Genomic DNA, 144,179 nt, shown 5'->3' with positions numbered 1-144,179 from the left:
GATCTATGCAACACCAAACAAAAACCAGGGGAATTATTCTCAGTATTCCTGCAACGATGGCGCCAAATGTCTAGCAGACGTTCTCTTCAGTTACCTGAACGAGAACTAGTGGAAATTTTCATTTCCAACTTAAACGAAGAAATGGAATTTCACCTGGATGTCAAAGACACAGACTCTTTTAACGATATGATCACCAAAGGTATAAAATGTGAAAGGGCACTCATCAAGAAAGGACTCATCAAAATCTTTAATGAACCAAAAGATGGTCCTCGCCCGCGATTTAATGAACCATCTTCATCCAATGGCCATAAATTCATTATTACCGCCACCGAATATTTCACCAAGTGGATCGAAGCTGTTCCACTTACCCAAGTCACCGGCAAGCAGATCGCCTCATTCATCCTCAATTACATCATCTGTCGGTATGGTGTGCCCATGTCCATTGTCACAGATAACGGTCTTCCTTTCAAAAATCAGGATGTCCGTGAGCTTTGTGATAAATTTCATATCCAACACCGCTTTTCCACTCCCTATTACCCACAAGGCAATGGTCAGGCCGAAGCATCCAATAAAAACATATTGAGGATCCTAAAGAAGACAGTCAATGATGCCGGCCGTGATTGGCATGTTCAATTGAATCCAGCGCTATGGGCATATCGAACTAGCATTCGGACCCCTACAGGTGCAACTCCTTATTCATTGGTCTATGGTGTTGAAGCTATCTTACCTATTGAGGTCGAGATACCATCCTTACGAGTTTCATTGCACAATCTCATCGATGATGAAGCATACAGAGTATCTCGTCTTCAGGACTTAGAGTTACTTGATGAGAAACGACAAGCTGCATACAATCACCTCAAAGCCTATCAGCAGCGCATGAGTAGAAGCTACAATCACCGAGTTAGATCTCGTACATTTGAGGTAGGTGATCTTGTTCTTCGAGAAAATCCTCGCAACCAACCAAACAGAGAACATCAAGGCAAGTTTGAATCAAACTGGTTGGGCCCATATGTTGTCACTGCTGTATTTGGGTCCGGGGCATATCAGTTGGCTACATCAGACGGAGAACCGCTCGCAGATCCAATCAACAGCATGCACCTCAAACGGTTTTACACATAAGCTGTACAGAGCATCAGGCTCCCCTGCCTATCAGAAAATACCAAAAAACATTTAGAAAAATGTCCTGAAGAAAATATAAAAACATTCAAAAAAGTAAAGAAAAATCATGCATCCAAACGGTGAACAACCACTCCGGTGGCACCTTGGGTAAGAACGATGGTGAAAACCTGGCAAACAGGCGCCACTCGTAAAGGCTATGGCTCCATTATCTTTCAGACTTGTGGCGATCACATCTACTTCATACATACATCCATCCATCCATCAACCATGGCTTGTTATTCCTCTGCAATTATGATAGTACTCCATACATCTTGCATCCCGCTTTTTCATAGTCATGTCTAAAACTGGGGGCAATGCCTTTAACCTATTGATGGAAGTGGATTCTACATTGTCTTATGATTCATTAAGTTCTTCATTCAAACAATCATCAAAAATCCAAAAACATTCAAAAATATCTCGCAAAAATACCAAAAACATTCAAAATAATTAAAAATCCAAAAACATCGACAAAACCATTGAAAAATCATACAAAAACATGGCAACACCTTGTACATACCCATCCATATAGATACCAAAATAAACATTGACAAACTACTCACACAATGACCACTTACTAATCAACCACACAATCAACATCAACAATCAAACTGTCTTCAACAAGGATGCATCCTTCCTTACCAAAAACAAAGACAAAAGTGACATTTTCTTTGACAAGAAAATTATGTTAAGCTATCAAATACTTGGTTGATTTGTGAGTACAATCATTTGTTTATCTGTATCGGGATCTTTCAGCATTGTTTTGTATCATTTGCGCATTATTTCCGATGAAGTTCTGGGGCATGTACTAATGGTGTCTACGTGGGAAGTTCACTAGGCTATGTGATCTTATGCCAAATGCAATCATAGATCACTACGGCTTGCTGACTACAGCGTATACCTCGACCATATGAGCATGAACCATTACCAAGGATCCTTATTCTTTATTCTTTATGTATATATTGTTTGTTTGCAGGTGCAATGCTCTTCCTTTGGTTCCTCCTACCTCATCCAAACTGGATAAAGGTTTTTTATCTCTTAGTACGGTATGCACTTGTCTCAGGATATGATCAGCCTAAGATCAAGGAGGACGATCCAAGTCATGCATGAACGGAGATAATCCTTGTCTGTTTCGCAAGCAATACTCAGGTCAACTTGATCCATTATATCAAGTTGCTTGTATTAACTTGCTATATCAAAATCCATGTAAGAAATACTCTGGTCATCTTGAATCTTTATGTCAAGTTGCTTGTATTTTCTTACAACATTTTAAAGCTCAATGATGAAAAATAAAGCACCATGGATCGTCATTTCATCTCATCTGTATATATTGCATTTCGTTGCATTCCATCCATCCATACATTCATAAATAGCTGCATATCATTCATACATAGTAATGACAATGGATACTCTATTTTCCTCTTCTTCCATAGGAATGTAATAGGTCCTCCATTTCTTCTATTTAACATTGAACCCCCCCACCCTCCCCATCTCGATAATCAGCATCACATATCCTTCATCGTTTCCCATCAACCCAATCAAGCCACGTTCATCACCATCCATCTCTAATAGGAGGGATTGTGTTTCCCATCCTCATTCATCCACACAATCAAGCAAGTTACTCTATCTACACAGCTACATCGACTCCCACACACCTAGACTATCAACAGATACTCTGATCAAGTATCTTCGGGTCTCAACAGGTAATCGATTATGGTAATCCTAGACTACATCAGGCATTTATCATAATGACCTAGTCTCAACGGGGCTGCCATGATTCCCCACAATCATCCATCCCACGCACACACTATCAATTGATCAACCAATCAAACACAATCCAACGGACAATTACATCAATTGTCTAAGTCTCAACGAGTATTTTGCTTCATATACCTTGACTTCATCGGGCAATTACATCAATTGTCTAAGTCACATCAGGTCACTTTGATTCACTTACTCAGACTTTATCATGTCCAAGCGACCAACTGACATCAACTGTCACGCTTTGACTCGATCGGGGCAATTTAACCGATTGCACCAGATTGTCCAACCAATTTTGATCAATTGTATAGCATCAATCCAAACCCCACACTACATCTGCTATGTATCTCTTGCATGACCTCAGGGTACTCGCTGGCTTGTTGTTTCTTCATATTCACTCCATTTTCTCCCATTCTTTCATCATTAGTTCTAATTTCTTCTATTCTACCTCCCCTCCACTTTTCATTCTTTTTCGAGAGATCGCCCGATTTTTCAAAAAAAATTCGGCCCATCTCTCGAGGGGGCATACCACCCATTAAATTTACATTTTATGGGGCATTTCTTCACACCTATTTTTCTTTCTTTGAAACGACGCGATAAACCACACCGTCTCAAAGAGGGGCAAATGTAGTCACATAAATCTGTCCACTTAATTAAATGAATACTTAGTATTTATTTGATTATCTAACCATCAATTAATAATTAATTAAATTAATATTTAATTAATTCATCTTAACCCTCTTCTCCTATTAATTAAATAAATTATTCAATTTATTTGATTTAATTCACTTAACCAAATTCAGACCATTAATTAAATAAATAAATCATATTTATTTAATTAAATCTTCTCTCACATTTAAATAAATTAATATTTATTTAAAACCCCCAAAATCCCACCTCTCACATTTAAATAAATTAACATTTATTTAAATCACCTTTATCCTCTACCCACTTGCATTTTCCTACAAATGCAAGTTGCACAATTATTTTAAATAAATAATTTATTTAAAATCACCTTTATCCTCCACCCACTTGTATTTTCCTACAAAAGCAAGTTGCACAACTATTTTAAATAAATTATTTATTTAAAATCCTATTTATCCTCACCCACTTGAAACCTTTAATGGTTTCCCTTAAAGTAGTCAAACTTGATGGCTTTAAAGTCTTCAAACTTGATGGCTTCCTTCTATAGTCTTCTTAAGACTTTAATGGTTTTCCTTAAAGTCTTCAAGCCTTTAATGGTTTCCCTCAAAGTCTTCAAGCATTTTAATGCTTTATCTTCATTTTTCTCATTTAAATAAATTAATATTTATTTGAATATTTATCCAAATTCAACTTACACCATTTAATTGAAATAAATGATTTTATTTTAATTGAAAATACCAAAATTTCTCCCACTTGCATTTTCCTACAAAATCCACTTGTATGCCTAAACCCCTTCTAGATTCTTCTAAACCCTTCCTAATTAGCCTAATCCATCCCTTAAATATTGTCACATTCCTAAGCAAATTGGAGTCACTTCTCAAAGACTCCAAAGTCTTTGAAAAGCAATTAATGCTTTGTGTGTTCAACAAATTAACCCTCAAAGTCTTGGATAACCTTTGAAAGCTTCCAACCTTCAACCACTAAATGGCTCAAAGTCTTGGATAACCTTTGAAAGCTTTCAACCTTCAACCACTTAATCCCCAAAGTCTCCAATAACCATTAATGGTTACCTCAAACCCTCCCACATGGTTAAAACATTTGTTTTGACTCAACCTCTACCCAACCCAAAGGTCTCATCAAGCCTTTAATGCTTTGACCATGATTATCTCTTAAACATTTGCACAAAGGTTTATCCTTGGATTAACTCTTAATCCAATGGGTAATCTTAATTTAGACTTGACCCTTACCTTCTAGATAACCATGAGGTCTTCTCAGGCCTTTAATGCCTCCAACCTCTTCTCTCAACCCAATCCTATGTTGACACTTGTCACCATTTTATTGGTGCCAATTGTGCACATGGATCCCCAACTTTCAATCCTAACCCTTGCTAAGATTGCTCAATCTTAACCCTTCATTTCCCCATTTCTTCTATAAATAGAACCCTTCTCCTCAAGCAAAAAAGAAGCATTTTAGAGTATTGTTGTTATACTGGCATTAACATAGAGCTTTTTCATAGCATCACTATCTACTCTAGCATAGTATTTAGCTTTTCATTTCATATTTGAAGCTTAGTATTAAATCTCAATCCTCCATAAGCATCCATAGTGCTAAAAGCTGAGAGCTACACTCATTTGGGACTTGGAGAGGAGAGGAACAAGGGAGGAGCAACTATGAGCATCTTGATTAGCTATTTCATTTTATGTTTATATGCTTTCTATTTCATGCTTAATATCTCTCTTGATATGCCTGTTTAGGATAATCTTTTGTTGCTAACACTAACGTTTGTTTCTTGTGCTCTTGTGTGTGTTGCCATCAAACAGATTTTCTAATCCTTTTTGCAGAGCATCAGGTTGCAACTCGTTATTTAGCATCATAAAGGTTATTGATGGTATAGATATACAATGTGCATGTATAATTTGTCGTGTTATCTTGATTCTTACCTTAATGGGATGGATCCTCTTTCTCATATGATGGGAGTAGATTCTTGAACATGGTGTGATCTGTATTGGAAGTTTTTGCAGTGTGGTCATCGACTTCTATGTCACCTCAATCAACAAGGTCGTGTATGATGTCTTTTATTCGATGGCAATTGTTCATTTTGTGCTCTCTTCCTTTGTGAAATTCACAATACTTATTGTAAAGCGGAAAAATCGAACCCTAGTCGTTCTCCCCTCCCCAACTCCGAGGAGAGAGAAGGGAGAGTCACTAGGGTTGATGGTTTTCACTTAAGAGGGACTTTACATTCAAAAGAGGGGTTGAAACCCACAAGATCCAATCCCACGCAATGCAAGATTGGATTCTAAATGAGTTTCAAGGGTTGTGATAGCAAGGATACCCTCTTTTGTAAAGAATGTTGATAGAAAAATTAAGCTAGGAATGCATAGAAAGTGAGAAAGATTCGCTTATAAAATGAGATAGGGATATAGGATGAAGCTGCGGACCTGGAATTAGCTGTAAAATGTCGATACAGCGCTGTCCTGCAAATTTGAGCAAAAGTTGACGGGACGATGGCGCTCGAGCGCCATGGTCCTCCGAAAAATCCGCGAAATGAAGGGGGATCTGTTCGTCTCTGCACAAGGATTCCAGATCTTCAATTTCAGCCGCGTACCTGCAACCTACACACAAAAAAGCGAAGACAATTGGGGGGTTAGGGATTAGGGGTTTGCCTTTAGGTCAAACCCCGGTTTTGGAATTAACCAAGAAATGAGAAATGTTGTAAATGTAATGTAAAACAAGTACTAATACCTTGTTGTAAGGATGTTTGTATCCTTATATGCGAAGGTATAGATGTTGTTGTTTGTTGTATGTTGTATGTTGTAGCATGTAATGTGTTGTAAGTGATCTCCTCTTCAATGGTTGAATCCTTGTCTTGAATGCAACACTTAGCCTTGAATGGAGACTTAGAATGATCAATTGCTTGAAGGAATGCTTGAATGTCGTTTCCACCTTTTTCCATCCTCCCCAAAATGAGAGAGGAAAAGTAGTTTATATACTTGCCAATTAGGGTTAAAAGACTGATTTTCCCGACCTTAGGCCGACCAGGAAATGTTATTTTCCAATTTGCAAACAAAAAGGCCCGAAGTCCCATAGGAGACCGGGCCCAAAATAGGGCCAGGGACCAGGGCGCTGGGCGCTCTGGTCCCACCTCCCGGGACAGCAGGGTGCAAGGAGGATCAGGCCAGGGTGCTGGAAAAATGCAGTTTTTGATGTCATGAGCAAGTTTCGGGGTCTCCATTCAGGTTCAGTGTTGCGTCGCCATCGTGAAGACCCAAATGCGGTCGAAATTGCAAGTGTCGCAATTTTAGGACGCTACATTTAGCCCCCACTTTAGCGGGAGTATAAGCGTACGCTCATACTTCCGGTAAAGTACAAGGAAACAACATTGAAAAAATTTCACCACGTCAAGGAGGCAAGATACACCAAGCCCCCAGTGGACTAAGGATCTTACGAATCCGATTGACAAAGTAAAAGGGAAGATCACGAGGGAGAACCATGACTGTCAGTAGTAAGGTTCCCTCACTATGAGTCATGCAAGAAAGATATCAAAAATTTTCAAGGCAAGGCTAAATTTGCCAAGAAATTTTCAAGTATCTTGAAAAGATATGGACGGGATGTATGCCCCCCTACGTTAAAGCGATCGCACACGCCTCACCGGGGGTGATTGCTTTAAGGTAGCGATACATATAAGAATGAGAAAGGAAAGGAGCACGTTATCACAAGGATTTAGCCCCCAAGTGTGAGATAAGCCCAAGGATAATAGACACAAAACACAAAGCACAAGGTGACTTCGCTTTCCTCGGGGTCAGTATGCTGTATGATAATTCATGTATATCATATGTATGTATGCATAATTGTTCTTCATTCCCCAATCAAGGAAGGTCACCTAGAAGAAGGGAACACATGTGTCTTTTGAGTCAACATGAGAGAGATCGAGAGATCTCAATGCTTTGCATCGTCCTCAAGTAGACAACACTCAGGACAACAAATAGAAGAATGAGAATAACACATAGAGGAAGTAACAAAAGAGAGGGGGAGAGAATCTGCTATGCTAATGAAACTAGTCTAGCACGTCATCTACCCCCCGATCTTGCTGATCAATGTTTTGGGAAGGTAGGGAACACGCTAGAGGAGGAACATCCAACACAGCAGATGGAGCTATCACCAGATCCAAACAAGGGCTATGTTCATGTTCCGAGCCACGTTGTTCTTGTCTAGGAGCTAGGATAAGTGCTTTAGAAAATGCGTTAGATAAATGGTTATCAATATCAACAAGTTCATATTCACTATCAGAATGAACAGGAGTAGCATTTTCATCATGAATAACATTTTCATCTATATCATCATCAAGATTTATAAAAATAGGATCTTTAACTCGCATAGGATCAAGACCATCATGCATCTTATGTTTAGGAGATTTCGACTCAATCGTCGGCTGAGGAGAAAATGGAATAATGCTTGTTGAAGGTGTTTTTGGGGATTGCAAAGTTTGAGAGACAGCTGCCTGAGCTCTAAGACGACGCTTTCGTCGGCGTTCACGTGCAGAATGATTTCGTCTAGTCTTAGTAGGAAGTTGAGAAGATTGAGGAGGAGGAATGTTCTCATCCTTATCACTTGGGTGTTTAGGTTGTGGTCTCTTAGGTTAAATAATAGGAGAAGAGGAAGGTCTCTTCTCTCCATAAGAGGAAGGAGGAGGAACTGCTCCATATAAGGGAGGAATATTTGGTTTAGGAAGGAGACCAAGTCCATCATGACGAGGAGGGATAGGTCTACTCTTAGGAAGTTTATCAGACATAGACATAGTCACATCCATAGGGATGGGTTGGGAATCTTCTTGAGGAAAGACATTAGTTTTATCTTTCAAAGGAAGAACTTCCTTCTCAAGAATGATAGGAATGTCAAGTTTGGGTGTTCTAGGTTCACTTAGAGATAGGATCATATCTTTTTTCCACTTTTGATAAGATTTGAAAAGATGATCACTTCGCGGAGGAAGAGATTGGAATTGTTTAGGCCAAAAATAATCAATAGGAACACTAGAGGTTCTTTCAGCTGGTTTAAAGAGACTATGGTTGACAGTAACAACTTCACCATTATGGGGAAATTTCAAACACTTATGAATAGGAGAAGCGATAGCTTTCATGGAAGATAGCCAAGGATAGCCTAGCTTCACATGAAATTGTTCAGACGATGGAATAATAGCAAAGTCCACATCAAGGGATTTGTTATGGACCCCAATAGATAACGTAATAGAACCAATTGCAGGAGAAGAAAATGCATCAAATAATTTCACAATCACATCTGTTTTGTCATAGATCACTTGATTCAATTGCAAAGTAAAAAGAAATTCTTTAGTAATGACATTAACCATACAAGAAGGATCAATAAGCACCCCACGACAAGGTGTGTTCTTGACTTTTGCAACTATATATAAAGGACCATCAGGTGCCCTGATAGTTTCACTGGAATCAAATGTGATGGAAGGTTCTTTAGGGATTTTCTGTTGCTCCACAAAGTTAATCACATTCGGAGTCATAGACAGGAGATCATCAGGTGAGACAGAGGAATCAGTAGTATCAATCGCATTAGAGGTATGAGAAGGCAATGGATCAGTAAAAATCTGAAGATTTTGGTTTGGAGGAGCTACAGATTTGTTGCCTTTATCATTCACACCAGAAACAGAGATAGTATTATTATCAATCAAATCTTGAATTTTCCCCTTTAAAGCAAAACATTTTTCAATATCATGCCCAGGTTGACGATGAAATTGACAAAAAGATTTGTTATCAAAATAAGGTGAATTAATCTTTGCAGGATCAATTTGCCTTATAGGAGGAAGAGTAAGCACATTTTGTTCCAATAACTTATTCATAATACTATGCAATGATTCATTCAAAGGAGTAAACTTTCTTTCTTTCTTGAAAAATTTAGAAATAGGAGGCACACCTGATGCCGCATTCACATTGTTGTTGATGATGTTTTCATTGAATTTAATGGACTCTCTATTCGGTTTAAACTTCCCAAATGGTTGTTGACTACTATCACCCTTATCACTCGGAGCCATAGGATTTGCTTGTTCCATTTGACTCACAGTCAGTTGATAATTGTGAAGAGTTGCGCACAACTGTTGGAAAGAAGTAAACTCAAAAAACAGGAGTTTTTCTCTAATGTCTTTTTGTAAATTAGAAATAAAGATTCTTTGAATATCATTGTCAGGCACTGGAAAAGAAATTTGAGCATACAAATGCTTATATCTACCAATGAAATCAGTCACTTTTTCTTTAACACCTTGTTTACAATGCATTAAATCAATCAAAGTAACTTTAGGACTTATATTGTTTTGAAATTGTTGAATGAAAGCATTTGCAAGTTGTTCGAAAGAAGTAATAGAATAGGAAGGCAACGAGCAATACCATTGTAGGGCTTTGTCTCTTAATGTTCTAGTAAACAGTTTTGCAAGCAACCTTTGGTCATAAGCAAAATCAGTACATATTGTTTGAAAGGTCTTAACATGTGTTAGAGGATCACCCTTACCATTATAAAGCTCCAAATGCGGAATTTCAACATGTTTAGGGGGGATAGCTCGAACAATATCAAGAGAAAGTGGGCTCGCAACATCAAATGTGGGCACACTAAACTTAGATTGATTCATAGAGGCGATTTGTTGTTGTAAAGAAGAGACAGTTTGTGCAAGATTGTTAATGGTCGCTTCAGTCGAAGAGTTCATATTAGACGTGTTAGATTGTGATGGATGTGTTATGTTATTGAAAGAAGGTAGAGAGTAAGGTGGTGGGACACTATGATAGTTAGTCATAGGAGATGATTGGACAGGAGGAACACTACAAGGAGGGATGGAATGGTTAAATGAATTGCCCCCTTGTGTCATGTTCATTTGTGGAGATATAATAGGAACACTCATTGAAGGAATGAATGAAGAAGTTGGATTGAATGAAGGAAGAGGGTTGATTGAAGAAGAAGGATTGCCCCCATGATTAGTGATCATAGGAGGAATGTCTTGTATTGAAGTAGTCATTATGTTTGATGTAAAAGTAGGTATACTAGCAATAGGAGTCGTCAAAGGAATAGAATGATTAACTTGAATAGGAGGTTGTGTATAACCTAAGGTTTCGGCACAACTCTTCATAGGCATCACATTTGAATCCACAATGTGTACAATACCACGCAAAATATCAATTCCATTCTTATCACTTTGAAGCATACGTTTTAGACCCTCAATTAAAGGAAGAGCTTGACTATCAGGGTATTCTTGAGACATCCACTGTCGAAAATCGTCAAATTGGTTATCCAATTTTGAAAGTTGTTCTACAGAAACCTCATGGAGAGCTTCTTCATCATTAAGAGGATTAGAGGAATTACCCATGTCCTCGTTAAAAAGACCATTCAAATTAGGTTCCATCTCCTCAGTAATTAAACCTTGGAAAGACTTAATTCTAAGGCTTCATCTAACAGGAATAGTGTAAGTAGGGCTTATTGTTGTAAAACTCATGCACTAAAGAGAGAGAGAAGATTTTCAATTTTAGAGGTAGCAAATTTCAGTAAAGCTAGCCAATCTTCCAGATTTAAGCTGTTAAATACAATCAGGACAATCTCCCGAAATTTCGGAAAAAATGTCCGGGACTACGGCGCTCGGGGTGCACACGGTCCTCGCAACTTTTTTTGAAATTTGCAGGGATGAAAGTTATGATGATTTTACAGCTAACCTGAAAAAATTGAGTGATTTTACGATCTGTAGATAGGCCAAATTAAAGTTGCAATTTCAAAATTGAACCCTACCAAGATTGTCGAAAAACGCAAAATTTGAATTTTGAAAAAGAGAGGGAAACTGAAATTTTGAATTTTATGATTTTAGAAGGAATACCAACAGCAATGCAAGTTTTGAAATTTGAAAGTTGACTCAATTTCACGGAAAATTTAATTTTGAAAGCGGAAATCAAAGTTGTTGTAATTAAGCACTTAATTTCAAAAGTCACAAATTGCAAAAATTTGAATAAATCACTGAAATTTCGAATGAATGCTAACACACTTTTCAGATTTAGGACAGTAAGAAACACAATTTTGATATGAATTTTAATTTCAACAATTTTTGAATGATTAGAAGCCTCAATCCAAGCAATCGCTAGACCAACTTTGACTGTAATTTTGAAGGTGTTAAAATTGATAAAATCAGCCAAAATTCTGGATTTTAGCAGAAAAATACAGTAAGATCTAGCTCCCGAAATTTCGGAAAAAATGTCGGGGACGATGGCGCTCGGAGTGCACACGGTCCTCGCAACTTTTTTCCAAATTTTTAGGGATGAAAGATATTATGATTTTATCGCGGAATCCAAAGTTACAGCCGATTTAGAGATGTTTTGATCAGTGAAATTGTCGGACAAAGGTTGAATCAAGAGGGTTTCAAAAATTAGGGTTTTGACACTTAACCACTTAATTTTCAAAATTAAAGCACAAATATGAATTGATAATTTGTAATAGAAGGGCAGATCTGAAACAAGCATTAACAATTAAACATTTCACAAGTTTAATTACTTAAAAAGAAAATTTAGGGTTTTTATGCAATTAACCTCTAAAATTTTGCAAAAGATCAAACATGGAAATGTAATCAAGGAATCCAATTTTCAGATCTAACTATGAATAATCAAAAAGGATGTTCACGTCGGGTTCACCAAAATGTAAAGCGGAAAAATCGAACCCTAGTCATTCTCCCCTCCCCAACTCCGAGGAGAGAGAAGGGAGAGTCACTAGGGTTGATGGTTTTCACTTAAGAGGTATTTTACATTCAAAAGAGGGGTTGAAACCCACAAGATCCAATCCCACGCAATGCAAGATTGGATTCTAAATGAGTTTCAAGGGTTGTGATAGCAAGGATACCCTCTTTTGTAAAGAATGTTGATAGAAGAATTAAGCTAGGAATGCATAGAAAGTGAGAAAGATTCGCTTATAAACTGAGATAGGGATATAGGATGAAGCTGCGGACCTGGAATTAGCTGTAAAATGTCGATACGGCGCTGTCTTGCAAATTTGAGCAAAAGTTGACGGGACGATGGTGCCCAAGCGCCACGGTCCTCCGAAAAATCCACGAAATGAAGGGGGATTTGTTCGTCTCTGCACAAGGATTCCAGATCTTCAATTTCAGCCGTGTACCTACAACCTACATACAGAAAAGCGAAGACGATTGGGGGGTTAGGGATTAGGGGTTTGCCTTTAGGTCAAACCCCGGTTTTGGAATTAACCAAGAAATGAGAAATGCTATAAATGTAACGTAAAACAAGTACTAATACCTTGTTGTAAGGATGTTTGTATCCTTATATGCGAAGGTATAGATGTTGTTGTTTGTTGTATGTTGTATGTTGTAGCATGTAATGTGTTGTAAGTGATCTCCTCTTCAATGGTTGAATCCTTGTCTTGAATGCAACACTTAGCCTTGAATGGAGACTTAGAATGATCAATTGCTTGAAGGAATGCTTGAATGCTTGAATGTCGTTTCCACCTTTTTCCATCCTCCCCAAAATGAGAGAGGAAAAGTAGTTTATATACTTGCCAATTAGGGTTAAAAGACTAATTTTCCCGACCTTAGGCCGACCAGGAAATGTTATTTTCCAATTTGCAAACAAAAAGGCCCGAAGTCCCATAGGAGACCGGGCCCAAAATAGGGCCAGGGACCAGGGCGCTGGGCGCCATGGTCCTGGGGGACCAGGGCGCTAGGCGCCCTGGTCCTGAAGGACCAGGGTGCTGGGCGCTCTGGTCCCACCTCCCGGGACAGCAGGGTGCAAGGAGGATCAGGCCAGGGTGCTGGAAAAATGCAGTTTTTGATGTCATGAACAAGTTTCGGGGTCTCCATTCAGGTTCAGTGTTGCGTCGCCATCGTGAAGACCCAAATGCGGTCGAAATTGCAAGTGTCACAATTTTAGGACACTACACTTATTATCCCTCCACCATGGAGGTTTAACTTGTGGTTCATAGTTTAACGTTTTAGGCAACGTGATAAGATTGGAAGAGACGAGCTGCTGAAATACTATTTCAAGAGGTTCTCCCAACGGTGTATATGTTTTATTTGGTTTGTAGGTAGAGTACCTACTCTTAGGTGCCTCTTTTTGTGTGTTGGGAGCTTGATTTCTCTGATTGTTTGGGGGATTAGCTTGGTTGGTATTGTTATTGTTATGATTATCAACTTGCCCGACTATTTTGACCACAGGTTGGGTGATCTTGACAGTCCTTCCATCTACAATACCATCATTAATGATGTATTTGTTCTTGGACCAAAACTTGCTTCCAAGTGGAATTTCATATCCTCATTTAAGTTTGAAATGAAGATTTCAACTAATTGTTCCTCAAGAATGGGGAAGGAACGTCTGCTAGAAAGGTGTCTCCATCTTTGCAAGAATGTTGAGAATAAATCTCCATTCTTTTGTTTGGTGTTGCATAAATCAACCATGGAGACATCATGTTCTATGTTATGTGCATGATGAGTGAAAAATTCTTGCACTAAGTCTGTAAATGTTTAGATTCTGTCGGGTAACCATGAAACACGGGGGCTTCACTAGCTAGGCAATATTATATCACGTGCGTTCATATTGGGGGGTTTAATATCCCAAAAATGAGGGTACAATATATTTCCTATTAGTGAAAATAGGGGGTTTTTAATTCGGGCAATAAAAATATACAATATTTGGCAAAAATAGGGGGCTTTTAATTCAAGCTGTGTATTGGGAGGGGGTGAGAAAAAAGAAGTTTAGGCCAATATTTTTTGAAAATAAGGGGATTCTTTAGTATGTCATGAACGCATGTGATATAACCCAGGTTCACTAAGTGAAGCCCTCGTGCCATGAAAACCACTGCATAGCTAATCCTCCTAGACTTTGAGGAAAGAGGTGCATTAAGTGTGTTTCATGATTCATCATATGCAACCTTTAAGCATGTAGAGTAGAATTCTCTCACATGGTCTCTTGGATCTCCCTTTCCTTTGTATTTGTCAAATTTTGGAGTCTCGAAATTGCATGGGAAAGGAGGCATGACAATGTTCCTATCAAATGGATAGGGATAGATATCTTCGAGAGCATATCTCTTTTATGCCCTCCCTGAATTTAATTGTTTGGAAAGGTCTTGTAATTGTTGTCTCAAAATATCCATTTCTATGGGAGGAGGTGGGACGTTCCCTTGTTGATAGTTGTTATCATAATCGTGGGTATTCCTTGTCCTCCTTTCGTTTCGATTTCTTTCTTGTCGATGACTATGTTGGGTTTGTTTTGGTGCTTCCTTAAGTTGTGATATGCCAAAGTCTAAAAGGAGCTTTGCACTCTCTTGAGAAAGTCTTAGGAAATGGGCATTAGCATCCCCCTTGAGAATCTCATCAAAGAGTTTGTTGAACCTGGGATAACTAGTTGCTTCTTTCTATTTCTGCTTGTGTAGGATTTTTTGGGTCTTCTCCTCCTGCAAATTCTCAATGATGAAAGGGGTTGAGGTCTTCCTCCTCTTCCCATTCTTGATGTATTTCATTTTGCTGGCATCTACGAAATTTCTCCTACATCTAACATGATATTGAAACTAATTTCATAAGAATTTGAAGACTATTTTATCACCAAAAATAATGAACTCCCTTTTTTTGAAAATCAAGTAGTCAATATATAGAAAAAGAGAACCATTTCTCACTATCAAAAGAATTAATTGATTTTGAGATTCTTTCCCGAAATAATCCCATGCAAAAATGATTATTGTCATAGTGGGGGTTACATGCAAAAATTTGAATTGAGATTCTCTTAGATAGAACCTTCTCATTTCCTCCTACAACATGTGCTCAATTAACATATTGAGAAAATAAGTAATTTTAAAATTAATTTCATGCAAAATGGTTGTTGTCATAGTGGGGGGTTACACTTGACCATGCATTTGAAATTTGAATTTGAGATTCTTTCCCAAAAAATATTTTCATGCAAGATATATTCTTTACAACTTGTCACAGTAGCAGTTACATTTGACCATGCATTTAAAATTTAAATTTGAATTTTGTTTCTATAATCTTCACCTTTTTCCTACACCATGTGCTCAATTAGAATATTGAGAAATAAGTAATTTCCAAATAAATTATGACCTCACGAATGTGTCACCACTATTTAATTATTTTCTTATTTAAAATAGTTTCAACCCTGTTCTATTTTTCATTTCTAAACTAACATTACTCATAATAATAAGCATAGTTGTAGTAGCAATAGTGATAATAATAATGATGATGATGATGATGATGATGATGACGACGATGATGATGATGATGATGATGATGATGATGATGATGATGATGATGATGATGATGACGACAAGTCATATCAGGGTCTAAAAGGAGGGTTATGGCATGCATTTTTTAAAGAATATGAGTTGATGAAAGACTACCCTAGATGGGAAAATGACTTAATAGGTGATTTCTTGTTGAGGTAGATATGACAGTGAGATTTGACCACTTTATTGAGAGATTGGAACAAGGTGAATCTTTGTTGAAAGGCAAGAGTTTTTAAAGATTCCTCATCAAACTCATTTCCATGAACATGTAGATAATCATGAAAATCGTGAAGGAAGGTTCAATGTTTGAACAAGAGTTTGCACACTTTATGTAGATAAATTTTCTCTTCTTTAAGATCTCTTTTTGGCTAGGTTTCTTCTTTTGGAATTTGCGGCGAATAGACTTCTCGATATGTTTGAGGGACTTGATGAGATGATGCATTTGCAAAAAATTTTGTGATTTGTTTGATCAGTTGAGGATATGCACTTGTTTTGAAAGTTTGATTTTGACAAGAAAACACATCAAGCACATAAACACTTCTTTTCTTGGTAACTTTGAATTGAATCTGATGAAATGTGTATGTTCTAGGATCTTTTCAAATCCTCTTTGTTTTTCACAGGTTTTTGAACAATGAAAATACAAATCAATCAAACTCTTCTATTATCAAAAAGGTCATTCATAATATCATAGCCCACATCCTGATACTCCTTCGGCTCAAACAGTCATGTCACACCCGAGGGTGCGCCCATTTTTTTGCCTTTTGCCAGAAGTTGAACCAAAGAGAATTGCTCCTCAATTTGATCATTTTTTTGGGAGATGTATGGTGGGTTTCTTGGGGTAAGATTCCTCCCCACCCTTGCACTATGATATTACAAATTTTTGGATAACTGACTCAACTTGGCCTCTATACTTAAGGTTCGTAGTAGGGTTTCGTTCGGTGCGTCAATGAGAAACTTTCTCAAAAGGCTTCCCAACCTTTAGAACAAAGGCTTTACATATCACAAGGATATTGGGGGAAGGCTATCAATGCACATTACCGTTGGATGTAATTTTTATCATAATCCACATTTGATTATAGTGGGTTGGAATACTTGGTGTTAGTCGTTCCCCACTTAGGTCGTTCCCCTCTCATCAGCCTTATGGGCTTCTCAGGAGGGTAGGCCTACTAATGGATTTATCTTAAATGCAAAAATTGAAAGCGAATCTAGTGTTTTGATCACCCAATTAAGGGGAGAGCATAGGCCTATCCAGGTATAACTTTAAGAAACCACCCCCCAGGCAACTATGTAAAATTCTGGTGAATCAGACATTATTTTCGGGGGAAAATTCTCATATGGATGGTGAATTTTTTTTCAAAATAGGGCAAAAAATTATTTTGTTTTGGCGATTTTTTTCTAGGGTACGAAAATTCCATAAATTTCTAGCGAATTATACCTTGTTCTATGGGGAAAATATATATTGTAGGAGACAAATAATTTTTGTTAAAAGGAACAAAGATATAATTGTATGGGTGAAAAATTTTACTCCGAAGGAAAAATTATTTAAATGTATTGGCGATTTTTATCCACCGCTTGAAAATTATTGAATTTGTTTTGGCGAATATTTTGTTATTTATGAAAAAATATATAATTTATTGGTGATTTCATGAATTCATTGTCATTAATAGACAACTGAAAAGGCACATCACATCACATCAGTACATCACATTGAGTCCCGACTCTGCACGATGTATCAATAAGTGTGGCCTCTTTGACACATGAAGGGTGACACATACCTAAAATCCATCAATGATTTTAAATCATTCGATGATCGTAGATCAATAACTGAAGTTTTATTTCGGCCCAATTTTCTGAAGAGAACATAGCTCACCAGAAAGTGCTCGAAATGGAATTGGATTCAATAGACACGTATCAAATGTCACAAATCACGATCGATAATTTTGATCATTTAATATATATCTATTCACTTACTGCAGTCCACTATGTCCCCACGACTTCCAATGTGGTACTTGCCAACTTGGTACTGGTTTATAGTTGTTTCCAATTTCGCACACTCGTGCATTTATGGGAAAGATTTGCAGAGATGCGAAAGATTTAAAAAAATTTAAAGTAATTAATACGGTTAGAGAAGTAATTATTACAATCCGGAGCTTTATTTATATACGATCTATGCTTCTTTCATCTTCAATTATCCTTTGCCATTTGGTAGATAAATCGTCGGAGCTCATGGTATTTAAATTCTTCCTTTGGTTTAGGTTTATAGGCTTAGGTTGTTTAATTTGTTAATCTGTTTTCTCAAGATGGACACTCCCATCCGCTTGAGAAGCATTTCTGCAGAGGACCGAAGGGCCTTTTGGGCTCCGTTAAGGACCAAACCCTCCAATCAGTCTACAAGGAGGTCAAGTCGTTCACCAATGAGGTTGTGCGGATGGTGCTGGGTAGAGATTTTCTGCGAAACGAAAAATAGATACCGTGTTAACATGGACATTACATCTCGTTTCTTAGTGTCTCTTCTGGACCTCAGAGGAGACAAGGTGGATATGTTGATGCTGTTGAGGAAGGTTTTTAAGGAAGACTTCCTTTGAGATGACAATACTATTGTCGTCCTTGCAGAAGTAGGGTGGGGATCCCTTGGGCGAATGAATTATCCAAGCTTCTCCTCCCTGGCCATATCATAACCCTCATTTATCACTTTTGATTTGATACAATTACTATTATATCTTTTTGTGGTTGAGCTATTGAATATGGTTGAATAATTATTATAAAAGGTTAAATAATGGACCCACATACACACTTGGAGAATATAATTTAAATAGGTATTATTTAATTTCCCATTTCCAAATATGGCACATGTTGTAGGAGAAATTAGAAGCTTCTAGAGGAATCTTCATTCTTTAATTTCCTTGCATGTAACTCCCCCCACTAGGATATTAATCAATTTTGCATGGATCCAACCAATATTGGAAAAAGAATCTCATTTTCAATTAATTTCTCTAGATAGTGGAATTAAGGGATTTTTCTTATATATTGTATGCAAGTTTTAAAAAAGATGGAGTTGATTATTTTTGAAGAAATTTTTTCTAAGTAGTAGTTTTTTTATTTTTTTCTGGTAGTCACATTTCATTGTAGGATTCTTAAGTAGTTGTTTTTGAAGAAATTCCATAAAAGCTGCAAGGAAGGATCAAGGGAGGCTAGTTGAAAAATTCAGAGGGGATTCTACATCAAGCTTTGAGTATCCAGGTTCTCCTCTTTTAATTGACATGCGTGAACTTTGTATTTTGCAAGAAACAGTTTAATTTCTCTCTTAGAACATATTTCATATAAAAGATCTACCATCTTAGTCAATTAGAAAGGTTAATCAAGGAAATTCTATTAATTCTTTGTTGTTGTCTTTTGTTTGTTTTTTTAAAGAAGAGAAAGAAGTAAATCTTTTCTCCTAAAAAAATGCATGTAAGGATATTTATTTATTTATTTAATTTTGCTTTAGCAAAAAAAAGAAGGAAAGAGATCTTGCTTTTTAAGTCTAGATTTTTGCAAAGAATTTCCTGTGCATGAATCTTGTTTTCTTGTTTTCTTTCCTGTGAGTAAAACTTACTATGAATAAAATAAATAAATTAATTACTCATGTATGAAATCTTGTTTTCCTATGAATGAAACTTACTGGGAATAAAGATTAATTTCAATCTTATTTTCTTGTTTTATTCTTTTCTTTCCTTTGAATAAAACTTACTGTGAATGAAAATTAATTACTCATGTAAGAATCTTGTTTTCTTCTTTTCTTCCTGTGAATGAAGCTTACTTGGAATAAAGACTAATTCCCTTTGTATGAATCTTGTTTCTGGTTTTTATGCTTTTGTGTGAATAATACCTATCACTCTCTCGTGAGTTTAATCATTCAAATGAAAATCTCTTTCTTTGATTTTAAGTTTGTTCATGTGTACCAAAACTTATTTTAATTCCTGAGAGTAAATCCATTTCTCCCTCTCTTAATATTGATTTGATCTTCTTAAAACCTTTAATTCATTCATTCCTCTCTGTAAATGAACATTGTTGTCATGAGAGAAATTTTATTTGTAAATATTTATTGACCTCTGAGAAATTAAAATAAAATCTCCTCTTTGTTGTATTTGCTTGCCTCAATTTCAAGCATAATGTGAAGATTCAATATTTATTTCAATAACTTCTGATACAAAATAATAACAACAATATACTTCAAATGAAAATATGTCTCTGTGATAAAATCATTTTTTTCTGCTCCCATGAAATCACCTGAAAACAATTTACTCTAATATCTTTCATACCTGTGAGTAGATTTTTATTTTTTCCCTTTATAATAACATTTTTATTCCCCTCTTGAATTTTAATAAAATTCAAATTATACATTTTATTCCCTTTGATATGTTAAATTTTTATGTTAAAAAAATGTTAAACAATAAATTTATACGTTATACATTACATTTGGGGAGTGGTACTCTCCACTACCCCTGCGATCACTGCTACGACAATGGCCACAAAGGGAGTGGAGGAGCCCACGGTCGTCCCCTCATCACTGCGGGCCCAGGTCCATAGTGGTGGTGGGACCCATGGCCCCACTCCCTGCTCCCCCTCATCGGCATTTGAGTCATTCCTTGATTAAGACTTTTTTTTTTTTAGATATATATATAAGGAGATATAATAAATAAATAAAATGATAATGGTGTAATTGGCTTTAGAGTTTTATATTTGTGATAATATAAACATATGTTAATTTATTTACATTAATTGAAAAACCAAATTTTATTATCAATGGTAAATTCTAAAGGGGGGGGGGGGGGGAAGGAATTGGTCCATAAAATTGAGGCAACATTAAAATTAGATAGTGGAAAAAAATTGTTTGTCAAAGTGATTTGGAAAACTTAAGTAGGAATGTTTAATTTGAATTCATTCGCAATAATTTTAACATAAGGTTCCTCTAAGTAGATCCTTTTAATTAGATGATTCATTTAATTCATGAATTTAGATTTGATCAAGCTGACTAAAGGAATCTTTCTTCCCTTTCTAAGTATCAATGGTTTTTTTTTAAGAAAAATAAAATAGGTAAAATTTAATGCCATTGGGGGTACATTTATTCTTTTCTTGTTATCTCTATACAAGTTACACTTTCTCATTTAATCCATGCTAGTTGCATAATTGATGTTATATTTCATGATGTTAGATGGTAGATCTCTCATTTATTCTAGTTCAAGAGTCTTTCCTTATTTATACGTAGAGTTTATTTTGTGGCTTGATTCTCAATGTTGGTTTCCATTATATCTACATTAGAATAGGGTTAATTTCATTTAAATATAAGAGTTAGACCTCTTAGTTAGAAAACTAAGCAAAGGGAGTTGGAAAACAAAAACCTAGTAGTGTTCGGTATTTATGGTGCCTTTGGGTCACGCTTATGGGTAATGTCATCGTGTTGAACTACTGCACCTAACACCTAATAAAGCTGCATCAACGACGTCTGTGGCATCGTCCCTATAAATATTCGGGGAGTAATAAGGGACACTTGGAAGTTAAAATCCAAGGGGCGGGTAATCCCCCTTGGATCGATAATGTAATAAGATAATCTTTAAATGAATTTACATCTGCTAGTTAAACCAAAGTAAACCCCTTTAGGGTTGATTGAGTGAAATGCTTTTATAAACTTGGCTTAATCTCGAAGAGGTGTTGACAATTGACAATTGGGTCAAGGGTGATGCTTATGATAGGTGTTAGGACCTAGATGTTTTAGGCTACAAGTAATAGGTCACCTTGAGCCTTTTCTTAAAAGCTACCATCGTGGGTAGCAACCACAGAGAAACTGTCTGGGACATTGACCCTAGAAAGGGTTGCATACCCACCAAACAGTTTACATTAAACCATAGATTATAAAATAGAACTACATACTTTACGCCTTGATCTCGTGCCGAAACGGGTATGTAGGCAGTCTAGGGACAAAGTTGTCCCTAGTACTCAGGCGTTCGGGATGGGGTCTAAGATTTGGTATAATAGATGGATTACAAAGCCTCCTAATTGAAAGATAAGGAAAATAAAGGAAAAAGTAATTCAATGCATACTCGGAAGGAATCACGTATGGATTCGCTTGAATTCTCGAGGCTTTAAGCCAAATTCCGAGGTGGAATTCAAGCTTGCATTATGTTATTTTGATTTCTCTTAAGGATGGCGACCTCGGTGCAGTCCTATTAGAGAAGTGTAGCACTTAGTGAGTGACTCAGGACCCGAATGGTCCAGATGAGTCTAAGTCTCTGGCCAGAGCACCTCCTATCTCAAGTTGGATAGATGCCTACCCCGTATGGGTAGATGCCTATCCCGTATTGGATAGATGAAATCTCATGTCCCGTATGGACAGATGCCTAACCCGTATGGTTAGATGCTCATCTCGGATGGATGAATGCCTAATCCAAATAGATAGATGCCCAAAGTATGCGATTGAATCAAACACAAATGATTAAATTTATAAAAAAAAAGGGTCAAAATTTTGTTGGGTTAATTATAGTGGGTTATTACAGACCAAACAGTGCCAGTGGCCAGGCAACTGTTTCTCCTGAACCTAAATGCGGAGCAGTTGACACATCACAAGAAATGGGTGCGGATTGGCAGGGACTTCCTCCGGAAATGGTTTCTCCTTGACGACTTTCCAAACTACACGTGGCTTGAAGAATTCTCTCAGCTTATGTTGTCTGAAGAATTCTACATGGAAGGAGGGCCAGATTCTTAGGGCCAAGTTGTAAACCATCCACTACCTATGCCCTAGCCCCGCCCCCTGGGCCCCTAGTAGTTTTTTTTCCTATGTCCTCGAAACCTAACAGGCTCAGTGGCTCACTCATTTTGGCTTTTAAGTTTTTGAGGGACTCAAGTCTCAAACTTTAGACGTAAAAATTATAAATTTCCAAAGCATAAATATTAATGATAATTTTTCAAATTCCAATTTGGTTCAGTTTGCCTCTTAGAGTCCTATGGATATAAAAATGCATTCTATAATTCTATTTCATTTTTATTAATGATTTTTTTTCAAATGCTTTTTGTATATGAGCTATGTTATTTCAATTATTTGTTAAACAATGGAAATAAATTTAATACTGTGATCTTTTATATGTAATGCTTCTTCCTCTATATTTAATATATAAAAAAAAAAATCAGTTCATTCCATTAATTATTTGTACATTGATTATGGTTTATTATAATTTTATAAATATATAGTTAAGATTTGAACTAAAACTCCAACTTACTTATATTAAACTAAATTTAATTATATTAAATTTATTATTTTAATTATATTAAACTTACTTATTTTATTTATATTAAATTAAAATTTATATTAAACTAAATTTATGTTGAACTTTTATATATATTTTTAGTCTTTATTTATTTATTAAATTAAAATTTACATTACACTAAATTTATGTTGAACTTTTATATATATTTTAAAACTATTTTTTAAAATTATATATCGTAAACATATTTTTAAAGAATTTTGTTAAACTTTAAATTAATACGCTAAATTTATGTTGAACTTTTATATATATTTTTAAACTATTTTTTAAAATTATATATTGTAAACATATTTTTAAAGAATTTTGTTAAACTTTAAATTAATATTTTAGATTTAATATTGAATGTTTTCTTTTTTATATTAAACTTTTACCTTTCAAATTGTATATCAAAATTTATATATTTTTTTAGTTATTTGTTTTATTCTAGAAACTAAGTTTCATGTTTTATACTATTTTTGAATTTCAAATTTTTATAAATAATATTATTATATTTAATAGTTATCTCAAACTATTGCACATCTTTAAAATTTAAATATCTCTTATTATGGGATCGACGACATCTGACAACACTGAACATGTATCATCGTCCGTTGGATCAGCAAAGATCAACAACTTAGGGTGGATTTTGGCCCAAATGTGGGAAGTGAACACATTTGTGAGAACTTCGCCCGGAATTGAACATTTTAAATTTAATTAAATATAATTAAGTCTATAAAGCTTTTTTTCGAACGAAAGTTTAAAATGATTAAATAGAACTAAATACAAACCTGAAAAGTGACACGAGTATGGTGACGTGGCCGAAAAATGGCAAAAGTCATGGGACCCATGACATCTGACAACAGGTACCATCATTCGTTGGATGAGCAAAGATCAACGACTGAGGGTGGATTTCGGCCCAAATGTGGGAAGTGAACACATTTGTGAGATCTTCGCCCGAAATTGAAATGTTTTAAATTTAATTAAATATAATTAAGTCTATAAAGCTCTTTTTCGGGCGGAAATTTAAAATGATTAAACAAACTTAAAAAATAGACCTGAAAAGTGACACAAGTATGGTGACGTGCTCAAAAAATGGCAGAAGTCATGGGACCCATGACATCTGACAACAGGTACCATCGTCCATTGGATGAGCAAAGATCAACAACTTAGGGTGGATTTCGGCCCGAATGTGGGAAGTGAACACATTTGTGAGAAGTTCGCCTGGAATTGAAATGTTTTAAATTTAATGTCCTCAGAATTTATGCTGAAGTAATGAATGTTTTGTCCTTCGGCATGGAATAGTTATTAATAATAATTAATAAAATTACAATTGATTCTAGATATTTTGCCCTTTAGGTATTACTTTTGTACTTTTCAGATTTTTCAAAATAAGAGACTAGTAAATCATAATCGTATTTCATTTCATGGACAAACCTGTAAATCGAGGGAGATTCAAAAACAACTACTAGATTGAGGAATGCAAGTTGCAACAAAGACTGTTTACGCCAATCTAGTGAAATAGAAATTTTGGGTAAAATCTAGAACACCTACATCCCGCCTTTTTTCTTTTTTTAATCTCGTGGTCCAATTTGAGGGTTAGCATTTTCAAGTTTTTATCTAGCATTGTTTTGAATTATTAACAATAACAATGATGGGGAAAACAGGAAGCAGTAGTTCAATAGGAAGCAAAGTGAAAAACAAAATTTACCTAACCGAATTGGTTAAAACACCAGGTTTCACTAATGAATACCATGATATGTATGACCCTGCTATCCATGGTGAAAAGTGTATCACAAATATTAGATATGCATTGTCCAGTAAGGTGGAAGATGCATGCAGGACAAAATTTACTGTTTTCAACCCAATGTTACAACAAAGAACATATAGAATCGCATCGTGGGATGTTGGATTGGGAAGCATAGTGTTACCTGAAGTATTCCCTTGCCCTGATTTTGTCGTGGTCTACATTGAAAATTATGATGAAGATTAAAAAGCAATTGTCAATAAAAACACAAAAGAGAAAATTATATCCATAAACGAGGGAGAATTTTCTCATTTGTTGAACCTAGGATTTGAAGCCCAAAACTCAAATGTTCAAATTGACCTTGGAAAGCTGGCAGGGATTATGAGAGTCTCGATCCAAGTCACAGAGATTCATTTATCAAAGCTCTAATAAAGAGTGGTACTGGTATTGTGTTGGATTATAATCATAAGCCTCCTTTTGATTCTAATATTTTTGTTCCATGGGTTGGGGATATTATTTCCTCGCTATCGTTTTGCCTGGGATTGGAAAATAATAGGGAAGTGGGTGCAAGCCTTCTTGAAATGATTTATAATATCAATTGTGTAGGTTAGCCAGTAAGATATAATTTTATTGAGCACATTGTTCAGTCCATGCAAAAATAATTACTAATGATCAAAAAAGGTTCATGTAAGACATTTAGGTTCTCATCCTACTTGTGCTATATCCTTCTATCCAAGTATCGTGCAATATTCGAGACCAACAAGCTTCAAATTGTGAACTATAAGATTGATGAGAAGACTGGGAAGAGAACAGAGTGTCCAATATATGAATGGACACCAAAGATAAGGATGCATGATAACAGAAAGAACTACAACCATTTTGTAGACTTCTTTTTGGCACCAATGTATAATGTAATTACAAGCACTTCAATGCCTAGGTTGCCCGTGTCTTGTAGAGATTGCATTCAACTCGAAAGTCAAATAGAATTGGCTGACTGGTTCTTCATGGAAGAATTCACTATGTTAAGGTTTTACGGATCGATAGTAAAACCATACATACTTGTAATACATGTGACAGAGAGGGTATTTGCATTGGAGTATGTACGACAATTGGAGAGCACAGATAGACACTTCCATGATTAGCAAAAGAAGAGCATATTTCCTTCCTTGCCTTTCTCATGTGGAGGGTTCACATTTGAGAGAAAAGCATTCAATGTGGCACATGATTTTTTGACAGTTTTTAACTTTGGTGATGAGGGTCTCTGGCAGTATGATCCAATCGATGTAGCTCAAGCAAGGCTTAAGAAAAATGGGAACTCTTCAGTGTTATATCAACATGAAAGTAAACTATTGCTAGAAAAGCTTAGAAACATGGACTCTTGGGATGAGGTTAAAAAAGAGATGGAGAAAACTACAGCTGACAATAACATTTCAACAGAAGAAATTTCATCACAAATTATGGCATTGCACACATAGAGGACAACAAAGGAGGGCCAGGGCATCCAAAATAGGAGGTCCTACAATTTCTACCTAAAATCTGCTAATCCATCTAAGAAATCTATTCCCAAATCAATTCTACAAGAATGTAAAGAGAGTTTTTGGACTCAAACCAAAATAAATGATTTTTGGACTATGAGGAAGAATCTCAATGAACCAAAGACCAGTGCAGAATTTGAGACCATCGATGAGGATGGAGAGTTTAGAAAATTGTAGAATATGGAGCATCCCACAACAGCACATGATAGGAGTGAAGATGATGATGAGTATGAGGTTGATCCCACTCCTACAACTACTACAGTCCCTAAAATATTAGGTGCAGTCAATGAGTCCATGAAAGAAAAACATAGCAAAGGGGCAAGCATTATGGAAAAAATGGGTTTTGAAGGTGGTGGTCTAGGTGTCAGAGGAGAGGGCATTTGGTATCCACTTCATGTACAACTTCCATCAGGGTCAAAATCAAAATCTCTTGTTAAACCATTCATTGGACTTGATTCTTCAGATTCATCACAGATAGGTATTACTCATTACCCTCAATGTCCACCTACATGTGTTTCAAGTTCAAATCCACAACCACCACCACATCATGGTATTCCCATTGGTGGTGAATCAAGTGCCACTACCACAGGTGGGGAATCTGGGGATAGTATTCCCATTATTGTTCAGTCAAGTGACGTTGTGATTAGTGAGGTTGGCATGGGTACTACTAGTACTACTAATACTAGTTGTCTTGTTGTTGGACAAGGGCTACAACAAAATATCTCTCATAAGAGGCCACTAGTGGTAGATACTAATATTATTCATAATCCTATATCAAATGCCACTGACACTACAAAACAATCATTTGCAGCTTCAGATCACACACCTAAAAAGATTATGAAAACTACACATGAAAGTGTCAGTGGGAGTGGGACAGGATCAAGAATTGTTGTTGGTAATCCTAGTCAGGCATTAGTTAAAACCACATGAATAAGTGGAACTGGAGCCTCTGCTATTCGTATGTCACCTTTCAAACATTCAATTGCTTCAACAAGCCCGAATTTTCAATATTGTGATTACTATGAAAAATATGAACACACAACAAAAGCAAAAAAAAAGAAAAAAAGAAAGTATTTCATAGGGTTTCTCTGACTGAAGTTTTAAACGAAGAGCCTGCAAGGAACAGGGTATTTCCAGCATATGACCTACAAAAAGATATGATGGAGTTCATGGTTGTTATGCCCCTGACCCCAACTAAAGATAAAAATCCACCACACAGTCAGATAGATCCCTCTGAATTTCAAGTTAGCACCCTCCAAATGGATTTTTCCAAAGTACATAATGTGGACAAAATTAGTGTGTCAAAAAGGACTAACGAAGTGGTCTACACTTCTCTGCTAAAGGTGGAGAGAGGAAAAATAAATTGGAGAAACAAATAGGAAAGTTACAGGTAGACCTGACAAACGAAAAATCAAGGAGGAAAGCAACAGATAGCAAGTGCAATGATTTACAGAAAAGGATAAAAAATTCGGGCTCTGCAGTAGAAATTGCAGAGCAGGAGAATATGGATGCAAAATTGAAAGATCTAACAGAAAAACTGGCTAAAAGCAGTAAAAAAATTGATGAGGAAAAAGCCCGTTTTCAAAAATTATACAAAAGTTACGAGTCTGTTGCTGCCGTGAGAAAATTACAGGACCTATTGGATCATGGGAAGGAAAAATAAAAACATTTCAAAGAGGAAGTAGACGAAGAAAGAAAGAAATGTGCACAAATGAAAGAAGACCTGCACAATGCAAATGATAAAATAAAAACTTTGGAGGATAGATTGAAAGATAATATGAAAAATACAACGAAGTATATACAAGAAAATATTTGGCGACAAATAATGCAGAGGAGTGACAAGTTGTGTGAATGGTTTGAATTGAATGAAATTCTAAGAGAAATTTATATGAAAATCAAAGGGCACTTTGAGAAGAGCATACATGTTTATTCAAAAGAGGATATGGTAAAAAAGATTCTGCAAGTAGTCTACAATTCCAGTGACAGCTACTTGGCATCCAAGGGAATTAAGAGCCACATTGATGCCACAATTAAGATATCATCTATCATTCAAAAATGCCAGAAACTAAGGGAAACATTAGAAGTTATGGAAAATTGTGGAAAAAAGATATTGAAGCTGCAAGAAAAGAAAAATAATTTGATTAAACTTGGTTTGCCTAAGACCGTTGACCCATCAAATAAATTCATTGGAAAAGAAGCTTACAGAAAAAGCATGGGGATAAAAATGAAGTCTGATTTAGACTTGCTTCCTAAGTAAACAACTCCCCAAAGCTTTCTAGAATTCATCCAACCATTTACAACTCTAAATTCGATATTGGATGAAACAATGATGTCAAGTCAATCTTCTAAATATGGAATGTTGACGAAGTTGCAGTTAGCTTTCCATAGTTTACAGAATATTAACCTTCCATCAGACGAAGAGTGGAGCACCCTACAAAAACTAGCACAAAAATCTTAAGAATCATAGTATGTATTGCACAATTTTCTTCGTTTACTCTTAATATCAAGGTTTTATGTTTTTTTTGTTTGGAATTTGGCATTGCTTGAAATAACTTTGTTTTGTGAATAGGAAAAAACCAACACTCGCACAACTATGATGCACAGTGCAAAACTTCAGCCACTAAATTTGTATTCTCAAATTCTCCCTTGCTTTAACATTTATGCATTTCTCTATTTCTGATTACTAGGTTTTAGGCACTGCTATTATCTATACTTAATTTGTCATGGTGTGAATTAATATTTAATTTTGAACTCTATTTTTTGAACAGGAGACATCAGAAATGTAGCAGATGTTAAATTGCTAATACGGCCTGTGATGGCCATATAAATCTGTGCTGAGTTTGTGATTTTGATGTTGAGTCTTCACATGTTGCAAACTTGCAATTCGACCTGAAGTTGTTGTTGCTCCCTTGTTTCTATAAAAGGGAATTCAGGGTCATTTGCAAAGGGTTCTGAAACTTTGTATTCACTTTTGCATGGACATTGAAGAATCACACAAGAGCTGTTGTTGCTCTCTTGTTTCTATAAAAGGGAATTCAGGGTCATTTGCAAAGGGTTCTGAAACTTTGTATTCACTTTTGCAGTTTGCATGGAGAATCACACATATTGGTGTATTACTATTGAATGAATTGTATCATATGGCTATATTTTGAAAGAATTAATGAAAATCTGAGTTCTCGACATGTGTATTACTATTGAATGAATTGTATCACATGGTTCTGAAATGTATCACATAGATTTGAGACTCAAACATGTCTAAATAAACAATAAACATCTTTGTATCAATAAACACATTATGGTATTTTTTTATGCTTTTTTAAATATGGAAATAGAAAGTTGAAAAATACAATTACAAATCAATATTAAATTCTAATTGCAAAAAGTAATATGCTTTTGTAATATGAATGATGAGATATAGTAATAAGATTAATAAATAACAATCTCTTACAGTTGCCATTCACCCTCATCAAATTCAGAGCTTTCTTGATTCTTGTCTGTGGTTTCTTCACTCTGAGTCTGCATACCTTCACTGAACTGCATCTCAATGCTACCAGTAGGTCTAGTACATGACTCAATAGTCTCACTGGCACTTTGGTTTGAAGTGTTTTCTAGACCTCTTCTTTCACATTTGGACCTCCAGATTTGCAGTGCCCTATCATAAGGAAAAGTGTGGACATCATACCTAGATGTATAGAGCCTCAAGCAATTTTCCAAATTTTTGTCTAGTTTGTTTCTTAGCTTTGATTTTAGGAACCCCAAAGCACTAAAAACACTTGCATCTTCCACCGAACCCAATATCATGGGAAGACATAAATCAACAAGCTTCACATATTCTGGCATTGAATCACGCAACGCTGAGTTCTTAGCTATAGTTTTCCAAAACCTTGTTACTAATCCCTCTTCATGGGGTTTCTCCATTTTTCTCTCATAATTTATGCAAAATGAGATGATTTCTCTCGAAGATGAGTTTCGTATAATATTCCATTTATAGTTACTCCATTCAATTCTCTGGATGTGCAAAATTGTTTTATCAAAATCAGTAGCTTACTTCGAAAATTAGATGCAATGTTGAGGCTCCAATAATGAGGAAACACAATAGACATGGCTTTGAGAAGGTTGTCAGGAGGGAATTTGCTTCTAATTTGTGAGGAAAGATCATATGCAATTTTCTTCACAGAAGTAGTTACAGTTTCAACAATCTTGTCAAAATCTTCCCTTGTAACTCTTGCTAGTTGCTTCCTGGGGTGCTTTCCTGGTTCCTCGGGGTCGACCATGGCATAGAAGTGCATTGGTATCTCAACTCCGCATACATTGGCACATGCCTCCCCGTCTGCAGCGATTTGTAAAAAGTTATCAGGATTGTTCAAATTTGTGAGTGTCCGCCACTTAACAAATTTTTCATCAGATATTGTTGGTTGATTTCGATAGAGATTGTTGAGGGTCATGCATGTCATCTTACGCAGCGTAGCATATTCTGTAATATATAGAGCTCTTTTTTGGGCAGCCTTCATAATATTCCTCATTTCCTCTAGCATGGGCAGAAGAGTTGCTAAAGTTAAGAGTGTCTCTAAATTACTTAACCTCTGAAGAAGGTCAGGAAATTTCGGTTGATCTGATTCGTCGTGACTTGTGTGAAATAGTCCAATCAAGGATGGATATTTTGAAAACACTCGATGCGCTGGACCATCCAAAGAGATCCATCTGGTATCATTATCCATGAGAAGCTTGTTCCCATCAGTTATTCCATCAGCAAAGTGTTGAAATTCCAAAAATCGCTTGGGACTTCGACAGAAGCGTGAGTAAAACTCTCTGATTAAAATTTCAATTTTTTTAATCGAAGCAAACTTGCTCACAATTCCAAAAGCTAGATTCATTCTGTGAGCCATGCAGTGAATTGTAGTAATGTATAGTGCAAATGAAGTTCCAATCTTTGTACAAAGACCGTTCGTGACCTTGTATTACTGAAGCTCCATCTGCTCCAACACAAACCAATTTTGTGGCTACTATCATGTCATCCATACCTCCATATTCAATTAACTTCTCTTTACTAGTTGAAATAAAATTTTCACTGTCGCACTCTCCTTCATTTTAGCAACAGATAGTAGATGAGGTTGGTGGGTATGATTCTCTATAGTATAAACATGCATGCATACCCATGAAGTATTTTCTACTGTCGTAACTTCATTTAAAAAAAATGCAATAAAGTTTGACTCTCTTATTTTTTCCTTTACATCTTCTTTTTCAACCTCTGCAAGACAACTTGCCCATTCCCATCCACTGTTCACTGACCGATGTCTATTAGGATAGTTAGGAACTTTCAAAAAGTGTAATAAACCACTAATTGATGGGAAGTCTGTCATAGCATGCCCTCTACTCAAAATATAAAAAACAACGCTTAACTGAACAACTTTTTCCAGTTGTTCTATTTGCATTGCTTTTCTAAAAGTAGCTTCAATAGAACCTTTAACTTCAGTAGACTTCGTCTATATTTTCTCATGAAAATAATACTCTTCGAAATTCCTCACATGCTTACATTCCTCCTTTGTTTTCCGTCTTATCACTTATTTTTCAACCTCGTCTATCATTTGTTTTTCATAAACTTTACCCATATACTTTTCTATGGTGTCAAATTTTAGTTGCAACCTAATTTCCTTGTTATGTTTGCAAGTGCAAATCTTACACCTGCATTCTATTGGAGGCTCACCTTCAATTGGATTCTCCACTGGTTCAATGAATGGATACTTTGATGCCCAATTAATTTAAAAATTCCTCATTGACATATCCTACTCTCAATCCTTTTTTGATTGTGGTTCACCCTTTTTTGATCTGGCTTTTCTTTTCCCCTTCCGTGCATTATCATCAATGGCATTATCACCCAAGTCAATTATATCATTCCAGCTAACTTAGGCATCTACCAGATAATATTCTTCAAGATCATCCTAATTTGAGATATTAGGTTTGTCGTTGTCTTCAACATGCGGTGTAGGTGGCGAATTTTGTACTTGTACTTGTGATGATGCACCTTCCTAATTTTCACCACAATCTTTTCCAATGCCAAAGTACGAAGACAACGTTCTGATTTTTGTTGGCCTCTCATGGCCTTCCCCACATTCAAGTTTCCTACCCCTCTTCCTGTTCGACATCTCCAGCGAAATAAAGGCTAGCAAAAAAATATCAATTTGTTGAAGAAGCAATAATAAACTATAATGTATAATATATATTTCATTGGCCCTATGACCTACAATCTAGATGTCTGAGGTCTGAATGTCCCTCCTGAGTCCTGACTACTTGGCATTGACGGGTCACCACTGAATAAAAATGAACTAAAAAATGCAAACAAATATAGATAAATTTAGAATAATATTATAACACTTCAAAAATATGATCGCTCACCTTTAGGTCACTAGCAGTCGCCAATGCAGTTAACAACAATGATTTTCCTTGGTCTGAAACTTTGCTATTGATCAAAATTCAGAGCGTAGAACCCACTAGATTGTGTTAAGATACATCTGATCTTTGCATGTATTTATACCAATCCTTATATGGCGAATTCCGCGGGAATTTTATATGGTATACAAATATTTAGCGAATCTCGCGTAACTATAACATGACATGTAATTTTTGAGGCGATTATAGGTCGTCCAAATACGACTTATGTAATTTTCGAGGCGATTATAGGACGTCCAAATAATTGGCAAATACAATATAGTTGGTGAAAGTCGGGGTGAATGGAGACACCTGTCAACAAAATGTTGGGTGAATTGGGTCCTCCTGGCTAACAAACCTTCACATGCCTATAGGCGAATTATGGTCATCTATTAAGGAAACCTCAGAGAGTGTAGGCGAAAAAATTAAATTTACTGTGTGTCCACCGTATATTGTATTGGCGAAATCATCGCATAGAAACATTTAATTGCCTAAAACATATGGTGATCAGGCCGTGACTTTGACGGAAATTAATAATGTTCTGGCGACATGGCCACCCCCAGTCGGTACAAAATATTCGCCATTTCCCAAGTCGCCGACGTGAAGAATTCGCCATTGGCGAATATTCACCACTAAAGTAATCTCTGGGCCTATCACAAGACAAAGCAGATATGGTTTGTTCTTTTTATCTCATCATTGCAGTGTGATCTAATTGCTACTTGTAGATGTTGCTCCAACAACCATGGTGTTATTTTTAAACAAGATAGCAAAATAAAGTGTTCTTTTTAGCCAAAAAATTGCAATAATGAACTTTGAGAAATTTGAAAAACTTTGCAAGAAAACAAGAACTTGAAATTTGGAAAAGATGGATTGTTCTTTGTTCCTTTGCAAAATGAAATGTGGCTTGTCCTTTTTACCCTTTGTAACAAGAAAATGAAATCTACTTGTTCTTTTTAAGTTGCACCGAAGACAAAGTGAGCTACTTGCAAAAGAAAGGTTCTTTTTGTTGTTATTTTTAACTTTTTGCAAGAAATGAAAGAAAATGAAGTTCTTTTTATGGCACCAGTTGAAATGTGAATTTCTTTTTAATATAGCACCAAATGAAGTGTGGAATTATTTTTAACTTTTGCAAGAAAAGAAAGTGTGAATTATTTTTACCCTTTGTAAAATGAAAACTTGAAAAAGTAAAGTAAAAACCTAATCTAACTCCATTGTACCTGCAAGAAATGTTAGCACCTACAAAACCCCTTTGAAAGAGTAGTCAATATTGTGGGCTCACAAGCCTAAAATTTGCCTTTGTGTTACAAAATTGGCTCTCTACCTATTACAAAAGCATTACTTTGGTGAAAACAAAAGCGCCAAAATAGAGAGAAAAAGTGCTAAACTAGATCAAAAGCGCTAGAATAAGTGACAAAAGTGCTATTACAGAGCAAAAGCGCTAAAATAACTAACAAAAGCGCTAAAAACTACAGGATAGGGATTTACAAAAGCGCTAAAACACATAACAAAAGCGTTAAACCAAGTAACAAAAGTGCTAAAACACATGTTGTGCGGGGAAAATTTACAAGGTTCAAAATTTTTAGTAAAATTTTTAACTTGTTAGTGTTGAATATGGGGTTTTAGCCCCACGGTGGGTGCCAAAATGATGCACATGAAAGGGGACAAGAAAAACCAAAGCTCAAATGTCAATAAGTTAGTATCAACCAAAACTAAAACCAAATGAACTTTAAACTTTCCAAATGCACACCAAAAGAGATTAAAAAGCATATAATAGAAGCAATAACAAGCAAAATAAGAGAGAAAAGACTCCTTAAGAAGCTACCATGATGCTCTTGATGTTTTTCCTTTGTTCTTCTCCTCTCCAATATCCAAAAGATTGATTGAGTGTAGCCCTTAGTTTTAGCATGTAGCAATGGATACCAAATGAAGGATTGAATGGTTGAAAATGAACTCCTATTGCTATGCAAATGCACAAATGGAATTGGTATGAGAAAGCTAAGTAGAAATGGCTATGCAACTATAATAACAATGTTCAAGATGCTTCCTCCTTTGCTTAAGGATGGGGGTTCCTTTTATAGGAAAAATGGTTGATTGAAGGGTCAAGATTGATTTGGCTTATGGAAGGCTAGGATTGCATGAGGAGGTATGATCCTTAATCCATGTTTGCAACTTCCACCAATGCAATGGTGACAAGCAGCACTATGAGAGGGTTTGAGATGAAAGGGAAGAAGCATTAAATTCTTGAGGAGACATGAGGGTAACCTCATGTGGTTGGGTTACTAGATAAAGGCTTTATCCAATGGGTAAGCTCTTGTGCAAGGGTTACCCATGGTTAGGCCTTGGTCAAAGGGACAAGACCCATGTGGGGTTAGTGTGTTGAATAAGGGAAGCATTTAAGACTTTGTAAGAGTCCTAAATGGGTGAGATGATGGGTTGAGGGTTAATTTGGGATTAGGATTGTGCAAGTGATTAGAAGTGGGTTTAGGCTAATTTAGAAGGGATTAGAATAATCTAGAAGAAGGGTTAGTGAGCAAGTGGGCTTTGTAGGAGAATGCAAGTGGGTGACGGTAAATAGGATTTAAATAAATATTTATTTATTGAAATGTGCATGTGAATTTTGGATTCTATTTAAATAAATCTTAATTTATTTAAATGAGAACAAGGGGGAATTAAATAAATTTAATCAATTTATTTAATAGTTGGATTATAGTTAGTAATTTTAATTTAAATAAATTTATAAAGTTTATTTATTTAAAATAGTAGAATAAGGTTGGAATGAATTAATTAAATGTAAATTTAATTAAGAGAAGAATATTAGTGCATTAAAAAAATGTTAAATATTTATTTAATTTAGTGGACAGATTTATGTGTCTTATCTTTCAATGTTTTCCTTAATAAATATGTTGTCTTCCATCTTTCTAGATTGCTATAAAATTTGTACATAGCAACAATACAAGCTAGCTACTATTACAAACATTCATATGTATGGCACCTTTTTCTATATGTATGACAATGATTTTAAAATGCGTTGCATTAGTAAGTTAAATTATTTTTAAATTTCTACTTATTTTTTGCATTCATTTGCACCATAATGATTGGTTTGAACTTTGTTTTCTACAATCTGTTAGTAGCTATATCTTTAAATTTGTCAAATCTAAAACTCTTCCACTTCCAATTTTACAACTTTGTGATGGTTCTGAATTATCACAACTCCCATCTCGTCACTTTACCAATTGCTATCTGATTATTCTATGTTTTTCTTCCATGTAAGTATCATGTTTCCCTCCCCGCTTCCTTCTTCTAGCTTTGTTTTTTGTTTAATATATTCAAACTTCACATTATAAGTTTTTACAAAAAACCACATAAATTAATTGTGTATAGTTTTCCCATTAAATAATTATTTTTGGCAGCTACCTATACTTATCCAACAACTGTCAACCATATGTAGATACATTCATTCTTCATTTTGTGCATTGCAAGGTAACTTACATTATTACTTGTCTCATTTTACATTACTTCAATCCATTAAACTTCCTTAACATATATTTTTCTCCTCAATGTGTATTTATTTTCATTTACAATCTTGCTTCTTACTTTTTTTGTGTCTTGTTGCCTCTTTATATGTACTTACTTGTAATTGTCAGCTTCATTGAAATATTAAAATCTATTTTTGGCAGCTTACTTCAATTATAAAATGCATCTGAACCATATCAAGTTGCCATCATTCTTCATCGTCTCCTTTATAAGGTAACTTCATTTATTACTTCTTTGTTTCAACAATTCATAGTTACATTTATCTTATTCAAAATTTACATAAATTAGAATTATTTCATTCTTTATAATGGCAAATACTATTTTTAACAACCACACATACAAAAATTACCTACTTCAGTAATTTCTAAGCTTCTTACATCTTTTGTGTGGTCTTGCTTCTTTATATATTCTTATAGCGCACCACCGTTATCATTATAAATCATTTTTATCATACCCTGCCACTATAATTCTATATCACTATGTCAAAATAAGTAAGTTGTTATTTCTTTTCCGTACTTTTGTCCATGCTCCTTTTTTAATCCCTCCTCACGTAATCCCATTTTTTAACTATCTTTTCCACAATTGACTCAATGCTAATTTTTATTATCATTTCATTGTTTTAGGTGGCACAGATTGGATGATGTAACGACCAACAATTCTCTTGCAGTCAATCTATCATACAAATTTTTCCATTGTTATGATCTTTTCCAAATTTTCAGGCTACTAGATGAAGCCTCTTATTTAAGTTTGACGTACCTTCAAATACTAAACTTTTGGATACATTATATTCATAATAGAATTCATTATCTATCTACTATTTTAAAGTTTTGTGTAATCTAAATAAGGCATCTCAACCTAACAACATGTTATTGTTGTCACTAGGATTTGCACCAGATGCAAATATGGAAAATATGCAATCCCATGCAACATGGGAATACTCTTAGGGTGTGGGTATCCTATAGTGAGAGTAGACCTCTAGATTATAGGCCGGATTCCTTTATGATTGCCTAAAACTAATTGAAAATTGACTTGGGAAAAGGGGAAAGAAGGATATGTAGAAACGGAAAAATTTAACTATTGCTGCTAGGTGATACACCAATGATTGAAAATGACTTGATATGCTGACAAACTCACAAGATATTCAGCTAATGAAGCTTATTTTAAGTCGCAACTCAAATACACATGTTTGTAAAATTGATTCTTATGAAAGGCTAGCTTACTCATGTTCACAAAAAGGAGAACAATGATGTTCTCACAATTTTGATGCAACAGAATAATTGACACAATCACAGACCCGCGTGCAAGAACATGCACTTTTTGTGCTAAGAATTTGAAGAAACCAAGGTCCAGAATGAAGGATTCCATAAACGAATCACAAAATTTTAATCAAAATGCTTACAAAAACAACACTTAGACAAAAAGTATCAAGAAGGAACTCAGATTCTTTATTCAAAAACAAGCAATTTTCTGCATTACAAATCTGTGGAACTCACAAGAAATGAGTTACAAAGCATGAACAAATTGTTGCCACTGCAGGTACAAAAATCCAGAACTTTTTTTTAAAACTGAGTGTGGAAGAGAGACTTATACAATAAGGCTCAAAAAATTCAAATTCAAATTTTGGCTCCAAGAATGATGTGTTGTCACCTCTCCTACAAATCAGGCATGTGACTAAAAGAGAACTGGCCCAAAATCTACATAAAGAGTTGTCAAATTGAAGACAACCTCTTGGGGTTGAATGCAACTAAAAATCCCTCCAAAATAGGGATGTAACTGATTGAAATAAGTAGTTAAGTGCCTCAAATCACTCCCTGACTCATACTCCAACCACTGGAACTCTCTAACTGAAGTCAAACTCACCAATTAGGTGGCCAAATCTCCTGATTTTTGCTCGACATGTTGACACATCTTTGATTAAACTCCTAAATACATGCAAAAAAGCATCAAAGCTTACTTAACTCCTTTGAGACATATGCTTTTCAAAAAGCAACATATTACATCCTCTGCATTAATAAATAACTTTTATCATCATGATTTATTTTATCACTTCAATAAAGTTTTACATTTTGACATCATATGCAGAACTTGTTGACCTGTATGTTTTAAGGCCTATAAAGGAATATAAGGTGTATAAAAATTTGGGCATGAGTTATATGAATAAAGCTTCTTTTACTTAAAAAAAGAAAAGACAAAGGCAAAATGCCTTTACTCCTAGTGGGCTCTTTTAGGGTTTGAAAACCCTAAAACAAATATCAAAAAGATGAAAACACTTGATCTTTCTTTCATTTTCTTCATTTTTGCATGCTTCTTTGAAGGTGCCGCCATGAGGATGCTTAGGGTTTAAATTGGAAGAACACTTTATAGTTGTTGTCGTTGATGAATTGTTGAATGTTTTTCTATAGGAATGCGTGGTGAGTTAATATTTGTTCCAGATCTAATCTTTTCTCTTTGGTATTTCTTTGCTCTCTGTAGATGTCATTGTGGATGGCTCTGTGCGTTAACATGTATACCCTTGTGCTCTGTAAATGGTACCTTTTCTTTGAATTGAAACCCTTAATTGGACAGTCTCATGCACTTTATTGTCCAAGTGGCTTTTACCAATGTCTGATAAAACATTAGCCCTACTGCCCACTGTCATTGTATCGAGACTTGCCTTGAGCTTTTAGCTTTGTGTGATCACTTACCCTATCTTTTGGTGATGATGCTTACTGCCCTATGATTGAGATAGTGCCTTACAAGATCATTCACTGTCATATACCGTTCTAATGGACTTTTGAATGCTCTGTCTCAGGTATGCTCATGAGAATGTTCTATTTCTTGACTTAAAGCTATCATCAAGTTGCTCCCTGCTGTATCTAAGTCACTGTTTTCTTATTCCTTGAAGGTTTTGAGAGGGATACATATATTGTTTGAAAGCTCTTTTCATTGGATTAATGGCAACCTTGTAGCACTATCCTGCTATGACTATGGTCTTAGTCTCCTATTCACTGTATTTTTCAATGATTGCATTCATTTTGCATGAATGACTATAGAATGAATATCTATACCTTTTACTATCACAAGATCCTTCATTAACTTGCAATACTTTTCTATTTTCATCATGCATACATCAAAGAACCAATCCACTGTCATCTCAATGTGCCTCAATTCCGGGACTTGCTATTTGACCTGTAACAGCCAATAACATGGCTCTGACATAACTTTGGAGATGTTGGTCACACTTGTGATTTAGGGCTATCTCATCATGACCTAGTTATGACTGTATTAGGTTTTCTCTTGACTTAATCTTCCTTGATCTGCTACTATAATCTAGGACTGAACTTTCACTTTGTTCAATGGTCATTTCCTCATTGTATTGATTGTCTTTTAAAAGCTTTAGCATACCACCCAAAAAATGTTATGACTGTGATCTTCTTGCTGTTCTTTGGTATACCCATGGTGCTATAAAAAATTGTTGCTCTAATGAAAGTGACTGTCATTTTGACTGAGATTTTGTTGCCTAGGACTGCATTCTTTTTTCCATGAATGCTTTGACTGCTCTACAACAATAACTTTGTTGTATTGATTGTCACCATGTCTATGACTGAGACTTAGTTGACTTCAACTTTTGTGTTCTATTTCTCAGTCATGGCTGCAAACCTCCATATAAATCATCCCAGTCCTTACATATTGTAGCTAGAGTACTTACTAGTAGCATCTTCATAATGTCCTTCTTCTTCATCAATCCATTGTGATAGTGAAATGCTCATGAAAGACCACAATAATAGTCATTGCTCATGGCTATTTAAGGATTCATTCTATGACTACTCATATTGTGATTGTTTCAAAGGTATATGACTGTTATTGTGTGATTGCAATATCATTTGACTGTTACTTTGGATCAATGAATGCTCTTTGTTTTTTGAAGTTTGAAAAGTCAAATCTCTGTCATAACTTAAATCCATTATGGTGCTTTGTCATCATAGAAAGGCTGCACTTTATATTGCTTAGTACATTTGTCAGTGATTGTTAATGCTTTTCTAGGCTATCATTGTTATTGTACTTCTAAACAACATTCATTTACTGGTCTTTATTCATTGTCCACCTTTTGCATTCCCTGTATCTTCTCCATGCTTTCCATAGGGACTATGTCTTGTGGGCTAAAAGGCTGGAAACTTGTGTCCTATTGAAACTTTCTCTAATCTTTGTCACCTTCTTGTTTAGACTCTGTGATGAGATGATTTTCCTTTGTCTTTTGATCTTTGGCCATAACATACATGTGCAAGTCATTAAAGGTGCTTTGACTGTTAATGAACTGCATTATCTCCTTCATGCTCACCGTCCATTTATGTACAAAAATATAAATATGATTTGACTGTCATTGCATTAATGATTGCTGCTTTTAAGCCTTTTGCTCTTCAGTCTATCTTTAAAGATGCTCTACCCCATTTACTGTTTGAACCCATTGTGCATTTTATTACATCAGGGCATTCATACTGTAAAAATATTGTGACACTATGATCATTAATGCATGTTGCTAATGATCGCTCCTCTGTCTTATAGGTCTGAGATGACCTTGATAGTGATTTTCCTTGATGTTCTAATACATGCCCTACTCTTTGAGACTGTCATTGCACTGCTTGATTTTTCACTTGTGCGCATGCTGGGTTCAACCCTTGTGGGAGCCACATTTCAACCCACATGGTGTGACTTGATGAACAACAACATTACTTTTCTTGTATCTACACAATAAACAAACAAGTTAGATAAAAATGAGCATATATGATTTCTTCCTGATGATTTGATCTGGCACACTGATCCCTTAACCTGTATGACATACTAGCTGTTATGATGCACATGAGGGATGGATTATATGTTTGTAGGTGCATGTGCACATAATGAATGATGACCTTCATTTCTCTAACACATTGTTTCTCTCAGATGCAGGTACTCAAGGGCAACAGGGAAGCTGCAACTGAATGTAAGATGGGTTTAAGACTAAGGATGACACAAGGCCACTCAGACTGGACTTGCCATTTAGGCAATGACAAGTCACCCTTCCTTATGTGCATTATTACATTTATTTTTGCATCTGCAAATATATGATATTTTCTTCATTTGCACCATACCAGTTTGTCTCACGGCTTGTGTGAGACATTGTACATTCATATCAATAAAGATTACTTTTTCTCAAAAAATGGTGTACTTTTTCTATATCATATGCATTTGCATAATGAGATATGATAGTAATCTTCTGTATTCTTTTAAAATGTTCATGAATGTGATATAGCAAAATAAAAATGTACCTTTTTGTTTGTAAAAACATAACAACTCTACCTGATTGAGCTAGTAGCGAAAATAGGTAACTATTCATATTAGACTTCCTTTTCTATCTACTATTCTAAAGTTTTGTGTAATCTAAATAAGGCATCTCAACCTAACAACATGTTATTCTTTTGACCAGTTATTATTCATTTGTTGCAAAAACAGATACTCTTATCTATCTGAACTATTTAGTTCATTAATATACACTCAAATGTAAAGGTTGTTCAATACAAAGACTTACATCTTTACTACTTACACTTTTTGTATTCCCAATATTTTATTATAAATTTGTTATATTCCTCAATACGACAAAGTACTTTTATTTATTTGCTATCAAGCAAACACTCTTAAAGTCCAAAATATACTTGTCCAACACTCTTATGTTCACAATATTTTATTCTCTTTCCTTTCTTCTATTTCACTTAGATTTCAAATTTGCTTTTTACTTCTTCATAAACATCAATTAAAAATTATTCTATTCTACAATGTAACACAATTCTACTATTTATTCAATATGCAATAAGCTCTTGTTTTTAAAACACCCTTTAAATTCGTTTAAATGCATATAATTAACAATAAGATTCTTATTATTACAAACGATACATTTAATCATTTCCATCAATATGCAAACTTTTATTGCATTATTTAAACAACCATTACTATATTTGTTTAATTTTATTACACCTGCATTATTTACTTATAAAGTTTATCGATTAAATTAACTTTTTAAGATTCATCCTTGGTACATACTTGCATCCTTTTTTATATATATATACATATAGTTAGTTAGTTAGTTATTTAAAATTTTAAACATTCAACACTATTTAAAACATTATTTTCTAACACCCTAAAAATCCTTTCAACAAAATTAATCACATCATAATAAACCTTTTTAACATAATGTAGCTTTTAAATTTATACAAATACATACTATAAACAACAATAAATATTTTATTCATAAACACTTCTAAACTATTATTACTCTTCTAACTATATACTATTTGATCTACTATATCACACTTTTGGCATTACACCCATTTATTCATAAACACTACTAATTTATTATGACTTTTAACTATAAACTATTCTACCTACCATATCACACTTTTAGCATTACACCTATCTACAACATTCACCACTATTAATCCTTATTGAGATCTTTAAACAAACAAAAACATTCAAAAATTAAACAATTAGGTAGAATTCTTGTAAAAATATTAACTTGAAGCATTTTACATTTGCTATTACTTTTCTTTTGATTCAAGAGTTTTATACATAAATTAGGGGAAAGGATCCAGTAGTTGTGCACCCTAACTTTGCGCTTCTCAAAATCTTAATTGGAAATTTCAAATCACTTCGATTTTTTTACAGCAGCTTACTTGGCAAGTCCCCTGCTTATAACTAAGGTTTCAGGGCCACATCATCAAATATGATGCCACATCAGCATGCTTTTTGCCAAGGTGTCCAAAACAACCCCCCCAAAAAGTGAGACCAATAGGCGTGCAAAAGAGACCCCAATAGTTGTGCAACTGACATGGCATCACCTGATTGGTTACTTTTTACAATATTAGTACATTTCTTAACAACTATTGGTACATTTCCTAACAACTGTTGGTACATTTCCTAAAAAAAATTGATATTTTTTGTTTCAAACAATAAGTTTTATTTGTTCAATTTTTGGAACAAAAGGTATCAACAACCCTCACAACAATTGGTACATGCTCAACTACTGGGTCCTTTCCCCTAGCTCTTTTTTCCAATAAACTTAAAAAAAAAAGATTATTCTATAATTTATAAAATTCTTTAAATTTTTTTCATATATATAACATTTAATGAAATGAGATATACACACATTAAAAAACCTACATTGCCTTTCATTGCTACTATTTTTCACATATAATACCAAATTTGCCATTAGTTGCAAACTTGCAGGCAAATAGAACGTGCAACTGCTAGTTATTAAATTAAAAAAATTATCTTAAAGAAACTATCAGACCCCTTTTTATGACTGCATGGACAATTCCGAAATTTTGTCCATCCCGTATCCATATTGTTACATTGATCGTGTTTAATAATTAATTTATAGTTAAAATATAACAAATATTTATTTTTCAATTAATTATTAAACATGATCAAAAGCAACAATATGGTTGCTGGATTGACGTTGCCCAATTCGGGCCTACATTAGGAATAACGAAATCCAGGTCACTGTTCTTTTGGAGTTTCTTCCCCCATATCTAAATTCGGCGGCTTCAACGACAAGTTCTTGCCGGTGGTTCTTGCCTTCAAAAGAAACTCTTGAATAGCTTGTCGTGGAAGCCATCTCTTTCTTTCTTTTTGCTGCCAACCAGTCCTTTTTCTTAGCACGTACTAATCGGAAGATCATCGTCACCAAATAACTCTCGCTTGCCACTGTGCTGACCAGAATTCCTCGATATTGTTACCTGTACTATATGCCAGGAAATTAAAAAGCCATGGTAACCTGTGGTGCCAGTTCCTTAGCCTACAATGGCTCTCTGTGCGCCTGCAATCCAGGCCATGTGAATTTTTCAAGCGGCTGCAAATTGTTCAATACGGATACCGGAAATTGGACCAGCGAATCAGGGGTTGGGGCTAACGACAAGAATGGCTTTACTCAGACAGTATTCTCGTTCAATTCGCTTAAAAATGTTACACAGTCGCAGGCACTATTTCTTGAAGTCACCACTTTAGCTGTAGTGTTGTGGTTGGTGTTATGCATCGTGCTAAGATTTTGTCCTCTCAAAGATGGTCGCACACGGTGGTTTCAGCTGCGCTATTGGCTCACTCGTCTTGATTTCTTCTTTTCCACTCGTCATTGGCTGGTAAGATCTCCCTTCGAATATTTTTTCCAGAAATTGAATTTTCATGGTGCAAGAATGACCTTGATCACATATTACCACCAATTGAGCAGTGATTGTTTAGGAAATTTCCTGTTTTAGAGTTCAGAGGTCAATTTGATTTAGCGAAGCCGAAGTCTCACTTTAGGCTCGATCCTCAGAGTGTATGAAACTTCGCTGCCCAGGGACTCAACCCAGCCCTGCAAACAGTTTAAGCTCAATTGTCTCATCTCTGTGTATATAGAAAGAGGGTTTGTCCTATCCAGTTAAGAATTGACTCAAAATACTGTCAACCTAAAGTGGGGAGATTAAACATCTTATCTTTATGTATCTGGCAGTAGGGTTTGTTGTATCCGCTCGGAAGTTGTATCGAGAGGTTTTGATCCCATAGCGGAATATAAATAATCTCATCTTCTACTTGGCAAGAGGGCATGTCCTATCCAATTGAGTATTGGCCCGAAGTATTCTGATCTAAACGTGGGAGGATAAATAGTCATACCCTAGGATATTGGGCGAGAGAATTTGTCCTATCCAACCGGGAATCGACGAGGAAGATTGGGACCTAAAAGTGGGAGAATTTAATATTGTTCACTGCATCCCAGCAAGATAATTAATTCTATCCAATAAGGTGGTGGTTTGAAATATTTTGACCCATTATTGGGAGAATAAATAATCTCACCTTTGGGTTCTCAGCAAGACGGTTATTCCCATCTTATTGTCTATTATCTTGGAAAATTTTAACCTGGTAGTAAGAGGATTACTAGTCTCAACGCTGTGCCCCTGCCGGGAGAGTTTGGTTTACCTAATTGGGCATTGGATCGAAAGTTTTTACCCGACAGTGGGAGGAACTTCATTTGCAGTCCCAGGGACAGGAGGACTACTTTTAATGGCAGGAGGAATCTGCCATAATCCTGGTAAAGGGCCTGTTCTTTACCTCTGCATATCCAATAAGAGGGCACTTTGTACCACTCAATTGGGGCTTGAAGGATTTTGAGAAGAACAAGAGGGATTCCCATTACGAGTGTAGTTAGATGAGCATTTGATGCGTGCGTTGTAGCGATGATGCTTAAGTGAATTAAGTTCTACTCTACCTTTAGATTTATATCGGCTGTGCTTTGCAGCAATTGATTTTAGTCTTGATGGAAGTGGATTGATTCTTTGACTGTGAATATATAGGTTGGAGTGATCGAATGTTATGCATAGTGCAAATACATGGTAAGGCTGCAAACTACAGCCATTGGGTGGTGTACTCTGTATGTATCAATTTCTTTAGTGAGATGCCAATTTCCAGCTTTTGAGGCACAGGGCTCAACGCTTAGCATGCACGGATTAGGACATCTGAGTTCAAGAGCTTGCATCTGGAGAAGTTCCATCCGAGTTTATCATGCACTTGTTAATGGAGGACAGCTTGATGTTCCATTTTTTATACTAACCATAGGAGGAAAAGCCTAATTCTTGCCTCTATGTACCCAGTAATAAGTGTTTCTTTAACTGATTGCGATTTAGCTGGACATTTGTGCTCTTATGCATATGTAAAGGTCATAATTCCTATTCAATTATGCATGCTCACAAAGGTTTATAATGTCTATGTTAAATGATTTATCAATGTCATCATATGAATATTTGAAATCTACTTATATTTTAAAAATTTCCTAACAGCTGTCCCCTACTGTTCCCGAAAAGATGGCCAAAAAATTCCTTGTACTGGAAACACAACCCACCATCCCCTACCATCCCCGTCCCAGAAATTTGGGAGCATAGGTATTTGCACTTGACTATAATTAGAAAAAGTGACTTCCTTAAAATGCATACTTACTGGACCAGCCTCCTCCAAATACCTCCATAACTTCCAATTAGGGGATATGCCTTTCTTTAGAGTATTTATCACTATTAGCAGATCCCCTTAAAATGACAGAGAAAATGATCCTTCTTTGAGAAAACTATCATTTTCCAAACAAAAAACTGCTTCTGCTCCTGCATCTCCTAGATTGCCTTGGGAAGCCCCATCAAAATTGAGTTATATAAAGCTAGAAAGGCGTTTCGAGAATCCTTATTGTTCTTTCCATGAAAATTATTTTTATTCTTCCTTTTCTTCTGGAATATCATTCTTTAACTGAGTTTTTCCTCTCATCCCTTTAATGGGGAATGCATCAAGAGATTTTTGTCATACATAACATGCCACTATTTATTTGAAGGATAGAAACTCGGTTTTTATCTTTTATCTGAATTACAAATACGTAGATATTACCCTGCATCTTTGTTGAGTTATACCAGATCTACAATTAATAGCATTCCCGTCAAAAATAGATATATGTCAATCTAAACAATTTCTTGCTATTTTTATATGAATTCTTTTCTTCGATTTTTAATGAAATCAGTCCTAAGTTTTGGAATCTGATCTCTATAAGACAAATAATTAATTATATTATCCCCAGTACTGCAATCTGATGTCAGTATCATTTGAGAAGCTTATTGAGTGTGTACACGTCTCTCTTACATTACAAAAGCAATTGTCTTTTGACTGTACTGACCTGTACTTGGAGCGTAAAGATTTTTCCTCAAGATTTGGGGGTTCTCAGTTTGCCACATCAGGGAGATGACATAAGAATTTTGTGAGCTGTGCAAAAACACAAATGAGGTGCTTTCTGTTCATATTTGATCAAAATACTATACTAATTCAACTTAATCTTATAATTAATCAGGTATACAATTCTTACTCGCTTTTAATGTCTCTGAAAATCACTTACTGCTGATTACAATCAATTTTAAGGCATGCGTGCTGCATTATTTCTATAAAACCATTCCAAATAGTTGATTGGTTACATCATTCTTGACACCAATACATCAGGGAGACTAGAAGCAACATTCCCTGCTCAATTGGTTTCATATTGTCCAACCATAGGATTCTATTTTATGATTTCCAATGTGCATATTGAAATAGATTTTAAAACAAGCACGTGGATTTAACGGAGTAAATTATATAGTTAATTATTCATATATTTTGAAAAGTTTCTAATAAAGAACAGGTAAAAATTTACTTCCTGTATTGTAGCCTACACTGACACTATTACTGCCTATGTGATAATATGTGCAACAGGATGAACAAAAAATTGTGGTGAAGCGTAAAACAGAACTTGGTGGGACATTTTCTATGGCCAGTTTGATATTTTTCTTTGGACTTTCTGCAGCGTGAGTAGATTTAAATGAACTGTTTTTGTATTTTTCATTATCCTCTTTTGTTGCAGGAGAGTTAGCATTCAGCATATATGTTTTACTGGAAATAGTGCTTCCACTCTTTTGCATCATTGCAATCACCTTTCTTGTATAGTAATTGCGATTAATGTGTACTGTTGACAGAGAGCTTATATCTTTCAATGTGCAGTTTGCTTTATCAAATTATTTCCAAGAGGAGTGTTGAAGTGCAAAACATAAGGCCTGCAAATGCTGTAGATTTGAAAGCTTTTGTTAATGATATGGACTTCAATATTACAACTGTTTCAAGTATGAGTTGTGCACAGCTACGTGGACTCGGTACTCTGCAGATTGGAGTGCCTGGCTTTATTGATGAGCGGACATTGCCTTTGTCAGACTTATTAAAAGCAGACTGCCATAACACAAGTAGAGGACCCACTATTAGATTTCAGTGCAACCAGTGCGAACTCACAAAAGATAACTATTATATTTCATGGCATTTTATTGATGTTCCTAACAGTCCAGCTGCTGCAGTTGGTTTTCATTTCAATCTTACTGCAAAAAAATCTGGTAGTAATGACCATGTCAGTGTACTTAGTGGAGCAGTGAAACTTGGAAGAAATGATTCAGACAATACACCATTGACATTAAGAGGCACAGTAGGGAACATACTGAAATTTCGTTTGGTTCCTCGTTTATTCCATAATGTTCATAATCTAAGGATCATTCAGGCTTTCTTTCATGAGTTTATTCCAGGCTCATCCTACAGAACAACAAGTGAGCTGCAAGCTTCATATCAGAATGCAAAAGATGGAATGCTCAATTTAACATTTCATGTAAATTTTCTCTCAGACTATATTGTTGAGGTTGATACTGAAGACATTATGGGACCTGGTAAGCTTTTTCATTATACAACAATTAACTTTTGATGGATTGAGCTTGTACTAATTGCAATCTTGCCTCATCATTTTCTATCTGGATATAATTCCATTTCATTTAGTTCTTGTGGGTTTTGTGCTTGTTAGCCATTGTATTAATCTTTGATTCTTTAGATGACTACATTAAGTTAGTTGATGCCCTGCTCAAGGAATGCAAAAGTAAATGTTTCTTGTGATTTTGTGATTTACATTACTGCCTGTTATATGTACTTGTCCTAGGTTGCAAGCCTATTGTCTGTATAACAATGATATGGAAACCAGTTATCACTTTTATTAATTATATGATAGTTCTTCACTTCTGTGTGCTACATACAAAAGAGGCTTTACAATATACTTTAACTTTTTCTCATGTGTATGTGATCATAGTTTTGCTGGCAAATGTCTCTTTTATCATATACTTGTGTTATAGGTATCGATTTAAAAAGATCTGGTGAATAAAACAGGAACAGTAAAAACTGTACTAAGAAGCTTTCAGAGCACAATAACAGGATCAAGGAAAACAGGGAAAAAGGATGGGACTGCAATTGTGGTAGCATTTAGGTCAGTAACCTGACTATGGTAGTGACCCCCAATTGTGTAAACTCAGAATATGTAACAAATAGATGTTGTTTTGCCTCCAGGAAACGTGGGAATTCTTCGAGGGCCTGGGATACCTTTCTAGCACTCAGATGAGTCTAAAAGAGGAGGTTGAAGCAAGTGTTTGGATGATTGTAAAATATTGCAGAGAGCAAGTAAATTCATGTATTCGTTAACTTTAGGGAGAATAAAAAAGTAGAGTGCAACCATTGATGCATCCACTAGTTGCACTCCTTCCTCAAATATTGTAAAAAGGTAGAAAGGCACATAGTAGCAAAAATCTTTCTGGGTATTTAATTAGCCAACCAAAAGATAAAGATTTATAAATTTATTGCCAAAAATTGGGGAAAAATTGGGACAGGGCTAGTTAAAAGTGAGGGTTGGTTTTTAGGGAAAATCATAAAAAAATTGCAGCAGAAAATAAAAACCCAGAGCCCTAATTGTGACATCTGGCAGAAACCCTAATTTTTATAAAAACACCTTCATGTGGCTCTCTACTGCAGTCACCAATGCAAAAATCTTTCTGGGCAATAAACTGGCTAACCAAAAGATAAAGATTTTAATTGGGGAAAAATTGGGATAGGGCTAGTTAAAAATGAGGGTTGAGTTTTAGGGAAAATCATAAAAAGATTGCGGCAGAAAATAAAAACCCAGAGACCCTAGCTTTTACCAAAAATTTGACAAAAATTGTGACATCTGGCAGAAACCCTAATTTTTCCAATTTTATTGCAATTTCAGATCTTTTGGCATAATAGAAATTATGGTTTTTTGAGTGAAATAACCATTTTCTTGTCTGGTTTCTGATAAATCACTATTTATCATAATGTTCTGGTGATATTTACTTTTACAGTGCCAGTTTTCCCGTCACAAATCTTCTAGGATAAAAATCTGCAATTCTTTATGATTTTCCATGGATGTTTTTGCAAGCCTTATTCTAGTTTATGCTCACAATATTCTTTCCTTTCAAGCATACATGGGTTGGAGGAAAAGCATGCCATTGGAGAAAAAGTCTCAAAACTTGAAAGCTACAAAGACCTTAGTTGAAGCTTGGAGGTGTAGGTAATCATGGGTTGGAGGAAACGCATGTCATTGGAGGAAAGTCTCACAATCTACTTGTTGTGACCTTTTTCACACATCGCCCCATTGCAAATGGGGACCCCCTGTTTTTGCTTTTTAGGGTTTTGTTAGAGCCTCGCAACCTTCCCGGTGCCCAATTTTGTCGGTTTTGAAAGGTCCGAGTTTTGGACGTCATAAGTCAATTTGTGCAAGCCATGGTCATAATAGAGTCTAGACACTGTCAGAATGCATAGAAAGTCCGAAGGACGAAGATTGCAATTGATTTGGGTCAATTTGGACAACTTTCTATTTTTGGAAAGTTTTGCTTTTTGCTTTTTCCAATTTTTAGGAAGTTTCGTTTTTAGCATTTTAAGCACGATCCCCAAAGTGGCTATTTTTAGAAAGTTTTTCCAATTTTTTAGGGAACCTTGCTTTTGTTGAAAATATTAGCTAAGTTCGGATATCTGATTATCGAACTTTGATGTTGTCAAATGACAATCATATATGTATGTATTATTTCAATGTACTTGTTATTGGGCTAGACCCAAATGTACGTGGGAAAGGCAATTCAATGTGTGATAGGGCTGGGCCCAAAATGTAACGTGCTAAGGCATTGGGCTGGACCCAAATGTCCAATGTGGGAAATATCAATAACAATATGACATTAAATTAATAATGTTGCAAGCCGACCTAAGGAGGTCTACTGCCAAAAGAAGGATATATATATAACAACTTCAAGATGAAGTCAAACACATTCATTACTTGCAAAATGCGATCTGCTCTTCTATCTTAGTGATCTGCTCTTCTATGTTAGCGATCTGCTCTTCTACCCTTAGTGAATCTACTGGTCTGCACTTTGGCGAACCTCAAGGACATCATTAAGTGAAGTTGTCAAGATTGTCTTTGATTTTGCTTCAGCCTGTTGAAGTCATCTTCTGCTTATCTGCTCCTTTGGTCATCTACTGCTGGTTATGGCTGCATCCTCTATCATCTTGGCAACTTGCTGTTTGGACAGCAATCAGAGATAAGTCTGTTATATTGTAATTGCCTACCATTGAGATAATACATCTTATAGTTTAAGGCTGGGTTTTTCACCTCCAAGAGGGAGGTTTTCCCAGGGTATTGGTGTTTTGTGTCTTGTGTTACATTACTATTACTGTTTATTCACAGTCTGATTATGGTTAATTAGTTTGTTTAACATCTGAGCACTTAAATTTAACAGCTTTTTCATTTTTTTGTAAAAGGGATCTAGGGTTTGCACTGTTGACTCTGAATTACACTGGAAATGATCAACAAATTCCTCCGAAATTCAAGTTCTGTTCAAAAAAGACAAATTCCTAAATTGTAGGGATCATGAGGAATTCAAGGGATGATTGAAGTATGGTTTTCAAATTTCAAGGCAATCCGAGGAGTGATGTTCAAGTTATGAAGATTCGAAGTTTTGATCTCATGGTGCATGGATTTCTTGAAGATCGCCCTCCTTGGTTCTTGAAATTCATGAAGTCCGCCTTGGAGGTGATAGCAATGGGTCATGAAGTTGAGAAAGTCCACCCTTGTCTAAGTGAAAGGTGCCTAAGATGACCCAACTTCACCCTCACCATGGAGCAAGGAAGTGATAAAGTCCGCCCAAGGGTATGGAGGTAGCATGAGGAAGGTTCCTAAGTCAAGGCAAGTCCGCCTAGCAAACAAGCAATGTGGCATGAAGTTTATGAATTCTGCTCTCCTTGGTGCCCAATATAAGTCAAATCTGCCTTGAAGGAGATGGTAAGTGGTGCCTAAGCATGATAAAGTCCGCTCTCCTAAGATCATGAATGTGACAATGTCCACACTATCAAGAGTTTGAGTGCACAAGTTGAAGGAAGTCTGCCCTAGCATGATGTGTGGTGCACAAACATTACAAAGTCCGCCTTGACTTGGTGCAAAGAAGTCATGAAGTCCGCCTTCATGGTGCATAAGATTAATGAAATCCGCTCATGTTGTGGTTCCCAACATTCACCAAGTCCACCTTGACTTGGTCATATGAAGAGCAAAGTCCGCCCAACCTGCAGGTCTATGGTGCCTAACTTCAGCAAAGTCCGCCTACCCTTGGTTCCCAACATTCAACAAGTCCGCCTAGGTGTGGGTAAGCTTGGTCATGAGATAAAGAAAGTTCGCCCTCCATATACTGGTGCATTAAGTCAACCAAGTCTGCCCAAAGGTTTAGGAAGACAGCAGAAAGAGGTGCAAAGAGTTAATGAAGTCCGCCCTACAAGACACTTCATCAACTTGGCTAAGGGAATGAAATGCACAAAGTCCGCCCTCAAAGAAAGAGAAAAACATTTGCTAAGAGGAATGAAGGAGGTAAGGATGGAGAACTTTTCATAAAGTCCGCCCAAGCTTTTAGAAATAATGAGGAAATCTTTTGGTGAAGTCCCCTAACCATGGGGAGAAGAATTAACAAAGGCCGCCCAGCCTTGGAGAGAATAAGTTAGCAAAGAATCTCCTAAAGTCTGCCCAGCTATCAAACATTAAAGTTCAAACAAAGAATTAATTTCAGAAAGTTTTGAAATTTGGAAAGACAAAGGGAAAGCATTTTTAGAAAGTTTTCAAATTGGAAGAAATTGAAGATTGAGTTCGAATCATGAACTCAAATCAAAATGGAAACTTTCTCAAGGAATTAAACTCAAACTAGAAACAAAATCAGAACTTTCCCATGTGACTGAGTTCAACTGAAAATGAAATTAGAAACTTTCTTAAGAGACTGAACTCAACAAAGAAACAAGACATGTCTAGGTTCAATGAATGAAAGAAAAATAGAAACAAATCGAGTTCGATTTGAAAAGGATGAATCGTGTTTCTAATGCAGAAATTGAGATCTTTATGAGTTTGTATTTATAATGAATTGTTCATTCATTTCAAAGGTTCAAACTTGGAGAATACAATAATTTTGATGAAGATTTCAAGAGCTTTCAAGAAATTTCAGGAGATTTAAGAATAGTTCGAAGGTTTCTAATAATTTGATGAAGATTTCAAGAGCTTTCAAGAAATTTCAGGAGATTTAAGAATAGTTCGAAGGTTTCTAAGACATTGAAAGGGAAGCAAATTAAGGTTTTTCAGGACCCAAACTGAGATTTTCCATCCATTTCTTGGTAGCAAGGGGTATTTCCGTTTGTTTCCTTGTCTTTTGATTAAGATTCAAGGCATTTTCGGTAATTTTCAATCTACTTTTCAAAGCTTTGAAAGAGATTTTCAGGGACTTAGTCTATTTTTTTCCAGAATTCGAATCTGATTTCAACATTTATTTCACAGATTTTGGGACTAAGTTGTTCATTTTCAGAGTAATCAAAGACAAATCACTCCCAAACCTTCAAATCAGATTGATTTTTCAAGGGTTTCTAAAATTCCTAAGTGTTCGCAACTTGTTAAAGGCTAAAAGTTCTAAGGAATTGGAGAATCAGAGCACACTCTGCCATCAAACTTTCGAAATTCACGCTCAAAATGAAGATTCTAACTTAATTTCTTTGGGTTTTGCAGATCATAAATGGCAGCTGAAGGCGGGATCATCATAGAAAACACAAATGGAGTTTCAAGCCAAATTCAGAATTGAAGACAAGTCCACAAGCAATGTTCGTCCAAGCATAGAGATGGCCAAAATTTGGCTAAGTATGAGAAATACTTCACAAAGGGATTCTTCTCCAGATTCAAGGCACTTGAAAGAATCTCAAAAGATCAAGAAAGAAACGTTCTCAGACTTGGTGAAAATATAGAAAGAATTTCAGACTTCTTGGGGGATTTCATCTACAATACCAGACCTATGGAAGCAATCAAGACAACTTCTTGAAGGATTTCATCTCCTGAAAAATTAAACACAAGCTCCCAATCAGAATTAGATGATGACAACAAGAAACAAATTTCCATACTTAGACAATTTCTTAACACAAATTGGAGAATTCAAAGAGGACATCCAACACACTGAGGTGGCGCCTCGTCATCTTCCAACCAATCAGATTGCTCCAAGTCAACATGTCCAAGTTCAATGCACCTGACTTATCCACATAAGCTTCTAGAGGGCATACTTCACAATGCAACAACCTTCTATTTTTATTGTTGGTTCATATTTAGCAAGAAGGACAAGTGTCCTGTTGACGTGTTTTTTATGACTGCGTCGAACACAGAATAAAGTTGCCTAATGGTCACTTCACTCTCTCTTGATCAAAGTACGATTGCATGCTAAGATTGCAAGAAGTTCAAACAATCGACTCCAAGGTTCCTTCGATGCGTGGACGTGACTCAGTTGGTTGATGTGATTGCTGGTAATCCAAGGGGCCTTACGTGTGCATCGTTCTTTCACTTCTTTGCTGTGGATGGAACTCCATCATCGGATATGGCAATTCTGCGATGCTGCTGCTTCGAATGAAATAAAATGAACTGAAAGTAAAAGGGAAAGGGTTCAGAAGGATCTAAATCTATTCCTAAGGGCAGTGATAACAATGAATAGTGCTCTGGTGGACAAATTCCAAATAAACCAAGCTCTGCTTCGCCAAGATCAACTACAACTCCGCAAGAACTCGTGCAATCTTCTGGGGATGCTAGAGGATTTTCAAATCGAGAAAGTACATTTGAATACCCAACACGGCGCAATCCAAATGACTATCCACAATCGAACTTAGCACGAATTTAGGGGGCTCAAACTAACTTTACACTGCAACTTACAATCAACAAGATGCAAAAAGTATGAACCATGGAAATTCATCAGACACCATTACATTCTCCATTGAAATCAAAGCACTTTACTATTTCTAATCTAAGCGAGGAAGGTGAAACCATGCAAGCTTTGAAAAAATAATTGAAGTGGACACCATCAGAGAACAATGTTTCACTATTATTTTCTCAAAAAACTTATAGCAACAATTTCATACAAAGCTCCCTCCCTTACAAATGAGGGGGGTCACCCCTTATATAGGCTTCAAGCCCTGGCTACATGCAAAACCCTAATTAGGGTTTGCCCAAAAGATTCTCCACACATGATGCAACAAGGTGGGAATCTCCAATTAATAACCCATTATATACAATTAATTCAAAAGTACCCAAAATAGCATCCACTGCGCATTAAATGCACCACCTCCTTCAAATTCGTCCAACATGCGTTGAATATTTATCCATGCAAAAATCACCCCATTATGTCAATAAATGATCCATCATTTCCACATGCGGCGACTGCATGCAAAAGGAATCTGCCATAAATTCAACATGCAATGACCGGGTCGCCATTTGGTCAAATATTCCGGTAATGAATGCGCCACTCTACTGCCATGTGTTCAATAGATCCTCGCCGTGCAAGTGGACCCCGTCGTCGTATATCCGCTTCTGCACATCTGGAATTGTTGGAGAGGGAAAATTCGATTCAGGAAGAATTTTCTTGAATTCTCTTCAACTTTCCTTGCTCAGAGAAGGTTTTTCATCAATTCTGCACATTTCCTATTTTTTAGGAAAATTTCCAAATTAGGATTCCACGGTCCAGGAGAGAGAAAATTCTCTTACAAATCCAAATCTGTAAAACTTTTGAAATTTGGATGTGATTTGATGCCCGAGCATGGATTTTTCAAATTTTTTTTTCTGGAGGGGAAATTTCTTGTTCAGTTCATCCCCTGATTCTTTCCTTGCCTTAGAAATTTTATGTTCAATTCATCCTTGGGTGTATTTCTTCCTTGCCTTAGAAATTTTATGATTTCCAAGAACTATGTCCTGAAGGAAGAAATTTCAAACACTTAGTAAATTTTTTTTTTACCTTTCCTGGAATTTTGTCCTGAAGGAGGGAATTTCCGACACTTAGCCAAATTTTCACCTTTCTTGGAATTTCTTCTTCTTGGGTGCAATTCTTCCTGAATAAAGGAATTCATATCTTTGTGCGTTGTTCATTCTGGCGCCCCCCACAAGGCCGGGGCGGAAATTCCTCCTGAGGAAGGAATTCATTGTTTTGTGAATTGTCCATGTCTCCTTTTCAACATCCCTATTTTTTAGGGATCCTCCTAAAATTTAGGAGCCAGGTTCATTGGATGAAGAATTTCATCCCGATTTAGAATCTATAAAAATTTCCATATTTGGCCGGGAAAAAATAGCATAACTGAAAATTCGCCCGAGGGGAATTCTGCTTTTATTCCTCATTGACTCCTTGGATTCTGTGTCTTAGGCAAAATTTCAATTTTTTTTTTTTTTTAGCTCAGGTGAAATTTTACCACGCTAAGGATTCATGAATTTTCCACTTGTGAATGCCTTCATGGATTCAGCGCCCCAGACAAGACCTGGGGGCATTTTGGAGATGTCCATGGAGAGGCAGAAAATTGCACTTGTGAATTACTTCTTGGTTTTAGCGCCCTAGCCCATACCTGGGCGCATTTTGGAGATGTCCATGGAGAGGCGGAAAATTGCACTTGTGAATTACTTCTTGGTTTTAGCGCCCTAGCCCATACCTGGGCGCATTTTGGAGATGTCCATGGAGAGATGGATTTTTCCACTATTTCAGGCTCTTCGTCAGGATATATATATGAAATATAACATTAAAGTATAAGTGGCATCTTCAATATGTCCTTTTCCTTTCTTATACTTTAAGTTATATTTCATATATACTTTCAGGATGTTTGAGAGTGGTTTCAGGTCCATAGGAATCATAATGCAAATTCTGGATTTTGGAAGATCTTCCAAATTTCCAGACTTAGTCAAATTTCAGGCCATTTTCAGATCAGGATGACATTGGTGGATTGATGTGAATTTCTGGACTTGGATGATCATGCTTGCTTTCCTCTTCTGGAATAGGAGATCCAAACTTAGCCAAATTTTGACCACTGTCTGTGCTGAGATGCCACTTTGGGATTTTGAAGGTGGATTTTCCAGACTTAGAACAATTTTGTGCCTTCCACTTCAGGGATGATTCTCATACTTAGCCATTTTAGACCCCTGCCTGTCTGCTTTCAACTTCCTAGATTTAGAAGTGATTGTGCATGTTGATTCTTCGTTGTCTGCTAGCCTGATCCTGCCACAAATAGACTTTCCCAAAATAGAAACTTTCCAAAATGTTAGAGTTAGAGCCTAAAACAGGACGCATGAATGACTTACTATAAATAGAAACTTACTAAAAATAGAAATTACTAAAAATAGTAAGTTTGATTTTTGGCAAAATGGCGACATTCTGGGACTCGGGAAAATCCCTAAAAAATAGGGACTTTCTAAAAATAGAAAGTTGCTCCGTTTGGGCTCAAATTTTACTGGGAGGTCCCTTGAAGGGTCCTGATTCCAGTCGTATGTTCAGTTTTCCCAAAACCCTAATAGAAACCCCTAAAATCTAGGATAAAAGGCATAAACCCAAAAACGAGACAAAACAAGCCCTAGGCTTAGTCGAATTTGCTCAAACGAAAGGCATACTTGACCAATATGACTCCCAAACACTTGCAAAGCAGATAGACTGACGAAACTGCTGCGAAAAGACCACAAAAACGCAAGCCAAAAAAACCGAGAGGGCCTAAAAAGAAGGGGGTCCCCATTTGCAATGGGGCGATGTGTGAAAACGTCACAACATGTCCCCAAATGTAATTTTCTCATTGGTCGAGGGGTAGTTAGTTGTAATAAACCCTAATTAGGGTTTTGTTTATTCGATCTGGGCCCTTGATCACTATTCGATCTCGGCCACTCAAAAATTTTGGACTCCTATATAAGGTTGCCTCCTCTCATTTGGAGAGTGTGAGGTTTTTTTGAAATATTGTTGCAAGAAGATCATTTCCAGATAATACATTACTTGTGTGCTTTCTCTTAAGGCTTTGTAATCTCTTTTATCTGAATGATTAGCAAGGTTTTCAATTTCCTCAACACAATAGTTTAGAATTTATTTCATGTTGTAGATTGAATGCAAGATTTGATAAGTATTGATTTGTGGTGTATCTTTGCTCATACTTTTGATGGACAAAGGATTTTTGTTCATTGTGTAAAGTTAGTTTGAGCTTTCTTTTGTGTATGCTTAACTTCCGATCATAAGTACATCCCTTGAAGATTGCATCCACTTTGTGTAGTTGTCCTAAGTGACGCGAAGCAAAGTGTGGTTATTGAGATCACCTGGTCAATGCCGTCTCTTGAATTCCTAGGAATAGATTAGAATTTCTAAACCCTTGTCTCCTTTTCAGTTTTTCATGATCCAAGTCCCAAATGATAGAGCTTCATTGTCTAAACCTTCATTGTGAATTGAACAAGCCAGGCCTAAGTCCCTTTGTGTATTACCAACATATCACAACGCCCATTGAGCTTATCCACACGTCAAGACCTGACAAAGGAAACCTTGGAATCGCCATATGATCTTCTAGCAATCTTAGCATACGCGGTGATTTTGTTCAAGAGGATAAATTATCTTTGGGTACTTTATTCTAATGTTCGGTATATGATAAAATGTACACCAACACTACTTAGACTTGGAAAGTTGCAAATTGACTTCAACGTGCTCATACTTAAATTTTTTTTTGAAGTTTCGAGATTTATGCACATGATTGAAGTATAGGGGGAGGCCAAACATGACACCAAGCATAAATTTAACCAAGGGGGCTCATTGAGAGAAATTTATGACTAGATATTAATGATGGGCCAAGTAGGGCCAGCAACAAAGAGGGAAGAAACACAAAGGGGATCACTTATTTTGCTAGAATTAGGGATGTTGCAAGTGCATCAATAGTAAGCTCTAGTCAAGCAATCAAATTATTTAAAAAAATCAAATGGTTTTGTTTACTTTTGTTGAAAAAGAAAAATATGATTGATTGTTTTTGTTTTCAATGGGGTCAAAGTTGAAAGGTTTGGATGAAGTCTTGTCATCTTTTAGGGAGTGTTCCAAGAACCAAGGGGTATTGCCACCCATAAATGAGGTGGAGCATGAGCTCAAACCCCTACTAGAATCTTCTTTATCCAACATGGGATTGTATTGGTAATTTCTACTAGAGAGCAATGAGGATAAGACGCAACTTTAGGAATTGCTTGAACAAGGTGTCATATACATTAATGCTTCACTTATAGTGATGGCATAGAAAAATGACGACTCTTAGAGGATGTGTGTCGACTACACAGGCTTTAAATAAGATCACCATTAAAATAGATATCCTCTTCCAAGGATGGATGATATGCTAGACCAACTTAAGCATGGCAAATGTTTTATTAAGTTGGATCTCAAATCAAGTTATTATTATTTGCATGTGAAAGAAGAAGATACACTAGAGATTGCATTTGAAACTAAAAAGGAGCTTTATGAACAATTAGTACTTCCTTTTTGGCTTAAGCAATGCACCAATTACTTCTATAAGATTAATGAATTGCAAGTTTCTGCTAGAGAGGTATGATCTTTTCATGGGCAAGTTTCTACCAGAAGTTTATGGGGAGCTTCCATGCTATTTGCACATCCATGATAGAGACTATGAGGGGAGATTGTAAGGAACTCAAGTGGACATCTGGAGCACAAAAGAATTTTGAATTGTTGAAGCAACAAGTAATAGAACAACTTATGTTAGACTTGCCTGATTTTGATAAAGCATTTCAGGTTGATTGTGATGTTGGTGGAAGTGCAATAGGAGTAGTACTAAGTCAGTAAGGTAGACGTACAACATATTTTAGTGAGAATTTGAAGGATGCAAGGAAGCGATATTTAGCATATGACTAGGAGTTCTACACCATTATTTAAGCCTTAAAGAAGTGGAGCCATTACTTGCTGCCAAAAGAATGTGTTGTACATTGACCATCAAGCCCTGCAATATTTAAATAGTCAAGGTAAATTGAATCAAAGACACATGAGGTAAGTAGAGTTCATGCAGAGCTATACATTTGTATCGAAACATTGGAGTGGAAAGTCAAATAAGGATGTAGATGCACTAAGTAGAAGCAACCTGCTCATGGAAATGAAAGTAGCTTTAATGGGAGTTGAAGAATTGAAACACTTGTATAAGGATGATCTTGATTTTGCAAAATCCTAAAAAGCAAGTAGAAATCTAGTAGTGGCTAACAGAGGCAAGTGGTTGGACTATTCATCACGGACAATATGTTATTCATGGTTAACCAATTGTGCATACTTGGAAGCTCAATGCAGGAGAATTTGATCAAGGAGAAACACAATGGTGGACTAGCAAGACACTTTGGTATTGATAAGACCGTAGCTTTGGTAAGTGAGAATTACTTTTGGCTTCATATCTATAAGGATGTAAGGAAATTTGCTAAAAAATGTAGAACCTATCAAGTTGCAAAAGTAAGTAGTCAAAATACTAAATTGTATCAACCTCTAATAGTATTGGAGAGACCTTGGGGGGATATCGGCATGGATTTTTATATTGGGATTATCAAAGATAGAGAGGAGGACATGTATGATTCCATATTTGTAGTGATGGTCCAGTTTTCCAAGATGGAGCACTTCATTCCTTGTAAGAAGAAACATGATGTTGCTGGCTTATTTTTTAGAGAGATTGTGAGATTGCATGGTTTACCAAAGAGCATCATTTTAGATAGAGATATTGAGTTCATCGGATATTTTTGGAGGACGCTATGGAAGAAGATGAAGATAGAATTGAAGTTTGGTTTGACATTTCACCCACATATTAATGGACAAATAGAGGCAGTAAACAAGAGTTTGAGCAACTTGTTACAATGTCTAGTAGGAGATAAGGTAGGAAATTGGGACATAATCCTACCTCAAGAACAAGAGTATAGGGAGAACACCATTTGAGATTGTGATCGAATTACAACCTAGGGGAGTTGCGGAGGTAAGAGATATCAATACTGGAGATAAAAGGAGCATGGAAGCAGAGTAATATGCAGGCTACATGGAAACAATGCATAGCTAGGTCAAGGAGCATGTGGAGACAATGAACAACAGATATAAGGGTTAGGCAGATGAGAAGAAGAGACAAAGGGTTTGCAATCAGGGACGAAGTTATGTTGTATCTTAGGATGGAAAGATTTTCAGTAGGCACATACAACAAGTTGAAGACAAAGAAGTATGATTTGTACAAAATTCTTAGGAAGTTCGATTCAAGGAATGCCTATGAATTGGCATATCACCCATATTCAATGTTGCTGATCTTCATTAGTATCATGGAGGGAAGTCAAGTGAAGGCTATACAAAATTTTCTTTCAAGGATAAACTACCACAACAACAACAAGCGAAAGTAGAGCAAATTTCAGACAATAGAGTTGGTCTTAGCACCAAAATTCGATAATATATGGAACACCTAGTGAAGTGGAGAGGAAGACTAGTAGAAGACTCATCGTGGATTTCACAAGTAGAGTTAGAATGCCTTAGATTTTTCCAGAACCAACAAAGTGTGAGACTCACTTTTAAAATAACCTTAGGTGTCTTATGTAGGAGAATCCCAAAATACCTTATCGCATTTCACTGTCGTACACCAATTTGGCTTGTTATGGTGAACAAGACATCTACAATATAGAAATAATATATTTAGATTTCATTAGACCCAAATCAGTGTCTGAAAGGATATTGCTAACAAAAGATTGTTGTACAAAGAAGAACACATAGAGTTCATTTGGTGACGTGTGTGGAATCCTTCCATACCTTGCTGGATATTACTATAGGGAAGATTGGGACCAGGCAGATCTTCAAACTGGACCACAATAGATTTCATTACTTCTTTAAACATCACCACTAGAATTAAGTTGACCTATATGTGTTATGGAGCATCGGGTGTTGGGTCACCTTGGGCTGACGTGGATCATTTCTAAAGCTTGAAGTGGATATATAAACATCTCTCACATTCATGGGAAAGTAGTTTGAGATATAGAAGTTAGTTAGAAGTTAAGAAGTGAGAAGTTAGTTAGGAAGTGAGTTGGAGTTAGAAATTGAGTCTTATTTTGAGTTTTGTATTTGCATGTGAGCTATAATAAGCCTATGGCAGCATGTGGGTCATTATGTATTCTTCATGTAGTAGGCAAATAAATACTTTGTAATCATTCTATTATTTGAATCAATAAGAATCTCTTCTCTTCATTATATTTTTGCTATGTTAACTCTAGGTGGCATGGTTGGACAGTCTTGTCCTTGGACCCTACATTTGTGATACATTACAGAGAAACCTTCAAGGCATATAAGATTTGTCAATTGAAAGAGAAGAAACCAAGCCAAAAACCCAAGGACCAAGGGTGTACAAAAGAGAACTTGGGGTTGAAACAAGTGTGTAGGATATTGAAGCTGTAGGAAGAGTAAAGTATTCTTACGTGGCCAAGTGTGAAAGGAGCACACAAATCTTCTAAATTTAAACTCCTTGATGAGTAGATTCGAGGCACTAGGTTTGCATTAGAACAAAACCATGGTGACCATATCAAGCCTCAGCATAGAAAGGCAAGAACTTCCAAGTTTATAGGAAATGCATTTGAGGAACCTGTTGTCATTTTATGACACCCTTGGTTCATTAGTGAGAACCGATCAGAGATATGTTCCATGCACCAGCGTGGCCCCAATTGATCAAGGAGAGAAGAATCATGAAGTGTGAAGTGTTGCCTTGTCCGAAGGAAGTCCTCCCTTGGCCTTTTCTTCTTCCCCTGAACTCCGGAACCCCGAGGTTCCGAAGTTCTTTTCTCTTTGCCCTCTCTTTTCCCTTCTCCGGAACTCCGGAACCCCCAGGTCCCGAAGTTCTTTGCCCTTGTCTCTTTCCTTCTTCCTTTTCTGGAACTCCGAAACCTCAAGGTTCCGAAGTTCTTTGCCTTAGCCGCTTCTTTCTTGCTCCGGAACCCCGAGGTTCCGAAGTTCCCTTCTTTCCCTTAGGTTTTCTCCAGTTTCTCCGGAACTTTGGAACCTCGAGGTTCCAAAGTTCTTCTCCCTTCCCCTTCCCTTCTTCGGAACTCTGGAACCCCGAGGTTCCGAAGTTCCTTCTTTTCTTCTCCCCTTTCCCGGAACTTTGGAACCCCGAGGTTCCAAAGTTCCTTTGAGCAGTTCCTCGGAACCCTGAGGCTCCGAAGTTCCCTTCCCTTGCCTTTCCCGGAACTCCGGAACCTCGAGCTTCCGAAGTTCCTTGCTCCTTCCCTTGTCTTCCTCACTTCGGGAGTCCGCGCTTCCGAAGTCTCCGGACTTCCTTCCGACCGGCGACACTTCCGGATGGCGTGATCGACACCCAAGGATTTTAATGCTCTGACAGTTTTGGTGACTTGTGCACTTTCTTTTGTGGAGCTGCAAGGGTGCATTAAATGTTTTTGGCAGGATTTCCATCAGGGAGGTACGGGGCCATGCTTGGTGACTTATGTCATGTCTGACTTTGGAAGGTTAATCAGTCCACCTCCTCAAAATTGCCCTTTGTGGGTATGGCTAGGTTGCTTGCATGTACAAGTCAAGTGCATGCACTTCCCTGCACTTCCAGACTGACATGCAGGGGTCATGATCACCATTGTAACCAATTTTCTATATAAAGGCTGTTAAGCCTCATTGTAAAGGGTTCTCTCCCTGCTGCCTTAAGCTTTCCTATGCTCTTTCTCTTCTTTTGAAGATTTGTAGTTTGTTTTTGCATTTCTGCAACTGTAAGATTGGCTTTTGGCCTTATGATTAATTGAAAATCACCATTCTTGCCTCCTTCTAACCTATGTATGCTGTGTATGCTTTCTTACCTTCATTATAGGTGTATGTCTTGTGGCTTTTCTCTCCATATATGCTGTGTTAACTTGTTTTCTGAGTGTGACTTGTGGGAATCCTTCTCCCCTCTTGGCACTTAGCAAATTCTAACCTCCATACACGCGTTTGGGTCACTTATGCAATTGAAGTTGTGCATCTCTTGGGTTTTTTAGTTGGTCCCTTGTGCCATTTCGGTAGGGAGAGAAACAATCTCTTCTTGGTGCATCACCTCCTTTTATTTCAAGCAATTCTCTCTTCCTTTGTAAGTTTTGAAGTGTTGAGTTGGTTCAACACTTGCACCTATTTGAAGAAGGAAGCCGGCCTTCTCCGGAGATTCAACCCCTTGCGCAAGGTCCCACACTTCGGGGTTGTTTCCATGTTTCACAAGGTTGCTGAGTTGATAGCTTAGCAAGGGTGCAAGCTTTTGTGATAACAAACCTATAAGAACTTGTAGTAGCTATGAGATGATTTGGACAAGAAATGGCCAAGATGATAGAGCATATTGACTATGGTCTTTTCCAACCACCCTAAGAGGTATAGCCATTGACTAGTATGTAGATGTAATGTCCTCTTTTGGGATTATCTTGGATGATCTTGGATCTTACCCTAAAATGACAAGTTCAATTGAAATAAGGAATGCAATATAGTTATCAACATAAATCTTGGTTTAGGTCTTGCAACCATGTTAGATAATATGTGAAATATAATTCATAAGATTATTCATTTCTATTAGGGTTAAGGATTCAACAACAAATATAAATACTTATACATATATGTCAATAATCATCTTAACCTACTTAGATAAACTATGCAACTTGTTGATCTTAGAAATTAAGCACCAATGGCTCCATTTCCCTAAATCAACCATAGTAGGGTCTAGCCATAAGGGGTGCTCGGTTACTGGTCAACACAATTAAGCCTAAGAGCATGCAATGTCTAACTGAGACAACAAGGCCCTTGGCTCACTAGTGACAAAAACATCCACCTTGATGATTCTATCCCTTGGGGCGGCCTACTTAATTTGAGGGAACCCAGGTCATTGAGGAAGACTATTCAGCCTAATTAAGCCCAAGAGTGCACAATGTTTAACCAAGACATTTGCCACTTGGCTCACAAGCGGCTAGAACATCCACCTTGACGATTCCATCCCTTGGGGTGGCCTACTTAATTCAAGGGGACCCATGTCTACCACCTCTCCCTAATGTCTTTCCCTCCATTCTCGTAATGGTTGTTTGGCGCATTAAGAATAGACAACGTATTTAATTAAATAAGCATAGTAAAGTTTATTAACATCTTGATAAAGGATATTAAAGAGCATAGATATATTTATCCTCATTGCATAAACTAAGCATACCTATCAAACATATCCTCATTAATACCACAATATTTACTATATCCAATTATGCCTGTATTCTGAATTGCAGTCTCATTTCTCAATTACCAATTTGTTTCTATCTTCCTTGATGCCCTCCTCCAACGTGGTCTTCTATATTTTATATCTTTATGTCTCTTTGAGGTGAGACAACTTTTGGAAGTACTTTTGGAAGTTGCTGTCCCTTTAGAATCGTCATAACCTTTCTTAACCATGACTCTTCAAGTCTGATCCTTAATGATATCTCTTCAAGATCAAACGCTGCCTTATTCATTTCTTAATTGCTTCTGAAGGATCTTCGATTTTTTTAATTCCTGGATTTATTAACTACTGCTTATAACATGAGCACTGTTATATATACTAATCATCACTGTTATTAATAGAGTCACTGCTGATAATCATTGATTGCTGCCTTCTATGGATTTGAAAATTGTGATGTCTTATAAATAAGATAATTTTCTGTCGATAAATGCAAGGTTAGTATTATTACTTAGGTGGAGGCATGACAATAGAAACTGAACCCACCCCCCAAAAAGGTGGGAGAGATTAAAGGTTTTTGAAGAAGAATTCAAGTTGCTTTAAGACAACAATGAAATTGTAGTTGAAATCTATAATACAAAAAAAGGTAAGCAGAAAAATGTAAGAGCTTATAATTGTAGGCTCAAAGAATTTCTTTTAAAATTAGAAAAGAAGCTTGTTGATTGTCTAAAAAAAACCATGGTTTATTGAGGGCCATCGCTAAGGGAAAAATGAAAGTGGTATTTCCATCATCAAATGCAAAAGCATACAATAGAGAAATGGATATAGAAAGGGAAGAGAAAATGTTTTCTTGAGCCAAAAGAAGTGGATGAAGATGATAGTTAAAATAGCAGTAGTGATAGTGAATTAGGAACAATCTGAGTGCTAAGGAGGGATATGCTTTCGATGATGAAGGAAATGAAGACAAACAAAGAAACCAACAAGGAAACCAAAGAACTTTAATGTACTAACTACAAACCTGAAGGTCACATCAAAATCAATTGTCCTAAGTGTAGCTAGGAAATCGGAAATCATCAAAGCAAATATCAATATTAGTCATAGCTCAATCACGAAAGCTCAAATGCAATGATCAATCCTAATTACATCCAATAGAGACATGAAAGCAAAACATTCAAGATTAAAAACTAAGCAAACCAAATGCAGATCTGAATGTCTCCTTCATGTGGCTCCATTGTCCTTCTTTCTCCTTCAAATAGCTTTGTTGTGGATCTCACCTACAAGTGCATACACATGAGATGAAAGCAAGTAGACAAGATAGAAGCGCAAGAATACTCGAAGCGTGATTGATTCGACAAAGTGATTAGATCGATAATGTGATTAGTCTTGATTGAAGAAATTCATCCAATTTATAGATAATTTGGAGAAAAGATCAAATTAGCATGAAGAGATTCAAATGGAAATTGCAAATAAAAAATGTCAATTATGACAAATTATGACAAATTTGCACTTTCTATGCAAAATTGATTGATTGATAATTCATAACAAAAATTATGACAACTTTCTATGTCAAAATTGATTGATTGTCAATTATGACAAATTATGACAAATTGAAATGTCATTCCCATGAAATTAGGAGAAAAATAGGAGGAAATTGAATTAGAAATTAGGAAAATTAGAAAATTGGGAAATTAGGAATTTAAGAAATTAGAAAAATGAGGAAATTAGGAATTAGGAAATTAGAAAAATGAGGAAATTAGTGAATTAATTAATAATTTTTCATTTATTAATCAATTCACAAAGAGGGAATTTAGAAATTGATGAAAAATTAGGAAATTAGGAATTAGGAGAAATTAGGTAAATCAATTAATAATTTGTCATTTATTAATTAATTCACAAAAAGAGGAATAATTAGTTAGCCAATTAAATTAAACATTTAATTGTGACACGAAGACCTAGGATAAATAAATAAATTTTTTAACCTAGAGGGAGAAATGACAAACAGGGTTAAATGAATAAAATCATGAAACCCTAAAAGATGAATTAGAAATGCAAGGATGACAATTAGGTCTTGACAAAGGATAATTGATATCGATTCGATTTGATCATGATTCTGTCTTGATAAAAGACCAATGCTGATAAATGATGTGATTGATAAATGCGCCAATTGACGACGAACAATGACTAATTGATCCAAATTGACATGATTGAGAAGGACGACGATCGATGACAAATTGATCGCGAGACGACAAGATTGAAAATAACAACGATCGATGACAAATCGATCGCAAGTCGACAAGATTGAAAATAACAATGATCGATGACAAATCGATCGCAAGTCGACAAGATTGATAAGAGGACAATGATCGATGACAAATCGATCGCAAAACGACAAGATTGATAAGAGGACAAAACCCTAATTAGGATTGACGATGTCCAAAATGATAACAAATGAGCACGCACATTGATGCGATAGGATAAGATTGACCAAAATCATGACTGAAGATTGTTATCGACAAGACCAAATTCAAAAGCGAGAAAAATGAGGAATGCAGAAGAAGGACTCGATGCTTGCAAATGATAAAGACCAAGTGCGTGACATAGGAGAAATGTTAATGCGACGCAAAAACTCTAAAATGAGACAATGCGCCAATGTTAAAGTATGACTCCGCAAGCGTTGACCATTTTTAGGTGTTTACACTAAGAAATTGTTTTTTGACGTTTGTTAGGTTTTGAGTTATTCAATAAAAGAGTCTAAGTACAATTTGAAGAGTGGAAGTACACATGGAGAGAAGTTCACTCCATTGAGCACTCCACCGAAGCCACAAAATAATGTGACTGCATCTTTGGGTGGCTATTTAAATCAAAGAGGAGGATGTTGGAGTTAGATGCAATAAAACTTGAAAGGCTGTTCCTTTAGACAATGTTGAAATGTGATGAATGGTGATATTCTGTGAGAGATTGCCATGGAAAACTAGAACAAAAGGGAATTACTATGCAAATGTTTTGGAACTAGAGACCATGAAGACATTGGATGCTTGAAGAAAAAGGTCAATATTGACATGATTGATGTAGAGAGGTGCAACAAAGTATAAGCTATACTTGAGCTGACGTTGTGTACGTAGACCCATTTACAAAAAATAAAGAATTTGTGGAGGAGAAGAGTTGAAGTGGAGCATGCTATGGATAACAAATGTCACCACTTAAATGCAAATGCAAGTAGAGTAACAAATCAGCTACAATTGACTGAAATCATTGCAAGGAAACTACTACAAACTACCATATCAATCAAGGTAGTGGATTCATTACGAAGTATTACTATACCTTGACATGCTATAATGAATATGATATGCGAGAGGAATGAGATGTGAATGCTATGACCCATTTACAATTGAAAAATAAGGTAGAACCCATAACCGAATTGCTATTGTTGGAGACCAGTTATTAATGGTTAACATGTGAAGGAAACTAGTAGCGTTGCACATGAAGATCCTTGGAAGGAATTTTACTTGTACAATTGTTGATGGAGGTTCTACTTTTTGAAGGCATTTGGAGAAATCTAGGTAAGTTAAACCTTTGGCCTTGAACTTTAAAATTGGTCTCCAAATTTTCGATCAATTGGTGTAGATCAACAAAGAATCAAGTAACTTGGAGTTTTAAAGGCCCAAAAGGTACTTATTTGCACTCAACCATTTTTTATAAAATTATGTGGTCATCTCATTATGGAAGAAAGCGTACAATGCACTTTGGGTTGGGGTTGGCTGATAGCAAGCAAAGCTGATCTTAATTGGAAATTGAACACTCTCTCCATTGAGAAAAAGGGCAGAAAGTCAATAATTGATTTGAACCAAGTAGTAAGTGAGGAAGCAGCTTCCTCAAATTTCTTAGATTTAGACCTTGAAGAAGAATGGATAGAGAAGCATGATAAGTCTTTGATGGAGCCAAATGCCAAAGGAATTTTGGAATCATGTTCAGAAGATGAAACAAATTCTCTTTGTGGCTTGTTCCATTGGCAAAGGGAGGAGTATGAAGTATCTTTGTTGACTTGCGATTTTTATCGAAGCTACAAATATTAATGAAGTGGCACAAGGCTTCTTTGATGACAAGAAGCAATCGATCCATATTGAGGAAACTTGGTAGAGCAATCTTGAACTATTGAATAATTCATGTGTGTTGGAAAAAGTACTTGGTTTGGAGTTGATAGCTTATTCTCGAAGGAAAGAAGCTTTACAGTTGATTGACACCAATGTTCCACTAGCATTACCAAAGGCAACTAAGGAAATCAATGAAGGTATGACTCAAAATAATAATATAAAAAAATTATCTGATTTAGAGCTTACATATATTTGTCTTAACAAATGTTACAAAAGATCCCATTTAATTTGGCACAACATCATATTTAGACTAGAGAAGGCACCTTAGGGAAATTATAGAAAAGAGGAAAATATTGTACAATGTCTGAGACAAAATTATTGAAATTAGAGAAGAAAATAATAGGTGGGCTCCACAAGAAGAAATGAAACAAATAGTTATAAAAGTAAAATTCTTTTAAAATGGATGGAAAAGCAAAAATTAAATTATAAAGGTCCTTTAGAGAGATAAGATTTCCACAGTCCAAGCTAAATTCATATATGATTCTGGATTCAGCTGTGTAGAAGTTTTTTTGCATCAACGGTTCGAATCACACTCCGTGATTCATCATCAGGATGAGAGAGCTGTAAACGTTGATGCAAAAAAACTTCTACACAGCTGAGTCCAGAAGCATAGATGAATATAAAGGTCCTTTATTTTCTATTGTATGACCATAGAGGGAGAAATTTAATAATAAGGATTTCCCTTTCACTAGTGTATGACTAGACATATCAAAAGAGAATTAACGACAGTAATTTGAAAACATTTTTTTCTGCCATTGGTCTATGAAATCAAACATTAAAAGTAAAAAAATAATAGGTGGGCCTTGCTAGAAAAAATTAAACAAATAGTTACAAAAGTAAAATCCTTTTAAAATGGATGGAAAAGAAAAAATTAAATTATAAAGGTCCTTTATTTTCTATTGTATGGCCACATAGGGAGAAAATTAATAATAAGGATTTCCATTTCATTAGTGTATGACTAGATGTACCAAAAGAAATTAACGATAATAATTTGAAAATATTTTTTTACGCCATTGTATGGTCTATGAAGTCAAACATTAAAATGAAAAATAAATCATAAATTATAAGGATGTGAATCACATTTTTAGAGACAGATAGAATTAACATTTTATTGCATGCAATATAGTGCTTCCCATCCCAATATGTCGTGTATACTACATCAACATGTCCACATTGTATGGTCCATCCGACAATGGCTATTCATCATTATTGGGTCCCTCCAACCAATTTTCTTCATCATGCAACTGTCATAGGGAACTCTAGATGGTATCATATGACTTTTGCAAACAATTTCTGCTACACAACTTCTGAAATTTCTCACAGTACAGTTGCTCCATTTTTTGTTGGACCTACTGGTTCTTTTCGTGTTTTATGACCATCTAATCTTCAAACCAATTCAATTTGCTCATTCTACTGTTGACATATGCTTTGTTCTTCTTCCCATTCTTGATGTTGTACAAACCTTCTTATGCCTTGCTAAAAATCCTTGAATATGCTTCTTCACCTTTTGCTACCCAGGCAAGTGCCATAGCTATGTATCTTACTGAGTTAATTAGTGGGTCATCTATAGCATTGGTCATTCAATGGTAATTGGCTCTTCCTCGAACCATGTAATGGATAGACAATGAATCATTCCTTCGGGCAGGTGCATTGGATGAAAGAACATTCATGGCATATGAGGATATTGAACAAGCTCTTCAAGTGCCAGTGGTATCATCTAGGTTCAATGATCCACTTGGTGAAGTACTTTTAAGAGTTCAACGTACAACTTGATTGAGTTACTTGTTTGTTTGGTTTTTACCAACTATATATTAAATTGTATGGTCAATGGTGAATGCATTCTCCATATATTGACCCACTTTTGGATGTGTTGGTTGTTGGTGTACGTTTTATCATATACCGAACATTAGAATAAAATATCCAAGGATACTCTATCCTCTCTTGAACAAAATCACTACTTGTGCCAAGATTGTGAGAAAGACCACAAGGCAACCCCAAGGTCTATATGTGCGAACATGCGACTTTATGTTGGATAACTACCTTGGTTATGTATGCTGAAATACAAGGGGGACTTATGCTTGACAACTATCGCTCACAAGCTAGGACTTAAAAAAATATGGCAATGAATGCTCTCTTTTTTTTTTTTTGATTTTTTGATTTTTGACTTATTCAAAAAAAGGAAAAAAAGGATAAGGGTTCAGGAACTCTTTGCTACTTCTAAGCTATGTCTGTGAACTCAAGAGACGGTAAAGACTGGGTGAAACCAGTAACGACACTTTGTTTCACCACACTTGCACAACTACGCAAAGCGGGTGCAATCTTCTAGGGTTGTGCTTAAGATTTTTATACTTGTGAATAATACCAACAATTGAACAATATTACTCAAAGTAGAAGTTAAGCATCCACATCAAGAGCTCAAGCTAACTTTACACATTGTGTAATGGACACCCTAGAATGCCCAAAAACTAACCCCACTGCTGATAGGAATTTAGTCAAACAGTTTGCAGCCAACTCCTTATTCCTCCGTTTAATGTTTCAATGTGTTTTTTTTTTGTTTTTAAGTCTTTGCACAGGTATGAAACCACATAACATGAACTAAAAAGAATTTACAATAATAGGCAAGCTGGAAATTGAACTACTGCTGTTATAATATTATTTCTAGAATTAACAAAATCAAATACATAGCAGGTTATTTTCAACTCACTAAATACTCCAGCATTTTGACATAATGTTCCAACCAAGGTTTCTAATTCTGCTGCTACAGTAACATGAATAGTGCTGCATGAATAGTGCTAGGTGAATAGTGCTGCGTGAATAGTGCCAGGTGAATAGTACCCGCGTGAATAGTACCCGCGTGAATAGTGTCGCAGCCTATAGCTGGAAATGCAACCAAATAATGCTGCTGCTTGTAGCTGGAAAAAAGCACCCAATCTGCCTGTAAATGAAGCTGATAGCAATGGATTCCAAAGGCCAAACCCCAAGGAAATGACGTCTAGAATGTCACAAGAGAGGATAGACGTCCTCTAATGCCAAGAACGGATCTGCAACTCACACACCAAATTCTTCTCATATTCCACATGCCCAATGAAGCCACAAAAGCTCCCTTTTATTCTTTCTCCAAGAGGCGACCCAACTCACTCAAGCAATGTGAGATAAAACATGTTCAATATAAAACATATTAAAATATTCACTTATGTCTCCCTTGGTTGCCCCTTTGATTTACACATATCTCCATAAAATAAATATTAAAGTAACACTTTAATATTTTACAATTAAATTAAATGTTACTTTAATAAAACTTCAGGCATTAAAATATATTAGCAATCGGACTCCGAATAGCGTGAGTGATAGCTCGTCGGAAAGCTCTCGCCAAGGAGTATCAAATCCAATCACCAAAACTAGCCCCCGTTGTGTCCTGCTGACTTACTAAAAATAGTAAGTATGCCTGAAACTAAGTAAATCAACTTCGTTTTGGCCCAAACTGGAAATGACTAGGCCAAAACACTCCAGGATCCCTTTAAACCCTTCATTAGCCCTCGGGACCATGTAGAGCTAGGCTAACGCACATATACTTGGTCAATCTGCTAGAGTGGGGACATTACACATTGAACAAAAATCATCCATCCAAAGAAAGTATGAGCAAAAGTTTCACCAATCTAAACTATCAATCCTTCATTCATCTAACAACTTCAAAGCAAATTACTTAAAGAAAATCCATTCTATGTGTTGAAGAAAATATGCAACCATGCAACCACTTGAGAACAATAAGATTTCAAAACAATACTGATAATGGACTTTTTATTATTCAAGTAGCTCTACACAATAATTTCATAAATCTCTCCACACTGAAATGAAATGAGAGAATGAGTTTATATAGAGTTTCTGAAAGCAAATGAAAGGCCGAGATCAATCTAAGATCAACGGTCGAGATTAAGACAACCTATCCCTAATTAGGGTTTTCCAAAATAAAATCAATATGCAGTGCATGCGAGACAAGTGGCACAAGGTGCTATCTTTTAGGATTGCACCCCCTTGTCCTGTTGAGAGGCATAATGTTCAATGAACTTGGACACAATCTGATCAACCTCCTCCATTGTGACATGTGGCAGCATACTGACCCTAAATTCTAATCCTTCCAAATCATCTGCACATACAACAAAAGTGATTTCCCAATCTAGCTCCTGTTTCTGGAAAGCATCTCTGATGGACAGGAGGTTTGATGCCTTCGACAAATTCTGCTTCAAGATTGGTTCAGTGGAGAAGATTTCTTGTGTCTTTGCCTTTAGGTTTTCTAGTCGCATATCCTTATCTCGGATAGTTTCTTTCTCAAGCACTTCCGCAGCTACAAGGAAAACCTTGTCTTGAATTTCTTTTATCTGCTCCTTATCTCTATTGGCATCAGCCTTTACCTTCTCCAAGACCTCACTCCGTGCAACCAATGTCCAATGCCAACTACTGAAATCATATGTTGCCCTTGCTTCAATTATAGTCTTATTTATCAACTCTTGTTTCAGAACTCCTTTTAATGTTTCAAGGCATGGGATAATTTTGTCTTGAATGACTTGAAGGTCAGCCCATGCTTCTGCCATGCTTGCAATCCTGGAGAGTAAAGAGGAGGTTTGTCCATATGTCAATGCTAACCCTTCCACAAATGTGGCTGCCTCTTTACTTATGCTTTCCATCCATGCCTTGGTCTCTTTGGCTGTCACTGCTTCTTCCTCATAACTTCTGACTGTTTCCTGTAAATTCAAGAGTGGAGGAGCTTCTGGATTTGCTTGATCAAGCGGCTTAGTCAAATGCTGAATATAATCCCTTAGGCGCTCAACTTCTTTCTCATATTCCTTTTCTACTTCCTTGTCTAGTCTTGCCTTCATGGAAGCAACTGAATTATCTAAGTCTTCAGCTTCCTGCTTCTTGGTAGTTGGTCCTAAACTGATTGCAGTGATTTCATATTCATGGGGACCAATATCTCCCTTTGCCTTATCTACTTTTGGCACAACAATCTGCACTGTGCGGCAACCGGCTTCATCTCTCTGGATGGTGGAAAACCTTCCGGCTGGCTTCTTTGTGGCAACCTGTTCTAATCTGGCCAAGAAATCTGCCATATCATCCTCTTCTTGAACTTCTATTCCTTGTGTCTTTACTTTCAGTCTTTCCTTCAACCAATCAGGAATAGTGGGCTGCTCAATGCCTTCCACTTCCTGATTGCCTTCTTCACATGTGATACCCCGAAGGGTAGAAATCATTCCTTCTTGAAATTCACCTTCTTCAACATCCATTTCATTGTCCGACTCCAATATTTCTGTGCCGGTAGGAGGCGAAGGCTGCTCATCTTCTTGATGGCTGACTCTACGTTTTCTCCATGAACTGGGGAAGGAATTTCCATCTCTGCCAATGACTCATCAATGGCCAATAAGTCATTTATGTTTGCTAATGCGACAGAACGAGATGGTTCTAGCCTTTGTTTCTTCTGAGCAGGTCCTTCATTCACAACTGCCTTCCCTTTCTTTTTAGCACTTTCAATTGGCCTGGCACTTTGAGATGCCTCTGCATTGAAGAACATTCTTCTGCTTCACCCATCAGGTCATAAGTCAAGGTTATATTTCTCCTTAAACTATGACTCTGCTGATCAGCCCACCACCTGGAATATTTCATAATTGGCTGCATCAAGGTGGTCAAGTTTGCATGCTCTGGTTTTGACCATTTGATAAGAGAAAGAGGTGCATGCTCATCAAAGCTAGGCTGAGCATATTCAGCATTATCTTCCAGCTGATCCGGCACAAGGTTCAGTTGTTTTGATCAAGCTTACTGGCAGTCTAGACGATAACCTTTTCCTGATGTCAAATTCATCTGCAGCATTTGCCCAAAAATCCTCTATGTCCACTCTATGTCTAAATCTATCTCCATTCACTAATCCAATATTGCTGTGAGGATCATAATTAGCTCTGGATCGGTAGAATGTAAAGGGATACCATTGCATTTCTAGTCCGACACTTTCAGCTGTTTGTGCTATCGGACAAGACTCCTTCATATTTCCAATAAAGAATGGAAAGGATATAGCTGCCTTCTACCTTATACTTTTGAAGCTCTGATATGTTTCTAGTTGTCTGAGAACTTCAAGTAGGACCGTCCTATTGGTTGGATAGATCGGAAGTTGGTAAGGATGACCATCAAAACCTTGAACTCTTATGTATGTACATTTCAGAAACTGGATAAACCAGGATCCATACTTGCTGATTAAACTTTTGGCTTCAGGAGATAACCTTTGGTGAGCTCCTCTTTGTAATGTCCTTGTGATGTACATCAGGAATGCATCATTGACTCGCTTGAAATGGCTCTTCTCCTCAAGCTAGAGCTGCGGGTAATAGTCATAAGACTTGAATTCAATTTCTCCATTGCCAACTACGCCTTTGCAGATCAGTCCAGAATATCTAAAATTTTTGGCCAATGAGTAGATAATGTAGGAGCTCATGTAGAATGACTTTGTCTTCTCCAAATTTATCAACTGTTCATGAAGATTGTTGTTGATTATGCAGGACCAATTGAACATCTTTACTACCGAGGTAATTTCATCAATGAAATAGTACATCCACGTCTTGAATGGCTCTCCCAGAGGGCTGCCCATTACCCTATTTAGCAGTAGGATGATATCACCATATTCCTCTTTGAAGTATGGGTGCAACAAATTCTTTGGCACTTTCCCTTGGGGTCTTTTCTTTTCCAACCATGACTTGTTAAAATTTGCCGCACAAAGTTCAGACTGGTTATCATAGATCCTCTTGGTATCCTCTTTAGTCTTGTATGAGGTTTTATTGTAGTTTGGTATTCCAAACATCTCTTGAATGGCTAACTCTGAAAGATTAGCTAAAACCCTTCCATCAGGTGCAATGATCTCTCTTGATTTTGTGTTGTAGTGTATAGCACACTCAACTATCAGCTCAACACATTCTTTAGCCGGTGGAAATCCAGCTGCTTGGACGATGCCATTTCTCATCATCCGGTGAGCAATGGGTGTCGGTAGGTATCCATCATGCCCGTACATTCTCTTTTTGAATTCTTCTAAATCCACATGTCCAAGGTCAGTGTCTGTGACATTATTCCATTTAGATTTGATCTTTGATTCTAGCTGCACTCCTTTACTGGCAAACTTCATTGGTGCTTTTCTGGAAGGTGCTCCTTTGGTGGTCATTAACTTGCAAAACACATGAAAAATCAATATTATTTTCAAGACATCTTGCTGAATTTAATTCTGATTTTCAGACCCTTTTACTTGAAAATACTTTCAGCTTGTCAAAAAGTTAAATTTTTGCAAAAAAGCAGACTGGAAGTGAAGAATTTGGTCTAGAAATTGATGAATTTTTAGAGAAAGAAGACATAATAATAGAAGAATTCAGTCAAACTCAGATTTTGGGTATTCGAAATTGATCTTGTGACTGAAATTCACCTTCAATTTTGATGATTCTGTCTTAAAATCAGAAAAAAACACTTTGTTCTTGTGTTTCAAAACTTAGAAAATTTTACTCCTTTAAAATTCCTCTTCAAAAATCAATTTTCACAAAAATTTGAGAGAGAAAACTTCTTCTCAATTTCACCCCAATCTTTCAATCCGAGTAATGAATTTTGAAAGTGACTAGTTGAAAATATATAGAGTTTAAGGATTTTAAATTTAGAAGCTTCATTTTTGTGTTTTTTTTTGTTTTTTTGGTATTTTTATTATTTTTTTGTTTTTTACGTTTTAAATCTTTCTAAAATGGAAAGTTTTATTTCTCTCTCAAATTCTAGATCTTTCTTCCAAATTCCAAAATTCTTGAATTTTCGAAAATCTTTCTAAGTGTTAAAATTATTTTCCCTTCGAAAATAATTCAATGTTGGAAAATATTAAAAATATTTGATGTGTCAAGTTTATTTTCCAACCTGTTCGTTGATTGACCCTTGATTTCATGTGCAATTTTTTTGTCAAAATTATTTTTCCTTTAGCCAATTTTTTGTCTTTTGCCATGGCAAGTTGATCATTGTCACGTCTAATCTCAAGTCTTGGGCAAATTTTCATGTCTGGCTTAGGCATCTTCACATATTCCATTTATGCCTAGGGTAACTTGGTAGGTCTAATGTCTTATTCATCTTGGCCAATTTTGTTTTCATGTCCAAAATTTGTAATTTCTTCTTCGGAGTGTGCTTAGCCAAGAGTGAGTGGTCTTCATAGAAGTTTGGATATCTTGTTTATCTTTGTCTTGGCCTTGAGCGAGTTTGGATGTTTATGTGCCAAGGTTTGGCCATGTCTTTCTTTTCCCTTTCAACCTTGTCGTAGGCGAACTTGGTATAGGTTTACCATATTATCCTTAGCAATCTCTTTCATGGGCGGACTTGGAGTATGCTTCGCCATCCTTTCTCAAGGCTAGGCAGGGTTGGAAGTTTGTTTGCCAACTTTGTTTTGACTTTTACCATGCCATGCGCAAGCGGTCTTGGAAGGGCTTATGCCAATGTGGACCTGAGGTCTACTTCACCATCTTGCGTTATGTTTTATCTCCTTGGGATTTTGCTTTCTATTTGCCAACTTGTGTTTGTCATCCTTTCATGCCATGTCCTTATGCTTTTCTTTGCTAGGCGGAATTCACATGTTCTTGGACATGTTTGCTAGTGCTAGGCGGAGTTCACATGTGTTTGGACATGTTGCTTTATGCCTAGGCGGACTTTGAGGTGCATTGGACATGTAACCTTTTGACTTGGGGGAGTTCACATTTCCTTTGCCATGCCAAATTCCAAACATGCTGGGTGGAGATAGAAGCATGTTGGACATTCTTTATGCTACCGACTTAACCTTGGGTAGGAGTTTAATTAACTCTTGCCATGGGTTTCTTAACTGAAGGTAGGAGTTTGCCAATTGTTTGCCAACTTCTTTCCTTGGCTAGGTGGACTTGTCCAATGCTTTTCCATTCTTCTCTTGGTTTGGGCGGGGTTCATGCTTCTTGTGCCATGTTCAACTTGTGCCCTGGTGGAGTTAGCACTTCATTGGCGATGTCTTATCTTTCATGATTGAACTTCTGACTTCATGCCTTCCAACTTGAGCGAATTTTCATCTGGACAGCCATGTGCCTACTTCCATTGTCACCTTTATACTTGATCTGCCATGCTCATGCTAGGTTTATCTGGAACAAAACCCTAATTAGGGTTTCCACCTTGCCTTTTGCACTTCGAGACATAATTTTTCAATTCTAAAGACATGGGCATTGGTCATATGGCCTGAGGAACAAACCCCTAATTAGGTTTTCTTTTTACACTTAGAGACCAAATTTTTCAATTCTGAGGACATGGGCACTGATCATATGGCCTAAGGCACAAAACCCTAATCCTACTTTCAAAAAAAGTAGAAAAAAGCAAAAAGCGGAAAAAGCAAGCCAAAAAAGCTGCTTCCCAGATTGTGCCCAAAGTGCCAAAAACAAAACTTTCTAAATTTAGAAAAAAGAAAAAAAACAAAAATTCCTAAAAATAGAAAATTGTCAGAAATGACCCAAAGCAATCGCGATCCTCGTCCTTCAGACCTTCTAAGCACTTTGACAACGTTCAGACACAAATCTGAGCGTGATTTCTCTATTTGGCTCGGGATGACTTCAAAACAACTTAAAACTCTCAGAGAAAATGGATCTATGAAACTGCAGAGCTAGGACAAAACCCTAAAAAGCAAAAACAGGGGGGTCCCCATCTGCGATGGGGCGATGTGTGAAATAGGTCACAACATTGGTTCATTTCGTTCTGTTGATGATCAAAGTTTCCTTAATTGGTTTTCCTTTTTATTTCTAGCTGAAGCAATCACACTAGATCATTTCTCTTCTGTTGTAGAAAGCTCACTGGTTGTGGAAAGCTCAGTTTATGATCAGGCTGTTTTGGTTGCTAGTGGGAAATTCAGCACACAGATTTTGCTTTTTCTACTATACTATAACAAATTTTGAAAATGTTACCTATTGTTACTTTGATCACTTTTTTTTTTGTCATCTAGAAGATGACTTTTCTTTTGGGTGGGGATGCTGTAGTTAGCATATAATGCCTTTACTATGTTCTGTTAATATGACTGTGTCTGTCTATGTATTAATTTTTGTTTGGCAATTGTTGGCCCTTCAAATAAACTTTACATGGTCAAGAAAAGGAGTCTGATCCTTGGCTTAATCATCTTTGGTATACCTTCATATTAGGATAAAGGTATATTTTACTGCTCTATTTGTTCATTATGTCAAGTATGGTTTTATTAGAAAGAAGAGTAAACAGGATTTTCATACCAGGTAAGAGCACAACCAAATAGTTTCAATATTGCAAAATGATTTTGTTGTTGCGGACTCATTTTATGCAAACTGAAATAGACCTGTTTGTGTGCAATCCATTGATCTAGTTTCTTTGCATTCGCTTCATCGAGTGGTTGGATGTTGATTTTAGCGTCAGCCTTAAAGAAAATATTGCTCCCTCCTGAAGGTGTCTTCTCTTGTTCTTGATCAGTCCTTTTGGACTGTTCCTCTTTTTCTTACTCTCTTTCTATATCCAATGTCTGAGTTATGGCTTGGAAAATGCTCTTAGGCATGTTGATTTTACCCATAAGCCTGTAAATCCAGGAAACATCCTTCTCTGACCTTTTGAATCTTTCTTCTGTATCTGGCCATCCTTGTTGATCTATTTCAATCCCTATTATCAATTTCAGGTTCAAATGGGTTCAAATCTCCACTCCCACTTGATCTGGTGATGGGCATAACATGGAATTCTCATCTACCATATTTAAAATCTAACAAAATCAGGTATTTCTAACATGTTTTAATACCACCCGATCCCTAAACTGAAGCAGATATTCCTCAACAGCTCCTTAACAACATATTTTTGACTATTACACCCTACTCAAACACTGCAAAACAACTGATTGGTGAGATAAGTTAATTACTTGCATATCAAACAGACACAGAATAACATGTTAAATGTGGAAAAAAAAAGAACGGTGCAAGACATTGACCGTAGACATAATATACCCTGAAAATGGGGAGAAATCCTACCAACTCCTCGTTCCACTATATCCAGTCATTGCTACATTCTTGAAGTATGACATAACATCAAAAACAAGCTCTTCAAGTTGACAATCAAGCTAGAACATCTGCAATGAAGTTTGCAACCTCAAAAATGGTACTCCATAGTCAACTTTCCTACAAAATTAACATGAGGATCCAAAGTGAGCTTGCCTTTTCACAAAATGAAGAGTTACATGTAGCCTTCCCATGTCTCTGGTGGAGGCAAAAGGCATTTCCCATACTTGGGAGACAAAGAACCATCCAAACCCCTTGAACTTACTTTTCCTTTCTGATTAAAACCAGTGCTTGCATAAGGCAGTGACTCCAAAACTGCCAGTTGACAACACAGGATGGTCATGAACCAACCACTAACTGTTAGAACTGCGTTCGGGGAAGGCTGGCAGTTGTTAAATTGCTTGTGATGATTTCGAAATTGCCACTTGAGGAGACTAGCAGTTTCATCATCTCACAAAAATTGCTTCTTGGTCTGCTTGCACACCTGCCCTCTACTTTCCTGCAATGCTCTGGGTAACACCAAGGCTTCATCTGACTCTTATGCAAACATTGACTTCTGAAATTGATGATCAACAATCTCCTAGATGAAGGGAAACACTTGGATAATCTCCTCACTAGAAATGGATACAACCAATTACTCGATTGTGAAACAACGATCTGTTTTATGGTTCATCCAGGCATTGATTAATAGGGCTACATAGACCAAAGAAATTCCTCTGTTACAATGCTTTTGTTACAACAGGTTGAAGATGCAAGTCCTGATGTATGTGGTCTTCTTCCTCTTCACTGAATTTCCAAGGCATTAAATAAATTCTAAGTTGCCGGCAAAATTTTGAAAAGGGGTTTGGGTTCGTCAGTACAAAAACAATGTAAAAATTATATATATATATAAAATTAAAAATATAATATATTATAATATCATATAATATAATATATATTATATTATTTTATATTATAATATGAATATTCAATAATATTATATAATATAATATATTATTAATTTATTATATAATATTAATTATTAATATAATATAATATTAATACAATATTATTCTATATTATATAATATAATTTAATGTAATTCAATGACCATGGTGCATTCGTATATTTAAAATATGATAGCCAACCGATAAAAATGGATGAATGATTGTTTCCGTGGGGTGAAAATTAATTTAAACAATTAAAAATTTCCCCCGCTGCCTATATTCTGCCAGAACTTCTATTTCTTGGGCTGCAAATAGTTGCCGTTTAGTTGCAGTGACAGATGACTGCCATTGTTTTTTGCGGATGACATAGCAGATATATGGACCGGACCAGTAACACGAATGCCATGCGAACCAGACCGGTATCTGGCTGCCCAGCCAGCGAACCTGGTAACTTAGAATAAATTTCATAGCTGTCTAGTACTCTAATATCATGTAGTGAGGCAGTATCTCTGGTCAAGATTCATTTAACCTTCCAAGTTTGCTTCTGTGGTTTATTCTTATTTTCTCAATTCAGTGGCTCTTTGGCTTCTGCAAAACTGGGTTTGTTTGTCTAACATGCTATATTTGAACTGTGGTGATTCCTATGTTTTTGGTTCCTATTTCAGAGGGTCACCAGGTTACTTCTAATGCATTAACGATTGATTTTAATGGTCCGGATGTGCTGGTTACATGTCTGCTGTATGGCATGTTTTTCAGTAATATGAAACTGAAATTCTCATAGTCAAATGATCAAGTTATTAACCACATGCAATCTTCCTAGGTTGATATTTTAAACAACCTCTCTCAGGAACACGCTGATTTTCATGATCATTTTGGCTAAGTAATTAAATTGATTATTCTCTGACAACCATCGAGGTGTCCCATCTCATATCTTTTAGTATTATTCATGATGCAGTGACATTCCTTGCAGACCTTGGTGGCCTCTATGCAATAAGCATTGCTTTGTTCTATTATCTACTAGCACAAGTAAGTCTTTTAACTCTAAAACTTTACCATTTTATAGACAGTGGTTTTTTAGTGCATACCTTGGAATCTTTTGTGCTTTTTAAAATAATGGACTTAAAACTAAATTGATATTAAAACCAATGTTTATGGATATGAATGTTTTAATATGAGAAATGAGTTCTTATTTATATTGCAAATTATGCAAATAGATGGTTTCATGGAGAGTTAGTTATGCTGTATGCAACTATTCTTAATACACAATGTTCGGCTTCTTAATTGTTGATCCTCACTTTTGTTTCCACTTCCAAATGTTTCTTGTCTAGATAAAGAAAAGAACAGCCACAAGTAAAATGGCTACTATAACAAAGTGATACCATTTGAATGTGAGTAAACTAAGATAGAATGGGAAAGAGGGTGATATGGTTAAAGAAACCTATCATTATTTAATTAAGCATGCTGAAGTTGTATTGGAATTGGGAACAATCCTTATATAAACCTCATGAGGATTGCTTGTGTGGCCTTCAAAATCAAGTGAAATCTAGAAAAAATCATCATCCTCACTATTGATGGTTATTTGATGGGTTTCTCAAATCATTATCCCAAACGTTCCTTCAGTTGCAGTTCTTAGATGGAAAGAAAGTACTATTCCTTTTTTGGAATTGTTAAGGGCTTCTTTGTTTCTCCTTCCTCCTAATGATGCTAGCACTAACTGAAGACTGTGTTTTTGTCAATAAATAATTGCTTCTGTTAAGTACGAGGTTGTGTTAAATTATTCTAGCATTTCTATGCCTTATTTACTGTGCCAACTAAAGAACAGTGTGTCCACTTGCTTATGGTCTCGACTCTCAACCTAATAATCACCAATACTTTGGATATGGTTGAAAGTTGAAATGGGGTTTGATTTCCAATACTGTTGGACAAGTTAGCTATTTATCTTTGCATTCTAACAACGTAATGTCCCCATTTTATGCCATATTATTTCGTGAGTGTTGGCCAAATTTTGGATTTTTCCGTAAGTTTCCACATGAGTTGGAAGACTTCCAATGTTCTTCGAGAGCTCAGTTTCGGGTTTTCTTGGCATCCAACAATGATTTGAAGTTTAGTTGGCTTTCTGGTTTGCGGTGACACTTGTTGTAGCATTTTGGGCCTTCTGGGTTGTTCTCCACAGTTGCTAGAGGATGCTGCTATTTTTAGTAAGTGCCTGTTTTGGCATCCAGCATCATTCTTCGATGTCAGTTCCTAACTGGCATGTTCAGTTTCTTTTTTTGATGCCTTGATGGTTCTTTCCAAAAAGTGGTCTGGATTATTAAATTATTACACTAAAGTTATGAAGTTGATATTAAAACGGTCTGGATTACTAAATTATTACACTCAATTTATAAAGTTAATATTAAAATATTTACTTTAGTGTTTTAATTTAATAAAGTTATGTTTTGTCCCCCTCAAGTGGATGTCGAGTGGAAAGGGGGACTTAGACATAAAGCTATTTTAAAAATTGCAAAGGCATTCAAGGGAAAATGATTTATTATGAATTTCAAATTGCCCTAATTTCCCTCCGACTAAATATAAAGGGTTTTTGGCTCTAATTTTCATTATTCTCACTTGCACACATGACAAGATGCTCTTGTAATGAACAGGGAAGTTCTTCCGATGTTTGATCGAAGATGAAAACTCTCATCAAAGCACTAGTTTTGGTGGTGAAAGAGCTTCCCTATCCAGTTTGGTGGTGTATTTTGCATTGGAATGAAGTGCCCATAGATTGTTTTATGATGGCAGATGATATTGTACCGAAATGGCATCATTCGGAGAAGAAATGATTTTTTTGGGACAAATCAGCCCTTCTGGGTTTTAGCGCTGCTTGCACAGAGTGACTGAAATTTTTAATACCATTATTTGCGAGTCTTTGACTTAGTTTGGAGGCTTATTAAGGCTGTTGGGATAGTTTGGAGCAAATTTGCATTGTTGGAAGGATAAACTATGCCTGAAAGTGGTTGTAGTTGAGAGTTTCTTCCTTCTTGATTGGGTTTCAGCAGTCTATTATTAGTCCAGACATGCTCAGATCTACTGTACAGTCATTTAACAGAGTTTTCCTTGGTTGCATTTACTGTGAATTGTCATTGAATTGTTACGAAACCTTTGGAGGCATCCATAGCACATTTGGGCCGTAGTCAGAGACATTTTACATGCTGTCCAGACCTGAATTCAGGGTAATCTCAGTCCTGCTACCCCCTGTTTACAGACTTCCAGTCCATGCTCACTCAGTTCTATCAATATGAGTTCAGGTACTTTCATTTGGTATCAAATTAAATGATTCTATCATGTGCTGGTGTCCATTTGGGCTGTTTGTTATTCAATTAGTTTGTTAACAGCATTAAATGAATATTCCTTCATGTCTCTGTTTATGAAACAATAGTGAGTTCCAATATTGCAAGTTTATTTGTTGGCTTTATTTGCAATTTTTTTTTTCAAAAACATTGAGAGTGGTTATTACAAACAAGCCTAAGATCTCCTAGTTCAGTGTCTATTTCACTTTGTTTCCTATCTGGTCAATGGGAGTGACCGGTTGGAGTAGTGATTTTAATGGAGCTTACCTGAAGATGCTCATCAGCCTTTACCATGATGAATAAATTATTATGGATTGCCCTTTTTCTCAAATTCTACAGACATCATTAAAATATGAATTCCCCTGCTGTAGACTCTCCTCAATCTTTCACATGTTTAAAAACTCACAAAACCCACTTATAAAACTGGACTTTTAACAGACACAAAACCATATTATGCTTGATGTTAACCCCAAACAAACTAAATGTATGAATTAAGGAATCATGTGGGTGAGAGAAAATAGAATGATTTAATCAATGAATGGAAACATATGTGGAACTCCCATTCTTGCTCTTCTAATTGTTTGCCTCTATGTTACCCCGTATTTCAGGGATGGGGATGGGAGAGAGCCATTTTTTAGGGAACTTTAGGGGACTTTAGGGGATGGCTATTAAGAAAGGGAAAATTTAAAAAATGTAGAAAATTTTAAATATTCATATGATAGCATTGATAAGGCAATCAGCATAGACATCATAGAACCTTAAAACATAACATTGGAGTTCATTTGATATGTTCATTTCATAGAGCAACAAACAAATGAAGTTTTAACAAAATTTAATTGCATCAGTTTACAAAACACACATTATATAAAAATTTCATCAAAATGCTCAAAGGCAGTAAGTTTCAACTACAAAAATGACAAATTTGAAATATATAGAAATATTAGCATGCAGCTGTCCATAATAAGCCTCTCCTAATACTGCATCAAAATTGGAGTCTGAGTCACTGCCACTATGAGAGGCTGTCTCATCCAGCTGTGCTCTTCTTCCTTCAGCTGTTCACAATTTGCATATTGACACAAATATGGTTTTTTGTTTTTGTTTTAAATGTTTTATTGTTGCTTTAGTTTTAGGGATTTTGCAATGGGGTGTGGGCGCCCTTATGGGCCCCATTTGCCCCTTTATTTTTTATTATTTTGAGTTTTTTTTCCTAAAGCAACTTAAAGTTGCCTATGTTGTAGGGGATGGCTAGCCGTCCCCAGCCGTTTCCACCTTTTTTGCCTGCATACTGGAAACATTTCTGAATTTTTTCTCATTTTTGGGGACGGCAGGGGATGTTTCCGAAGTGTCCCCTCGACCCCCAGATGTTTCCAGCCGTGGATGACCCAATTTTGGCTGGGTATGCATCCTTGGGTAGCATAGGCCTGCTTTACTCTCTGCTCAAAAAGTTTCAGGGATTAAAATGACAACTTTTTATGCAAGCATGGATTTAAGAAGTCATTTGGGTGAGAGAAAATAGAATGATATAATAAATGAATGGAAACATCAGCGGAACTCCCATTTTGCTAATTGTTTTACATTTCCTTAATCTCTGATCAAAAAATTTCAGGGATTAAAATGACACAGTTTTCCATGCAAAGATGAATATGAAGCATTTCAAACATACCCACCTCGTTCATTTCTGAACCTTGTACACTTGTGTTTACATCCTCATCATGAACAAAAGCATATGAAGGCATTTCCACATCTTATGCACCATCATTATTTAGTAGAGGGGTGAGATCAGGGAGGATGGGATGAGATATAAAGTAAAGAACTATCCCTGAAGTCTTATATTTACCTCCCAATGTTAGAGAATATTCTGAATACTATTCCCTTGCTTCATGTGTGTTGAAAACTAACTTCAACTAGGCTCTTAAGAAAGTTAACAATGTTCTGGTATCTGAAGAACGACCTCTTGACAAGTCACACTCTCCCTTCTCTAGCCAGATTAATTATAATCTGGTCTTGCGAACAATGCTGAGAGGCTTGGTAATATCAATAATGATGGTCTTGTCATTGCTGTTATTGATGGTGGTCTAGATGTCATCAAGGTTTCTTGGAAGGCTTTTGAGTGTCTTGTGCTGTATATAAAGTACACGCTGGTTTGCAAAAAACAGGGGTAAACATTTTAGAATGATAGATGGTAAAGTGAGGTTAGCAATGTCAGGCAGAAACAGTAAGTGCCATTAGCCAGAAGGAGAATTACTGTTTGTCAGGCAATGAAGATGAATATAATTTATTGAGTGTTGCATAGGAAGGATATTTGCTAGGTGGAGAATGGGAAAACTGTTTTCCTATTCCTGAACAGAGTTTTCCCTATTCCTGAACAGAAAGGTGTTTGCTGGAAGATGGAAAACTCAAATTATTAGTGGTTGATAATGACAGTGAATGTCTGTTGTTTGTGAGAGGGCAAAAGCATCTGTTGTGCATATGGATTAAAATTGGTCAAATAAAGCTTTCTTTTTATTTCTCTAGCCTAAAAACTCTTAGGGGGCAGCTAGTGGATTGCTTGGTGGATACTGGTGCTGCTTACAACTTCCTTAGTGAGCAGACTGTAGAGAAATTTGGATCACAGGATGAGAAATTTTCAGGATTCATAGTGACAGCTGCTAGTGGTAATACCTTGAGTTGCACAATGAGAGTTTCTCAACTTAGCCTTCAGTTGGGAACTTATCTCTTGACTGATGATTTCTATGTGATACCGATAGAGCAATATGATGTGGTTCTTGGTATGTAGTGGCTACAATCCATTGGTAGGTACACATTTGATTATCATAAGATGCAGTTAGAGTTCTCAAGGGATGGGAAGGAAGTGGTGTTGAGAGCTTCAACGGAAGGAAAGCCTAAAAGAATGACAGCATGCTGGTTGGAAGCTACTATCGGTGCATCTTGTAGTAAATCAGATTTTGTGCACTTTGGAACTGCTGATATAGAGCAATCCCAGAGGTTGAATGAGGATTGGTTGGCAAGAGCATGACATGCCAAATTGATAGCCCAACAAGCTAAGAAGCGTCTCCTTCATATTCGTGACATTTGCCACAAAGATGATAAGGAGAAATTGGAATTGTATTATTCTGATTTTTCAGTTGGTGTTGGTCAGTTTCCATCTAGTGTTGATGAAATTGAATATGAGATTAAAGAATGGACAGCAAAGATTAAGTTTGTTTGTACCGGCTTTGAGGACACAAGTTCTAATCTTCAGATTTATAACAGCAGTGAATTATTGTTCCTTCATCATGGCATTGATGCATATAATCACGGGGCATTGAGCCATAGAAATTCTGCAGTGTTGAATACACGTGACATGTGCTTTGACTCTTCCTATGATGGCATATATATTTCACCTTTGAGTTTGCTACTGGTTACTCTTAGTGTGGTAGCGTTATCCTTGCTGTGTGAAGGGTTATTTGACATCATGCTCTCCTACTTCAGGTACTGTAGTGGATTTCTCATCTTGGTATGGGATCCGGGAATTGATTTGCTTGGGAAATTTTATCAGAGTGGAGCAGCGTGTTGCTTGATATTGCTTGAGGGCAAGCAATCCTGGGAAGGGAGGACTCTAATGTCCCCACTTCATGAGTGATCTATCAGGATGGGGAATTCACCTGACACCCATCTCCACAGGTGAATTCTAGTGTTTGGGGATGATTTACTTGCCATAGGGAATCATACACTTAGTCATTTTTATGACTTTGGTAAGTTAATAAAGTAACTTTATAATTTAAAGTTATAAAACTGTATATTACTCCCTTGGCACACTTTCCTAAGTGAATTATATTTAAAAAAGTGGTCCCATTCAATGATAAGCTGACCCCTCAAGTTGAGTGAACCATTATGAAGCCCAAAGATTCCATTTGGAATCTTCTAAGATGCCATGTAGGGTTTGATCTAGGCTTACAAGGCTTGTACGTGCCAATTGGGGAGGTATGCTTTTGGAAAATTATTGAATCTTTTACCATGCAGCAGTCTGCCATTGCAGGAACAGCTTGAGGAAACCTGATTGGAGACAAAAACCTTTGATTTGGGCCTGGTTGGACGATACCCCAGCCTTTCACACTACATCAGCACTCAGAATTCACCTCATATTTGGCCATTTGGGGTCACAAATCAGAGGTTATTGATTGTAACAGGAATTATAGGATGAGAACCACAGATCATAGCAGATTGGAGGGTCTCTACAACAAAATAAGTGCATTTATGACAGCCGTACTACTCCAGGTAGCTGGCTGTACCATTTTGGGCAAGCTGGGGTTCCAAATAAAATAATTGGAGGGTTTGGAGAATTAGCTTGTGATTTCATTGTTGGGGTCTAAATAAGAGATCACAATAGGTTTGGAGGGAAGAAAATATCAGATCTGAGCAGAAGCAACAAATCATTGGGGAAAAAGGTCACAATTTAGGAATCTTGCCTTGCAACATTTTTCTTAGCTGACTTGCTATTTCTTCTCATATTTTGTTTTGGTAATTCATTATTAGTCAAATATAGCTCATTGGAGCTGTTGTAGTGATTTGAAAGCTTCCGTTTCAATAGTTAATGCATTTTGGGTCAATAAATGGATCTTATCCAGGCAGGCGTTGGACTCTTGGTAAGACAATTGGGCTTAATATCTCTAATTTGGTAAATTATTCTGATTTCTTTAAAAGCTGCAATAAAAATCAGATACTTGAATTTAGTTCAGTTGATATTCTTTATGTTTGGCATCTATTTTGCTATAAGCATTGTCTATCATTCTCGCATAAAACATCAAAACTTCAAAATTTCAAAACCTCATCAAATTCTAAAGTAAACAATTCGCTGGTCAAAGAATTTGAATTTGTAAACAAACAGCAGATTGGATCAGATTTCTAGTCAGGGATCTTTCAAAAACTATATGTATTTGATAATTTGTATTAATATGTCTGTGTTGTTAGTATTAAAAATTCTAAATTTCAAACAATGATCATGCGAACTTTTCTTTTAAAAACATTTTTGCATTATCTCTATCCTAGGTGACTTATGGTTTGCTTTTTGAAAAATATATGACAATGTCACGGACAATAATTTCTTGTGGATATGCAGTTTGAATATAGGGTGAATATGTTCCGCTATGAGGATAATATTTTGCCAAAGCTTGAAGCTCGACGACGTGCTCGAAAGCGCTGGGATAAAGTATGGATAATTTTCTTTGTTATGCTTGTTCTTCATTTCTGTTGAACATGTTTGGAGCTACTGCGCCTAACTGAAGATGGTTGCAGGTGTTGAGTTCTTTTTTTCTCTATGTTAGAAAAGTTTTGTACATGAGGCTTTAAGATTATATTTACTATTCGCAGAAAGAAAAGATTCTTATCTTATGTGGATTATCTGATTGCTAAATTTCTTTCAATTTGAAGCTGAGAAAGTATGTTATGTATACATGGGGTCGCAACATTTCAGATACATCGCCTCCAGGGACAAATAGATCAAAATTGGTTGAAAGGAAAATCAAAGGTATTCATAGGCCACTTGAAGTTGGTGAAAGATCCACTTCTACGGATATTAGAGCCAAAAATCGCCAAATTGGAGGTCTAGAGTCTAAGGATATTGAAAGGCATACAATGTGGCAGCAACTAAAGGTACCATATTATTATAGAAGATTCCCTTTCTAAAATTTGTCTGACATGCTTTAAGGAATATGCTTTTTGAAAAAAATAAAAAATTCTATAGTAGACTTTTCAGTTTCTGACAACTGCTAATACAAATTTTTTGATTTTCCTAGAACCACCTATGTGGAGGTAGTGGGATGGATCTCAATAAAGGAAATGTGCGAGATATTGAAGGACAATTGGAAGGGCCATCAAGCATTGAACCGGTAAGTTGAATTGTATAAAAGATATTTAGTTTCTTAATATGTTCTTGATTATATACAGTTTGTCTAGTCGCATGCACTAGTATTGCTTTTTACATGGCAAAACAAAGTTTTTTATACTCAAATTTTGAAAAATTGGTATATTTTATGAACATAAAATTGATATAGTATTTTTGAAAAGCATATACCACATGGCATAATTCAACAGTTACATTTCTGTCTGTGTTTTTCTAGCTGGGTGTTTTTTGTCTATCAAATGAACTAACTGGGAGGCTATTCTGTCTCATTGCAGTATGAGAAATAAAATCTGCTAATCCACATTTTTTTTGCCTGTTTCATTTACATCAAAGGTCATTTTAATTACAGTGATTAAATTGCAATTCTTCATGTTTTTACTGATGCCCGCCACATATAAATATGAGAGAAAATGTCATTTGGGAATTTGATAATATAACAAAAAATTCAAATGTATCATGTGATGAAGGCAGGGGATTTTCTTCTGATTTGATATTAACCCTCTGATCTTTGGCCTTGAGGTATTTTCTCTAATAATGTTTTTTAAATGTTTTTTATAAATTCAAATGTTTACCTATGATATATCCAGAAAAATGTCATGTTTAATGTGATAACATCTTATCTCTTCGCCCCAGACATTTTTCCTTAAGTCATGCATTTAGAGCACGCATGGGAGAGAATTACGAATGATACACCTCTACTATGCACATTTTATAATCTTATAAGTTTGCAAAAGCAGGGCAGAGAAAAATGGGCAGAATTGGCAGATTGTATTTAAGTACTTATGTACATTATGCAAGTCTTCAGGGAGGCCATTAGGTTGCTCCCTATTATATTACCTTTAAAGGATTTTGGTAATAGCACTTGCATGAAGGTTTTGGAGCTCTCACCTTTCTTAGCGCGTGCTCTCTTTTTTATAAATTCATGCCAAACTTGCTCAAGTATTTTTGTCTATATAGTTATTAGAACTTTAATTGTAAGCTAATGACCACTGATATTTTATTTGGGTTTTGTGTTAAGTCATCACTTATTATAAGTTTTATTATAATATAATTATGTTGGTAAAAATTGATTTGTGAACCAGCATGGATAATTCTAGGTCAGCTCATAAACAAAGAATCCTTACTCTGAGTGTTGGTCCAATTCCATTGACAAATAAAACAAGTAAAACAATTTAAAACAACACAAAATGCCTGATGGAAATATTTCACTTAATATGCAGCCCTTCTCATGAACAAAAACATGCTGTTAACATTCCATACTATTGTAAACCTCTTTGCCATGGTACTGCTGTGCTATACAATGCTCAATAGAAGTTAATTGAATGCTTCTTCCAACTTGAGTGGAATTACTTGTATTCTTGTTGTATATTAATTTATGTTCTTGCAAAATTTGAAAACAAATAAAAGGACAAGATCATAAATGACAGAGAACACAAGGTTTAGGCTGGAAAAACCTGAATAGGGAGAAAATTACAACAATTGGAAGATTAGCTTCCTCAAATCCACTATAGGTATGCAATTATGGGTTTGTTGCTTTAATGAGGCCTTTATGGATCCCAATTACAGTCATTAACATCTTTACCCCAGCATAACCTCTGCAATATGGTGGAGAAGTGTTCATCTCAACATCAAAACTCCAATTAGCACTTTTCAAATTCGACTAGCTGGCCCAAACTCCCAAAAATGCTCATCTTCCACTCAAATGGCTATGTATGTAAAAGGCGAAAGACATTTCCTATGCCTACTTTGAAAACAACATGCCCTTTAAAGCATGTCCCATGCTCGAATGAGAAGCCCAAATGATGAGAAATGGACTAAAAATGCTTCTTACTGCTGCCTCTGCTTTTATGTTCAAACTGGACAGAATTGCCAGTTTTCTACAGCCAGCAATTAAAAAGCTGCTGGCGATTAGGAAACCAGCCATTTTCAATAATTGGAAAATAGGAAACTGCCAGTTGACAGAAATGAAATAACCACTTAAGTGCTAGATTTGTCCTTCATCTTCTAGAGGCCATGGCTTTTGCATATGGAATCAAATCAAGTTGCTGTTTTTTTTGATAATTTTTTGGAAGGAATTTGAATATGTAAGAATATTCAACATTTGATGCCATGGCAAGAACTGTGGCCAACCCCTCCAAACAGTCACTGAACTTGAACAACTGTGATTGATGATGAACGAGACCCTTTTTCAGATCAAGGATCTTAAGAATCTATACAGCCCTGATCAATACAAATTTGTGAACTTGTTTAGTACATGATGAATTGCCCTATAAATGTCTAGGTTATGTTAATTATAGTTTTGACGGTTCAACTGGGTTGTGTTCATACGGTTTGCTTCTTTGGAAATTTCCCCATTCCTTTGTGTAAGCACTATAAATGTCATATCTCATGCTTGTTTCGTAAGATATAAATTATCCAGTAATGTTTGATTTTTGTGATCTTAAAGATGAAAGTATTTTTGTGAATGGATTGATCCTGATTCATGCATATGATATTTTTGGAATTCTACAAGAGAAAATATGTAAACAATGTAAAATTAACTTTATAGGCTATGATGCTTCCTAAATCATCTATGCTTTATAATGCACCTTGCTAGTTGATGGGTCTCCTTTTGTGGTTTGCACAGGCAAATTTCATGCTTGTATATATTCTTAATGTTATAAATCCATAAAATATTCTACTGGGTTTTCTTATTTTTTAGATATTACACTAATTACTTGAAAGTGCTTGCTTGAGCAAATTGCTTTTGAGTCTTTGACACAATATGTTGACTACTTTTATCTTTTAGGGGTTTTTTTGTTGTTGCTATTATCATATTCTGGAGTGACTGTCACAGATCAAACTAGAACTTATTCTCTTGAGAAAATTGCATTTACCACTGCATGTTGCCTTTCTTTATCTCTACAGGAAATCTTTTCTCTGTTAATAATATTTTGAAGTGATTGTATTCTTATTGAAAGGCTTCAGAACAAGAATGCGGGTCCGTTGAAATAACCGGTTCAAGACAAAGAAATGAGACATCTGCCATAACCAGGAAATCTGGAAGTCTGGGTAGAAATCCTCCTTGGTTATCCAATAAAGAATTCCTACCAGCTGTTCCAGGTAATGAAGCAACTTGCAACAAAATTTATACAAGCTCAAAATAGTATAATTCAGTTTTTTGGATATTCAAAATTGACATTGCAGATTCTTCCTTTTGAGATTTTTCATGTCTAAAAATTGTGAATTATATTTTGAAACTAAAAATGGAAATGTAAACACCTGATATATGGTATAGAAATTTCATCACTTATTCACCAACACAAATATTTATACTTCCAATTAATCACTTGATATGTTTGCTATTCTCTTTTAGATGTGTTTAGAAAGCATCCCATTGTGCTTTAGAAATGAATTGGTAAAATGTTAAGAACTAAAGTAGAGAGGTGTACGCACGAGGAAATAAGGAAGGATTGTAAGAACATACATGAAGCAGGGAAAAACATAGATTATTTATTGTAGAGAAACCCAGTGTAGGGAAAACCCCAAAAGAGTAAGGCCTTGCCTTCATTTGCTACTATCTCTTTTGCAATTTACAAACTTTGCCTTCTTCAGATCTTCAAGTATGCCAATTGCCATTACTAGTATCGTTAACTCTACAATTTCTTTGCAACTCGTTCATACACATACAGTTCTTTTGGACTATTCCCTAGACAGTCAACCAAGAAGAACTAACTAAATGAAAATCAAATACTCTTGGGAGGAATTTATACCAATATATCAAGTAAATCTTAGATAAAAAAATCTCAACATCCAAAGAACTGGGAGATATATTATTTGCAACCATTAATCTTTATGATTATTTATCTTGGACAAAACTACCATACCCTCTGCTTGTAGGCAGAGCCACCACTTGTGGGCAAAACTGCCACTGGTTGGTAGAACTGCCACTTGTAGGCAAAACCACCTTTGCATGGGAAAAGTTGCTATGTAACAAGTTTAACTATTATGATACAAATGAAATCACCATCCTATTGAATATGATGTTTTTTCAATTGACAAACTATCCTAATTCTGTTGTTTTCTTGGATACTGTAACTATAATTCAAAACAAAGTGTTTGGATCACAGAAGAACTGTCTTCGACCTCTGCAGAGCCATGTGCAACTTGTATACTTCATAATTGACTGAAATTTATTAAATAGGAATGTATACTGTGCTTAAAGTGGGAAATTTAGTTGGTTTGAGTTTAAGTGGGAAATTTAGTTGGTTTGAGTAGTAAATGAGAGTAATATTTTAGTTAGGTTAGTTTGCTAACCATTTTGATCCAATTTGACAACTGACCAATCAGGAGGCTTTTAGTTTCCAAGTGATCAGGAAAAAATCCTCCACCTTCTCCTTTGAATGCCCCTTAGTCTCTATTTGGCAATTTTATTCCCAAAATTATATGCAAATTTCCTGGCCCCCCTCCCCTTGGTGTTCTCAACTTTTTCTGCAAAACATCCTTGTTCGACATGCTTAATTGTTAGGAGCAAAGGTTTCAGTAGAAGGAAACAAAAGCCCTCTTTTCTCGTTTCATTGCAAGTCTCAAAGGGACATAAGTTCACATTAATGATTGAATATTACTTTATCTATGCAAGTAGGTCTAATCTGAAAGCATTAGTACTCACTTCAAGAATCTCAAATGGACAATATCTAAGTCATGTTATCATCTTTGCTTTGCCTCGAGTTGTTTTCTCAAGTACAACAATACCTTTTCTCAGCATTGTATTGATAGCATGAAGGAATCATGACAGAGAGGAGGCATCAAAGGAAAGGCGCTACAAGGCAAGTGTAGATCAACATAAAGGAAAGAACATATGACTATCTTGAATTTCCTTCGGGAATCCAAGAAAACTTGTCAGGATAAGGAGGCAATCCAAGGAGGAGATTCAAGACGGAGAGCAATGCAAAGACAAGTTCAAGACATCGGGAGTTTCCATGCAAGAGAAAGAGAATGATGAAGGAGATAGTTCTTGAAGAGTTAATCAAAGCTAGAAGACCTGATCACCAAAGATGATGCAATTTGGGAATATCTCCCACCATCATCACCTCAGATGCTTGGAAATGTTGTGTATCAAGAGATATTGCCCTATCACAAGCACTTGTGAGGAGGTACAAGAGGAGGAAGTTGAGGTGGTGCCTAGTTATGGACAACCCAATCACATCATTCCGAGTCAGGGCGTCTAGATTAAATGCACTTGACTCATCCAACAAGAAGGGTAACAACCACACGTGGAGGCACAAAGTTCGATGTACCTAACCTCATTAGTCAAGGAAGGATGTGTCCAATTCATTGTAATTTTGTCATTGGTGAAGCATTAAATGCTATGTAATGGGTGTAACAAACCCTAATTAGGGTTTCTATCTTTTGATGGCCATTGCTTTGGATTTGATCCTGGTGATTCAATTGTATTGAGAGCACTATATAAGGCTCCACTTCCTCATTTGCAAAGGTTAATAGTTCAGTAGTAGACAATAGTTAGATAGTAGGTAGAGTAGAGTAGGAGAAAAGGAGATTGTTGCCAAGAATTTGTTGCAAGAAGCATATTATTTTCATTGAAGATATGGTGAATTTCATGTGTTGATTCAACATCTGCATGGTCTCTAATTCTCATTTATTTTCATGTTTTGATTAGATGGATGGAAGCTATTATGGATGATTAATGGTGAAATTCGCATGTTCATTTTAGTATTTTGCTGATTCCAAATACTTTGCATGGTCAATTGAACTCTTTATACAAGCTCAACTTCGATTGCTACTTACCCATTGATATATGCATCACATTGATGGTGTCTATATTGTTGTTGGTGATTTGAACATCATAAGTTTACCTTAGAAGATCACACTAACTTTGTGGAGTTGTTCTTTGCATAGCAAAACAAATTTTAGTAGAGTTTCACTAAATCATTCATAGTCTCTTACATTCCTAGGATTAGACTAGCTTTCTAAACCCTCATCCTTTTTATCTTTATTTCAAGTCAATTAGATCTCAAGTTCCAGCTACATTCAAGCAAGAGTTCAAGTACAAACGTAAGTCCCCCTTGTGATTCCAGCAATATCACATCAAACCGTTGAGCTTATCCACAGACCAATACTTGAGATTCAGAACCTTGTAGTCACCTCGTATGATCACGAAGTTTAGCATGAGAGGAGATTTTGTTCAAGAGAGGATAAGATACCTTGGTATTTTATTTTGTGTATGAAGTGCATAAAAAAACATCAACATAATTGGTGCTAGAGGGAGGAGATGAAAGCGAACTCTTGAATAGGTGAATCCAGTGGAAGATTGGTGGAGAGTGATCCTCAATGCTCGACAAAGTTATCACAAGAGGAAGGTCATTGCTAGACTATCAACCAGACTTGCCAGGGAAAGAGGCAGTTCAATGCAATCGTAGGCTGGAACTAGTTGAGCTTTCAAGTCAAATTTGAGATTTTTGCTAGATCTCTCTTATTTCAAAAAATTCCCAAAAAGTGAAAAATCCAAAAGAATCCAAAAAAATCCAAAATTCAAAAAGAAATTATTTTCAATGGATGGGCAACGACGTCGCCAAGATGATCAACATGTTGATATTTCCCTACGATGGTGGACTTTGAATGCCCAACTACACCCACATAGCTTATCAGAATTTGTAGTACCAGGACAATGTAGAATCCATGAGGCTACAAAACATGATGAATTGCATTGCTTGACTTTCTTGTCAAGAATTGAGCTAGCTCTACAAGGGAAAATCTTCTTTTGGGATATAGCTAAGCCGGAGGTGTTCGTAGAGTCTGATAGTTTCATTGCTCCACAATGTACAAACAAGTTTACAAGGTTCAAAGGGTTGATTGACACCGTAGAAGAAGGAAAATTGTGTGGAGAAGATGAGAATTGAGCATGCCATTGAGGGTGTTGTTGAGCACACCAAGGTGGGTGCTACCAAAGAGAGGAAAATAAAACATTGAAATTGATTGGAAGACCCTATAGAAATCATAATCATGTTGGGAAAAGATAGGACAACTAATAAGTAGTTTAGAGAAGAACATGAATGACTATGGAGAATCTAGAAGTTTTTGTTGTTAGGGGATTTTAGGAGAATAGATACAACAACCCTATCACAACTCTTTAAAGTCTTGAAATCATGCCGGATTTGTCAAATCTAATTGTAAAGTTGGATGACAAATTTCTTGAATTCTTGAAGATTTTGATGAAGGTCCTATCCATCCAACAAGACTATTTAGCAGTGTTCCATGTGGACACGTTTCCCCCCGTTTTGGGTTGCATCTTGGAGACGGGGACGTTTTTGGGATGGGGGGACGGGGATGCGATGTCTCCCGACGTCCCGCCATCACCAACGGAGCTCCGCCGGAGACGGGGAAACGTCTTTGCGTCTCCCAAGGAGACGTGGAGATGTGGGGATGTCCCCAAGTCTCCTTTGGGAGATGTCTCCACATCTCCTTGGGAGACGCGAAGGCGTTTCTTGAGGTGCGGGGAGACACCTAAACGTCTCCGGTCGCCCCACGTCAAATGTAAAAATAAAAAATAAAAAATAAAAAAAGTGACATTTTTGGGGGTAACCCTAATTTGACGTGGGCCCCACCCCTTCCCCCAAAACAACACAAAACCATTTTATTTGTTGATTTCACTCTCATTTTGAAAGACTGATTTTTTTGAGCTTGAGGATCTTTAGGAGTCCAGTAGTTCCACTGAGGAGGAGTTCACAGATGATTAGAGGCCTCTATTCACTACATTTTGAGTTTTGTCATTTACATTTTGGCATTTTGTCTTTGACTCTTTTGTAATGCTATTGCCACTCATTGTAATGATGAATAATGTAATCATCTTTATAGACTTTGCAATGGCATCAGATATTCATATTTTCCGTTTTCGACATTATAGAAATTTCCAATTTGACAATTTCATTTGTCAAATTTTATTTAGCAATTAGCATTGAAGAAATCTTGGTATTTAGATTTAGAATTTCAAATTTCCTATAGTTTCATTTGAAATGTAATTCTTATACTGTTATACTATCATACATCTTTTCAAAACTATTTTTTGTATATGTATAACTTTATCAGCACCACCAACCCGCCACCCCCCTGCCACCGTCCCTTCGCCATCCCCAAACTTAGGCCCTTGGTTCCTGTTGACGTGTATTTTGTACACAATCATACACAGAATAAAATACCCAAGGGTACCTTATCCTCTCTTGAATAAAGTCTCTGATTGCTGAAGATATCGCAAGAAAGGATCAATCAGGGTGACTCCAATGTTCTTCTATGTAGGGTCTCTACGTGTGGATAAGCACCAGTGGTCGTTGTGATTGCTGTTTCATCAAGGGGCCTTACGTCAATCCGAACTATAGGAACAGGATTTCCTAATACTAACAAGTTCTCAAAAAGATCAAAAGAGTAGGGCTTGCAAGAGATAAATTCTAATCTAATCCTAAGAACAACTCAATGTAGGCTAGACTTGGCAAGGTTCTACCAACTTCAGTATCGCCAAGGAATTACAACTTTACTGAAACTGATGCGATCTTCTAAGGTGAGTAATGATTTTCAAATCATCAAGAATCATAGGCACTACCATGAAGGTACATATCAATGACTCAATAATGAATGAAGGTTTATGCAATCCAAATATTTCCAGTCGACCACACAAGGCGTCCTTACAATCAGCAAGAAGCTAGTGGTTTGGAGTACGAATCTCACCAAAGATCAAGCCCAACACTTAGTCCTTCAAATTTAAATGCTACTTTGACTGAGGATGATTCAAGAAAGTAAACAACCATGAAGATAACCACAAGAATTGCAATAAAACACCATAACTTCAATATTTTATTGATCTCAAAGCCATCATGAACAACAATTGTTTGAAATTCCTTCTTCAAAGCTCAATCTTGCTACAAAATACTTGCTTCTATCAAATTGCTAATCTCTAATCACTAATGCTGATATCTAATGATGAAATGAAAAGGAATGAGGGTATATATAGCATCCTCAATTACAATGAACGGTCCAGATCAAAAAGAAGATCAATGGCCAAGATTATGACACCTAAACCCTAATTAGGGTTTATTACAAATAGTCCCCTTTTTATTGAACAATATTAAATGCATAACCAAATATTAAATTTTGGCACAAAAATCTAGGAGACATAGACCAATGACAATTAAGGTGCCACATCATCTATAACAATCTTTCTTCTAGAATCTTATTCCCTTTCCAATGCTCCTTTTTAGCATATGCAATGAATCTGGATACGATTCCTTCGATCTCAGCAATTGGAATCTCGGGAAGATTCCTCATTCGTTCTTCCAAGTGGATGACCTGATCGAAAGCCTTGAGGAGAGCAGCGTCCCATTCAGGTTCAAGTTCTTTGGTCTTCTCAATCAGGAGCATGGTAGCAAACATCTGATCCCGTTGCTCATCTGTAATAACATTTTCGTCTTTGCAAAAGATGACCTTGACCCTTTCTTCTAATTTCTGCAAATCCACATCTGTCTCAACTGCAATCCTCCTGCCAAGAATAGTACATAACACTTCAAACACCTTGTCCTGGATCGGGTGAATAACCTCCTCAACATGATTGCATCTAGTACTAATGTCCTCAAAGAGAACTTCCTTTATCTGGAGTAAAGTTGACCATTGGAGTAAACTATGAGGTCCTCCATCTACTATCTTTTCTTGTGCTAGGACCTTTCTTGATGTTTGTCTGATTACTTGCAGGACAGGAATGATAACATCTTTAGTATGAGCAAAGGCGGCTACCGTTATCATTAAGTTGTGGATGATCTCAAGAACCTGGATAGCTCGATGAATGGTCTGCATTAGTCTTGTTGCAAATTCAATAGCAACTGTATGGGATTTGTCAATCCAAGAGCTCATAAGCCAGACCAAACTCCTGACTCTCTCTGCCTCACCAACTGACTCAAGGGGAAGTGCCTGCGTAGGAGATACTGCTGGATCCTGACGCCTCAAAGGCTGATTGAGATGGCTAAAGTAGCCTCTCCAGGCACTGACCTCTCGCTCAAGCTTTCTATTATTTTCCATTTCTTCTCTAAGCTTGTCTTTAAGTGCCTCAAATGAATCAGTGGCCTCATCCAAAGTCTGCTCGGCTGTGAGTGGACCAAGTTCAAATGTTTCTACATCATACTCCTCTGCAAGGATTTCACCTTCATACTTGTCCACTGTTGGTGTAGCTATCTGTAATTTCCTGGATCCTGTCTCATCTCTGATCATCTTGGACATTTTAGTGGCTTTCCTCCTTTCTGTCACTTCTTGAGAATTTCCGACAAGGCTCTCCAAATCAATCACATTGTCTTCGTCCTCAATCACAATCACCCTTGTCAGTCTCTCCTTTAACCAATCTGGAATGGCAGATCTTGTTTCTCTAACCTGTATCTCCTTAAGCAATGCTTCTTCTTCTCTGAGAGGAGATGTTACTTCGTTATCATTCTTGTCTTCATGTAACTCATTGACTTGGAGAGATCGACTTGATGAACGTTGAGTTGCCCGTCCTTCTTCCTGTTTATCGTTCTGTACCATTGATTCCATAGACTCCTCCATTTCAAGTGTCCTCTTCTCTTGTCGAGAAGATGTGCCGGATGAACGATCTCGGTTTGCCTCTTGCTTCTTCTTGGAGGATTCTCTTTTCTCAGGTCTCTCTTTTCTCTTTGAGCCTCTAGGATGGGGATTGCCTTCACTTGCGCTTCGAAAGTTGCCTTCGCTTGTGCTTCTGGTATTAAGATTTCCTTCGCTTACACTTGCTCCTCCTTCTCCTGGCCTTTCTTCCAAAGTAAAAGTCATAGATATGCCCTGCTCTCTCAACTTTTGATGTTGCACATCAACCCATCTGCGAGTACAAGACAAAATTGGAGCCATCAAAACATCTAGATCCAAAATTTCAAGTTCGTTCCAATCTAGCCTCACTGTTTTGCTTTCTCGGTCATAAGATGATTGGAGATGTCTGCCACTGTCCTGAGCTTGGTCAGCCACTCTGTAAATTTTGCATTTCCTGATGAAGTCTAAAGGCAATCTGGAATGCATTTTTCTTTTCACTTCAAGATCATCTGAGAGATTCATCATAAAGTCCTCTATCTGAAACTCATGCTTGTATTTTCTTCCGACTGTCTCCTCTATATACCCATAAGGATCAAAACTTTCTCTCAAAGCAAAGAATGAAAAAGAATATAAGACCAACTCCTTTTCTGCATCATCCATGGCTAGAGCATTAGGACATACCTCAACTGAATTTCCTAGTATGATTGGCACAGGAACTCCATTTCCATGTCTGTGTCTGAATGCTTTCACATAAGCTGCCAACTGTCTTGTTACCTCAAGTAACACTATTCTGTTTGTCGGATATCTTGGCAACATGTAGGGAGGTGAAGGACATCCATGAACTCTAATATATGTAAACTTCTGGAATTGGATAAACCATGCACCGTACCTCTTTACAAGCTCTTGTGCATCTTGAGATATTCGATTGTGAATCCCGCCTTGCAATGTCCTGGTGATGTTCATCGTGAAGGTATCATTGACTAACTTGTAGTTACTTCCTGGCGGATGATGCAAGTGAACATAGGAATCACAAACTCTGACTTCCCCGGGTCCTCTTCCGATCACTCCTCTGTGAGGTAGTCCTGCATATTCAAAACTCCTGACCAAGGCATATATGATGTATGAACTCATGTGGAAAGACTTGGTAGCCTTCAATCTCCTTAACTGTACGTCCAAGCAATGGCTAATCATTCTAGCCCAATGGATTGTTCCTTTTCCTTGAACTATCACTTGGATGGAGTAGAACATCCACTTCTCAAAATAGAAGGCTTGAGGGGCTCCTGTGACTCGGTTGAGCAGTGTTATCAAATCTCTGTACTCCTCCTGGAAATCGATTCTATGTTGTGTATTCGGAATCTTGCTCAGGTGAGGACGACTCTTGAATAACCAGTTCTTATTGATGATGCTTAGGCAAGTGTCTGGATCATCTTCGTACATGGACCTGGCTCCTTCTATGCTTTTGTAGATCATATCTCTGTGCTCCGACAGATGGAAAGCCTCACTTATAGCCTCCTCCGAAAGGTAAGCCAAAGTGTTTCCTTCTTTGGACACGATCGATCTGGACTGTGGATCATAATGGCGAGCACACTCGATCATCAGCTCATGGCACTAGATTGCTGGAGGGAAGCCGACCGCCTTGATAATGCTTCTTTCAATTATTCTTCTTGCGACAGGTGATGGCTTGCCAATGTAAGGGACCTCTCGAAACTTCTTCGTACTGAAGTTTCCCAAGTTGGTATCTCCAATGTTGCTCCACTTCGACACGATCTTGGTCTCCAATTCTTCATTCTTTTGATCTTCCTTCATGAGAGTTGGACGACTGGTGGATGCTCCTGCCTTCGGGGTCGCCATCGTGACACCTACACAACATTTCATAATAAGTAATAGATTTTGCAATGTAAAAAACATAGATTAGATTAAAGATTGAATTTAGGAAACTTCATGATAAGTCCTTGAGTTATCATTTCCTAAATACGATTGAGCTACTGGAAATTTCAAAATTTCAAAATTCAAAATTTAGATTAAGACTATGACGATCAAAATTCAAATTTTTGAAAAAAGAGGATTTCGCCATACCTCACTTGAGAGCTAACTCTAACAAAATGCAAAATTAGGAAATTCGCCTAGGCAAAACGAAGTTTGAAATATTCAACGTGATCCTCCTCTAGCAAAGGCGCCTCCTTACTTAATTTCACCACCTTTGGGGTCTTCAACACCTTAAGGGCAAATTCGCTCCACCTCTAACCAAATTCGCACTCTTCTTTGGATGGAAATTTCGCACTTCTCCTTGTCTTCCAAAATCGCATGCAAATGAATGATTAAATGATGATTTGAAATGCTTCAAAGTACCCTCCTTATATAAGTGCTCACCTCTTTAATTACCTCTAGGCCGACTTGAAAATAAGGCAAATAATAACAAAAAATTAAAATAAAAGGAGGCCGACTTTTGTATAAATATAAAAATATAAAACCCAAGCGCACTCCCCTTTTTATTTAATTAATTAATTAAAATACCTTTGTAATTAATTGTTTCGATTTTTAAAAGGCAAAATTAATTATTAAATGCCTTGTGCGCACCCATTAAATGCCAATTTTAATTAAAAATATCAAGGTTCATCGAAATTTAGCATTTAATGCAATTTGAAAGTGATGTTGGCGCCTAGACATGGGAAGAAAAATGAACATTAACTTCATTGCTCTGGTCCCTGGGAGAGGGACAAGAGCGATTATGCATTTAGGTCCTCCATCTTTCATTTTTCACGTTTGAAACTTCATCCCCTACGTCCAAAATGAGGTTCTCGCTATGTATTTTGAGTGTGACTTATTTCATCTTTGGAAAGAATGCTTTTTAGACCATTTTCGCCCTGGTCCCTTGGTGAGGGACAGGAGTGATTTTTGCTTTTACTCCTTGGTCCTTGTTTTCCAAGTTGCCAAATCGATTCGTGAGGTAGGCAATGATCACCTTGTTTGTTTCACACATGCTAAACTCCTTCTTTGCAAAGCAAACTTGACATTCAAGTGATTTTCGCCCTGGTCCTTGACTGAAAGACAGGAGCGAACTTTGTATTTTAGCTCAAACTTGTCAACTTTTAATATTAACTCCTTGTTCATCACCTTTCTAATGACATTTCAGACCTTGCATGACCTTCGCCTTGATATGGTCTAGGAAGAAAATGATTGTTTTAATAGAAATCGCCCTGGTCCTTGACTGAAGGACAGGAGCGAACTTTAGTCTTTGGCATAAACATTTGATCGTATGAACTTCCAATTGCCTTCAAAGTGTAAAATAGTGGTCCCTTATTCCTTCTTGAACGTTTGAAATGGAAGTGACACCTCAAGATTGGACACACTTGCATATTTCGCTCTGGTCCCTTGGAGAGGGACAGGAGCGCCTTGGTCAATTCCATCAAGTTCTCGCGGTCCTTGTAACTTTGTTCTTCTTCGAGGCTTTCCAAACATCATTGCCCCCTTGTACCTTGGCCTGGATTCATTAAAATTCGAAGGGGAAGGCAAAATAACCAAGATTTCGCCCTGGTCCTTGACTGAAGGATAGGAGCGAACTTTCATTTGTAAGCTTATTTGCGCTTTGCCAACCTTCAAATTTGTCTTCAACGGATTCATTATGCTCCCCTTCACTTATCTTTGACATGAAACTTGCTTTAACTTGGTGGGAAATTTGTTTTAGGAGGAAATCGCTCTGGTCCTTGGGAGAGGGATAGGAGCGCCTAGGACAAAATAGGCTTACTTGGCGTCTTGCAATCTTCAAAAATTATCTTCAATAGAGTGGTTACGCCTTGTTTCATTTGCCTCAAACTCAAAACTCACTTCACCTTCGCCCAAAACTTGTCTTTTAAGCAAATCGCTCTGGTCCCTTAGAGAGGGACAGGAGCTATCATTGAAATTCGCCCTGGTCCCTGGGAGAGGGACAGGAGCGATTTTGACTTTTGAGTAGATTTTCTCCATGATGGCACTTTCAAGTTATATTCAACTGATAAAACACACTTTCTTTGTTCTCCTCAAATCGCGAAATCATTAAAATCTTGCAAGGATAAAGCAATCTTGGATTTCAAGCTCCGGTCCTTCAGTGAGGGATAGGAGTGATTTTGTCCTTCTGGCACATTTCCTTGTTTGCAAATTTCTTCAAATTATATTCAATGGACAAAAGATGCCCTCCTTGATATCTCCCAATCCAAAAATCGTCTTGGTCCTGCAAGGACAGTTGAATTTTAAGAAACAAGCTCCGGTCCTTCAGTGAGGGACAGGAGCGATTTTTGTCCTTGAGGGCAAATGTTCAACTTTTATTGCAAACGACTAAATCCTGGCGTTCCATCATGTTGATTTCACCTTCCATTACGTCCTTGACGCTTCAATTTGATCAAAATGAGGTCAAAATGGTCTAAGTAAGTCATTTCGCCCTGGTCCCTGACTGAGGGACAGGAGCGATTTGACCTTAAACTTTAAAAAACTTGCCAATTTTGAGTCTCAAAATCTTCAAAACCTCCAATTCGTGTTCAACTGCATCTCCTGGTGACCCTGCACAAGACAAATGGAAGAAGTCAATGACCAAGATGTATAAAATATCATTTTCGCCCTGGTCCCTGACAAAGGGACAGGAGCGATTTTACTTCCATAGGCCAAAATATCAAGGTTTTAAGACCTCAGTCACTTCACAAGGCATAATTAGGCTATTTCCAATGCCTGGGATCAATTATCAAAATTTCCAAAATTTGGTCAAAATCACTCAAACAAAATTTCAAAATTCCATCATCAACACTTAGGCAAAATTTGGACTAGCTTTCAAAATTCCGACTGAACCTAGACAAACTCATTTGACCTCCTGACAGATTCACCCCATTTCAAAATTGCATCCTACGGGAGGAAGCTCAATAATCTCTCAAAATTGGACTGGATTCTGGCTTGAAAACATCGAAATAGAAACCCTAAGGCTTAACCCTAGTCCAGTTGACTCACTCACCTACTCAAAAACCCTAAAAGCAGAGAGAGAAACAAGCAAAACCGAGCAAAAAGAGGGGGTCCCCATTTTAATGGGGCGATGTGTGAAATGGTCACAACAGTTCCCCCATCCCGGAAACCCGTCTCCGCATCCCCAACGCCAGTGGAACATTGCTATTTAGGAGTCAATAAAAGTATACGAAAATTAAAAAGAGAGGAAATAGAAAAAGAAGAGAAAATTAAGATTAGTTCGGGGGAAGAATTACAATCATTAACAAATAAAAAGATGAAGAAATGGTTTGAAGAGTCACAACCCTCGGACTAGGACCCATCCCCTAAGCTGTACAAGAGTTGAAGGATTTTGGTAGAAGAGATACCACAAAACAAAGAAGCAAAAGAGAAAATAAAAATATGGCTGGGAAGAAATACTTGGAAAAGAGTACTTTGACATAAATTTGGCGAGAGACAAGGACAGAGAACAAAAGTCCCATATAGTACGAAGTGTAAAGAAGGAAAAGGAGAAGAATACACCCATCCGCAAACCTAAAACAGAAAGGAAATCAAGTAAAATGGAGTCATCTTCAACAAAGATGCTATCGAGGCTGCAGAACATGTATTCTTGTTGGAATCACTTTGGGAGAGAAAGGACATTGAGGAAGACAAACAAAAGTTGTTAGATTTGGTATCTTCATTGCAAAAGGATGTTATGAGATTGGTATAAAAAAACTTATCCAAAACATGAGAAAAGTTGGGACGAAGTAAAGTAGGATTTCTTAACAAACTTTGACACTCCGGATATCCCTATGGAGAGTGTGAGTAAAATGGGGGACTTGATACAAAGAAAAGATGAGTTGGTGAAGGCTTATGATAAAAGATTCAAAGAAGTCTTCTGCAAATTAGAGGAACCATTATTTGGAAAGCAAAAGATTGAATAGTCTATATCTGGACTACAAAGGGACATAAGAATAGCACTAGATGGAAGGTTATTTGATTCTTATACACATCTGATAACAATGGCATATTGCATTGAAGCACAACCTTGGCACAAACCCCAAAAGGATGAAACAAAGGAGACTCTTGGAAAATTACAAATAGCGGTAGAAAAACTAAAAATACAAAATGAATTTTTGGCAAAAGGAGAAGTGAGGAAGGCTTAGGAGATATGGTGCACACATTGTTCAAGGGAAGGCCACGATCAGAATGACTGCCCTAAGGCTTAGGTGGAAAGGACTGCAGCAGCGCTACCTGTAGAACTGAAAATTGCACTGGTAAAGTCAAATTCATTATATTGCCTAACTTGTAAATAATTGGGATAGACACCTCACTCAGGATGGTCTTGCAAATCAGTTTCAGGTTCAGAATCCAGCAAATCATTGTAATCAGGGATGCTACATGAACCATAATTGCAATGCAAAGGCAGATAGAAATGTGGCACATGTAAAGGGACTTGTAGAAGGCCTTATATAATAATGATGTGGGATATAGATAGCCACCTGTTGTGCCTTGCACACACTCCCATCGTCGACAGGTTCCCCCTCCGCCCCCCCCTTTTTCGTCTTGTTACCTCGTTGAGGTCTTGAGTGAAATTTTGAGTTGAGCAGGGAAGTCGCAGCTGCGAAGTGTTTGAGCTCTGAGAAGGTGATCCAATCTGAAATCTAGTTAACCTAGAATTGTAAACTGATCAAATGTCTTAAATTCTAGAGGGTTTAAATCTTGAAGGGGAGAAACAAGATGTTTGATTTATGTCAGATTGCCAAGCTTTTTAGAGGGTTTTGAGTTGATAAGAAAGTTGGCTACTTGAGTGAGGAAGGGCCTGAGGTGACGTCCCAAGATGTTGTCAAATCCAAGATTGATCATCAACAAGTTTGAAGCCTGATACTCAAGGAAAATCAAAAGATCTCACATTTAACCCATTTTGCCCGAAATTGTTGAAGAAAAGGCAATAGGCATGAAGTTAAAATCTCTCAGAGTGCCCAATTTGGTCGAATTTCGGCTAATAGGGCATTTTCACTTAAACAAAATCACACTTTTTAAGTAAAAAGAGCATAGTTTTAAACAAGGATGTGTAAAACGTCAAATGGAGTTCGCGTCCTTTAAACGAAGTGGATGAAGTTGGGCGTTTGAGCTTAAAAATAGTATCGCACAGAGTAATTAAAATGTGCGAATTTTGATAGTCTAGCAAGACATTCCCACTTATAAACATCTTGCATTTTGGTCTAAACACCCGAAATTTGACTTAGAGGTTCACAAACATCTTGCATTTCACTCAAATTGCCCGAAATTCCAAAGAATGAGCATTTCACTTATAAGTTAGTCTCGCATTTCGCCTTCATAGGCCGAAAGTGAGGTGGAGGACAATTCGTGCAAAGTCGCCCATTTGGCCAAAAAGCTTAAGAACGTCTAAATCGTGCATTATAACTTCAAAGGCCGAAAAACTTAGGGAGCTCCAAGTCATGCGATTTGGCCAATCAATCGAAATTAGAAGACAAATCACACAAGTCGCCCAATAGGCCGAAAAGGAGAAAAGGATTCAAATTCGTGCAAATCGGCCTAAAAGGCCGAAAAGGTATAAAATGTTAAAAAACATCGCACAAAAAGGGGGAAAGAGTTTGAAATCTTGCAATTTGGCCTTTTAGCCCGAGTTGTTAGGAGAGCCAAAACTTAAAATTGCGCAAAAGGCCTAAGTAGGCCGAAATTTGTCAAAAACTTCAAAGGTTCAAATTCGTGCGAAATGACCATTTAGGCTGAAAATGAGGAAAAGAGACATGTTCGCTCGATGAGCTAAAAATACCGAAAAACATTTAAAAGTTCCAGCTCGTGCAAAGGCCACAACAATGCCGAAATTGCGCAATAGAGGTTCATTGAGCTGAAAAACATTTAAAACGTTGGTTTATCAGGAGTCACTTTAAATCAAAATCGCACATCTTCGCCCTTTGGCCCAAAGTTAGAGACAAAGGAGATATAATGCAAAAACAAGGTCGCGTAATTACCCTCAATAGCTTGAGTTTTGCCCAAGGGGGAGGTAATTCACGGGCAAGTCATTCATAGCAAAAATCGTGTATCCTTCTGCAAATCGCGGAATTTCTCCTTGGCAAAGGGATGAGAGATAAAGTTCGGCGGTTTTATTGATTTTGCAAGAGGAGAGTTCGTGCGTTTTTGCTGAAAAGGGTCGGACTTGTGGCCGAACTTTCTACTACCCAAGTAATAGGCATAGACTTTGTAATTGCAAGAGGGCCATGAAATTTCAAATCCGTCGGCAAGGAAGAAAGGCCTGTGGTTAAAATCAAGCCAGTTCAGAATCCGATAGGAATTAGAAGAGTTTCTCCTTGGCATAAGTGCTTGACGAATTACACATCGCAATTTGGTTTGAAAGGCCAAAATTTTACTCCATCCAGGAGTATAAAGCTCTGCATCAAGTGAACCATTTTGCGGCTGCCAAGTAAGTTCAAAATTTCCCCTTCAGATGATTGAAACTTTGCAAAAGAATCATGTTTTTTCCTCTTTGCCTAGGGTTAGTATGTAACTGCATTGTGTAAAATTTTGAAGATTAAACCAGAGCAAACATCAACACAACCATAAGCTGTCAAAATTGGTCATCTAGCCGAAAATCTTCAGACTTAGGCAAACACAAAAATTCGGTCCAAAATTGAGAACATACGCCCATCTTTTAAAACACATGATCAAATCATTCAAACGATCAATCAAAGCTAAAATCTTGAATGATGAACCTGAACCATAGAAAATTTTTCAAGCATCTCGAATCAGGAGCAACATTTCAAAAATCCGCTTCAAGAACAACAACTACCAAAAAACCAACTGATTTTTAAATATCCAGATCACAACCTAAAATGCATAATTTGAATATCCTGTTTTAAACATGCTTTCAAGTTTCAAATTATCTCGCTGATCATCAATTTTATCACTAACGTCGTCTTCTGGCATTGCTAACTCGTGTTTTCACATCAAAGTCACCTTGTAATTCATGTCCGGGTGTGTAGGATAAATGCATAATCAGGGGGCAGAGTCTTCTAAGGCACCTGACGCACCAAGGGCATCATAGACTTCCAGAGCCGACATTCCCCACAAGCTTGAAAAAATGAAATATCAGTATCAAGGGGTGATCGAGGAGTCACGGGCCCAGAGCAATTGGGATAATGTTGGGGATACAGACCTCGGGCATATAGACATCCAGAACTTCAGAGATAGAGTATATGCTCCAAATGCGTATGGAAAGCCCAAGCGGATGGTAGAAAACGACATTGCATAGGTTGCTGGTTTCCCACCGGCAATACAAAATTATGAGCTTGTGGTCGAGGCCGCAAAGCATTATCAGCCGGAAACCAGAATGGTGGTAGTAAAAGGAATGGTAATGGCTGATTTCACTCCTGAGGCTATCGGAGAGGCATTTGACATCCTGCTTCCGGAGGGCGACACCACAATGACCATAGATGAGGCCCAACTCGCTTTTGATATGAATCCTAGTAAGTGCAAGACTCTAGTGAACGAAGAATGGTTTAAAGTAAGAAGAGCCCCGAGCACTAGGATCGGCAAAAAGACGTACAGAAGTGAGTTCAATTACGAGTACGGGGACATGGTCACATTGCTCAGCTGGGTCATGGGGCTTTCCCACTGTAACCTATTTGAGGAGTGGATGTTTTATTTCGTAGGGCAGGGCTTCAATGGGAAGGCTAAGTTTGACTGGGCTCAGATCATCATCGACAACATTCATACATAGTTGGTTGAGCTCGAGGAGAAGAGATACTTTACCATAGCCTCCTCCTTGGTCTATATGTTTGCTAGACATCAGCAGCTGCCAGGGTTGATCCGACAAGGTGAAATTGGGAATGGGCCCAATCAGGTGAAGGTGTATGACTGCTACCCCCAACTGCACTATTATAACATAGCTCAAAGGGAGAAAAACAACATTGCTTATGCAATCGACCAGTATGAGCGTGTGAATGATGCATTCACAATGAGCATGGTTAGGATGATGCAGGGGGGATTATACACAAGGCTGTCAAAGCAGGGTACCGCATTGATATGGAAGTACGGAGCGTGGTTTATTCAGTTCCCTCGCTTTTCCTACATCAAAATTTTTGGCTTCAAGGGAGCCCCTTTTTGAATTCCCCATTACCCATCAGACAAAATGGTCCTTTTTGAAGTTGCAAGACAAGTGCACTCAACAGGGCACAAACTCAGAGAAAAGAAGCAGTCAAGGTTCATATTCCCAATGGTCATAAGGAATAATGATGTGTATTTCAAAAACTCTGTGCAGGCTGAGGAATCCTTTGATGAATCAACAACATATTGCTTGCAAGAGCACCTCCCCAGGAAATACTTCGACTTTGCTGTGCTAGGAAAGAGGGCTTATGTCAGGCATTACAGGGGTAAGGTATCCATGGAGGACTACTGGGCTAACTGCCTAGATGACTTTGAGGTCCGTTGACAAGAGTACTCAAGGTTAAATGTTCAGCAAATGAGAGATTTCGAGTACCGCCAGGTCTCGGATCAGGTAGTTGATTATGGAGATTGCCTATAGACCCAAAATTATGAGGTAGTCAAAGACCTCCCACCAGCCATTAACTGGGTTCAAGACTCGATCATAGACTTCGAGGCCATCATGGAATGTCCTAGAAGATATACAGACAGCTGACTATCCCAGCAGATAGAAAGGCTAACACATGAAGGGACCCAGTTCACATATAATATGATGGGCAATCTTGATTCCCACTCTTCAGAGGACGAAGGAGCTTCAAGTGTGCCAAGGGAAGAAGAAGTTGAAAAGCTTGAGAAGAAAAGAAAGAAGGCAAAGGCCAGCAGGGGAACCCAAACATCAAAGAGGATCAAAAGGAACCCCAGTTAATCACCCAAGGCCCATGTGCGGGAAAAGATCCCAAAAAGAAGGCCAAAGGCTGCCACTTCATCTAGGGATCCCAACTTGGATGATGAGGTAGTTTAGCTTGATCATCTGCCAACCCCACCTTCATAAAATGATCCAATTGCATCAGAGGCAAATGAACCACCAAAGACAGATGATTCGTAGAAGCAAAGTGAGCAAGGAATAGAGACGGATCATCAGTTTGGAGAGACCTGGAAATTGGGTCGAAGATGGAGAAATTATGCCAGATGAGGAGACTGACAGACAAGAGCCCACATAGGGGAGCAGACATGAGGCGCAACAAGAAGAAGGTGGTACCAGAGATAACACCACAGTTGAGGGAGAAAATGAGGAAGACAAAACCGAAGAACCCAATAGAACTGAGGAGCAACCACTATTAGAAGCTACACATCAGTTGCTCAGTGAGGTGGGAGAAAACTCAACTTTGAGTAAAGGACTAGATACAACGCCTAATCCACCTTGTACATCCGATCAGCCACGGATAGGCAACGAGTCCACTGAGACATCTAGGGTACAAGGTGGGGAGCTGGTGGTTACATCTGGACAAACCGTCCCTCATGACTGGTTGATAGCCCGGGCACAATGTAAAGCAGTTGTCAAACCGGCAATTAACCTGGAGGACATATTCTCTCAGATAGGAGAATCACTGGCCAAAGTAAAGAAGAAGCCAAAAACCTACTCCAGGATCACCAAGGACGAACAAAGGAATCGGACGATTCATATTGCTGCTCCACCCGAGGACAAACCAGCAGAACAAGTCACATTGGTTGATTGTAGCATCACATCTATCCCGTTAGGGAAGGCAAACAAGGAACGAGAGAGAGAAGAGTTAAGGACTTTGTTCGGAAATGCTAAGGTAGCTAGATGAGATGACTGCTGAACGGGATGCGTATCGAGCTCTTGCTCAGTAGGTCGAGGGATATATAGATCACTTGCTAAGGCCATTACAACATGTTGTTGAGTCCCACATTCCCCCATTGACGTTGGCACATAAAACTACAGCTGAGTTCGAAGGAGTGCGTGACACCGCCAAAGCAGTTAGAGAATGGATCCAGAGCATCAAGACAAGAGGGGAGAAAATCATCAAAAATGTATGGGACGTAACAATCAATATACAGTCAACCCGCTTAAAGATGGTGGAGGTAGAGAGAGAGCACTTCAAAATCCAGGTTATGATTGACATAGTTCTACCCCTCACGGGAGCTCTCTTTTGGACTCATGCTTTGATTCCCGCGCTGCAGACAATCCTAGATCCCTATAATATCAGCACCTTTAAGGAATGGTATTGGATTGTCAACATGAAGAATGACATGGCGGACACCATCAAAAAAATTTAGGAGTACAGGGAAGCCTTGTCTGGCATTGAGAATATCGGTGAAAATATCCTCAGGGCATTGGTCACCGGTTGGAAAGATGACATGGAAAGTGACGATGTAGTGTCACAATGGAATGACAGGTTGAGGACTAATAAAACTACATTCTCAACGGAGGATATAGAATTCGCTAGTAGGCTGCACGCAGATATACTGCATTATGAAGCTCGTCGATCGGACTGGCACGAACGACTGAGGGTAGTGGACATCCATTGAGAGGGCATTCGGTTCAAAGTGTGTAATCCTCCCATTCCTCCTAGTAAGGAATTGTTTCCGGTTTGCATGAGGTTCTAGGAATATGTTCGGGCAGAGCGCGCAGCAAACAGGGATATCTGGAAAGATTACTTGCAAGGGGAAGTTGAATTTTTGGTAAAAGAATCTACCTCGGGAAAAGAGAAAGTGCTTTCCTAGAGTTGGTTATTTCTTTCCAACTACCCAAGTTCATTACAGATTTTGAGCTCCGTGCAAGTGCACTTTTTGGGGAGCAACTTTATGTTGGGTAGTTAATAGTTAGTTGGTAGTTGGTAGCAGATATTTGTTCCTTATTAATAGGTATGGGCAGCCATACCTTGTAGGATGAATCTGGGCCACTTTTAAGATTAAATCTAGACCATTCATCCAATTTTGGAAATCTATATAAGGGACTGTTTTTCCCTCTTTTTGTAAGAAGTTCTAAGATTGTTGCTGAAACTTTGGCAAATTTTATACAGATTTAATGGAAGTTAAAGTTGTCTTAACTTTATGTGAGTGCATGGTCTCCTCCTTCACCATTTAATTTTCATGTCATATTTTTTGTTTTCAGATAGTATTTTCTGGTTAGTATTTGATAGAAACCTTGGATTTCATACCATTAAGGATTGACTGATTGTCACTCCCCCTGTATGGTTAGTCTTAACCCACTTATATGCTTAGTTCAGTTGTTAAATATCAAATGGATGGATGTAAAAGTTCTACATTTATGTTTAGTAGCATGAAAATCTAACTCTCCTTGAAGATTGCATCATGTTTTACATAATTGTGCTTTATTAGTTGGTAAAGTTGAATCTGTTTTTTGAAGGTTTCAGTCTATTTTCCTGAATATACTATCTTAAATAGATTAATCAGCTGCTTTCTCTCTCTTTCTCCCTCATTTTTTCCTTTTTTTTAATCAAGAAGTAGAAGTCCAAAACAACATCATGTTAAAGAGAAATTCGATGAAGTTAAGATTGTAGTGTCTTAGGGAACTCGTACAACAAGAACCAATTTTATCTAACCACGTAAGTCCCCTTTGTGTTTTCAGCAAAACAAATCAAACAACTGAGTTATCCTGCAGTCATGAACTCACATTTGGAACCTTGAGGTCGTCCCGTTGATCAATTAAAAAACAGCATTAGGGATCCCTTATTTCAATAGAGGATAGGATACTCAGAAAGAACATTCTATTTTGCGTTGGCCGGATAGAGTTGTAGCAATACAATTTTAGCCACGTCAACACCACTATGGAGAGAAAACAAAACTGCTCATTCCTTACAAAATATCCCACCACAATATTGGGGAGAGAAAGAAGTTTCCATTTCGCAGAGATCAATCTCATGACATCTATAGATGTGATAAGGTCACAACAATTTTTCCAAAATGCAGCACCACAATCTAGAAGTGTGTTGGTAAATAGAGTTGTCACTTGAAAACTTTATATGACTCACCCAATGGAAAGTGGCAAAACTTTCCAATAGTTGGATAGATCATTATGGAACAATTATCTTCCTTTGTGCCCCAGGGGCAACTCCCTCATATGATGTTATTTTGGGGTTTTTGAAACATACTTTTAACCAAAAAGTACTTATAGGAAAAAGAAATATCGAAACAACAAGAAAGATAAAGGACCTTTTATAACAAACATACAAGTGTTATTATTGGTGTTTAAAATTGAATGAATTCCACCACAAGGATCAAAGTCTACACATAAGAACCTAACGATGGATATATATCTCGTATGCTAACACATCCATTTCAAAATACCAAGAAATGAATAAGTCAGTAAAATGAAGTTATTAATTATTTATTGCCTACACAAACAAGATTTCAGGTTAACAAAGATCACTATCGACTCATATCATATGAAAGATCAATAATGACATTCAAAAAAACACCATGGATACACCTCCGAAATTGCTTTTCATTACTTTGTTGAATTATGCAATCCGAAAAATCCCTTATGTCCAATTTGTGAACCTCCAAAAATCCTTTACAATAAAGCTTCATTTTTATAGACATTCTTCTGATAAATACTTTATAACTACTTTGAAGCTACTCGGGTAACTACTTTCTTATTTTGAGAAAAATAAAATAAGCTTTAATCAAGTTATAAAATTCTTGATTTTTACCAAAATAAAGATTATTTTATGATCCGTTACAAATATATGACAGTCACTTTTTACAAAGGATAATTACAACAAATAGAACATGTGACTATTAACTTAAAGCTACAATTGCAATTTATCGAGTCTCTTTTTCTCTATCTGTACTATTTTTGACACCCTCTGAAGCATAAATTTGCACTGCAACCTCCTTTCTTTGAAGTGAAGATGATCTGGCTTTGAATGTCCTAAATGACTTTACAACTTGAGCCAATTAGAATGATTCTTCTTAACATCCGTCAATTCCTAATGATAATTAAATATATGACTGCTACATATATCAAGAGAGATAGAGATTTTACTCAATCTCTTCATAACCTCCATACCAGAAGCATTTTCATCAAACAACTCTGCACTGTTCACACTTTCAAAACCCCACTTCATAGCCTAAATTTCTATATTTTGCATTCCCTCCTTTACTGATAAATATGAGGTGATTGAAGGTCATTTTGAATTTTAACTTTCACCTGTTCATAGATTGCCAAGAGCTTCTCTTGTTCTGTCAGATTCTGGCTGATAGTTATAAGCTTCCATCGCACACTTGGTAACCACATATCAGATTGGTTTTCCTCTATTTTTGAGAAAATGTTCTCAACAATCAAAATATTGATATCTGTCTTTGTCATCTCCGGGAGGACTTTCAAAATTCCCTGCCAAATGAATTCTTACCCTTTGATGTTCTTTAGCTCCTTTGGAATCCCTTCTTTCCTAGCAACTGTTTCTTTATAAACTTCTTTAGCTTTCTCAATGAAAACTAAGGCATTTATTCTCATTTGATTCATCCATTTTTCGGTCGGTTTCCCATATGATTGATATCTATGAACACTCTCTATAACATCCTTTTTGATGATAGCTTATAAAATAGGAATTGTAGAGGTAGGAGCTGCATCTATAAGCATGGAAGATGTATCCACAATAGACCTGAGATAGGATGTCAAAACTTGCACTTGCTGTTTCAGTTAATCCTTTGTATGCTTCTCTTTTGTTGTCCTCTGCACGAACTTAGCTGAAGATACTCAAAGGTGATGGAGGACCAAAATATATTTTGGTGACATCAAAATTGGCTTCATCCACATCCTTCTCTGTTATAGGCTTGAGCTACTTCTACACATATGTTCCTAGATTAAGGATCAACTGTTAACCTTGATGAAACTTTGGTCTTTCTAGGTCTGTTAGATATCTGAATCAGGTTGGTTATCGTATTACATTTGGAGATGACTAGCTGAGTGACTTTCCTTTTCTTAAGCAAGATTTGTTGTAACCAAGAGGAAGTATATGCATATGCGAAGGACTTGGGATGTCTGTTACTGGTGGTTCCATCGATGTAGATGGGTTAGAAATAGCTGGGAAAGAAACTTCATTGGAAATTGTATCATCAACCGATAAAGATAAAGGCAATGTTATAGGAGGAGAACATGGCACATTAGGAGGAGGGGATGAGATAAGAATGGAAGGAGAAACAGTTGGATTTGGTTCTTCACCATTAGGATAATTTTGAGGACTCACACACCCTTTAGCTTTGATCTCTTCTTTCTTATATTTGGATCACTCTCACACATACCTTTGAAGCTATCTTTCTTATCTGGATCTTCATCATCACCACCCCCTTGAACATCTTACTGTGTGTTGGAAAGAGGAACAAAAAGTTTATAAATAGTGGAAGCAACACTTTCTTGTTTATCTTTTCTCTATTTCGAAGAATTATCTTTGTTCATAGGTTTGGTGGCTGTAGTCTCGATTGTCTTTTTCTTTGCCCACTCCTCTGCCCTCTTGATAATATGAGCAGTTCTTTCACCTAAATCCCTCACTTCCCGACTTGCCCAATTTATAGGCAGTAGAATGGATCTATCAAGTCTGAATGGTAATCTTCAATGCCGCTCACATCCCATTCCAGCCTGAATTGCTTGATTTGTTCTAAGGCGAACCTCATCCAATCTCTTTTTCATACTTCATAATCATCTTCACAATCTTCCCAAAAATCTTCAATTTTTGGAAAATGGTAATAGCCTGGCTAAGATTTAGATTATTTTTGACAGTCCTTATTATCATGTGGGACATGGTGCCAAGGTATAGATTGATTTCACCAATGAGCGTTCAAATTTTGAGCATCTGAGAATGACCTGCAACTATAATAACTGATGCCGATGGGAAAAGAAATACCAGTCTTTCTCCTATCTTTGCATCTCTTGTTAACCACAACAATCTGTCTACAGAGTTCTATGGGGATAAGTTTATCATCTACAAACCTCGGCAATTTGTAAGGATATCCATCGAATCCTCCTGATTGGCAAATAGGTGAATCTTTGCAGCCAATGCATGCTCCTGGATCTCTCAAGTGTCATAAAATCAATACAAACCATGGTCTTCTATGCCGAGTGCGATGGTTTTCTTGGACTCCTTGTCAACAATATGGCACTTGTTTGTGCTGAAGAGGACATCCAACTTGGGGGCATTGGTGCATAATCGGACTCATTGAGAGTAGATTGAGCTCCATTCTTGGAACATAGTATACATTAAGGAAAATAAGAGATTTCCCTCTAGAGTAAATCTGAATATTGCCTTTGTAGACAACTATATACTCCTCACCACCAAAGATCATTGAATTTGAGCATTGTATGTTTGTGAACCGATCCTTCTCGTGTGAAAATGTCGAGATGCTCCATAATCGATGTACCACACAGAAGACTTGGACTGATCTGCTAGTCATTTGGCCATAAACGCTTGGAAGGCTGACTCCTTGGAATGTTCTATGACATAAGCCTTTGGTGGAGGCCCACCCTTTCTTGATTTTTGATCACACAACCTCTTTTTTGTAATGCTTCTTCATGTGACCAAGTTTACAACAATCATGACATGATACCTTTCTTCTAAGGCCATTTGCCTTTGCCCTTTTCCTTGGCTGCAAAGGTTTGTTCTGTACTTGGTGAGTCATTGCTGTTACCAAACTGCATCTTCTATCTCTTGTGCTGCAAGAGTTTGTTGAACAAATCATCAAACTGTAGGTCAACACTGGTAGATGTGATGTTGAGTGTTCCTATGAAATTCTCATAAGACTGTGGTAAGCTCTTCAACGTTTTAAGCACCATGTCTTCTTCCATTGTGTGACCAATAGTAGCTAGCTATTTAGCAATGTCTTTGATCTGATGAGCACACACTTATACAGAGGGTGGGGGGTGAATCAGTATAAGACAATCTTTATCTTATTAAATATTTAACCACCACAGTACAACAATCACATAAGATCTACCAACTAAGAAACACAAGATTTACATGGAAACTCTTTCGGGAGAAAACCACAAAAAGGACTGCTTGGATCTATTGTCCAAATCCAGCCACAAAAATGAAATTCTTTTATAAGTTTTTGTAGGCACCAACCCACTGGAGAGGACAGTCTCCACTACTAAGCACCAACATAGCAAGAGACACCAATCTCTTCTATTAGGAGGCACCAACCTCCAAATGAACAAAATTTCTGCCTTCTTGAGTATAGCTTCTTGAATGGATGATGAGCATTTGATTGCAATCTTCATAAAATGAGCTTACAACTTCTTCACATAAATTTTCTTCTTCTAAAATCTGTTGCAATAAGCCTGCTCTGCTCTAAATCTAAATGATATTGCATTTAATTGCTGGCTTTCTAACCTCCATTTTTAGTTCTATTTATACCCAATCATGCCTCTTCATCCAACAGGGTTGGCCTTCTCAAGGAGGGGTTGGCCACATAATTTTTTTAACTTTTAATTTTAGTTTCTCTCCTAAGTTGGGTGACCACACTGAGGGAGTTGTCCCATGCCAAAAGAGGCCTGTTGATGTGTTTTTTTAGGCACATGCGAACACAGAATAAAATACCAAGGTATAATATCCTCTCTTGAACAAAGTCTCTCAAATGCTGAAGATTCGCACAAGGATCACTTGAGACAACTCCAAGGTTCCTAATATGTCGGGTCACGACGTGTGGATAAGCACAGTTGGTCGTTGTGATTGCTATTTATTCAAGGGGCCTTACATTATACATGAATGCTTGAATTGCTGGAACTTGATTCTATCTACTCGCGTGGAAAAAAAAGAGCAGAAGAGAAGGGTTTAGGAAGACTACGCTACTCCTAGGAATGTAAGAGAAGAGTGAATGATTCGATGGAATCCTATTGGGCAAGGTCTCACCATCAGACCAAACAATTTGACGCTAGCTCTTTGCAATCTTCTAAGGTGCAATTCAAAGATGTTCAAATCATTATCATCAAATATTGATTACCATTCAAGTTAACGTATAAACAATGGATGTATAAGAATTGATGTTAAGCTCATATAATTCCAGTTGACCATGCAAGGCACACTTACAATAAGCAAAAGGCTAGTAGTATGGACTAAATTGATTCCACAAAATGCATTCAACAAATTCCTCCATTCAATCTAACAACATGAAAGCAAATGAGAAGTAGAAACCATATGATTTGTTGAAATAACACATTTCACCATGACTTCAATGAAAAGAGTATCTCCATTTACAAGTCTTAACAACAATCCTCCTATTCTAATCTAACTTGTAACTTCTATTAATCTTCTATTTTCTATCTTCTGCTACTAACTATTAACCTAAATGAAGAGCTTGAGCCTTTATATAGAGAGCTCATTACAATGAGCGGCCAGGATCAAACCCCATCAATGGCCAAGATTTTACAATGAAAACCCTAATTAGGGTTTGTTAAAAGAACTCTTTCTGGCCAATGAGAAAATTACATTTAGGTTCAATGCTGAATATGAACCAATAGAAAATGGGGGTAGGTGCATTGGAGTTTGTGCCTCCTTGGATGAGTCAGGTACATTGTATTTGGACATGTTGATGTGGAACCTTCTGATTGATGGAATGGTGACTAGGATGCCACCTCAACTTGCACTTGTGGACTGGATTCATCATCATGAATGAGTATTGAATAATATCTCTTGATACTCAACATTATCAAGTTTTAGTAGTGATGATGATGAAGGCGTGTTTCCAAATTAATCATGTTGTTCAAGCTGATCTTCTAACTTTGATTAACTCTTCTAAAACTATCCGCTTGAATATCTCAATACTGAAAGCCATGAAGGTGCAAGGTATAGATGTTGACTCCCTTTTAGTTTTGAATCTTGATATTGCCTTGGAATGAACCCTTGATGTCATAACTGTTTCTTCACTCCTAGCTTTGATTGTCCAATCAGACCTGGAAAAGAAAACATTTTGAATCATATTGATGAAATAACAAAATTGACTGAATCAATACACCTATCATTAAAAGAAGAATTTCAGACCTTTTGAGTGCCGATGGAGGAGGTTCACTCCTGCAGGGGAGCAATGGAAGTAATTTTTGCTCCTAGAAGGGAGCAATGGAATAGGAATTCGCTCCAAGGTGAGGGCAATGGAAATAGTCTTAATTCTGCCACTTAGCTATGTTCCATCAACTCATGTCTGGGTATTCTTGCCATCCATGCATGTGAATGTGTCAAATTAACCTCAAGGAAGGCTTTAGAATCAAATTCTCTCCCATGAGAGAGCAAAGGAAGGCATATTCGCTCCTAATGAGGAGCAATGGAAGTATAATTCGCTCCAATCAGGGAGCGATGGAAGTAACCTTTGAATTCACCACCTAGCTAGGTTTCATCAATTCTCCTCATTTCATCAAATTAAATCTTGTAGTTTTGCTCTTCTAGTGTGTAGATATGTCAAATTATCATTAAGAGAGGCTTTGGAAGCAAATTCGCTCTCATGAGAGAGCAAAGGAAGACGTATTCGCCCCTAGAAGGGAGCAATGGAAGCACATTTTGCTCCTAAGGAGGAGCAAAGGAAGTGTTTTTCTCTCCAAAAGGGGAGCAATGGAAGTAGTCTCAAATTTGCCATCTTCTTTCCATTCCTTAGTCAAAATTATGATGCATTTGCTTCTTTCCATGATCAAAATGATGTTGAAGGTACTTAAACTTGCTCCTTACCCTCAAATATGTTCAAGAAGTTCAAATTGCTCCAAGATGAGGGCAATGGAAGAGGATTTCGCTCCTAAGAGGGAGCAAAGGAAGAAGTATTCGCTTCTAGAAGGGAGCAAAGGAAGCACATTTCGCTCCTAAAGGGGAGCAAAGGAATTTTTTTCACACTTAGGTAAATTTTTGTCCATTCTCTCCATTCCATTAATCTATCTATTAAGTTTTTTTTTATCCTTATGTGCAAAAGTCATTAAATCACCTTCACCTAATGTCTTGAAGATGACTTCGCTCCTATGAATGAGCAAAGGAAGACGTATTCGCTCCTGTGAATGAGCAAAGGAAGACTTATTCGCTCCTGAGAGAGAGCAAAGGAAATCTTCATATACTTGGCCAAATTTTGCATTAGGCCAGGCTAAAAGATCAAACTTGTTGCTTGGTCAAAGCTCCACATTGCAATTTGTGATGACCACTTGTGAATGAGCAAAGGAAGACGTATTTGCTCTTGTGAATGAGCAAAGGAAGACGTATTTGCTCCTGAGAGGGAGCAAAGGAAATCTTCATGTACTTAGTCAAATTTTGCCCTTTCAACCTGCAACTGACCTTCCTTACCTACTAAATTGACATCACTCGACCTTTTTCCAACCTAAGGAGGGAGAAATGACTATACCATTGCCTAGCCACCCGAGAAAGTGCACTTCTTCAAATGAAAGGCTAATAGAAAAAGACCTTACTACTACCAACAGCTAAGCTAAGACAACTAACCTTAAAAGCGAAAAAGTGGGGGTGTGAATATGTCACAACAAGGCCCCACCAAATAATATTAAATTTAATTCTCCAAAAAAGGTTCACATTTTATTTCAAATTTCCAATATGACGATCGACCATTTGTTTAATGATTTCAGTGATGCCTTGAGAGAGAGTTGGCCAACAATTTTATCTTAATAGATGCATGCAATTTCTTTCCAAGATAGTGATTGTGAACTACACTCCTTTGAAATCATTGACAACAATATTTCCAACATGATCTTCATCAAATGTTCTTGCAAAGACATTTTCTCATCTATCATGATCGAGAATCACCTATTTTTCAAGAAGGCCTTCCTCTTATCTGATGTCTCGTGTAGCTCTTTAGAGGTGTTTCCAAATTTTTAGAGAAGATTTGCTTGAAGGAATCTTCGGGAGCATTTCATATGTGATGGATAATTTAATGAACACAATGGCTTCACGATTATGTGCATCGAACTTGTCTTGCTCTTTCCCCGTAGCTGTTGGCCGAGTCCTAGTCTTGAGGAGAATTTGACCAAGGCATTGATATTCGGAGATGGTGAGCTTCCTTTGTTTCTAGTGCTGTAAAATTTTTTTAGTGAACCTTTGGTTGCCTTGCAACATGATGCTGGACATTGAAGCCACCCTCCTATACTCCCAAGTTAAGAAAATTGAGAAACCTGTTGCTGTTTGAAAACAACTGAAAATTTTAGGAAAAAATTAGAAAACCCGAACAGCGAGCAAAACCCACGATTTTTAAAAAAAAAATTGGCAAAATACCTATAATAGAATTCTAGAAATTTGTAGAAAACATGCTCTCTAATCGTTCAAAAACCCTAGGCACCAAAAAAACCACGATCTTTATTAGAAAAAATCATCAAAAAATTGATGTTGCAGAATATTTCTAGGCTGTGGAAATAAGTCATGATTTTATCAAAAAATCGTTCAAAAAGTTCCAAAATATTGTTGGAAAAATGGTGCTCGAAAACATTGTAAAATCTGCCAAAAATAACATGAAGTCCATCGCAGTTGCGAAATAACCTAGTTGTATGTCCAAAAAACATAGAAAAGCGAAATAACCTAGTTGCATGTCCAAAAAACATAGAAAAGCTGACGTGTTTTCTTGAAAATTGGAAGCGATTTCAGTCCCAAAAAATGACATGATTTTTAGCCAATAAATGATGTGAATTTCAGATGGGAGAAAACCAGCAATTTTCACAATTGAAAGTCTATGATTTTAATTCAAAAAATAGTTCAAAAATCTTTTGAAAAACCTTGACGAATTTCAGGTAAAAATCACACAAATTTTGTTGAAAAAATTCATAAAAAGACTTTGTATGAAAATTTACAGCTACCTTTGATAAATCCTCTTTCATTGATCTCGAGGTTTCTTCAAAACTAGAGCTTTAATACCATATTACAAAAAGTAATGACACAGAATGATTATCAAGATAACGAAAGTCTCCTTAAATAAGAGATACAAACAAATTATCCAATAAGGATAAGATCATGTAATGTCCCCAATTTTTAAGGTGACATTTAATTAAATTGATTTTTATTAAGTTATCAAAATATAAATAAAATATTCATATGATGACTTAATGTTAATTAATTTAATTAAATAACAGTAAAATAATAGAATATTATCTAGATGTTTCTTGGAGGGCTTTATAAGGAGGTCCTGGGGTCGTAGCAAGCGCATGCTTGGATTTGATCAATGTTTAAAGATTTATGGGGATGAAAACCTTTAGGAGTTGATCGAAGGGTTGGACGAAAACCTAGCTCTTCTTGGGAGTGGATTTGCGACGGAGTTCACAACTGAGCTAAATTTGTGAAGTCTTCCTCCGAAGACAAATTTGCAGTTTGCAGTAATAAACTTTATACCTGCTGTTGAACAATAAAGTTCATAGAGTCTGATATAATAGAAGGATTGAATAGATAGTATTTGCCATGGATTTGGTATAAATAATAATCGGAGCTTTCCAGTATTGGCAGACATTATTATAGACCTTGGTTCTGAATAATATTTGTGTGGGCCTGATTCATATTTGGGGTGCTTTTGTAATGCTGGCAATAAATAATATTAAATCGTGGCTTTAAGAATTGATGGAAAGGAGAATTGCCTTTATAAGGTTCGACAAATTAATCTTGGGACTCTTTCGTTATTGGGTTTATTGATTTTTAAGAAGTTATCGATGCTTCACTATATTGGCAATATTGGCGCTTCACTATATTGGTAAGATAGTAGTATGACATTGTGGTTGGAGGAGTGATGCAGGTGATAAATACAAGTGGTCTGACACATTTATGAACGTTACTTACAAGCTTGGTATATTGGATGGTGCAGGCAAATATTTATATGGACTTTTGTAAGGGATTATAAGATTTATGTAGCTGCAGACTAAAGGTGTGATGAATTAATTGCCGTATAAAGATGCTCTTGTCCATACCATGAAGTCTAGGGTGGAATAAATAATACAAGACAGATATTGTTCCATTAAGAAGGCTATTTACAGAGCAACTTCCTTTGAGGCCTTCAGTGTGGTGCTGTGCTTAGACGGGTATTGGCGAAGGTAAGTTTGCATCTTCCAACACAAACTTTCTCTATTCCTAATTGCACACAATTATCCTGGCTGCCGTGAAGGAAGTATGAGCTGTTTTGAGATTTGCGCGAATACATTCAGTAGTATCAATTTCCAAACCACACTGCTGCATCAAACATTTCCAGATTCAAGAAGCTAAAACGGGTACTAGCTATGGTCAATTATATTGTGTGATCACAGATAGGACTCAAGCTTTCCTGTCATCAATTCTATCAATAATCTTGGTGCACACAATTCTGTTTATTTGCTTTCTTTAATTTCAAATCTGTGACATTATGATGGGACTAATCAGAAATTGCAAACCAAATGATTTCATGAATAAAAGAGTGATAATGCTTATGAACCAAGTTCCTGAGTCATTTGTATGTTCTCAGTTGTTAACTTGTTATGTTAATCTGGGAAATTAGTTTGGAAATTATAATTTTGAATATTAGGAGTATTTTGCAAGTTTGGTATCTTTTAGATCGGCAAGTAAGAAAAGCAAATGCCAACTAAAAGAACAAAGAATATTCTTGAAGTCTATCCTAATAATATAAGTGGCCATTAAAATTAAATATTATTTTAATATAACAATAACAGTTATCAAGAGACACACACAAGAGATGATGGTATAAGGAGTGTATTAGTTATTATTTTAGCACATGATAATAAATGGTGGATCGGGCAATGTTCCAATCTATTTGTAGTTGTACAATATGATTGCTTGAACTTAGGGTGGTCTTGTTTTATGTCAAAGTAGTTTTTAAGATCAGTCTCAAGTGGGACACCAATTTGGTGTGTGAATGCCACCAAGGAGATTGCTATCGCTATACCTTGTATGTTGTTCAATATGCTGCACACACAATAATTTCCTCTAGATCAAAAAATGCTACTCTATGAAGTCTAGAATCCTACCTAATATACAAAGCCAGATCATCATTCAGTGTATGACACCTTGTCAACCCCCAAGTACATAAATGGTGTATCTAATTTGGACCATTAAAATTCAATCATCACCAAAGTTCGATGAAGGGGGATTATAATAGAAGTGCATAAATGCTTTAACATACCCCTTTAATCCTTAGCTGGAGAAGTAAGAAGACGTGCAGATTAACCTTGAAGAAATGATGATAGCTTCTGCATTGTTGTGAAGAAAGATTGCATTTGCAAGCATGATGAGGACACATAGGTTGTTCTATATTTTTGGGGTTGAATAGGGGACACCCCATATGTTGATATTATTGCTTTAATTTTCCCCGCTTCAATAAGTCAATGGATGTAATCTTTGAGGCCTCTCAATCCTCTCTTTTTCAGTTTATAAATTCATATTTTTTAAAGTATTATTGAGATTCATCTAATTGCTGGTTTTGGCTAAAATAGTAAGGGCTTGTGTTTTCTTCTAAAAAAGTTCTAGGACTGATTAGGGCATCCTTAAACAATATTCATTTGTTCTTAATTCCGTAATGATTGTGAACATGCAAAAATTGCATGTATCATGTATTTACCAAATATTATGTAGCTGACTTGCACTATTGTTTCTATACTCTTAGTTGTAAACATTGATATATGAAATGGAATGAGTATCAAAGTGTTTTAGGCATCATGAGCATTTGATTTATCTATTTTTATCAGTGCTATAAAACATTTTCTTAATTGTATGCTTTTACTCTTTTGGTGTTAACAAATGTCATGTATGGAATAGGAACATGACAATGAAAGATAAATGATCTTTCTTGTATTTGTTATGCTTAATTTCCATTTGATGCAATGTTTTCAGTGTTAATGGCATTTATGCCCTAGATCTTCTTGTCTCTTTCATGTTATAAGGTAGAAAACAACACATCAACCTCTATTTGAACTTGAAAATAATTAGATTTGCAAACTTACACATTGCTCTAAAAACTGATATATTAAGATTTATCCAAGTAAATAACGACACAAGAATCTACGAATGTCTCAATACCTCATTCTTGGGAGCATTATGATGTGAGGCCTCTTATCTCTTTAATGTCATGAACTAGCAAACAACACTTCAACCTCCGCTTGAGCTTGGACACAATGAGAACTGCAAACTTACACATAACTCTAACAAATATATTATGATTTATCCAAGTAAATAATGCCACAAGAATCTATGAATGTTTGGAACACCTCATTCATCAATGCTATGAGAGTAGCACGTGCATTCTACAATCAAAAGGAACTACAAGCCACTCATACAATTCTTAGCTTGTTTTGAATGTTGTTCTCTACAAATTGTTTTTCTTGATTCTTTCTTGACAATACCTAGATTTGAAATCCGACTTTGTAGAGGACTTAGGATGCTAAGGTTGGTCTAGATCATGAACCCATGGAGAGTGTACTTATTCTTGAGGATTATCTTATTTCAATGCATATCCTTCATGAACCATAGGTTTTAGGCATGATCAGAAAAGGATAACTACAGGGAGAAGAACTAAACGGTTCACAACTTAATCTAACAAAGCTTGCAAATTTTCTATACCTCATTAGCTTCCATCTATGGTCTCTCATAGAGGTCTATGTTGTGGAGAGAACAATCTGGTAGTAATTAGATCTAATACTCCAACACTCAACTATTCTCTTTGGTGGTGTATCCCTAGGTTCTTTGAAACTCTTTTTAAATTGCTATAGCACTTCCATTTGTTTTTTCTCTTTGTTAGTTTAGACGCTATAAGATGCTTTATATTCAACTATCTCATAGTCTTGCTTATCTTTTCAAAGATCCAAAGTAAACTCCCCACTAGCATGGATCAATATTTTGGCATGATTCACAATCATCAAGGATATATGTGGTTTAACATCATTTGCTTTCACAATGTTATTTTACCCATCTTTGACAAAATGATACTTGTTGGCTCTTCTTATGACAATAGCATCTCTCATGTACATGTGGGCTGCTGCAGACCACAAACAAGAACAACATTTTTCCACAGTCAAAGCAATGAAATGTTCATCAATCCAGATTCCAAACTTAATTTGTATTGTTTGGTAACTTCTTTCTCTAGTTATTGCTTCCATGAACCCAATAAACAAGGATTGAAATGGTCATATGTATCCAACACAAGCTTGTGCACTCTCTCTTTGGAAACCAAATTCGCTTGTGAACAATAATTAAAAGAGCATGAAATTTTACTAACTTTTAATCTTAATTGGGAATAGTTTAGTAAGTTCACCTTTATCATGAGCCTCATTGCTTCTAAGCATACCTCTCTTTAGATGGAAGCACTACAAATCTTCTCATCCACATTGGAGCTGGCTCCAGTTCCTTATAAAGTCATTGCCCCCCTCCTTTTATTGTTAGGATGTAATTTCCACCATTCCTCATTTTGCAGTCATCAACACCATAATGATCACATAGCTTTCTAGACTCTTTCTTTGCTAAAGTTAAAGTAGCATTATGCTTGCTTTTCCCTTTTGGCTTGGAAACACCTTGTTTTTACACATGTGAAGAAGATTCAGTTGACTCATCTTCTTTTGCATCTCAAGATGATTGACTAGGGAACAGTCCTTGTCCATGTCTTTAGGCTTGGCCGACAGCACAGGTTTCCTAGAATTATCGTGGAACTCAACAATATGCTTTATCACGATGTTACAATTACGTGCATATTTGCTAAATTAACTTTTACAATTTTTGCACACGTTGGCCTTGGTTTTTACTAAAATATTGTCAAGTAATTGACCTTTCTTTTTCATGAAAAATAGGATATAATTTCATCATGTTGAATTTCTTTCCTGGCCTCTGCTCTCAATAGAAGTTGATTTAGGGGTACTTGGCTGGCATGGGGCTGCCCTTTCTAATGTTTTTGAGGCGGTTCTTTTCTCAACCCTTCACTTGCTTTGAGAATCTTCATGGAAATTCTTAGCTTCCTCATGAAAGCCTTCATGATCCTTCTCCGCCTTATATGCTTTTCCATGAAAAATAGGATATAATTTCATCAAGTTGAATTTCTTTCCTGGCCTCTGCTCTCAATAGAAGTTGATTTAGGGGTACTTGGCTGGCATGGGGCTGCCCTTTCTAATGTTTTTGAGGCGGTTCTTTTCTCAACCCTTCACTTGCTTTGAGAATCTCCAGGGAAATTCTTAGCTTCCTCATGAAAGCCTTCATGATCCTTCTCCGCCTTATATGCTTTCCCAAGGAAAAGAGACGGTTGTGACATCATGTTTTCTCAATTATTCACTTCCTTTGAGAACCTCCATGGAATCTTCTAGCTTCCTCATGAAAGTCTTCATGATCCTCCTCAGTCTTAAATGCTTTCCCAAGGATGAGAGATGGTTGTGACATCCTCATCCAACTTGCTGAATCTTACTTTATCATCTTAAGATATTCTTTTTTCTTTAGCAGGCATGCTTTTCATTTTCTGATTCGACTGACTTGTGGTATCTCTGGTTGCCAAGGGGCTAATTCACCTTCTCATCTTGTTCTAGCTGGCTTACTAATGAGCATCATTCTAGTATTGTTGAGTATCATGAATGCTATTAGTTTGGTTTATATATCATGGATTACATGCATTGCGAAGCACAATAAAGGTATTTGGTGCAATGAGTTATTTTATTCCAGGTCCAAGAAGTATAGTACAGCCCATAACCCATGATCATCCTTTGCATGTGTGGTTAGTATTACTAGAGTAATTCTTTGTGTAATGTGTCCAACTCCAGATTAATGTTCCCATGTGAAAATGTTAACTATTTCTTTGTTTAAGCATTCTAGTGTCTGTACCTGGGAGGCTAGGACAGTAGGCTAACGTTTATGCTGGCTGCCTGAAACTAAGTTCCCCATCATTTAGCTCTATGAATAGCATTGGTGTGGCTGAAATTCTTAATCAGTGGCACAGCCCTGCTTGAAATTATTTATCTGGTGGCTATGTAGAAACCTTGTTTGAACTTCATTTAAGTACACTTATTGACACATGTACATGGTTTGGTACAATATCTCTTTTTCACTCAGAGCTTTGGGTATATAAGACGTCTCCTGCCAGAGTTCAATTTTTATCTAGAACTATTTCATTTTAATACTCAAATCCTTTTAGTGGATAGCTATGAAGCTTGTTTTTTTCTCTTGGTGTCACGTTATGTTATAAATTTATAATAGTTATATAGATATAAACTGCACACATATATTGATCCTCGATGAGATATCTAATGTTGAAGTCATTCTCTTATCAGTTTTATTTGAGATTTACCCAAGATTATAGCCATAATTGTGATACAATCTTTACTACAGATATTCCCACAGATCAGCAGATGGATATTGCATCAGTGCAGACATATCTTAGGGATTTGTATGAATACAATGTCCGCATGCGGGAAGACTTTTTAGCTGCACAGTCTGTAATCGGAGATATTGTTCAGCGGCTCTCTCCTCACAGTGATATTTGTCGAGAATAAATTTTATATACGAATATTAGGTTGATTGCCATCCACATTGTTCTTGTTGCCAAGATCTTCAGCTTCTATGCTCTGTAGTTGCTACTTCCAAGGGAGCTTTACTTCAGGAGTACAAGCCATCTTCCTAGCTTACCAATCTTCTCTTCAATTTAATTCGTCAAAATGGATAAGCTTTGGTTGTTTTTAGAATCCTTATTCAGAGGACTGCCAAGACATCAGCTCAATTCAAGGAAGAGAAAAAAAGATTGGTGAATTCTCTGAAAGAAGCTTCATGGAGTTAATCATATGGTGGTGTTTTTGGTGTCCAATTTTCCTAACCCTTGTTGAGATCTAATTTGGCAGATTATCACTTCGATTATACAGATTTTTCAGAGGTGGTAATACTGATTTGGTATAACTGGATGGCTTTCAATCCTTGAAAAATGGTACAAGCAAGTGTTGTAACCTACTGATTCATACTTGCTCAGAAAAAAGTCCATTCTCAAACTTAGTTATTGGTTTTCTTAAAGTTTAGGCTCTTGCTGGTGGACACTCTGAAGATGCGTCCACTCAGTTTCTCACTTGAAGAAGATTGTAGGTTATCATGATAGAGCAATAATATCTGACAGTTTTGCTCGCTAAATCAAGGGTGAAGCATGCCTGAAGAAATGTCAGAATGTCAAGAAATTACCATAAGATCAGTTAAGTTCCTCTAATAAGCTTTTTCATTAAGTTACGAGAGTTGTTTTTTGATATAGATTTCATTTCTGGCCATGGCATTTTGTTGAGGTTGCCATTGAAAACTAAGATCTACTGTTGGATTATTGTTTTACTGATAGGAGCTAACTGGCACTGCCAGTGTTTTTATCCAATTCAATTACTAGTACTACCATCATTCTTTTTAAAGTTGTATTTTATTATGGAAATTGTTTGCCGAATATCATCAGATGCTCTGTCCCAAGCTAATCAGCCGCCCGCTTTAACTGCATGGTGACACTTGAACGTCTTACATCTGTAAGAGACTGTTCATCCTGAATTTTGGACTTAAATGTGTTATTATAGATAATACAATATCTGGATTTTCATTTGTTGAGATGGCAGCTATCACTTGCAAAGATAAATATGCAGGATCGTTTATATTCTCTTCATCAAATATGACTGATTATTTTAGTAGCCTAATATTATTAGCTTATTGTATATGTAAGATTCAAATAACATGAGAAATATTGTTGCAAGGAAACAAGATTATGTTTTAATAGTTAACTTTGAAAGTATAATAATACAATTCAAATTTCTTAGTGTACACATTAATAAGGGAATTTCTCTTACCATTAAACTGCCTTATATTGGATTCCCTTTTAGAGTATAATATACTACATCAAGCGTGTGTCTCTATGCAGGAAGAGGTGTGAAGCATAAAGTAGAATATTATCCTTCTGGCATTAGGCATCTAAAAATGTGTTTATATGAAGTTATGAACAATCTGAGTTTATGCTTCGGCTTTCACAACAATTCTATTGAAATCAACTATCCCTTTTTCCAAAGGGAATAACATGCCTCGATCTTTCATAAATGTTCGAGGACACAAATGTGCGTGCACACAAATGAATGTGTAACATGTACACATACGAACATAATTGTTTGTGCATGTGTACCTTAGGTTATGTTTTTGTTTCATGATGTCATTCAAAGATGGTGAAATTCAAATTATTTAACTTTTCATGGAAAACTAAATTTAGTATGGGAAGAGCACCAATAGTGGATCACGTTCCAATTACCAATCACTCTTTGTGCACCCAATCACCCGATTCCAAAAAAAAAATGATAATGAAAAGCTCATTAATAAGTTTCACATGTACCAATAGTCTATCACTTTTTAGCTTTTTCTATCCATAATTGATCCATTTGTGCACCAATACTGAGACATTTCTGTACAACTACTGAGACATTACATTTGTCCAAACTACTGAGACATTACATTTGTCCACAAGTATGGACAGTTATTTGAAATTGACCCTTGTACGCATGGTTGATCTCACAATGTGTGTCGTTACTATCGAGAAGCCAAAACCTTAACTATAAGCAGTTAAGTTGCATATTGAGACAACAATTTTTTTGTCAAAATCTGATGTACTGTTTAGGATCTGTGGGCGTGCAAAGTTAGCTATAACCACTATTGGTAGGCTTCCCTAATATGATAAATTACAATTGGATCAACACACATGGTAGCATTAATTAATCTTTTATTTTATTTTTCACGTGAAAATGCACTATACATATAGAAATAGGTTGTTAGTACAGATTATAATCATTAGCTGATCAATTATTATATTGGTAATCATTAAAATAACATTTCATTTATGAAATTTAGTAATCAATATGGTAGATCAGCCATGATCATCAATTTGACTTAGCAAAATTATCAATCAAAACTTAATTAACCTAGTTATTCAAATAGGTTAATTAGTGATATAACTAGGTTAATTAGTTCACATCATTGGTTGATTATTTATTTTATTGGCAATCATTACAATAATATTACATCTATAAAATTTAGTAATCAATATGATAAATCAACCATGACATTTAGTCATTGATTCAACTTAGCAAAATATTAATCAAACTTAATTAATCTAGTTATATCCAAAATTTAAAATGAATAACATCTTTTTTAAATGGGATATCTCATTGCCTACTCCTTTAAATTTTCTCTGTCTTAAAGCTAGTTTAAGTTAAGAAGAAATGTAAACAATTTTTCCGCATTGTGTATCCTTTTAGGTTACTTTCCACAAAATTCATCATCATTTTTAATAATATATTTTAACTTTTTCTTAACATTTAATTTTTAATCACATATTTTAGCATTATTTGTAATGTTTCATGGCTATGATGTTAACTAGTTAAATTTGATAACACTTCTATACTAACAACAACTTAAGTAAAATGGAGCCTAGGCTGTTAATGCCCCTGAGGAAGATGTGGTTAAGGCAACGACGACTAGCAAGGATGCTAAAGTGGACCTGGGTGTTGAAAATTTGAACAACCAAGAGAAGAATAAGGAGGATAACAGGGAGGAGGAAGAGATTCCCAAGGGGATCCCAACCATAGAACAACTCCAGAACATCAATAATGAGGTCACCGACCTTTTGAGGTGCATTGAAAGAATGGGCCCACTCCTGGATTTAAAGGCCATCACTGATGAGATAAAGGAGATAAAGCACAGGTTGGATGCTCGGGACAACCAAATTATTAGTGTAAACAAATTTTGTTTGCAGGTTCTTCATAGCTCGGTGTTGACTCTCTCCCTCCTAAGGGAGCGTATTGATGTTGATGATGTAGACAAGGAGGTGGCCAGGGAGTTGTATAAATTTATGTACAATGACTGGTATAGGGTCATTGAGATGATAGGGGTTCGCAATTGAGCCCCTTAGTTTCTTTCTTGTCTTTTGTTTTGGCTGAGATCCTCTGTGTTTTGCTTTTCAGAACTTTTCTTATGTTTTTGTGTTTTGGATGACTGTTCTTATTGGTACTGTTTATGTGCTGTTATAGTACTGTTATGGTGTTATGACTGGAATAGGGTCATTGAAATGATAAGGGTTCGCAAGTCGACCCCTTAGTTTCTTTTGGCTAGGATCCTCTGTGTTTTGCTTTTCAGAACATTTCTTATGTTTTTGATTACTGTGTTTTGGATTACTGTTCTTATTAGTGTTGCTTATGTGCTATTATATGACTGTTATGGTGAAGTTTATAGTTCATGCTATGTAAAGGGTCAACGCTCTAGTTCTGGTTGCTTTCTTAATAGAAAACAACTTAAGTAAAATATGTATCTAAATATATATTCACAATTTTATTAATTGATTTAATATTTTTATTACCAAAATTTTTAATCTAATTGCAACCCATTTAAAATAAATAAATAGTATCTAATTTCTATTTTAACTTTTTGAACCAATGAATAAATAAATACAATTTCTTTCAATTTTATCTTATCTTTAAAAAAAAAAAATTATCCGTAAATTGAGACACTCGATACACCTATTTTGCAACCAAATAATCAATATCCTTTTGTTTGATTGCAATAAAGTATTTATAATCATTTAAAAATAACTTGGGACCTAGGAAGGGAATAGAGATTTCTATCCTCACCAACATCAAATGATTTAAGAAAATTTCTTCTATCCTCACCATCATCAAATGATTTAAGAAAATTTCTTGTCTAGTTTAACTTGTAGATTTATCAAATGATTTCACCTTTTATTTTATAAAATTTCAAAGTTTTTAAGACACCTAATTTATAAAATTTCTCAGTTTTTAAAAGGCATCCGTGAATTACATGTAGAGATTTTGTATGAACCTACTTGTACAATCATATATTATTCTTTACCCTTGATCATATCCACAAAAAATGGAGTAACATTTGGTAGCTCATGTTTTATTTTATTTCTTCTATACCTAGTTTTAAATATGAATCCTTCATTTAATTTGTGATTGGTTTTTAAATTTTGTATTTCGCTTTGTATATATATATACTTCATCACTCTACAAAATGATGTTTCCATTTAATTAGATTTTTTATTTTTTATTTTTTTATTTTATTTTTTTCAAATTATTAGTTTTTGGATCTATTCTAGGGGTGGTGTTATTCTATTTAATTGCATTTTAACACTTTGTATTTCAATATTAACATTTATTTTTTGGCTTGTAAATGACTTTAGTTCACCTTTTTTTAAAGGTGTTTTTCATTTTATTAGTTCTTGTAGCTAATACTAATAATGTTTTTATGTGAGATTTTGTGTTTTTTATTATGGTATAAATATCTTTTACTACTTAGGATTTTATTTTATTTTGTTTTGTTTTTAAATTATTGCTTTGGCCTTTCACTAATAAGTGTTTTTTAGGTGTTTATTGTTATCAATTTCTTATAGTTGCTTCTCTACTAACTTTAACCTACTAACCATTGATTTTTAGGGCTCGTATCAATTTTTTTTTTGTTCTTTTAACTTTCTATGTGTAGATTTGTTCATTGAAGGCTTAAAAGCTTGCAAACTACTAACATTGTGATTTTATTAGATTATTTGTCAAAGTTGAATTCAAAAATTGCATTCACATGTTAATCTTTGTTTGTTATAACTAATTATGTATGCTTTCCTCTCACACCATATGGTTACTCTGTTGACCAAAAATAATTTCTTTATGATCGTTTTGTGTGTTGTGTGCCTTAAGGCGATTTTAAGGATCAAAAGTGGCTTCTCACTTGGGTTTATTAAAGGATAGTCATGTATACCCTTCTCATGTTTTAGGGTGTTCTTAAGAATAAAAAATGACTATTCCTTTCATTTTTTAGGGGTCTAGAGACCTTAAAAGTGATATCAAGCAAAAAATTCAAAGCTCATGTTCTAATGGGGCATACAAATTCGAAGTAAGAAATATTGTTCTTGGCTAAGGGGTTGTGTATTTTTAGCACACTGTGAAGTGAGGTGGTTTCATCCACATACCCAAGTCTTAGAGAATGTGTCTCAAAGTTGAAATTGTTGTTTTTGGTGTAGCACTAGTTAAAGGGCATGGAGTAGTGGGAAGAGATTTGACTTCATTCTTACACAAACACTACTCCAATTTTATGAATTTGAGTTTCACATATCTTTGGGTATATCATTGATTTCCTAGACAAGCATGTATAAGTTTAGCTTGAGATTTTTTTGTCATTTGCAACTTATGATGTACTAGTAATTACTCTTTGTGTACCCTTTAGATATATTAGTTAGCTCAAACGATAATCACACCTTGACTAATATAGGTTGCTTTAGTATCTTTCTTGACTTTGTTTGTATGCCACCTATCATTAAATGTTAAGATTAGTTAAACATGGAAAACTGATATTCATAATTCAAAATCTGGGGCAAAACAACCTAGATAGGGGCATTGGGCGCCCTAGTCTAGAATAGGGGTGTTGGGTTCCCTAGTTTAGGATAGGGGTACTGGGCACCCTAGTCCTAGCAATTTGGGCCAAGAAAAAGGTCGTGAATAGGGGAATGCACTAGGTTATTAGAAATTGTCTATAAATTGAGCACAATCAAGCATGAATTAGGTACACATTAGGCACAACCACCAAAGTTGGTCCAAACTAAGTGTGAAATTATAGAGGGATACAATTTGTCGCTACATTTAGCCCCCACTTTAGGTAGGAGCATGAAATTATGGTCATACTCTTGGGTAAAGTATGGGAAAGGCAAATATTCTTTCATTAAGACATCAAAGAGACAAAACAACACCAAGCTTGGCAAGGCGATAGCCCCCAAGACTTAGAATCTCATCAATCTATAATATCAAGAGAAAAGTTAAGTAAAAAATGAGCAATATGATCAACATTGGAAACACACATGGAGCATGCAAAACAACAAAGGTATGGAATGTAGGGCTAATAAGATCCTTAGATACTTACTAGGAGCCATATTAGAAACTTAAGGCATGAAATCTAGGGCTAGTAAGATTCATGGATGCTTACTAGGATTCCTATTACAAACACATAAAGCATGGTCTCTAGGGCTAGTAAGATCCTCGTATGCTTACTAGGAGCCATGTGCACAAGGAGTCACAAGGCTAGCAAGTTGTGTTATGCTAGGTGGCTCATACATGAGTGATATGCTAGGTGAGCTTCATGCCAATGGAATTAACAAGACAAAGAAAAAGATTATGTTTGTTGGGTAATCTTGATAAGGTATTGCAAAAGGGTGCTACAATGAAAAAAGAAAGTTCAAAGTGTGTGATCAAAGTGTATAAACCAATCTGCTAGTAGTTAGGAAAATAGTGTCTCAACCTTGCTATAGTAAAATGGTATCATTGATACATGCAATGCATTGGTGCTAAATTCCGACAGAAGTCAGCTACAGTGTAGTAGGGCATCAATAGCAGGGTAGAGGTATTAACAACTGACACTCATCCGAGGTAGGGGCAATAGCAACGGAAGAAGCGCTCGTTTACTGCTGCCTATAATAAACTCCCCCCTCGACATTATACCCTACAGGGGGCTTTGGAGCGATGGGGGTTTGGGGGCTTGCCCCCAACTACAGGGATTTGGGGAAGTAACTCTAACTATAGGGTTTGCAAGGGGGTTACCCCTTTTTGGTTTTGATCTAGTGATCGATTGGGGGTCCAAGGGGTAGCAAGCCTCGATGAGGGTTTTCTGGGGTAGCGCCCCCAAAACAAAATTTCACTTATAATTTATCATTGTGAAACCTAACAATTTACCATTAGGTAATAGATCTAATGGTGGATATTTTGTGTGCTTTGTTTTTCCTAGAAGGCAACCATATTTTGTGAGGGCATTGAATTACGATTGTGTATTGTGATGTATTCGATGAGTTTGATAGCTATTGAGTTGCCTCTAAATCTTTGTTGGTGATACTCCTATAAGAAGCTTTCTCTACGAGTATATTGTAATTTGTTGTCAATTTCTTAATAATATATTGGGAATCTTTTGGAGTGTGGGCTTTTTCTCCTGAAAAGGTTTTCTTCACGTAAATAACTGTGTTTTGCTATGCATGCTATTTATGTTTATTTCTATTAAGTTTTTGTAGTTGTTGTAAAGATCTATAATTTTTTTGCATTACCTCTCTCAAGGTTAGTGTAGGAAGTTGTTCTAGTGGTATTAGAGCTTGACCACCTTTTGTTTTAGTTGTGGGTTGTCGATTTTTTTCAACTAATCTAATTTCGAGTAGGATCTTTTGCTGAAGATACTTTTTGATCTTGTTGCAAGAATTTTCAGATGGCAATTTTGTTAGGGAGAATAGAGGTGGAGAATTTTTTTGGAAGTAACCTTGATATGTGGAAGTTGAAGATGGAGGATAAGCTAATAGATTGAGATTTATGGGATGTTGTTGATGCGATGTATCAATGCCTATAGATCCTATTGTGACTGCTCAGTATGATGTTATGGATCATAAATACAAGGGTATAATTAGATTATGCTTAGAAGACTCCATTTTAATTAATGTCCATGAAGAGACTTTTGCAAAGAAGCTATGGAAGAAACTTGGTGAGATGTATCAAGACAAAACTCAATTAAATCAAGTTTTCTTGAGGAAGAAATTGTATTCCTTGAGAATGAAAGAGGGTGGATGGATTACAAACCACTTGAAAACATTCAATATGGTGGTGGCTCAATTGACATCTATTTGTGTCAAAATACATGAGGACACATGCAAAATATTGCTTTGTTCTTTTCCTGATTCATGGGGTTCTCTTGTTATGGCTATTGACAATACTTCTGTTGTTTTGAAGTCTGAAGATTTGGTGGGTGCTTTGCTTGGTGAAGAGATGTAGAGGAAGGTATCCATCAGTTCAAAGGAAGCCCTAACTATTTATGAAAAATCTAAGAAAAAAAGGCAAGAATGAGAAGTATGATAAGTCCAAGTCTAGAGGGAGATCCAAATCTCCTAGAAAGTCCAAATTCTTTTGTTCGAATTGTGGTAAATCAGAGCTCTTCCGTAAGGATTGCAAAGAAGAAAAGAGGAAGAAAAATAAGAAGTTTTAATATGATTGTCAAAGAAAGAAGATGGTGATGTGTTCATTGCATCTTTGGCCACTCATGTAGGTAATGTTGCATGGTTGATTGACTTAGGCACATCTTTTCATATTAATTCCAATATAGATTGGTTTGTTGAATATGAAGAATTTAATGGAGGTAACATGTACTTGGGTAATAATTCTCATTTAGATATTGTTGATCGTGGTAAAGGTATAATTTTATTTTCCTAATGGTAGAATAAAAAAGGATTAGTGGTGTGTTGCATATCCCTGGGTTAAAATGAATTTTTTTATATGTGAGAAAATTGATAGATGCAAGTGTGAAGATACTCTTTTATGATGCAAGATGTTAAATGGTTAGAGGTTCTATGGTGATTGCTAGAGGTGTTAGATTTGGCACATTGCATAAGCTAGAAGCTTCCACTGTTGAGTCTAATTGAACTTATGTGAAAGGAAAATATGTCGATATTTGATTGGAATATGTGAGGGTTTCATATTTAGTAGATGGACATGGCTTTTGGGTACCTAAGGGTACTCTTTCTTCTAAAGAAAAGTTACAAATATAGAAGGCTATGTTATGGCACTAGAGGCTTGGCCACATTGGAGAAAAGGGTCTAAGGACCTTGAAAAATAAAAAACCTTGTTGATGGTTTGAATGATTGTAATATTAACTTTGATTTATGCGAGCATTTCATTTATGGAAAACAAAACCATGTTAAGTTTTACTAGAGTTCTCATAAATCTTGTGGTGTGTTGAATCTTATTCATTTTGATATGTTTGGTCTTGTAGACGTTCCTTCCATTGGAAAATTCACATATTATATTTCATTTATTGATGATTTTAGTAGTACATGGCTATATTTTCTAGAGTAAATCTGAAGTTTTTAGTTGATTTAAAGAATTTAAAACAATGGTTGAGTTGCAGACTAGAAAGAAAATAAAATGTTGAGGACTTGATAATAGCGCTGATTTTTTCTCTAATGATTTTGATGGATTTTGTAAAGAATGTGGCATTACTAAACATAAGACAACTATGTATTCTCCACAATAGAATGGAGTTGCAGAAAGAATGAACAAGACATTGATGAAGAAGGCTAGGTGTATGTCAAGTGATGCTAGTCTAGAACAAAATTTTTACATTGAAGTTGTTGCCATTGCTTCCTACCTGATTAACATGTCTTCTACATAATTTTTTATTGATAAAATACCTATGGAAGCATGGTTGGGTCATAAGCCTTCTTTGAGACACCTTAGAGTTTTTGGTTGTGAGGCATATGTACATGTGCCAAAGGAGAAGCAAACAAAGTTGGAGAAAAAGGGTATGAAATATATATTCATTGGATATAGTTATGGTGTGAAAGGATACAAGCTTTGGGACCCTATTGCACATAACGCAATACATAGTAGAAGCGTTATTTTTAGAGAAATGAAACCTCCTTATTTTACATTGAAGCCTGAACAAAATAAATAGGAACATGTTGTTGGCAACAATGCAACAAACTGAGAGGGGGAAGGGGGGTGAATCAGTTTGCACAAAAACTTACTACAACTTAAACCACAAATCAAATCTAATAATTAACAGTTAAAGCATAAAACAACACCACATCAATAACACACATAACACCAAGATTTTTGACGTGAAAAACCCTGTTAGGTGAAAAACCACGACGGGAACCTACCCACAATGAGATAATAGCATGTTAGGAGTAACTGAAAATATTACAATGGGGAATGCACATGCATTCAGGCACACTGGCTAGAGCTCACTGCTCAAACAAGAAACCCAAAAAGGCTACAACCTTTAGGGAAGGCTGACTGCCTTATAGGAAGTCTCACTGACTTACAAAAACATTCAAACAAGAATCCGGATTACATGAACAATGAAATTAGCATCTCCATATGCTTGAGTATAGTTTTGGTTAAGCTCATTGTCAAATCTTCTCTGTAGCACAGTCGTTCACACACTTTCACACAACTTCCCTGCTACTGAATGATTGATACAATATTCACACATAACATCCTATCTCTCAATGATAATTAAATTTATTTATACAAGCCATCAACCTATGTTTCAAGGTCGGCTAAACCCTCAACACAAAATACAAAATAATAACCTCACACACTACAACAATACATGCAGACCAAAACAATGTTGACTAAGACATAATCTGAACGTAAATCAATACCGCAAACATGCAACACCTCCAACAATTATGCCTCGATCATCTGCAACACGCTACCATCACCAAGAATATCGCATAACACGAAGAACATTACTGAACATAGAAAATCTTCAATAACGCACACAATAATCAATTCAGACCATCGATACACATAGAACATGATCTAGAGATATTCACAAGCAATGTGAATTGCATCATAATAACCGCAACAACTTGGATCACTAGAATCATCATCATCTCTCTACCGGAGCTCAAGAACACCAGCATAACTAACTGTCAACATGAAATAATTTCTTGTGGATTTCCAAATCATGAACCAATCAAACTAAGGACACACATCAATGCCCAAAATACATCCCACACATCCGCAACTAAAGATATTAAATTCCAGACAAATATGGAGCACAAACCAGAATACCGAATAACACGAACAACTGAATAACATCCTTAATACAGGACCTCATAACTCGATCAAAAAATCATGCAGACCTCTACAAATGGAAATGAACCATCTATAGACAATATACCAAAAACCCTTTAATCCGCATCATCTCATCTGCAACACACATGCTAAACCAACTTATTCAACCAAACTACAATACTGGAATACACAAAGGAATATGTTGACATCAATGACAACACATCAACCAATGTTCAACACGTGATTCAATTTCCTTCTATGCTTGAAAGAGTTGAATCAAGACCTTTAGATAGGCAAGAGGTTGAGGAGATATCATCTAGTTCCAAATCTTTAGACAAGGAGGAAGAACCTCCAACTTAACTTGTTTGAAGGTTTATAAGATATAGTCAACCACCTAAAAGGTATTCACCCAATGATTGGAGATGCATTTTTTCTTTGAATACTAATGTGGATGAACTTAGATTTGTAAAAGAGACATTATGTATGAGTGATGCAAAATCCTAGAAAATTGCTATGGATGAAGAAATGATAGCTTTGAACAAGAGCAACACATGGGATCCTGTACCATTGCCTGAAGGATGAAAACCTGTTGGTTACGAATGGGTGTTCAATAAAAGGATTGGTATAGATGGAGGTATTGAGAAGTATAAAACAAAGTTGGTTTCATAAGGCTACTCTCAAGTTGAGGGTGTTGATTATGGTGAGATATTTTATTCTTTTGCAAAAATGACATCCATTAGATTTTTGCTTTCTTATGCTACTACTTATGATTTATAGGTTGAGAAAATGGATGTGAAAACTACTTTCCTTCATGGTGATTTGGAGGAGGATAATTATATGAGACAACCAGAGCACTATGTGGTAAAAGGTAAAAGTAATTTGGTTTGTAAATTAAAGAAATCTTTGTATGGCTTGAAACAAAGTCCTAGGATGTGGTACCAATTTTTTTATACATATATGTTAAGCTTGGGATTTGAGGGTTATAAATAATATCAATATGTTTATTATAAATCTGATGGTGTTCATTCATGTGCATTGCATTTTATGTTGATGATATGTTATTAATTGGTAAAGGTAAATGTATGATTTCAAAACTAAAGTGAAAAATATCTTCATTAGATAGAATTATGTTGTGGAAGGATATAAGCTTTGGGACCTTGTTGCACATAAGGCAATACACAATAAAATCATTATTTTTAGACAAATGCAACCTTCTTATGTTACATTGCAACTAAAACAGACTAAATAGGAAGATATGAATCAATTTCCTTCTATGCCTAAAAGAGTTGAATTCAAACCCCTACATAGGAAAGAGGTTGATGCAAACAAATCTTCAGAAAAAGAAAGAACCTCCAACTCAACTTGTATGAAGGTCTATAAGAAACAAAGAACCACCTTAAAGGTATTCATCTGATGATTGGAGATGCATTTTTTATTTGAATACTAATGTGGATGAACCTAGATCTATAGAAGAGGCATTAGGTATGAATGATGCAGAATCCTGAAAAATTTCTATGGATGAAGAAATGACAACTTTGAAAAAGAATAATACATGGGATCTTGTACCATTTCCTAAAGGGCAAAACCTTGTTGGTTGCAAATGGGTGTTCAAGACAAAGATTGGTGCAGATGGAGATGTTGAGAAGTATAAAGCAAGGTTGGTTGCAAAAGGCTAATATCATATTGAGGGTGTTGATTATGGTGAGATATTTTCTCTTGTTGCAAAAATGACATCCATTAGATTTTTTTTTTCTTATGTTGTTGCTTATGATTTAGAGGTTGAACAAATGGATGTGAAAAGTGCTTTCCTTCATGGTCATTTGGAGGTAGATGATTATATGACATAGCCAAAGCATTATGTGGTGAAAGTAATTTGGTTTGCAAATTAAAGAAATTTTTGTATGGGCTCAAACAATGTCCTAGAATGTGGTACCAAAAATTTGATACATATGTGTTAAGCTTGGGATTTGAACATTCTAAATCACATAATTGTGTTTATTATAAATCTGATGGTGATCATTCCTATACATTGCTTTATATGTTTATGATATTTTATTTATTGGTAAAGGGAAATGCATAATTTTAGAACTAAAGTCTTAGCTTGCTACTAAGTTTGAGAAGAAAGCTCTTGGTGCAATGCAACACATTCTTGGGATGAAAATTAGAAGGGATGGAGCAAACATAAATCTTTGGCTAGGCTAGAGTATGTACACTTTGTTGAATTTTTGTCATTGATGTCAACACATCTCTATTGACTTGTTCTGTTGATGCTCCAATATTTTGGTAATTTTGTCCATCATGTTTTTCTCTACAGTTGTAGATATAGGTTTGTGGTTTAGGTAGTATGCTCATGAATATTAGGTATACCTATATTCCAGATTTCACATGTTTTGGATCTTCGAAAGGTGAGTTGCTTGGTCTGACAATTCACTTTGTCAATTGTCCTATTCCTCTGGAACAAAATAATTGGTTTTGACATCCACATTTTTTTAAAGTGATTTTTACCTTGCAGTTTTGGGACATGGTTAAACAATGTGGATAACATGCATATCCCAGTTGGCTTTAATTTTTGTTATATATTTGGCCGACCTATGAGAGTGAAA

General features: G+C 36.4%; 1 protein-coding gene across 2 annotated transcripts; it reads left to right on the top strand.

The window, feature by feature from the left end:
- Nucleotides 1–43,844: 43,844 nt before the first annotated feature.
- Nucleotides 43,845–131,542, top strand: LOC131055532 (uncharacterized). Of its 2 annotated transcripts, XR_009108396.2 has the most exons (10): nt 43,845–44,506; nt 47,619–47,710; nt 47,904–48,607; nt 82,324–82,394; nt 89,796–89,885; nt 90,107–90,328; nt 90,472–90,564; nt 93,539–93,680; nt 124,830–125,055; nt 130,307–130,441. XR_009108396.2 is itself a non-coding variant. In XM_057989998.2 (9 exons), the coding sequence occupies exons 1-9, from the start codon at nt 44,138–44,140 to the stop codon at nt 130,468–130,470; spliced, it is 1,947 nt and encodes a 648-aa protein (XP_057845981.2). In that variant the 5' UTR covers nt 43,845–44,137; the 3' UTR covers nt 130,471–131,542. The 2 variants fall into 2 exon arrangements, 1 of the variants encoding a protein (XP_057845981.2); XM_057989998.2 differs by lacking the exon at nt 124,830–125,055 and having other exon boundaries at nt 130,307–131,542.
- The last annotated feature ends 12,637 nt before the right edge of the window (nt 131,543–144,179 follow it).

This window comes from Cryptomeria japonica, chromosome 10, assembly GCF_030272615.1.
Source record: "Cryptomeria japonica chromosome 10, Sugi_1.0, whole genome shotgun sequence".
Taxonomy (NCBI): Eukaryota; Viridiplantae; Streptophyta; class Pinopsida; order Cupressales; family Cupressaceae; genus Cryptomeria; species Cryptomeria japonica.
The sequence above is the reverse complement of the archived record's forward strand: the minus strand, read 5'-3'. Positions and strand labels throughout refer to the sequence as shown.

Bases quoted from the DNA above. Each gene is read 5' to 3' on its own strand.
- LOC131055532 (XM_057989998.2), top strand. From the start codon at position 44,138: ATGGTAACCTGTGGTGCCAGTTCCTTAGCCTACAATGGCTCTCTGTGC. The intron at 44,507-47,618 runs GTAAGATCTCCC...TATGTGCAACAG, and splicing joins TTTCCACTCGTCATTGGCTG to GATGAACAAAAAATTGTGGT. The intron at 90,329-90,471 runs GTACCATATTAT...TGATTTTCCTAG, and splicing joins CAATGTGGCAGCAACTAAAG to AACCACCTATGTGGAGGTAG.